General features: G+C 35.1%; 5 protein-coding genes across 7 annotated transcripts; 4 read left to right on the top strand and 1 right to left on the bottom strand.

The window, feature by feature from the left end:
- The first annotated feature begins 6,554 nt into the window (after window positions 1-6,554).
- Window positions 6,555-12,784, top strand: LOC144452106 (DNA polymerase beta-like). The gene is made up of 9 exons (XM_078143120.1): window positions 6,555-6,724; window positions 7,365-7,489; window positions 8,270-8,403; window positions 8,958-9,010; window positions 9,267-9,318; window positions 9,888-10,086; window positions 10,467-10,553; window positions 10,831-11,035; window positions 11,829-12,784. Exons 1-9 carry the CDS (start codon window positions 6,571-6,573, stop codon window positions 11,921-11,923), a joined length of 1,104 nt encoding a protein of 367 aa, XP_077999246.1. The 5' UTR covers window positions 6,555-6,570; the 3' UTR covers window positions 11,924-12,784.
- Window positions 12,785-19,598: 6,814 nt separating this feature from the next.
- LOC144452524 (stomatin-like protein 1) lies at window positions 19,599-28,195 on the top strand. The gene is made up of 8 exons (XM_078143625.1): window positions 19,599-19,749; window positions 21,811-21,917; window positions 23,676-23,742; window positions 24,146-24,228; window positions 25,603-25,862; window positions 26,229-26,335; window positions 27,079-27,315; window positions 27,987-28,195. Exons 1-8 carry the CDS (start codon window positions 19,599-19,601, stop codon window positions 28,193-28,195), a joined length of 1,221 nt encoding a protein of 406 aa, XP_077999751.1.
- A 5,353-nt stretch (window positions 28,196-33,548) lies between these two features.
- LOC144452508 (stress-activated protein kinase JNK-like) lies at window positions 33,549-65,164 on the top strand. 2 transcript variants are annotated; one of them, XM_078143610.1, is made up of 12 exons: window positions 33,549-33,738; window positions 38,901-38,999; window positions 55,828-55,994; window positions 57,076-57,205; window positions 58,781-58,978; window positions 60,555-60,720; window positions 61,547-61,618; window positions 62,125-62,310; window positions 63,057-63,181; window positions 63,508-63,571; window positions 64,443-64,517; window positions 64,664-65,164. In XM_078143610.1, exons 2-12 carry the CDS (start codon window positions 38,907-38,909, stop codon window positions 64,708-64,710), a joined length of 1,323 nt encoding a protein of 440 aa, XP_077999736.1. In that variant the 5' UTR covers window positions 33,549-33,738; window positions 38,901-38,906; the 3' UTR covers window positions 64,711-65,164. The 2 variants fall into 2 exon arrangements, with proteins under 2 accessions (XP_077999736.1, XP_077999735.1); XM_078143609.1 differs by having other exon boundaries at window positions 64,658-65,164.
- A 6,853-nt stretch (window positions 65,165-72,017) lies between these two features.
- On the bottom strand, window positions 72,018-81,150 carry LOC144452150 (rho GTPase-activating protein 24-like). Its single transcript, XM_078143187.1, has 6 exons — window positions 81,080-81,150; window positions 80,453-80,716; window positions 78,944-79,066; window positions 77,688-77,826; window positions 76,137-77,226; window positions 72,018-75,323 (listed from the first exon to the last, which is right to left on the bottom strand). The coding sequence occupies exons 2-6, from the start codon at window positions 80,691-80,693 to the stop codon at window positions 75,240-75,242; spliced, it is 1,677 nt and encodes a 558-aa protein (XP_077999313.1). The 5' UTR covers window positions 80,694-80,716; window positions 81,080-81,150; the 3' UTR covers window positions 72,018-75,239.
- An 825-nt stretch (window positions 81,151-81,975) lies between these two features.
- Window positions 81,976-127,355, top strand: LOC144452191 (tyrosine-protein phosphatase non-receptor type 13-like). Of its 2 annotated transcripts, XM_078143237.1 has the most exons (38): window positions 81,976-82,095; window positions 91,354-91,487; window positions 95,588-95,769; window positions 96,707-96,865; window positions 99,499-99,594; window positions 100,070-100,172; window positions 100,637-101,593; window positions 101,867-102,084; window positions 102,651-102,725; window positions 103,369-103,543; window positions 103,970-104,129; window positions 104,765-105,053; window positions 105,552-105,737; window positions 106,301-106,374; window positions 107,045-107,136; window positions 107,396-107,648; window positions 108,282-108,442; window positions 108,650-108,814; window positions 109,118-109,351; window positions 109,856-110,430; window positions 111,030-111,123; window positions 111,837-112,562; window positions 113,106-113,317; window positions 114,160-114,251; window positions 115,061-115,367; window positions 116,355-116,510; window positions 116,671-117,041; window positions 117,666-118,119; window positions 118,587-118,754; window positions 119,683-119,774; window positions 120,161-120,231; window positions 121,038-121,456; window positions 121,806-121,896; window positions 122,380-122,588; window positions 123,702-123,836; window positions 124,375-124,590; window positions 125,005-125,067; window positions 125,306-127,355. In XM_078143237.1, exons 2-38 carry the CDS (start codon window positions 91,355-91,357, stop codon window positions 125,363-125,365), a joined length of 8,223 nt encoding a protein of 2,740 aa, XP_077999363.1. In that variant the 5' UTR covers window positions 81,976-82,095; window position 91,354; the 3' UTR covers window positions 125,366-127,355. The 2 variants fall into 2 exon arrangements, with proteins under 2 accessions (XP_077999363.1, XP_077999364.1); XM_078143238.1 differs by lacking the exons at window positions 81,976-82,095; window positions 91,354-91,487; window positions 95,588-95,769; ... (1 more) ...; window positions 99,499-99,594; window positions 100,070-100,172 and having other exon boundaries at window positions 100,802-101,593; window positions 114,160-114,243; window positions 115,059-115,367.
- The last annotated feature ends 16,824 nt before the right edge of the window (window positions 127,356-144,179 follow it).

Raw genomic sequence — 144,179 nt, 5'->3', positions numbered from 1 at the left:
GACGACAGCACTCTCCTCACACCCATCTTTATATCTCCTGAAATAGGTAAGACCTTTACTTTCAAACCCATGTTGCTGCTTGCATTCTTGTTCAATGGTGTTTTCTTTATGACAGTCAGGTATTAGTTTCTCAATAGTCTCTAGGTCTTTATTGAAATCAGTTAGTTGTATTTGGTGACTTGGCAATCCCTTACTAGTAATTAGTTCTACTTCCTCAGATGTACTATCCTGATTTTCGCTGCCATTTCCTGTCCATGAAGATTCACTATCCTGACCTTCAATTCCAAAACTACAATCCTGAGTTTCTGACTGGTTTGCATTTGACTTGACAGATTGCTTTGGGACTTCAAGCTCTGGGCTTAAATAAGTGCCAAAATTTGTCATTTCTGGAACGTCCTGGTGTGTAGCATGCTCAGGTGACTGCATGTTTTGGAGACCATCTGCATGTAAACTAGGTGGACTAGGAAGTGAAGACTTCTGGTTTTCAACAGATGAAGTTTGACTGATTACATCAAGATTCTCATAACAATGAAGTTTCAAATAACTATTGCTATTTTGGGAATCTTCTACTACTGTATTTTCAGTTACATCATTTTCACTATCTGTAGGCAACTTTCTATCAAATTTCTCTGTATTCTCAGCTGGTTTCCTATGTGTAAATTCCCCTATTCTCTGATCCTGTTTCCCAAATACAACTTCTTTGTCTATACTTAGCCCTACACTTTGATCTGGCATTTCTTCAGCAGGCTGCCCTATACCTCTACTTTGCTTCTCTTCATGGGGCTGCCCTATATGCAAAATTTGCTTCTCTTCAACAGGCTGCACTACATTTACACTTTGTTCCTTGTGTACAGGATGCTCTATACCTGGACTTTGTTTATCCTCAACAGGCTGCCCTACACTTAGACTTTGTTCCTTGTCAACATGCTGCCCTATACCTGGACTTCGCTCCTTGTCAACAGGATGCTCTATACCTGGACTTTGCTTCTCTTCTACAGGCTGCACTACCCTTAGATTTTGCTCCTTGTCAACAGGCTGCCCTACACTTAGACTTTGCTTCTCTCCAACAGGCTTCCCTACACTTAGATTTTGCTCCTTGTCAACAGGCTGCCCTACACCTGGACTTTGCTTCTCTTCTACAGGCTGCACTACCCTTAGATTTTGCTCCTTGTCAACAGGCTGCCCTAAACCTGCACTTTGCTTCTCCTTAACAGGCTGCCCTACACTTAGAATTTGCTTCTCTCCAACAGGCTGCCCTATATCTTGACTTTGCCTCTCTTCAACAGACTGCCCTACACATAGACTTAGCTTCTCCTCAACAGGCTGCCCTATTATAATTTGTTCCTTGTCAACATTCTCTTCTACAATTTGATCTCGCTTGTCTTGACTAGCTTTCCCTATACTTTGACTTGGATTTGCTTCTGCATTGTTAGTGAGCTTTTCAGACACATGTTCAACAACATTTTGATTCTCTGTGTCTTGGAAACACATTTCTATATTTTTGCCTTGCTTGTCTTGAACCAAATCAACATGTTGTTGTTGTTTATCATGAACAGGGTTGTCATTGACAACCATTGTAGCTTGCTTCTCTAATGGACTTACCACCTGTTCTTCTATCCCTATCTGATTATTGTAGTTCTCGTTTACTGATGTAATCTGAGTCTCAAAATGTGGTGAATATCTACCTGTAGCTGGATCTTCTGCCTTCTTTCCCAAATTAGTGTCACTGACTGCATGTCCATTCCCATCCATGTCAATAGCGCCCTCTATACAAGAATCTACTTCTGTTTTTGTCTCTTTCCTTATTAACTTTTCTATACCGCTATCAGCTGTTTTACTGATTATCTGGTTTGAAGTTTGCCTTTTCTCTGTCACTTCATTTTGATGATCGGCACTCTCCTTCTCTTGGTGAGGATTGTTTTTGTTTACAATCACCACATCACAGAGTGTATCTGTCTTCTCTGAGTCTGTAAAATCTTCTCCAAGACTGAAACTCAAGTCAAAGGTAGGACTTTCTTCAACCTCATCCACTATTTTATCAGTGAGTTCTTGTGACATTTGTTTAGATGCCTGGTTGATATTGCAATCATCAGCACACAAGTTGCTCATATCCATTACTTCTTTGTTCTCAGCTGTGTTCTTACACTCAGATTCACTAATGTTCACAGCATCTTTACAAAGTCTATCAGATTCTTGAGTTGGCTGACTCTGTTTGTCACTTATATCTGGCTCAACAAAGTCTTTCATAACACTAACATCAGTACACTGATCCTCCTGGTCTCCGGATAGTGTTGTCATACTACGTTCTTTCTCATTCTTGTTGAAACTATTTTGTGTGTTTGTTTTGGCTGAGGTAATATTACTTTTAAACAGAGGCTGACGGATCAAATTTGCTCGATGACTGTAATCAAAACTGATTTCATTATTTTTACAGATTTGATCCTCGTGAAAGTTGCTGTAAAAGTCTCCTGTTTCTTTAGTTTGAGTTGTAGGTGGTTTGGATGTTTTTACACCTCCTAGGAGTGCTAGTATTTGAGCTGTGTTTCTCTTAGGCACCTTATTTTCTTCTTTAACTTTGACATTCTCAGTCTTTATGGCAGGGTAGGTATATTTTGATGGGTATGCTGAGATTCCAACATTTTGTCTGGTATCAGCCTCATTACTGTACTCACTATGATATCCACCAACTTCAAAATTCTCCTCGTCTCTTTTAGGAATTTTCCCATATCTTCCATCATAGCCATCAAAGTCAGAATTAGAGTCATATTCTTGATATTCACCATGAGACTTGTCATCAATTCCACTGTGATATTCACCAACATCAAAATTCTCATGTCTTATTTGGTTTGCACCACATCTTCCACCAAAGTCAGAATTGTAATGATCTTCTCTGTGATATTCATCTACATCAGAATTGTCTTCATGCCTCTGACAGTTTTCCACATATCTTCCATCATACCTACCAACATCACAACTGTTGCTATACTCTCTCTGATATTCACCAACATCAGACTTGCTACTGTTATATTTCCCAACGTATGGTTTATCATCATATCCACTACACTGTTCCTGATCACCAGCATTAGAGTTATCACCATACCATGGGTCATAATTACTCTCCTCTGAAGGGAAAGTTTGCTGTTTACTTTCATCGTGCTCTAAGTTAGATCTACCACGCTGTGCCAAATTATTACTTCTATCAGTTCTAAAAGTACTTGTCATAGAAGTACACTCTGTATAAGGACTAGCATCATTGATGATTTGTTGGTCTACACGTTCGTCATTTTCAAGATTCACACTCTCTGACTTGTATGCACTTGTATTTCTTTCTCGAATTCTTTCTTTGTTGTCTTTGTACATATTTATGAAATCTTCTTTGGGTTTCTTTTGGAAAGGGGTTCTGAACAATGGAGATGCGAAAGTGAGTGAACTCCTTGAAGCAATTGTAGGGTTCATACTTGTTGCTGACATTGCTGAGTCACTTTCATCTTCTATGCAGGGTTTTTTAGCTACTTGTCTTGGTATAGTGAATCCCTGAAAGAAGAAAAAGTTACATAAAGTTGCAAAAGAACCACAAGTATTTGTACTTTAAGAGAATTTCTATAAATTTCTGGAAAAAGCCCCCCCCCCCCCCCCCCCTCGCTGCACTTCACAATTACTAAACTTATAAAATTTATTTAGTGATTAAGTACACATACAATCTAAATAATTCTAGTCACAAATAGATTATGTGATTACCAACAATAATACAATCATTTACAGTCAATATTAATAATTTATATATACGAATGAATAATATCATATTTCCAGTCAAGATCATTCAGGTTGACGGGTTCAAATGTTCCATTTTGTATATCAGAAATTATCAATAATTGTAAGTGCTATTATTTTCTTGTTAAAAGTGGCCATATGGATGAGTACTAGTTATTTATCTAGGATTTTTAATTCATAAGAAAACTCCATGTTTTTTCACTATAAAAAATAATATGAAGCAATATAGACCAAGTCCAAGTGTGTCACTCAATCAATTTCAAAAGATTTTAAAATGTGTAAAATGCTTGTTATTGTACATATAATAAAACAAACATTTTATGCCCATTTTAGCTTTTTACAATTTAATTATGTACAAACATGGACTTGGTCGATACTCTTTCACATTGCCTTTTTTCAAGTTGAAAAACATGGTAAAGTTGTATTAGAAATTTGAAATCCAAAATAAACACCCATTTGTGATCCATATGGCCACGTTATTTGTTAATGTCAAAATGATTAGAATTAGAATGCATAAAGCACTGGGTTTTGCCTTCATGACTTGAATCTCAATCACTCACAGTTCTCCTTCTCTTTAAAGGAAGTCTGCCTTTTATTGGCTGCATTGATGTATTTCTATCCATATATGGTTTTGTTGTCCAGTGGTCTGACTTCTGTTGCTGAAATTCATCTTGACTACTATCTTTGGCTTGTACTATGTTTCCTCCATTACTGTTACTGTTTTCTTCTTCAACCAGAATGAGGTAACGATCACTTTCAAGTTGTTCACCAACAACAACCTGTAGAGGGAACATTTTCAAACAGTAATTTTCCTAAGTTGCTCAAAAGTGGGTCAGTATTATATAGTGCTATTGAATTGTAGAATCATTTTCTAATTTAGTTACACCACATGTAAAAACTACATTCATTTTTGCAATAAAACTCACTAAGTGTAAGCACATACTACAGTATTGTGTTGATTCTCCCTCTCTTTTTAACCACCATCTCAATTAACCACTAACATTAATTGAACTATAAAATCACTGGATCATTTAGGTTTAATAATTTAGATTCAACTTTCTATGGTAGGCATACAACTAAATTTTGTATGCAAAAGATTTTGGTCACGAAACTAAACCATTAAATAGATGGTCTTTTTCAACAATTGTTCTATCTTATATAAATTAATAAAAATGATACATATTTATAATCTATATATCTTAGTATCAAATCTTTTCACTGTCAGAAGAATCCTCTCTTTATACACAGAGTTTTTGCTAAAGATGGTAAGTAGGTAAAATTTACCTTGGTTCCCAAACAAAATTACCATAGACTCTATGAGGAAACACTGCCATTTTTACCCCTTTCTCCCTCTCTATTAACAGGGTTTCCCAACTTTAGCAAAAACACAGATACAATACCTGTTCATGTTTGACACAGAATGAATCCAACTTGGACTTTTTGTCATCATACAGAGAAGCTTTGTTGCCTTGTACACCAAGTTTCAAGATACCATCATGCCAGGTTTTAGCCTTTTTGGTCTTCTGATGTGTGTACAAGACCTATAGTAGTACATAAATATCAAATAAATAGACAACATATAATTAGGCAATAAACCACCCACCCCCTGGGGATGGTATACCCCAAGGTTTTGACCAGTTGACAACAATTGCATACAACAAGTGAATCTTTTCCTGGAATCATGTAATCATTTACCACAATAGCACACTATCTTTTTTATTTATATTTCTGGGGATAATAATATATATACCTACGATACATAAATACAAACATTTATTCACATTTTTTAATTTCACTCATGATAAATTAATAAATATGCATTTTTAATGCTGGTACAAGTTTTTATCTACTAGTATATTATTTCTTTTTTTCAATAACTCACCCCACAAATTGATTTGACTTTCACTGCAACTTACAGTGCAAGGCTAAACTTTTGTTTTGCTCTCTAATATTTCAAGGATCAAGGATTCGACAACCAATACGAATAACTACTTACTGTAAATGCTTTACCGTTCATTTCGAATTGAATTTTTTCGCTGAAAATTTGGATTCTGTCACTTGGTATCCTGACGATTTTGTTTACGTTCTGTTCTGGATGTCCTGCAATACAATCATAACACAGATTGTGATGATCGAATATCGTACGGTACACAGTCTCAAATGTACCTGATCATTCAAATTCTAACCGATGAATCAACTTTTTTGCAATCGTTGTCCTAAAAAAGTACACCTACACTGTCATTTTAGTAAAATGTTTCAAACAGTCCTGATTTTTGATAGATGTATTCTTGAAGTACAGACTGTCAAATTTCCCTCCAGAGTACCAGACAAAACAGTGCATCATGGGTATCACATACGAAAATGCTAATTTTGCTAGAAACACCTATGAAACCGATAATCGAGAACATCTGAATACCTTCATCTAAATGAATGTCCAGTATAGATATTTCTATTCACCTGTTTTCTCTGTATTTCTTACGTTTTATCACGTCACTCATTTGAATGACCTCGGGTCAATAGAACGGGTCAAACGTAGGTCACACACCGAGCACTTTAAATTACAGGCGCTGTGTAACTAATAAATATGTGACATTAATTGTTGAAGTTTTATTCCTTTATTCCTTTTTATTTAGATATATTGAATTTTTAATGATAATTTATAATATTTTGATATCGTTTTATTTCTAAACTATTGTGAATATGAAGTCGATTGTCCGTGTTTTTTCAAACAATATTTTAATAAGTTAAGGCCTACTCAACTAACAACAACAAACGACGCTGGACTGAATCATCGTGTGCATGTTTCTGCTTGCAAGCAGATTTCTACATAAGCCGCACAATTTTCGTAACTTGGCCAGACTTCGACAATCCTGTGGAAGTGAAGACACCATGAGTAAACGAAAGGCTCCAGATTCGAACAACCCAAATGCCGATTTCTGTGACTTTTTAACAGGTTTGTTTGAAACTTGACTGCCTTCTTTGTTTGTCTGGTACTGACTCTGTGGTAGTCCTACGGGAGCAAGGGAGGGACTTGTAATTGTCAGAATGTTTACTTTAACTCTTCAATTTCTGAGTCTACTGTATATTTTTATGGGTCACAAACCTGTCTAGTTTGGAAAAGAACCTTTGAAAGGTTACACATCAAATATTAAAGAAAACAACATAAATACAATCGTAATAAATATATGAATAAATAAATAAATAAATATTAAAATAAATAAATAATAATAATGATGATGATGATGATGATGATGATGATGATGATGATGATGATGATGATAATAATTACAAATTTTAGACTTGTGGCTGGACCGAAAAACATTTCTTTCAAGAGCATTACCGGTAGTACACTATCTCATTTATTTATTTATTTATCTGGGAATAAATTGATATTGTAAGTAACTGTTATATATAGTAATACTTATACGGTACGATATATCACACATACATTCATAATGATTACAAATTTTAGACTTGTGGCTGGACGACAAAAAATAGTTCTTCCAAGAACGAAATGTGACACAAGACACTATGATATTGTAAAGACTGTTTATATTGATTGATGTCCATTTTGTTCAATCCATGTATCACAGATTTGGCCAATTATGAGAAGAATGTATCTAGAGCAATGCACAAATACAACGTCTACAGGAAGGCAGCCAGTGTACTTTCTAAACACCCCACTAGGATAAAAAGTGGAAAAGAAGCAAGGAAATTGGTATGGCCAATTACTCATGTTCTTGTGCAAATTGTATTATTGATCACCACTTGAACCCATGTTCTGCAAGATACACTGTGTCAGGGTATTCTTACATATCTGATTGATTGATTGATTGATTGATTGATTGGTTGATGCATAGACCCTCCACCCACGTGGGTGGAGGGTCTATGGTTGATGGATTGATTGATTGGTTGATTTGTTTTATTTGGCAAATAAACATATATAATATCTTTGCCAAGGATAACTAAAACTTGTCTCGATTGAGGTCTAAAAAAAAATACTCAAAGATAGTCAGAACAATGCTAAGAATTAATATTGAATGGTAGCTGCTGTCACCCAAGATTGTATTCTTTAAGTTTGTTCACTTTATTATAAGTATCATTTAGATTGTTCAGAGGAAAAGTTATAAAATGTCACAATCAATATCAATAACATAAAAGTAGTGCATGATCAAAGTTAGTCTGTAAGACACATAATGTTGCTCCACCATCACTGGCCTCGTCTGATTGACCGATGTGTGAGGGTGCCCCATCATGACGTACTTTACCGACAAAACCAAAGCCTGGAGAAGACAGATCAGAGATAGAGTTAATTTTAAAAGTAGTTTGAGTCAGTCAAACGTGAACAGTCAACATATATTTTCAACAAATTCTCTCAAAATATATCATTTTCAAAGGTATGCTACACCTTTCTTTGAAGGCAGAATTTAACAAGGTTTTTCCCCCAATTGTAAAAAATCAATCTCTGTTATAACAATAGATGACTTTTATTGAACAGGAAGGAATTGGTGAGAAGATTGAGAAGAAAATAGATGAATTCATTGCAACAGGAAAACTTCAAAAACTTGAAAAGATTAAAGCTGATGATAAGAGTATGGCTATCAATGAATTAACAAGAGTGACAGGAATTGGGTAAGTATAAACAAATAATGTTACACTAACATAGCCATGTGTTTATGATCAATGAAGTCGCTTGATGGACTGCGATATGATTAAAATCTGATGTGGTGAATGTGGCTGGATTGATTTATTTACCCATGATGTGGAAAGGCAGCAATCACCCAGAACAACAAAATCGAAACAAACAACACAAAGAGATGGAAATGGGGGCAATCAAGCCACTTTCACCACATCAGATTTTAATCAGACTGATATAGACAACAACCAATTATAGATTGATGAGTGATATATTATGTTAATTCCTGTAAAATGTCATAAAATCTGAACTGTACATTAATTATTTCTGAGAACATAAAAACATTGTGTGTCCAGTTTGCAGTTGATTGAAATGCTGTTGATATTTGACAGGAAAAAGGACTTGTCACTTTTTCTTGAAATGAACACTGTTAAATTTTTGTTGAACTATTAAAAAGAAGACAGCCTTGCTATATTTGAGGTGTATGTTATAAATGTATTATTGTTAATATATACATGTATGTCTCATACTTTTTCTTTCCTTTCATCAGTCCTGCCGCAGCAAGAAAACTTGTAGTTGATGATGGTATCATGTCCATCGACGGTTAGTCATGACATATGAATATCTTACAGAATGAGAGAGAGAGAGAGAGAGAGAGAGAGAGAGAGAGAGAGAGAGAGAGAGAGAGAGAGAGAGAGAGAGAGAGAGAGAGACAGACAGACAGACAGACAGACAGACAGACAGACAGACAGACAGACAGACAGACAGACAGACAGACAGATGTGCAAACAAATAGCCTCCTGTTAGTGAGATGATTTTAAGCTTATATATAAATATGTTTTCTTTTCTTGATAACTAGAATTGAAGAAGCACACAGATAAACTAAATCATCATCAGAAGATTGGAATCAAGTAAGTCTTTTTCAATCTTATACATTACAACCCAACCAAAAACAACCCATATCTGTTCTAGAGTCCAATATTTCTGTGTAGGTTGTGTAGCTAACTAAAGTCTACCAGGGTTAACTGATCATTTTACTAGGATTTCCTGCCAGTGTTTTTTTGGTATGATGTCTGGGAAGGCTTTTCTTGAGTTTAAAAGGGGAACACTGAATATTCATGAGTACAAAATGCTGTACACTTCAGTGTGAAACAGCTGTCATGAATATTCAGTGTTCAACCATTGAATACCGTATTTCTGCTATCTCCCATGATGTAACAATCCACAGCAAAGATACCCTATAAATGCACAAGATCAACTTGATGTTTCTCTGAAATTGCAAATAATTATCAGTGATGTAAAATCATGAAATGACTTTCAAGAACCCATAGTTTACGAAAATATTTCTATTTCCTTCAGTGGTGTTCCCCTTCAACTATAAAGTGTTTCATGAACTAGACTGCAAAGCATTTCCTGATCTGAACGATAGTGTGATTAAGAAAGTAATTTTTCTTAAAAATGAGGACTTTTTGATTTGTAGACATTTTGAAGACTTTGAGGTCAGGATACCGAGGGCAGAGATGGATAGATTGAATACTGAAATACAGAAATATGTTAAAAATATAGATGATGAATACATAGCTACAATATGTGGTAGTTATAGAAGAGGAAAGGCTTCAAGTGGAGATATTGATATCTTACTTACACATCCTTCATTTACTTCAGAAACTAGTAAAAAGGTAGGTTTAGTCTGTCTTGTTTTAAGAACAGTAGAATAGAAATTGATACTTGAATTCATTTTATATAGTAGTAAAAGATTTTTCCAATCTTTTGAGTTGCCGAGATATTTATGTCAAATGAATAAAAAAAAATAAGTACAATCCAAAATTTGGCTTTGATAAAATTAAAACCATTTTATCAGATTTTGGTGAAAGAATTTATGTTTTATATCTTGCATCCAGCTCTTGATGTCACCCCTTTGTGTGGTGATTAAGACGCAAGTGGTCTAACCACCAAGCAAACAACAACCCAAGTTATAACAAAATCAGAGATTAGTGGGTCTGACAAGGTCTTTATTTTATTTATTTCATATGTTACTCATCCTGTCTTTGATTTACAGCCAGAACTTCTCAAGAAAGCAGTGAAAACTTTGGAAGATGCCAAATTTATTACAGACACAATATCATTTGGTGATACCAAATATATGGTAAGTAATCAGTAATGGTAAGTGACTGACTGACTGATTGACTAACTGACTGACAGACAGCCAGACAGACAGAGACAGACAGACAGACAGACAGACAGACATTTGTGATGGGTGATACAGATCAGCTTATGCTAGAGGGTCTATACTTATTCCTATCTAAAACCTAAACATTATCCTGAATATGTATGTCTATTGTACTGTCAGTCAACTGTACATTCTACATTCTAGCTTGACAAAATACCCAATATATTGGTTCTCTCCTTATCCAACATTTCAGGGTGTATGTAAATTACCCAAGGAAGAAGACGGCACTGAACACCTGTTTCGTAGAATTGATATCCGTATTCTACCTCATGATCAGTATTTCTGTGGTATCTTGTATTTCACTGGTAGTGATATATTCAACAAAGATATGAGAAGTAAGGCCTTGGAAGAAGGTTTTACACTCAATGAATACTCTATCAGACCTGTTGGAAGTACTGGTAAGTCATAGTCTGTAGTGTATAGAGTGATGGCAACTAAGAAAGTACACAGTAGAAGTCTGATGCAGTGTTTTAGGTCTTTGTACATCAAAACCCTTTCTTTCAAGTGTGGTTTTAGAACCCTCCTGTTCTGATGCTTTATTTGAATTGTCCATATATGTCAGTGACCCTGTTCATCCACAAACATCCTTACCTCAGCCAGCTCCAACTTCTGATGGGATGGTATCTGTGTTTACATGTAGTCTGGATGCCAATGTAGTCTCAATGTGGTCTCTCTAACCACTGGAAGATTCGCTGAAGGATTGCATTAGACTAGTTTACATGTAGAACAGAGGACAACAAATGCTATACCTGCACTCACATACTGAACAAATTCAGATCAGTTTCAGGAGAGTCTCCTCCTAGAGATACAAATGTATGATATCGGCAGGTTTTCATGTCCATGGTAAAATAAGTTAGGATTGATATGAACACATTTACATCAGAAATTCACATTCAGATTTTCCTCATCTGTTTTAATACATGTAATCAAATTGTTTGTCAATATGCATGTAATAGTTGCCTCAAACACTGACGTACACAATTTCTAGTGACGCACCAAAATTTGGTGTTCCCCAATCTCGTACTATATGTGGTGACTCACAAGAAATGCCAGTTTTTCTCATTTTGACTCACAACAACATTAGAGGACACACAGTCACTGGTTTAGACCTGTGCAAACATGGAGTTTATGACAGTTGAAACTTAGTTATCAAGATTAACATTTTCATATTTATGTATTTTATTTACAAAGGTGTGCCAGGAGAACCATTGCCTGTCTCCTCTGAAGAAGACATCTTTGATTACATTGGAATGGATTTCTTGGAACCATCAGGAAGAAGCATGTAATGTTGTTATCTGGATAAGTAAAGAACTTGAAACAAATTCCCAAACTTAGATGCTCATGGTTATACTCAAGCTCTCCTAGAGTTTTCCTATCTAGTATTGAACTATAGATTTGTGATTATCATTGAGAATTTATAAATTCTGCTTGACGAGAATACATCTGTGGATTATATAATAGTACTGTGTAGATCCCTCATATGTATTTTGCTTTGACGTCACTCACATACGGCCATAATTAAGTTGTGGATTGTGTGCAAAACAAAACATCATCAGACTTCCAAAAGGTTTGCCTGAGCTTGCCCCAATTATCATTATTCACAACTGGACAGAATGCTAGGAAAGATTGAAAGCTTGGATTTATTCCGATGTTTTGGTGCAGTACAATGTTTAATTTATTTGGAACTCTGTCACCTGCACAGATGAGTCTTCTTCATCATAGTTTAGTATCAACAGTTACGTCTTTTTTAATGAACAAGAAATTAATCTCTCATTTGTACAGGGTAAATGTTTATAATTGCTGTTGTACTGTGGTAGTCATATTTACTGTGTTATAGAATGACTAGATGAAACAAACACATTATTTTATATGTATGTACCATACAGCCAAACTGGGGGAATTGATGGCTTTGGTAGAATAAATTCTCATTTGCATATTTGACAATTTCGTAGATCACCAGAAAGATTATTTGATTTTAATGCAACTCCAAGGAAAGAATATACCTCCTATTACTACTACTCCTAGTGCAAAAGTTGTAGAAACTTTTTACAAACAGGATCATAATTTTTGTGACTTTTTGTCAAACAAGTCATTTCCACTATAACTAGTACCTTTCATGTTATGTTATTTTATTTGTACTATAACTTTGAGGAACAATTATAGAATATAATTTTGAAAACATTTTTTTTTTGCAATAAATTCATGGAATGTTTTATATCTATTGTCTTGTGGTATCTTGATGGTTTGCATTTAATCAATTCTCAATGTTTTGTGTTCTTTTTCATGGGCATGTGTAATTTTTCCATGCTTGCATGGGAACATTGTATTATAGCCTAGAGGCTACATGATTTTATGGTGTGTGATGTGTATTCTGGTAATATTTATATCTAATTACGTCAAAATCAGATGTGGTGCATATGTCTAAATTTGTCATACGACGGTAGCCATCAAAAACACACCAAAGCTGCTAAGTTTGAAATGGTAAGAGAGCTACAAGTTGTTTGACTACATTTATATATATATAACAAGATAGATGTGGTATGCACTGAGAAGGCTAAATTGATAGCCGAGACTGCTTTTTCAAAAATATATTTTGTGCCCTAAAGATCATGTCATAATGTTATTTTTATAAGCAGATCTCGTAGTTTGATGTGCAATTTACCAGACATGATAAGATTTGACATGGTTGAATAACAGCAGGATGTAACTTTGAATTTTACTTTAAATATTAGTCGTATATTGAAAAAATCACGACAAGATCATTATTAAACATGTTCAGGATGTATTCATATATGCAACATCACTACCGTTTTTCCATCTTTAAATTTTACTGTTGACCACTAGAGGGCGCCACAGATATGTTCTGAGTATTAAACAGTCAGCTGAGTGTGGATGCATCACAAGCTGCTAGCTGGATAGCCATTAATCTGTCTTCTGTATGTCTCTGTAGTGGAACTCCAAGACTATTACAACTACATCTGTTTATGTGTACCGTACAGGTAAGTTACAGTTACCATACATAGTCCTCAGCATCACGGTCTTTGTACCACGGTAGAATAGACCTGTACTGAGTTCTGCAGGCTGCACCCCATTGACATAGTGTACGGCAACCATTCAGGTAAAATAAATGCGGTCAAGACAAAACTAAATATATTGTATTGTAGATCTCTCAGTGCAATGGTGAACAACGTGAACAGATTAGCTAGTACAGTATTTCTCTAGCAATAACACGTTTCGAAAAATACTGCTAATAGTAATAGAGACTGACTGGGACGTTACATGTAATATGTGCTGGTTTGTTGGAACTTGTTCGTAGACGTACTAGAGCCTCAGTCACGAGTGCATGATGAAGAAGGAACATGTCTGTCATATTATGTCTCGATGGTGAGATTATTGTGGAGGAAATGCCAAGAAGCTGTACTTGTGATGTAGTATCCCCACCCACCATGTCGAGATTTGAAATTCTTCCCATGAATTAAAACTGTAGATAACCAACCCCCCCCCCCCCACCAATAACAACATTGTAACTAAGTCATGTACATTTGTATATATGTAATACTATGTAGATTGCTAGTATCATGGTGAAATTTGCAGTTTTAATTTCAGTTTTGTGTAAAATGTAGTTTTATTGACATCTCTGTTTTAAATTTTGTCCCAATCAGCTTATGGTTGTAATGTCAAATACTACATATTTTAAAGGGATTTCATTTTCACTGAAAACAGGAATTGTCTGTATTACCCGGACCCAATTTTCACTGATTTAGAAAGTTATGCATAGTATGAATGAAAAGTATAATTTTCACAATAAATTTCAAGTGAATATCCTCGCAAACCACAGCCTGTTTTATGACAACGTTCTTAATGAGCCTCCCACTTATTTCGAAATGTAGTGGTAGAAATAATAACTCTAGTTTGCAAGAATGGAGAATTTAGTATTTCACCATACTACATTTTGTATGATAAATTAAGTGTGTGAGAAAACAATATGGCTGCATAAAATCTCAACCAATATTGAGATAAAATGTATTGATGAATGATGATGTATAGTTGAAAGGTGTTGTAGTACCTGTATGCATCAATATCCCTAAGGATTCAATGTAGATATATTGAAAGTAAATCTGGGGATCACTTAATCAACAATGAACATTTGCAATTGAACAAATCAAAGAGTTTGAAGAATAGTAGCTAAATGTTCACTCCAGACTTAGTGTTTGCTTTGTTGGGTCTGTGTGTGCTATACTTATTATGTAACTGTAAGATTTGTAGTGTAGAATCCAGACTAATGGGAATTTTGAATTTTGTGAACATTTTCCATGTTCTTATCCCTGTTAGGCCTAAAAAAAATTGTGTGGTTCCGATTACGCTCCATTTTAGAATAGGTGGGGTAGGTAGAATTAAAAAAAAAATTTAATGTGTGAATGACTAGTTCAAGTAGTTATGTTTTCCGTTGTTTTCAATGTGGTCTCTGTGTCATTGGTTTCTTCTCATCAGATGTACAGCCATTACAGATTAGAAGAACAGTTTTATATTGTCTTTTTAAGTTGATGTCTGATTCCACATCCAATAATTCTCGCAAGACTTCACAATTTTTGCAATTTTATTAATTTTTTTGTAGAATATGTAAAAAACATGTAAGTTTAGGGTCAGCAGTGAAAAACTAGGTGGGGTTGCGTAACTGAAACCAAACAGTTTTTTTTAGGTCTTATCTACAATGTAGTTCATTAGAATAGAATCGCATTCCATGGATCTACATGTATAACACTGATCCATCTAAATTCTAAATTCCATGGATATATCCAAGGAATGACACCATACAGTTATAAGACTCAAATCTCCAGAGTGTATTCCATGTTCTAATATTCCTATGATCCAGTTCATTAAAAGAGAAGTCGTATTCCATGGATTTGGAACAGTGATCCCTCAAATCCCATTTAATTCTGTGCATACATCTACCTGTACAACTTCAAGACTCTGTCAAACTTCCGTCTGAGATTTCAAGCAGTAGTCATTTATCTGGTCTGTTTGGATTTATTTTAACATTTTGGACAAATATTATAATCACTATGGTTACATGTATAATTTTGGAACACTGTAGACATTTTTTTATCCTAAGTCCAATATGTATTGAAACAAAAATATTAGATTTATACCCTGGTTGTCATGACAACACTGCACCTACAGTATTAGTTCTGTGATGCTCAAAATACAAGTCAGAACGATCAAATTTAAAGTATTTTTCTCAAGTTTTCATAAATTATGCTCAAGGGATTGTCATTCCCAATATTTACCTACACTCAGCCAGAAAATACTGAAAACCCAAAGGTTTTGTCATGACAAGTTGATACAATGTCCCTTGTATGTTATATCTCATCTTTTCTTTGACTGAGCAAAGAATAATATTGAGGATAACATCATAATGTACAATGTATATGGTAGAGAACATTCATTCCTGTATGTCATGTCAGCAGGTTTTGTCAATGTGTCTGTTGGCTGGTTTTACCGTTAGACTATAGACCAGTCATTCCTGTATGTCATGTCAGCAGGTTTTGTCAATGTGTCTGTTGGCTGGTTTTACCGTTAGACTATAGACCAGTCATTCCTGTATGTCAGGTCAGCAGGTTTTGTCAATGTGTCTGTTGGCTGGGTTTATACCGCTAGACTATAGACCAGTCATTCCTGTATGTCAGGTCAGCAGGTTTTGTCAATGTGTCTGTTGGCTGGGTTTATACCGCTAGACTATAGACCAGTCATTCCTGTATGTCAGGTCAGCAGGTTTTGTCAATGTGTCTGTTGGCTGGGTTTACCGCTAGACTATAGACCAGTCATTCCTGTATGTCAGGTCAGCAGGTTTTGTCAATGTGTCTGTTGGCTGGGTTTATACCGCTAGACTATAGACGTACGTTTTGTCAGAAAAGACTGACAGATACTTAGTGAACATTATAAATTCAACTTTAATACATAAGTTACATTTGAGATCCATTATACATGTACTTATATATTCAGTGTTTTACAAGTAGTGTACTCAATGAAGGGTATAGATGGTAACTCAAGCATACACTAGCTAATATTTCTTCTTTTAGTAGAAAAGTTTTGATTTTAATTTTACGACCATGATTGATGATAAAGAGGTACACTGTGTACCTACAGGGGTGAACAAATCATTTTGTAAACTGGTGGTCCCCGGACCAGTGCCTTAAAAAATCCAGTGGTCCTGCTGAAAGAATTAGTGGTCCCAGGTCCCGCTAATGTGAAACATTAAATCTTACCTATGAATCTGTATATTGAGATGACTTTTTAACATAGTTATTAACAGTAAGGTACTGGTATGATGGACCAGACAAGGTAAAATTTGTGTGGTCCACCCAAAAAAATCGCTAGTCCCGGACCCAGGACCAGTGGATTTGTTCACCCCTGACCTAATATCATGGTCTTTAAATCAAAACTGTACACATACATGTATACATACATAATCCCATGTACATCAATTTTATAGACTGTCGACAGTTGTTTGTACCTTTTTTGCTATGTTTTATCTAAAACTAAAGTTGTCGCCTCGTTCTGATCCGGAGCAATACTATAACCGTGTACTGATTATTTAGCAACATCACAGCGAGTGCCAGAGGCACGAGCACTCACAGTTTCCTCTAAGTACGCCTTAGTATTCAGTGCTACTGAGTGAGGCTACGACTTTGTTTTCGATGAAACATAGCCAAAAAGGTACAAACTACTGTCAATAGTCTACAGTTTTATAGAGAATTGTACTGCACTACTAGTGTTTTCCTTGAAAATGTTCACCATGAGCTATGTCAGTAAATCATACAACAAGTTACATTCAGATGTTCTCTCTGAACATGGTAACTAGGCCTTCAAGCCCTCATTTGACTTCTCAGCACCCTCTTCATGACAAGAAAATCATGTTCCAAATTCATATTTCGAACACAACAGAGCCAGTAACATAGATGCATGTTGTCATGACAAAGTCTAGACCTGTGTAGTTGTGACATAGAACGACCAGGGTATAAATTCCATATTTTTTGTTCAACATGGTTTGTGCATGGTATAATGCCTATCCTTCACTGTAATATCCCATAATCACGCCTATTTTTCGGATTTCTTTAATAGTTTACTAATAGTGTTCTCTCCACTATAGAGAAAACATGGTGCTAACACCGTCATTGCCAATATGTAAAACTTTCACATGAAGAGAAATGGCTGATCTATGTGTGTATGTGTCAGAGTATGTTGAAGACATGCATGTTATATGCTGATGTCCTGATTATGCAAAATAAATATGCAAATTATATTATTGATATGTAAATTATTATGCAAATTAGTTACCATTTTGTGCTTTATCCCTGGGGCAAACACTGCAAACATTACAAATCTTCAAAACAGTTTGTCATGTTTGTACATGTACATGTATTTGATTGTCATAGCCAAACAAATTGCCATGAATGACGCATATCTTTAGAATCAGATATTAACAAAGACAATAACAGGAAACAAGCAAATAACTGTACATGTAAAATACATTTCCAGGCAGTAGGTTTTATAAGTTAATCTCATAATTTTTTTTTTTTTTTTTTTTTTTTTTTTTTTTTTTTTTTTTTTTTTTAAATAAATTTTTGTGCTGGGAATTCCTCCCAGCGATTTTCTGTTATGCAGACAAATACAAACAAACAAACACAAATGCTACAGAGATCCATTCAGGTTTGGGACTAACGTGACAGGGCTAAATTTTTATAATTGTAGGTGAGGCTAATTTACATGCGACGGCATGGTCTGTATGGATATTTCAGTTCATTATTGGAGTATGTATAGTCATAAAACCATTAAAATACGTGTAACTGGATACTCATGAATACACGACTTGTTTATACACTTTACTTTTCATAATCAAACTCACTTCACTGCACAGCTTTTTCAAAATACCCATTGCCTGATGAGTGTATTTGTAGTACAAATATTTGACAGTAAATTCAAAAAGATAAAATTCTGGCAACAATTCAAACTTTAAATGAGAACAATTTGACTCATTTTATTAAAAGCCCTGATTTTTCATACATGACAAATTTCGTAGATTTGATGTATAATTTTTTGGCTTCAGAAATTGTTTCTATCAATTGTAATTCCGTGAGATTTTCCAATAGTGTTAATATAATAAAAAAATTGAGTTACATAATATTAGTAAATTTTAAGATTTTTCGTTTTTATGTTTTTTTGCAGATTGTTACATGTATAAATACTTCAGTGTCACTAGAGAAAGTGACAGTATTACATATATAAGAGGATGATGTAACCATGGTAACCAATGAGCGCACTGCTACTATTTATTTGAGGTGGCTATCTATGTTGTTGCAGTATAATCCTGAATGTAATTTTCACATAATGAAATATGATCCAAGGAGAGTTTAGAGGATCCTTCAAGATATGAAAATATTTCGTCAGAATCGGAGTAACTGAACCATAAGAATTGAAGATTGGATTTTTCCCGTTAGCGTTTTATTGTAATGATGAAAACAGTCTCTGTTTGCTCATTATTTGTGAAGAAGGGAGATTAAGTGTAGGTACTGAAAGTAGTGAGATCGGTGTCCTCGTTTTTATTGAAATAAGTGTGGATTTTATGAACAGTTTGTGAAAAGGAGCGATTTGTTACAGACGTGACTGGCATGCAAGAAGACTCCCAAGACAAAAGTGATTTGTAACATTATTTCACCTCGGTGACTTCTCAAGTCAGTTATTTCTACAGACATCTATGAGGAGTTTGTTAAATGAACATATTTACTCCAAAGAGGAAAATTTATTGAAAACTGAAGACTGCTGGGTACTTAAAGGAATCGCTAGTTTAGTGCATTACCTTAAGTCTGCTGGTGAAAAAAACACAGCGAGAACAATTGAAGTGGGGAAACGTTAACTTCAAAACATTTCTGATATAATACTGGTTAAGAGAAGACTGCAACCATGTGGAGTTCGTCACGTGTGAAATATTCCCAACTACCTACATCAGACCATGGGATAGCCATTGACTATAGATCACCATTTAACTTTGATTCAGCGTTCAAGTATAGTGGTGGTAGAAAGGGTCGTACACCTGCCCTCACTGAACAAAGGGGTAAGTTTTTACATTTTCTTACCTCCTCTCTGCCCCCCCCCTCTCTGCCCCCCCCCCTCCCCCAATAGATACCAACCAATCCCCCTCTTTAAGTATGATTATGCATTATAGTGGTGGTAGAAAGAGTTATACATCTGCTCTCACTGAACAAATAAAAGTGTTTTTTTTTAATTTTCTTACTTGCATGTGCTTTATGAATTTATTGGTAGCCAAACAATTATGTCATATTGACAGTACCATACATATCTTTAATACTTGGTGTAAGCTCCACTATAGTAGTTGCTAGACATCAACATTGTTCTTAGCCCCCAACGGACACTACCCAGGGGGGGTTATGTGTGTGTGTTCACCCTCAGATCTCTGGCATGCAGCAACTGATTTCATCCAAACCTAGCACAAAGGTAACATGCTATATGTGAGACATATGCACATCACTTTGTTTTGCAATTGAATCAAATATGGCTGAAAAGCAGCCATATTTGTTGTATGTGCATTCACCCTAACATCTCTGGTATACATCAACCGATTTCAACCAAACTTGGCACAAAGGTGCTATGATGTGAGACATATTATGCCAGTCACATATTGTCAAATATGTCACATATTTAACACCTTGACATTTGACCTTGAAAGTGATTGCCAAAGATCATAGCTTGGTACTGTAAAATATGTCACTTGGGGTGTCCTCATCATTCCTTCTCTTCTATACAGTCTACAAAGACAATAAAGTTATAGTCTATGCTATCAAATAGATGGTAGTAAAAGTCTGTTATGTGTGTACGTATCTTCAGATAAGTGAAGAGTTTACATTGTACCATACCACACAGACATGGTTGCTGTTTGTCCTGAAACATTTAAAGGTGAGCTTTCTAACTGTTTGCCACTGCTAGCAAGGCCTAACCATTCTTTGCTTGCTGTGTAAGTACAACGTTTTCACTAAACAGTTTGGCTCATTGTTGCATACAAGGAAATGTATTTCTGTCAAAGAAAGTGTCACTCTAAAAGAAAGTTTTCTTTAAGATGGTTGATGGACAAATTGCTGCACTGTCACCAATTCCATTAAAATCTGATATAGGGAACTGGGCGCAATTTCGTTATTTGCCTCCTACTTTTATTGTTATTGTTTTGTTTTGTTTTTTCTGTGAGTGCCAGATACCTACATCTGACACATTGCCATAGGTGTTCTCATACTGAATCTTGTACTTAGGAGTAGCCAACCAAATCCCTCTTACGATATAACACTCGATGTTTCGAAATTGACACAGAGAACCACCAAACAATAACAATAACATTGGTGTCTGTGCTCGAGCTCTTTTTGAACAGAGCGTTCTGAAGTGCTGTACCCATGTTTCAGCACATTACGCATTCTCTTTCGTTTAGTAAATTCACTCAGTGTTCTCGTTTGGCTTTAGAACACCTATGGTATTGTGTCAGATTTAGCTATCTGATGCTCACAGAACAAAAATCGACAGTAAAAGTAGGAAACAGAGGTAAATCATAGTGCCCAATGCCCAACATCAGATTTTAATCAGATTGCACTGTCACATGGTATATAAACTTTGAAGCAAAAAATCGAGAAAGTCGATGGTTAGAAGAATTTTCTAACTTACCCATTTCCTAGGTATTTTACCAGGTACTCATTGCAACCATATGGCATATGGCACAAAATATTGGGAATGTTTTTAGATGTTTTACCAGATTTCCATCTTCTGTTGACAAGGTACCAAAACCATAGCAAATACACTGAAGTTAATATGTACATATAACTATATACTAATCATACTTACTAGCTCAGGCAGCTTCATCACATCTATACACCAACTTACAGAAGTATGCACGCTGCTACACTAACCTGTTCTCCCCTTACCTTGTTTGCTACATAGTTTGATGACCATCGTTTTCCATACTTGGGGGTTGTGCTTAATGGTTACAGAAGAGAGATATTGAAATTACTTCTGTGTAGTATTCTAGATTACTGTGAAAACTAAACTCAAATCTCAAGATTTATTGACATGTTTAAATACTGAAGTGAATTTTTTTCTTCTCTTTTTTAATTTCCAGAATACAACCCTCCATTTATTGTCCATTTGTGTACCTGTATGGTCATCTTTCTTAGCTTTCTGGTTATGATTCTGACATTCCCCATTTCTGGATTTCTGTGTATAAAGGTTAGTATGTTATCATTTCAATGAAATTTACATTCCCAACTAGATGTTACCATGGTAATAATTAATGTTATCATTCCCATGATGCACCTCTAGATATTGCCATGGCAATTACAGTTATCATTCCCATGATGATGCACTGGTATATATGTATGTTATGCATGTATAGTTGTCTTTCCCATGATGCACCTCTAGATGTTACCATGGCAATTAAGATGATCATTCCCATGGTGCACAGCTAGATGTTGATATGCAGATTGGGTTTATATTTTCCAATTTCATTCAAACTTGGCATAAAGGGACAAAGTATATGGGGACATGCTTTGTTTCATAGCATCAAATTCAACGAAATTGGCCATATTTGTCGTAAAAAATCATATTAGCAGTTTTAGGGGCTGTGTTTTCCATGAAGCCTTGTTTTTCACAAAATCCAAAATAGTACAAAGCACAGACAGTACATAAATAATATATGAAAACAAAACACATGAGTACAAGTATGTAAAAGGTAGGCGAAAGGAAATAGTCATCATTGTGGAAGCCACTAGACCAAAAATATCATGAATATAAATAGACTTGTATCAACTTAATAAAAGTAATGGATTGAATTAATCAAAAAACCCCACAATATAGAATTGATATGTAGGATGAAGGTTTTAATTATATGGAAGCACTGAAGTGAAAATCTTACAACGTAATATACGACAGCTTTGATAAAAACATCCATATGACGAGCACCTGTGAATTGTGTCGTTTTCTGCTACAAATCACTGTCAGCTTGACAGAAGTACAGAGATACAGACACAGAAAATGAAATTTTGCATTCTGGGATGAATTGAAGCTTGTACACAATTTATGATGAATCAGTGATTGTAAATTACAATGTTGGTATTTCATGCATTTTTATTGTTATTCAGACTGAAGAACTTTACTATATACCTCCTATTCAGAAAACTACCCTTCACACAAAATTAAAAACGTTAGTGATATGATTATTAAAATGATGAACAGCTCTACTACTTAGTATTAGAAATACTAAATGCTATTTGCATTAGGCATTATAGTAATTTGGAAGCCGAGTTCATATTACTGTATACAGCAATGTGATGCAATTATATTATCTAGCAACCTAATTGCATTTACAGTGATTATTGAACATGTTAATACCATTTTGCGTTTTGATTAAAACTGCTTAGAGAAAGGGTTATGCATGGCATTATAACACTAAATGACCTGTGTCTGTTATGCCTGGTGTTACAATTTTGAATGCCCTATTCCTGTTACGCCTGGTGTTACAATTTTGAATGGCTTATTCCTGTTATGCTTAGCATTACAACCCTAAGTGGCCTGTTCCTGTTTGGCTTTGTGTTACAACTCTAAATGGACTGTTCCTGTTAGGGCTGTTAGGTACTCCCATCTTAAAAGGATATATGGGTGTATGTGTGTCGCCAAATGGGTAACTTTTCCACAAAGAAATCCTATAACATTGGTTGACTTTTCATCGAAAAATATCCTAATCACGAGGTTGGCAACATGGGAAAGATCTTCATGATTTAGGAATACCTTCACTGCATCATAATAAAGGTAACTGACTGGATGATTGTGACTAACCCTACATGTATATATACCGGTACATTTGTATAAAGGCTATAGACCGAAATGGCTAAAGACCATATCCACTCCTGCAATGAATCACTTGTACTGAAAAAAAAAGAATTCACGTAATATGTTTGCATGCCAACTGACTGTTATTTCTTTCTCCAGGTAATTAAGCAACATGAAAGGGTTGTTATATTTAGACTTGGAAGACTACAGCCTCTGAAAGGGCCAGGTAAATAGTATAATTTGAATACTTCAATATGCCAGAATATCTTATCTTTAATACTTGCAGATTTTTTATCAGTTTGACCCACAGAGGAAACCAGGAGGACCAAATCTGACATATTTGACACTACATGTACTTGCCTCTGAACTTGAGATAACTATTGCTACTTGAAAGAGTTATGCAGGACAGACATCAATGGAGTAGTATTGGGAACTACATTCTGAATTTCCCCTCCAAAGTTTAGGACCAAAATATCTTTTCCATTTATAATCACAGAGTAGGTACAATCTCCTGTGGTGTAAATGATTGTATAGATGTCTACATTCTGAATTTTATCTCCAAAGTCAAGTAACAAACAGTCTTTAGTGTCAGTTATGAAACATATTTTGTTGTTGTTGTTGTTTTTCAGGTGTTGTGTTAATATTACCATGTATTGACAAATGTAGAAGAGTAGATCTGAGAATGAGGGCTTTTAATGTACCACCACAGAAGGTAAGTTAGAAAAGTAGAATGAGAGCTTTTAATGTACCACCACAGAAGGTAAGTTACAGATGTAGAAGTCCTCATTCCAACTCAAAAAATACAGTTTGTACAATGGGTGTGTTAATGTGTTATATAGTAGGGTTGTGATGTACATGTAACATCTCTTTTATGGGATTGAAATATTCTGAATACCGTGTGAGGGCGCTCATCTGCAACATACGTGTAATTGTGTTGATTTACTACATACAAGTTCCAAGTTAACTTAGGCTCAGTACCTTGGCAGATTTACTTTATTTTTTTTATTAGTCTCATATAATCTTCAAATGTTTTGAGTTTGTTTATTCAATTCTAATTTTGTAATGGAAAATGTCTTCAACTGTTTTTTAAAAAAAATTCCCAGTTACTAGTAGTCTCCCAAGGGCAATAGATGTTCACCTCACTGTTTCACAATCGGTCACTGAGGTCATTATTTCACATTTAAAAGAACACACTTGTGTTTAAAAAACCCCATAATATTCAATAAAGAATGAAAAAGAACCAGACACTTGAGCAAGTTATAAGTTTATTCTCCTCATTGAGTTGTGGAAAATTCATTCCTGAACTATGATGAGAACAACATGCAATTGTTTATTGCTATAAATATTACTACAGAATTACACAGTATTTTTAACAGTTTTGTTCATATTTATGATAAAAACATTTAACCTTCAAAAATAATATTTCAGAAATACAGCCAAAGTTATCTAATTGTGGTAATACCGGATGCTTTGTGTAGCACTTGGATTTCCTATGTACCCCAAGTGCTTTCTATTTTAACATGACCCAAGGCTCCTCAAGTGATGGAATTTGCATAGGCCTATTAAAGGCTCCCTCGGGAGGAAAATCAAAAACATCCCACAGATTAGAATATTCATTTCCTCTCCTTACATGACCTGTGAGGGCACTCATCTGCAATGTTGTACATTTGTATATGAAACGGTGGAAGTAGTAGGTGAACCAGTGACGTAGACAAGGGTTGTCGTGACGTGCAACAACCAGGGTATATATCCATATTTCTGTTCAAAGACACAACAACTTGGCTTGTGCATTGTACAATGTCGTTTGTTTTCGATTTTGTTGTTTCATGAATGACTGCCTCCTTCCTAAATATACAAAGGATGTAAAAGTTAATAAAGCAATCTTAGACTAGATTCCTATATCAGATTTTGATAATAATAAAGAATGAAAAAAGACCAGACACTTGAGCAAGTTATAAGTTTATTCTCCTCTCCTCATACTATCAGTATGACTAATAGAAAATGTAAATTGATGCTTTATTTTATTTGCTGTGTTCAATTTACTTTACTGTATAGTGAAATATTTCTACATTTTGTTTCATTTCAGATCTTCACTGTTGATGGCGCTGTCATCAGTTGTGGTGCAAATATACATTTTCAGATCAACGATGTCATAATGTCGGTCACATCTGTACAAGATTTGAATCACGCCACGAGAGCGCTTGCACAAACCGCATTAACCAATCTACTGACAACAAAACGTTATTCCGATATCGCAGTAGAGAAGCATTCTATTAACGACTTCATGCATGTCGAGCTGAATGTAACCACACAGGAGTGGGGTGTTGCTGTCACAAGAGTAGAAGTGTAGGTATCACAAACAATTTCTACTTTAGGGGTGAGATCAATAGTTCAATGTAGGATAAAAAAGTACATTCTTATAGTTAGGCCTCAGCTATGCTTTCAGGGGTATAGTGAGTGCAGCAGAAAACACTGCAAGTGTGAGTGAAAGTACCTTGAGTACCCTGGACTAGTGTGGGGGAAAATCTGGTAAAACGCGCATGAATTTCCATACCGTGTACCATAATTTGGAGAGGAAACCTCGAACTTGGACAGTAGATTGACTGGAGAATTAGGATTTAATTTTATATACAAATTGCCGTTAACAGAAACAGTGGCTAATAAGTGATCATTAATATGGGTTTCTCTTTTGTACATTGTTATCTTTTACAGATCTGAAATAACTTTGTTAAAAGAAGCAAATCCATTTCAAATGGGTCCGGTTGTTATGCCTCCATTTCAAGGACTGCCATTTGATATGCTGAAATCACAAAAATCAGGTAATCTTTCTTATATACATCTGAAGACATCAGACCGTTGATGAACGGAACCTGTTACAAACAGGGACAGTAAACAACTGAATTGGATTAATAACACTTGGCACAACATATATTGCAAATACAGAGACTTGTATTACATTCTATCATTTGATAAGAACAGTTGTATGGCCTCTTTACATAATCGTTCCCAAACACATTTTCCATTTCCTTGGCATTTCATATACACATAAATAGGCCATAGAACTGTTCTTATCAAACCATGGTGTGTAATACAAGTCTCTGCTGTTCCAACATGCTGTGCCAAGTGTTATTAATCCAATTCAAGATTTAGTTCCTATTGACATTATGAACTGACATTATGTATGTTGGTTGGAACCATAGAGGTGTATATACAACATTGGCATAACACTTTGAAATAGTAGAATTAGTACAGTGTCTTAAATTTCAAGAAAAATATTTAAAAAAAGATTTACTGTTGGTGTTACTTTTAACTCTTGAAAGCGTGCTAATAGTTAGACTGTAAGATATGTCATGTTGTTACCCCCACCAACACCCCTACCCCACCCCCATCCCAACCCCCCCACCCCCCATTTCACAGTAATCAGGCTTCTCTTTTACTATGCAATAGGATGACACAATACATATCTTACATACTAAAAGTAGAGACCAAAATAAAAACTCAAAATTCTCAATAATCACAAAATATTGAAATCATTATTCCTACTTTGCCATTTCTCTGTTAGGTTTTTCAAGTGTCCAGATCCCGCCATCAATGTCTTCAGTGCCAAATGTCCAAGTACCGTCACTGGCAGCAATTCCAGAGCAGACTTCAGAACCTGCAACGACAATGTCAGCAGAGGATATCTTATCAGCTGTCAAATTGTTATTGAATGATTCATTGGTGGAAAATATTGGAGCTGTCTATAAATTTATTATTAGTGGTAACAACACTGAAACATATTATTTGGATCTTAAGAATGGTTCGTATTTTTCATTTATTTGTATCAAAAGTCTGGGTAGACTGTAAAGAACGATCGTACAATGTCACACAAGCTCAAGAAGTGAACTTTGTTCATTTAGGGGGGGGGGGGAGTCTGGTGTCAGTGCGATTGCTGAACTTCATTATCGCACTTCTAACCAAATTTTGAAAGCTTTCATGACTTCAATGATAACAGGTTCTGTATTTGCTACTGAGATGTTGATAAGTTGATAAAAATTTTACTTCTAATACAGTGCTGGGTTTCTGGTAGTATTTTGATGTGTTTACCATCATCTCCTGACAGTAAACAGGTTCAGAAGGTTGGAACTTCATGTTTACCATTGTGTTTTTACATTGCATCAATCGTAGTGTTGTTACCGTCGTAGTTTTCATTGTGGTTTACGTCATATATAAATGTTTGATGTTGCACCTGTGAACGTTCTTTTAGGGGAGGGGGAGGGGTTTTGTCCTAAATGAACAATTATTGTTTATTGAGCTTGTGAGGCATTGTGCAATGGTCCCTAACATATGTGGTGTCATGCTGCCCCTGCTGGCCTACTCAGTGAAAGAGGTTGATATACAAAGAGAACAAATTTCACCGTACTCAAAATTTTGTTTGTGCAGACATTGTAAAACATGTCATTGAGTTTAAATTTCATTTGCATCTTACAGGTAGTGGTGATGCTGGTACAGGTGAACCACCATCTGGGGAACCAGATGTTGTCCTGGAGATGAGCAATTCAGACATGCAGAAAATATTTGCTGGTGAATTGAGACCTTTCCAAGCATTCATGTCAGGTAGACTGATAGTGAGTGGAGACAGAGGTGTAGCTATGAAACTGGACCAAGTTGTAAAAAGACTCCAATCACAAGATAGCTAAACAAAAACCCATCATTTGATCCTATCACCCCTACCTCCTATGCCAGTTTAGCTTAATCCCATGATTTGTCTTCATGGATCATTCTATTTTATGATCAAATTGGGTATGAGATGTGTACTGAAGTATTTCAGTATATGTATCAGCTGCGTGTGCTCAAAGTTAGTCACCAAAAAAGTGCCAAAACATGTAGGGATTTGTCTGTCATTGGTGCACATATTATCTGTTTGCAATAAATTTCATCTGAGGAGTTGACTACAGTATCTCTCTTATACAAACTACTTGTATTTCATGATTTCACTTCATTGTCTTTTTAAAGGAGCAAAGTAAGCTTCAACCTTTTTTGGAGAATCGTTAAGAGAGAGTGAAGTCAGCTGTATGTCAAACACAGGAATGTACAGGAATGTTGTACTAGCAATATTTTCTAGTCTCAGTTACTCAGATCGGCCACTGGTGGTGCTCTCTCTTGTTCTGACTATCCCAGCAGAGTCTAGTCTCCATCTTGTCATTAAACTAGGTGTCATGTTTTAAATCTGACTGTCGACATAGCCATCATGGATTGACATCATTTACAAAGTGTTTCCCTATACTCTGGGTCAGCCAAAAGGAGAGAACTCTCAGCAGTGAGTCTTAGTAACTACCGTGGTTAGACTATTTTCTATGCAACCATTGTCATGGAAACTAGATGAACATTGCAGGACATTGAGTGACAATAACCTAGTATGATACTGTACTGAGATCTGTAAGTACAGTCTGAGTATGTGAGAAATCTGTGTTCTTACTACTCTGGCAATCGCAGTGTCGGTTTACTAAGATAGACACAAACTAAAACTATGTGTTGTGATATAAGCTATTGAATGGACATTGGTTAAATTGTACTCACAGTAGGGTGGTATTTTTGATAACGTCCATAACCATGCAGTGTACATTTTTGGGGATTGACAATATTTACACTATCTTGATTACAGGGTGATTATATACACACAACAGAACCACTACTGTCACCTTTTGTGATCTACCACATGGAACATCAATAGTATTAGTTTAAGTATATCTCAGTAAACCATAACTTGTATTACCAGAGTATTATTACCAAAACACATTGAGGGTTAGTTATTAAAGGTGACTTCTGAGAGAGCACATATTTGGGTTAGAAATATTGGATCTTGTACCTGCCAAACAATGATTTGTCAATGAAGACATTTCAATGGTATGATAATCTTTTGATATTTATTGTTATGCAAATACAAAGCTGTGTATTTAATATTTGCTGTCATAATTAGATGCCAATACTTAGCAGCAGGCAACAAATTATTTGAAATTTCTGTGAAAAACCCTCAATAAATTGTATTGTTAAAAATGATGCTGGCACATGTGGTGAACATAATTTTTATCACCAATTTATTGGCAAAAGGATAAAATGAGACTTTCAAGTTTCAATTTCTTTGTTGTAAATAGGTTCTGATTTTTTTTTTTTTAAAAGGTAAGGTTTTTATGAATAATCAATTATTATATATGTTACACTGTTTATTTGTGAAGTGTACTTGACAAAGAATCACAGTTTAGTACCATTCAATAAAATAGATGGTACTTAGATTAATCAATTGATTGATTAATTGATTAATTGATTGATAGATTGGTTGATTACTTTGTTGGTTGGTTGATTGATCAAACCACTTGATTGATTTCTGATTTGTTGTGTACTTGGTTGGTTGGTTACTGATCAATGATATTTAACTTCTGCAGAACAATTTCTACCTATGGAATTACCAGTACCAGAAATGCAGAACTCAAACTGCAGAACTCAGTAGTCCTGTGTTATCATGGGGCTACAATAATTTGCAGCTGGTAGCCCTCTCAGGCTATGAAGTACCATTGATAATGCAATGATTTAAAGGATGGAAGATTTACAGACATGAAAGTATTTTAATAACAAAATATTTCCAATAGAGGTACTCTGTTTTCAGTTCAGCATTATGAGACTACTGTACTAGTTACCATCCTTGGGCTACCACTGTCTGAAATTGGTAGCCCACTAGTTAGAGCCTGACAGGTGTTACTTCAACTCAACTAAAGTAATTGATGTAACCATAGAAAATAGAAAGAGAGATCTATTGTTCATGATGTGCAATGTATTTGTTGACAACTTGATCTAAAACTCTATCACTATTTATAATTATGTGTATCTACATAATTCATAGCTGTACACTCATTTTAATGGGCAATGTCATTCCAGGGGAATACATGTACTTTCATAAACTTTGGGTTCTGGAGAGTCATTTCATGGGACAAACATATGTATTAGATGCACGCTGAATATTCATGATGATGCCTCTAAAGATAATAAGCATAAGTAAGATAAGTCACATGAAGCAATAGTGGACCAGTGTGAGAACAATACACTGGTGAAATAGAGTTTCAGTTTGGTGTTTCTTAGTAATCATGAAAAATTATGTGATGTGAAATCATGAAATGATTCTACAGAACCCAAAGTTTGTGAAAATACCCTTATTTCCTGGAATGAGTCAAGAGTCAGATCTGTTGCTGTCCATGTCTTTTAATGACAATGGTTACACTTCAGACGTCGACATTATTTCTGCAGTCAACAGATGAAAATAACGTCAGCCTAAAAAATGTTAAAGGCCCATTCCAGATGAAGATTAAAATTTGGGGTGAGAAAAACAACTTTGTGGCAGAGTTTGTCCTATCTAATCCTTTGGGCACCACAAGCACTTGTGGGAGATACTGTGATTGAATCATGGGCCATTAAATTGATACCTATAGATGTTTTTTCTATGACTATTTTGTTGAAAAAAGTACATCTTGAATTAGTATGACAATTCACCAGTGTTGTATTTGTATATAGTTTGAAAATACTGATGTACATACATGTCATACTGTATGTAGAATGTAAACATTGTGTCGTCCACCCACACTGACCAGCTCTGGGTTGACTGATGTGTGAGGGCGCCCCGTCATGGCATACCATACAGACTATACTGTATGATACAGTTTCAACTATAACATTTGTTGCAGATAGTAATTGAGGTCTGAATCAACATGTATTAATTTTGTCTTTCATATTTGTAATTAGAGTACAATTTCAGCCCTGTACATTATATTGTATAGCCATTGAAATAAAGAGTTCATGACTGATAAGACATGTTTCATGTGTGTTTATATGTTTCTGTACTCCAGTACAGTGTAAAACATAGTCTATAATAAGAAATACTAGTTTTTCTCGTGTGTACCTGATACTTTGTATAGTGTCAAATTTACAAGACATGATAGATGGAGTCATTTAAAACATCAACACTCTTGGAAAATGACATCACTTGACCCGACATACCTATGGACAACTGCTCCGACATTCCTGGAATATTTCTGGAATGTTAACAGAGGATCGCACAATGTGACACAAGCTCAATAAACAAACTTTGTCCCTTTAAGGGGGCAGGGGGTGTGGTGTCAATGCGGTTGCTGAACTTCATTCACACTTCTAACCAAATTTAGAAAACTTTCACGCCTTCAACAATAATAACAAGTTCTGGATTTACTTCACTATTAGTGTTTTATTTACTACTTCTAGTGTGAGTGGGATTTTAATGTGTTTACCATCATGTTTTTACATTGCATTGTTTGTAGTGATGTGACCACTACAATTCTCATCACAGTTTACATCATATATAAACATGTTGATATCGCACTTGTAAACATTTGTTTAGAGGGAGGGGTTTTATGAATGAAGTTTGTTTATTGAACTTGTGCGACATTGTGCAATCGTCTTCTGCACCTCTAAATGGTATCATGTTGAGGGCGCTCTAATCCTTGACATGGTTTAGTGTTGAGGCTTTCTGCCACATTTCTTAGTTCTGGTATAAGAACTTACAAAACACTTCAGCGTAAGGCATTACAGATGTTGACAATCTCAAAACAGTACAATTATGCTCCATTTTTTCAGATTTTTATAGAAGATCAGTATTTTATCACCTTTTCATGGCATGAAGTGTGTCATAATATGTATATGTAATGCCTTTTCTGTATAAACTGATACCTCCTTGTCTGTTTGTGTTACTGGCTGATGAATGTGATGATCTACAATTAGTGAATGAAGTGAACATTCCAAAAGTTGTTGATGCATCCATCTTTCAGACAAGGCACTTTGAACATTTGTAGGTGGTTTAACTCCTTTATTTTATTGACCATTGTCTTATGCATATATTGAAAACAAACCATGGAGTTGGAAAGAATACATGTCATATTGGACAAATACTGTAGAGTTACCATCACCCATAGAAATCTCCATAAATACAACAATTCATTGTCATTCAGATTTGGACAAGTAAACTATGACATGTTCCACAAATCACTGAGGTATAACTTTATGATTTCATCAATAAACATTAGAGTTCTTATTTCATCCCTGGGATGTCCACTCCAAATTTACTTATGTGTGCTGCTCGTTTGGCGGGAAATAAGATTTCGTGGTGTACATAGGAGTCACATGGGTAACACCATACTGATATATCTGAATAGCTTAGAGTCATTTGATGAGTTGTATCCAAGCTGTGCATTAACATGTGTTCTTGGATTAATCTACCACAGTAAACGTCATAACAAACTAAACAGACCCAGTTTTCTTTCGGATCACCACAGTCTTTATGATGACATGGCGCCCGAGTGTTAAGCCCCTCTGTTGGGACTGGGTTAACAGTTTCGAGATGTGGACACCACTGTAATGGAGTAACAGCAAACAGACTCGCTTCAGTGTCTGGAATCCCAATGCGACCAAGGAATTCCTCAACTGCACTGGACGGGTCACTTTGTGTAGCATGTGTCCCTTCACTGGTACTGGCACTAGCACTTGGACCAGCCTCTGCGTTGTCGGTTTGAGTACTGCCTGCTGCATTAGTGTCTGTCGACTGACTTACATCGTCGTTATGTTGACTTGATGCCATCTTCTATGAGATTCCGTGAATGTCTTTTTTTTAAACGCCCGATATCAGTACAACAAGTAAACTCTTTCCTGAGGCTCTATTTATATTTCCGGGTTCTGACTGGTCGTCTGCTATCGAATCGACTTGGTATGTCCCCGGAAGGACCAATATGCCTTGTGACTCTTGAATGAAATGTTAAGAATGTAACTTGTGGTATTACTTCGAAAACTAGTTGTTTACTTGCGATGTTTTGAAATCTAGTCCTTCAAATTTGCAAGACTTTCGTGCGACTACTGTGAAAATTTGAAATAGAAGAAGAATCAATAGAGCGTCCTCGGTGGCCAAAACGGGTAAGGACAACCCACGTTTCCGGTGATGTTTATGTGTGCTCTGCAGGGGGTCAATCTGACGTCATTCACCAATCGGGGTATTCCTATATGACAACCTACATCCAGTATTTGTCGAAAATATTGCTTCTTTCAATTTCATGGGCCTTTATTGTGATCTACTCAACAAGAATAGATGCTAGTCGACGTTGATGGAAATCTAGAATTGCCCGGGATTTTGTACGAGGGTTGATAGGAGTATTTTCACGGTGGTGTGTTGCAGGTGAGGTGAATTTTTCATCATGTCATTCACGATTGCCACTCAAGAGGTCTAAGAAATCGAGCTTACCTTCGATGGGTATGAGATCATCAGAGTAAACTTGAGTCATCTTGATGATACAGAGGTCATCGATCAGAAATTATGCAATAGTCTTCTCAAAATAATCTCGAGGACGCGGTTTTAAGACTTCTTGTAAATTACAGTGTCGCGATATTTTTATCCTACATCGTAACGGAAGTTGAGATTCGTCCGTTCTGAACATAGCGTTAACATCATCGTAGTGGACACTTTTCCCGATCAAATATTGCATTTTTAATGCCTCGTATTGGCGCAATACTTTTTTCCTAACGTCAAATTTGGATACTTTTCTTCCACTTCCGTATTTGCTGTGATTTTAGTGAAATATAAGTTCTCGGCAGGTAGGTAAACAAATTGTTTTCATTTGTAATCGAAACTGAAAGACAAATATATGAAGATTTGACGTCCCCAGAAGGGTGTAACGTAACACCATCCAGTCTCGTAAATATATTGTGTATCTCATTGGTACCAAATTCCACTCTCCTAAAGTTCAAAAAATGTGAAAACATGTTTATATAGTTGTCAAAATTGCTTCGTTTGTTATGAAATTTGTTAAAATAGTAAAATTAAAATAGCATATGAAGATTATATGCAATTCACCAAACGATTTAGATAGATTACACCAATGTGTAACATTGCATTCATTTTCATTTATGTCCACTTTTGAAAAAAAAATGAAGAAGCAACCTTGAAAACACCATTACATTGTTCTAAGTCTGCCATCCAAATATAGCCTTGAAATTAATACCAATTTATGATATATGCATTATGGCATTCCCAAGGTTCAGGCTTCACATATGTAAATGATATCGGCATACATTTCATGAGAGTTGACCTTCCCACAGAGTGAGGTCAATCAAATAAAAACCATTGCTTAATATAATATTTTGTCATACGGTTACTTATTTCATACAAAAACCAAAAGAAATCGGTTTTATTTTTTAAATCTTGAAATTTGTTTGAATGAAATGTTTCATGTCATACACCTAAAATGTTCCATTTGTTTTGAATTTTTTCCAAAAAACGTATGAGGAAAGTATAGATGCATAAACTAGCATATTTAAGTTGTACTGTCTTGATGTGCTGATGACAACTGACTCATCTATATATTATGTTCCTACTTTTGCTGACATGATTATACTGTGTGAGATGGACAAGAACCACTTTCAATCCCTGTTGAGTTGAGTATTATTCAGACCACCCACTTGTGTTCTTTTGTATTGTATGAGTAATTTTAAACTGACAATTTGGGGATACCAAAGAGGAAATCTGTACCATTTTTTGAATATATTTACAGTACAAGCTTCTAGCTAGTATAAAGTGAAGATACTGATTATATTTGTTTGTTTGTTTGTTTGTTTGTTGTTTTTTGTGTTGTTTTTTTTTTTTGGGGGGGGGGCATCGACAGAGCAATTGGCACTTGTAGTATATATTAATGGTCAGGCGGGTGAGCAACAATATGACCATGCATATGCACGCATATATAGCCAATAAAAACTGAAGGGTATTATATGAATTGACTTTGTAAATTTGTCAGATGTTTATGCTGTTATTTTGATGTATTTTTTGTATACACTTACTATTTCCCCAATTGAGACACTAGTACAGAAAGTACAACATTAAAAAAGTCACAATATACAATAAAGTTAACAAATCACAGTTGCAGTCAGTACAACTCGGTTACAAATATTTCCATCATTCTTGCAGTGCAACTTGCCATATGATCTGAGCTACTAAAAATTTGATGTATTTGCATATTTGTAAGATAACATGGACAATGAAATAATAGTACTCTAGCTATTGGATCTCAAATACTGCAGATTCCACATATCACAGATACAATGTATATATTTATAAATTTGCCATGGCAGAATTAATCGTCTGTATATGTTGTCTGATACCAATGTACTTTCTTTAAATTCACTGTGCTTCAGATGTTGTATGTTATCAGTTTATTTGGTTAGAATATTGATGTATTTGAACGTGTTTAGGTGTCATTTAAAAATTAGGTTAGAATTCGATGTCTTTGAACTTGTTTCAGTGTCCATTCAATGACAAGTTCAATGCTGGTAACATTCTTGAAAGACCAAATAAAAAAATTCAGATCATTCTATCAGATTCAGTTAGATTCTGAAGGACAAGTGATTTGTTTGAAACATGTCTGTTTCTCAATCAAAAAGTGGAAGAAGAGAATTTGTGGCTGGAAATAAAATAATTGTATCATGTGGTTCTGATAATCCAACTCTACCTAATTTTTCCAACATGAAAATCAGTAATTTTAAAGAAAATATTATAATTGCCATTGGCCCTTCCCCTCCCTTGAAAAAAGAAAAGATTATAAAGCAAGATCTTAAACCACAAGATTTGTGTCAGTCAGTCTAATACTGGTGTTTTAGTAGAAAAGTTTATTTAATCCAAGATTCTGTTGTTAATATCAAAATATACATTTTTGACTTGAAAAGGCAGTTTTGCAACAATTATTATGGAAAGTTTGTTACTCAAATGATTATTATGGAAATATAGTTATTTTAATTAAAATTATGTAAATTAAGTTGCACACATACATGACCATGTAAAATTAGTGTCAACTTTATTTATGTTATAACTGAATTCTGTAAGGGAAGTTTTATTGAGAACACATTAGAAATATGACAGTGTTTTGATAATGTGATAGTGACCAATCCCAATTTCATCAGCTGTGTTCTCCAGGAACAAAGTAACAAGGCTATCAATTCATCTTATAATTCCTGTGTGTCCTCTTGATAGAATGATTAGTATACTCCCAACCACTTCATTTTATTTAAAGATTGGTATAAAACCATCACCAGACCCCAAATGATCCTTTACTGGTCTCCAACAACTGAAGGTGACACTGGTTATGGTGTCGTTAACCTGTGTGTGAACAAATTCTTGGGAGAACAAGGCAATCAGTTGTGGTAAAACTCAACAGTTCCCCAAATTGCCATGGAAGGTGGGAGATAAGAAGGAATAATTTTTTTAGCATTTTTCAATTTTCCTGTCACAAATATACAATACATGTATGTGACTGAGTAGAAATATTGCCTGGATATAATCTATTGTGTGTTTCACGGAACACATCTTAAGACTCTGTGGTAGGTATTGTTATTGCAATATTGGTCTCTAAATACATGCGGCTACTTGTCTACAAACCACCTTTCAGCTTTCAATCCAAGTTAACTACAGGACATGTCATTTCCTGAAGTACTCTAACACAGAATTGTTTAGCTTGTGGGCTAAACAACAAGACATATGTTGGATAATGGTGCATGGGTATGTAACAATAACTGACCAAAAACATATATTATCTTGACATATATCTTCAGGGTGCTTAGTGATGTGGTATAACACAAGGAATGCAGATAATGACATGAATAAAAAAACGTGAACGAAAACACTTGGTTCCTGTGCCATTATTACTGACATCAACAAGCAGCTGCCTCCACATGTTCACTTTTGTGTGTTATTTTCTACAGCCAGTGTAGACTTCATAATTGTTTTGTAATTAATACTGTTGATATGACAACGTGATAATATTTCAAACTGAGCAATGACAGCCCAATATCAAAAATGCAATCTCTTGTCACTGGTCGCATTTTGATTATTCTCATTTATTTATTTAATTAAATCGTAGTTTAATTAAATATTGTAAATCTAGGTCACCTTGTAGGCCTACATGTACTAGAAAGTGTCAGTCTGTAATTCCATCAGTTTTCAGAAACATATTTTTTCATAATTCATTTTTTGTTGTTTTTTGGTAGTGTTTGTTAGTTTTTGCAAAAAATAACCTTGTCAAAAATACATTTTAACTACACTTTGATGCACGTCCTCAGGACTCAGTGAAAGTAAATGACAGCAGAATTTGTATTATTTATAGTGACAATATCAAATGTCCTCAAAATGACAAAAAATGACAAAGTAGGCAATGGAGAAGTTATGCATACAAGAATGTGGCAAAGCCTTCTAGTGGAGTGTGCAACTTAGTCAAGTCAGTCAGTCAGTCAGTCAAAATGATATAAATTCAAATTATTATTCTAAAAGGTGTACATTTTTGTACTAGTTGTTTTCTTTTCACTTTACACTTTTTATCGTCAAAGATGTTAGGGTACAATGCAAAATGTCTATCCAGCAAGATATCTATCACTATACTTGGGACTCCCCTTTAAACAAAGTACGGAAAATTTTACCTGAATTTGTTTTTGCACGATATTTAGACCTTGACAAAAACACTTGATATTAGAGAGGAAACTGACGAACATTGACTACCCCTTCCCCTGTAAAGGGACACACCACTCCAGGAAATAGTAGTATTTTCATAAACATTGGGTTCTGGAGAATCATTTCAAGATTTCACATCATATAGATTTTGTGTGAAAGAAATACCAAATTGAAACTCTATCAATCATCGGCGTAAACCACACCCTCTTTTACGGCATTGTCAAAGGCGCTTGTTATTTCGCAGTGTCGCAGAAGAAATGACAGCCCTGGTTTGTAAGAATTGAAACTCTTATGTCACTAATGTCAAGGTACTTTCCAGAAGTATTTCACTTCCACTGTAATTTATAGAAAGTAAAAACTAATAAACATAATTATATGATCCTGTGTTATCCAGATATCTTTGCATCATTGCTTATTTTCCTGGGAGACACAAATGACAATAGTGTAGGCTTACTGTGGAGGTTCATATACACATATGTATATTGCCCCATTTGATCTGTTTGTATGTGTACAAATGTACATGTACTTGTAATTAAACATTATGATTGAAGTATTGGAGGCCACACTTGGATTATGTGTGTCATTGACCTGGTCAAATTGCCAATGCCATGCCATCTCACTGTAATTTATTTGACCCAAAGGGTATGAACTAACATGGTTCATGTTGTAACTGTTATTGATCTTGTCACATTGCCAACCCATCAGACTATGGTTTATTTGACCCAAAGTGCATGTACTGGGTTCATATTGTGTGTGTGTCTTTGACCTTGTCACATTGCTATGTCATCTCACTATGGTTTATCTAACATAGTTCACATAGTGACTTGAGTATGTTATGTATATTGTTACAGAGCTGTATGCATCGTTATTTCACAACTGGTCTAGAGTGTCAACAAGCATTGAACCTTCATCTAGCCTTTAGTCAGTGTACCTCTCATGCTGTTAAATTGGTAAGTTGTCTTTTGCTCTATGTCTTTTGTATATATGACACTTTATAAGTGAGTGGAGGAAGGGGAATGAGGGGAGATGATGATGATAAAACAACACATATCTTGTATGTTAATGTCATTTGATATATGAAGGATTGCCTGTATCAGTCATTTTTGTATGCAGTGAAGTTGCTACATTATAAGTTGTCTTTTGCTGTATCATGTCTCTTGTATGTTAGATGAGTGTGGTTGGGGATGGGAAGTGGGTTGGGGTGGTTAAGAGTGCTGTGCATGTGCATGCATGCATGCATATGTGTATGTATGTATGTATGTACGTACGTATGTGTGTGTGTGTGTGTGTGTGTGCATGTGCGTGCATGTGTGGATTGGGTGATGGGGTAGTTTGAGGCAGATAATGATGAAATTATTAACATACAAAATGTACCCTTTTTAGTATGTTAACTTTCTATAGGTAGGCAGGGACTTCCTTTATTGGTACTTTTCATACATGTATGCTGTGAAGTTGGCAAGTCACCTCATCTTGTATGCCTTTGTTCTTTGTTGTCTGTGTGTGTGGGGGGGGGGGGGAAGGGGGAGGGAGAGGGAGGAGGGGTATTTATCACCCAAATGAATCCCCTCATGTACATGTAAGTTCTTACAACTTGTGTTGTCTGTCTTCTTTGAGTAAAATGAAGTTGTTCTACTTCAATGACACACACATATTTCTTGTATGCTATCCTGAATGTAAGAAGTTTTATTTTGATGTTTTAAATTCTGCCAAGTGAGTCACAATGCATAAAACTCAGCAGGTTAATAATATGAAGGAGGAAAACTTGACAAACAGAAACTCTGTCAAGATCTCCAAGAGTGTGTTGTTTATATACATACCATTGTAATATTATGCCATCAAATTGATGTGTTGTACAAGTACAGTAGAGTTGGCAAGTACTGTGTATTGTATATCTACCTATCTACTAGATATCTCATACATCATAAGGTCATGTAATGTTGATGTGTAGTAGATGTATATTTAACTCTTCATGATAGTATGTGAAAACAATTACTGGTGTTTGTCATTCTACACTAGTAAAGGTCCTCTGAGATGCTTAGAACTTAAGCATTGCTGTGACTCATCATTGGTATTCATCTAGCTATAGGACACGATGAGATAGATTCGTGCATATTATACATTAGACAAGTTATTTGTGTGTGTTTTAGCCATTTTCAAGAATAAACTGAAGTTATTTATTTAAGAAACGTCCTGGTGTAGATTGCCCACCAAGTATCATTGGACCATTGGCCATGGTGATTGTGGTGCTTTGAAAATGTCTTTTGATTGATTGATTGATTGATTGATGGATTGATTGATTGATTGATTGATTGATTGATTGATAGACAGACAGACAAGCAGACAGACAGACACAGACAGACAGACACAGGCAGACAGACATAGACAGACACAGACAGACAGACACAGACAGACAGACAGACAGACAGACAGACAGACTGGTTCCTTGTGACCATAAGCTATACATACAATGTTGTTAGCATTGGTAACTTAACAAAGCATAAACACCACAGGAACCCTGATCCCATGACTCTATTTACTGATAGAGCACTACACATTATAACATTGAGTATGACTGTTACTGTTACCTATTATAACTTCCACAGATATAAAGAAACTGATAAAAACTATGTGTGAACCTACATCAGCGCATGGTACCCACTATTGTTTTTGTATCGGCTGTATTATTGTTTTTACCTAATTTTGTCTTTGCGTGAATTGAAGTCTTTCCTTGGCCCACTTCATTCAAGCAAACACACTGGTGTTTTTTTTGCAGGTTGTATCAGGTTTATTCAGGAACCCATATAATTTTGTTATGTTTATAGAAATAATTGTATGAGTCATAGAATGCTTATTTAAACAAAGAGGATACATGACTTGTAAACAGTGGGGATAATGTAGGTGTTATTTGTTAACAGGTGGGTGTGGACTGGCATAGTTATGACTCATAGTGAGGGGGGGAAGTACAGTTATTTTTAGTCTAACTATTCATTAGGTTACGCTCTTTATTCATTTTTGATAAAGTTTACAAAGTACAGGTTAGTTATTCTCTGTAAAAATAAGCACCTCGTCACCGCTTTGTCATTTATTAACATCTTACACCATTTCATGTTAGATTTGTCGTACCATATATAGCCACATTCTGTGTAGTGTAATGCTAGATCTCTCTTTGATAATTCAATACCATGGGTGTATCTAGACTATGCCCTGTGTCTCATGCTATCTGTTCATGTGGTGTTATCACATTGCGTCACAGTACATAACGACAGTATATTACATGGTATAACAGTATAGTACATATTACATCACACTATATATTATGCCATTACAGTACATATCACACTTACAACAACCAAGTATTCAAATTACTGTACATTGCATTACGTCACATCATATCATATCACATCACATTATATCTGGAGAATGTCATCAGATGGCACTACCATTACATAACACTATATTTTATTCCATCACAGTACAGATCATACTTACAACAACCAAGTATTCAAATTACATCACATCACTATATTTCATGTCCTTCAAAACACATCACACCACACAATATGACAGGACAAATTACCAAGCAGTGAATTACATCAAATTATAGCACCAGATCACATCACAATACATTAGATATCACCAAATACTTCATATTACAGGACATCACACAACACAGCGCAAAACTTAACAACACATCGTTATCATAGATCATATCATTTATAATATTTACATCAAGTACCAGACATTGCATCACATTAAAGTATAACATCAGATTGCATCAGAGGAAATATTGCCATCCACAACATCACCAAAGAAGATCTCACTACAGGATATCACACAACACAACACAACACAACACAACACAACACAACACAACACAACACAACACAAAACTTAACATCACATCATGCGTCACACCACTTATTAATATAACAAATTATGTCATCAGATCGCATCACAGTACAATGTGCATATGACAAATATCTCATGATAGGACATGTTGTGATGTGAGCGTCAAGTGTTTGAGAGGTCATGACCTTTGACTCAACATGTCAAGAGTCAACTGTTGTGACACAGATGTGTATAGAGGTATACATGTACCAGAGACATGTTTAGGTGTTATTATCTCGAGAAGAGTTTTATACCAGAGACTTCTTTTTGGTGTTACGTTCTACACCAAAACTATAGAGTGTAGTAGAGAATAGAGCAGAAAGCCTCTTTACATTATCTTCATACTATACTGTCTAGTCAATCCCGTTACTCTTGCACAGAATTCTGTGCTCCCCCAGAGCGTTCATATAAACATGATGATGTCGTTGCGACCCCACGTGATTTTAGTTTAAACAGACAGGTGGTGGAGTCCTGGTTTGACATTTACATATCCGTCCTAGATCCTAGAAATATGAGTATGATGATGACAGCTTGTCAATTTGTGATGGATTACTACTGACATGTGCTGTTCGCGCTTCACCCACCATGGGGTTGAACCACAATTAATGCCTTGAGTAACGGGATTACCTAGACGGTATAGTATGGAGATAACGTAGTACGGAATACGGTCCGTCAGGAACTAGATTACTTCTTTAGATACAAGACATGGACTATGTTAAATCATGTTTTGGAGTGTACAACTTTTTGCACAGAATGGAAAGAACAAAATGACAGAAACCTAATATATCGCTTGGTTGGTTTTCTGCCACTAAAGTGTTTGTAACCTACTTTCGGATTTCTGAACCCAAACTACTTAGATAAGGTACCCCACCCAGTTATTATCTTCAGTGAAACTGAAAGTGAGTGCTTGTCACAGCTTGCAGTGTGTGTGAAGGAGTTGATGAAATGAAACATTATCACAGAAAATGTATTTACATCAACCAGTTTGGAATGCAAGTGGCTGTTATCAGCGATTTAGCTGCTGGAGTATGGTTAGATTTACAGTTGAGAGGGAAAAACGGAAGAAAACTAAAATCAGTATTGTTAAGCAAAGTATGCGTAGAATGTACAATCATAAGTTACTCTAACAGCAGTTAACAGCATTCGTGGAGTAGGTACAGAAGCAATCTATTCTGTGTTTCTATTTCCCATTGGAATAGAAGAACACGCTGTGAATATTAACAGAATATACAAAGTGATGAAAAAATGAATATCAAATGTGATTTAAATTCACAGCTTGTGTCCTGACCATGTATAGAAAATAGTCCTGGGAAATATATTACATTCATTTGATAATAAAGATTCACACTGAGAATTGGGTGTGTTCAGTCTGGCCATCCTGATCTGTAAAATGTAAATATTATTACACAATAGTACGAATTAATTTCTGTCATACGAATTCTACAGTGTGTTGATTCAGCTATGATATTAAATATGTAAAGTAAAAATTGCCACAAGGTTAAATTGTGGTTTTGTAGCTTTTCTCTAGTGTTTAATTATAATTTGAAAATATTTAAATTCAGACTGAGAAACATACATAGCCAAAGAATTTGTTGTAAATAGAATTATCAAGATTAGAATCACTGAAATATTTAAATTCAGACTGAGATACATACATAGCCAAAGAATTTGTTGAAAGTACAATTATCAAGATTAGATTCATATGATTAGGAAATATTTAAACTCAGATTGAGATACATGCATAGTCAAAGAGCTTGTCGTAAGTACAATTGTCAAGATTAGAATCATTCTCTGTCAGAGCAAGTATCGAGCCACATTGTAGTCTACAGTGAATTTCACAATACTGTTCAGCTTTTCTGTTTGATACAACCGCTAATTATTCAATCATCTTGGGATCTGATTGGTCAGTAAGAACATGGCCCATTTATTGTAACCACTAGTTTGCATATCATTAATTCATCTTGGGATCTGATTGGTCAGTAAGAACATGGCCCATTTATTGTAACCACTAGTTTGCATATCGTTAATTCATCTTGGGATCTGATTGGTCAACAAGAGTATAACCATTACCCACCAGTGTTTAGAATATCTGGTCTGGCTAAAAATAAAATAACAAATTTAAAAAATCAGAATTTGTTTTGACTTTGCAAATATTGCTACAAGTTTGTAAAGGTGTAGTCTAGTTCCTATATGGTATTGTTTCAATTGACACCTCCACTCACCACGTTGAAACCACGTTGGCATCCAGACTAGTATAAGTGATACAATAGTGAACTTGCAATCCAGACTGAGCATGCTCAGATGCAAAGGGCTATGGGATTATCTGTGGTTATCTAATCTGGAGCTACCAATAAAAAACCTCCCACAATTGTCAGGGTAACAATGAATTGATCATTCATGGTTGTAAACAATGTAACAATATTGTTTACGATACCGATTCATTAATATTTATTATCACATTTCCCATGATGCAACATTCAACATGGCGGGTTTGCAAGTTCCTTATTAGAGTCAATCTCTGCAATCAACAGAATCTAGAACTCACAGAAAGTGGTCTCGTATTTAACCTTAACCTTACAAAATAACTTTCATGCAAGTCATTGAGAAATTGAGCTAATGTTTTGTTTATCTCTTTCATATCTCATCTTTTTGTAGTTTTGTTTTTAATATAGGTATCGATGGTATCTCTATTTTAACTCTCCAATTGTCTATGTTATTCCCTCCAGGGCCCCAAGTCCTGTCTTCATATTTGTATTTCTTTGTGCAAAGCATAACAGTGTGTATGATTTTCAGTAATGGTGATAATGATAGCTGTGAGATTTGACAACTCCTGTGCCATTTGAAATTCATCGTTTTTCACTTGTTTAACGAGACCAATGCAGTTTATCTAATGACATTCTCTGATGATGACTTATAGTTTGTGAGTTTTATTCTTAGTTTTATGGATTGCTACCTTGATTCAATTCTGTAGATGTTACTGACTCTCTAGTATTCTAGAACAGATTTTCAAGGCCAACTTAGGATTATTCATAGTGCATGGACATATAAAGCATACATGCACTTACATGTTTTATGTATTCATTTATAATATACACTTCAAGTAACATACATACACCCCCCCCCCCACACACACACACACACACACACATACATACATACATACATACATACATACACACATACACACATACACACATACATACATACATACATACATACATACATACATACATACATACATACATACATACATACATACATACATACATACATACATACATACATACATGTATGTACATACATAATGGCTATCACTTACATTTACATACCATATCTATTTGGAGAGAGAAAAAGATAACCAACATATTACATTTTGATTAATGCTTTTCTGTCAAATCCAGGAGTCTTCTTGACTGTACCGTCTCAAACTCTATCTCAAAGCCTTTGAGCTGGAATCTCTTATTCCATAATTCTAACTCTCAGGGGATGAAAATCTTGCACTGGATAGCTTGTATTTGTAGTAAACTTTTATGATTTATATGTATTCATATTTAGTCACTGAAGATTAAAAATGGGAAATATGTACACATTGACAAATATGTATCTCAGATTGTTTCTATCAATTTGATATTAGGTATACTGAAATATAGGTGAAATTAGCAATATGCACGAAAACAACAATTTTGATTTAAAAAATCAACTGGGAGTGTGTACTTATATTTGGTATAATATTGTCTATAAGCACATTATGACCTCGAGGTCTTGAAAGATAAGACTGAACCAAGCTAATATTTTTCTAGGAAGATCTTGGTGGAAAGCACTTATTCTGGTGTGAGTTATTGATTTCCTTAGCTAAATAATTATACATACAGTCCAGAAATACTACTTGCCAGAATACTACAAAAAAATAATGAGATGATGCAATTCTAGGAGCTCTTGTTTGGTCCAAAAGACATACTATATTTTATTGATGTCTAGGCATGATGGCTTTGAACTGTACCACGTCAGATCTAATGATGATATATCTATATTGTGTTCTAATTATACTATTGCATAGACACACTGTCTAGGTGAACTGTCTTAATGCTCCCACATGACACCTATGTTGTCTAAAACAGTTCTTTCTAATCAGTTGAAGACTTATATCTGTGTGCTGTCAGATTATGAGATCATGGCTTCCATGTGTATTTATAGATGTCAACTCTGTATGAAATCGAGTTTCCATCTATAGGCATAGATGTAATGATGTGCAGGAGGTTAAATCTTGGGTGTTTCTACATCTTGCTGTCAGGTGGGATTATTGTTAATATGATGTAGGTTGGTAAATGCTACGGCGTCATGGTTACATCATGCAGGAAAGGTGTAGGACCATTATACAAGAGTGTTTTGTGGGTGTCCGGAGTCGAGACAGTTTCACAAGTGTTTGAGAACGTGTTTGTCCTACTTTTCTTGACCTAACTTGATGTAGAAGTTGAATCCTCAGTAGTAATACCATTTTGCAATTATTAAAGAATTAATAGACAAGTGGATAGACATACCAAAAATAGACATATATATATACCTAGCAACAAGACCATGCCCATAACAACAGCAAAATAATGGTGTATAGTGCAAAGATAAAAATAGAGATGGTTAGGCAAGTGGATAAGAATTCAAATAGTGAATGTGCATATGCCTAGTAACACTGACATTGTGATGTATATTGCTGATATAATTGACATAGCAACAAAGATACTGCCCTTACCAACAGAACAATTATAATGTAAATGAACCTTAAAACAAAATTTGAACTTTTGGAAACCCTTTGATTTTTGTTGACACCATCCTGTACTCATTTGCATAAAATAAATAATGCATAAACTCTGCAGTTGTGTTACAACACCATTGGCGCTATTTTGGTATTTGACAAATTTACCAAGATCCACTAGAAAGCAGGGCTGTTTTATGATCAATATACCCTGTATAGCAAACAATACCCAGTTGTATACAACAGTGTCATACATAAAATACCAACATAGTTCCTCTTGAGTCAGTGCATAAAATAAACTAATAATAAAAATAATAAATAATTCTTTATTGTATCCTTATCCAAATCTGGATATCAGACCTATTCACAATCAAGAGAGAAAATAACACGACATTATGTACAAATAAATAACAAAACAAAGGTGAAGAAAGAAAATACACCCTAGCAGAGTGTCAAAAATAGCTGATGTTTAAAATATTTGTGTTTGTTTTCTTGAAATATATTGTAATATATATTCCAATAACAGCCAAGGCAGTTTTTTTGGACAACTTCCTCAAATCCAATGAAAAGCAAGGTTGTTTTTTTGTGTGACAAATATGTCCAGCATAACAAACAAACCTTGGTTTTTGACATCAGGATATGAACACTGTCACCACAGTACCACTTTGCTGAGTCAGCACATTGATAACGTGACTAATGTATTACGCATTGAGGTCACAAATAGTGCCACAGTGTTGCCATGATTGGATAGGATTCCTCATCACTTGACAGATATCTGTGTTAGTTTCCATCGTGTCGTTGTTGGTCCAAGATAAAATGATCATAAATGATAACCCCTTTTAAGATCCCCACAAGTATTATTCAGCAGGGTTACTACAAGACATTCTGTCTCTGTATGTATGTATGTATGTATGTATGTATGTATGTATGTATGTATGTATGTGTGTGTGTGTGTGTGTGTGTGTGTGTGTGTGTGTGTGTGTGTGTATGTGTGTATGTATGTGTGTGTGTGTATGAATGTGTGAGAGACAACAGACAGACAGACACAGACAGACTGTGTGTGTGTGCAAAGTGATCACCCCTGTCTTATATGCAACAACATTATGATGGTTGTCACATGATGGTACCCTGGGCTTCCCCGTAAAATCCCACTCTGTCATCGATAGGCATTCAGTCTTTGTTCTATAAAATCACCCATAATTAAAGAGGTCAACATGTCTTACCATCATTTCCTGATGAAAATGTTATTTCAAATGTAATAAAGACTAAATCTAACAACATCAGCGACGTCCTCTCGCGCAATGCATCTTGGAACTGGAAAATCGACTATTGGAGGTGTTGTTGTAAACCATTCCTCTGTCTGTAAGTTGATTTTGTAATATATACGTCAGATAGAGAAAAACCTTCCTCGAAAGAAAAAGGATAGAAAAAAAACAATCTGATTACATAGGGCTATATGTATAATGTCAATTTTTTTATCTTCTTATCTCGGATTAGTACTAATCACTAATCTCCAAGTCGTGTTGTGAGTTGAGGTTATCATCTTTGAATGTAATGTGGGCGATCACGATTGCCAGAGAAAAACATGAAAATAATGACTTGAAATGGTATCAGGGATATAGATAACCAGAATGTGTAGGACTTCATATTGAGATATGTACATGTGAGAAATTTAGATAGGTGCATGTCAAAATTTGAAGGATGAATGTTCATCTGTAGGTTGTTCGAGAGATAGATATTTGTCACGTAAATTGTGTTTGCAAAGGTTTTAGAACCCCAGTCACAGAATGCAAGAAATACATTTCAATGAGGTAAGGTTTAGAATTTTCAGGAAGAAAGAGATCAAATCTGATAAATTTAACTCCTTTTCAGGTCTAGAAACTATACATGTAGGCGCGTTTTCTATGATCTCTCTCTCCACATATAGTCAAATGGACAAATTCTACCAGCTAAATCTCCTGCTTGGGAAAGGGTGAACAGCGAATATCAGTAATCACACTGGCAGGTGGTTGTAATTGGTTACTTTGTTCAGTTTTCTACAAACTCATCCTCCAATCTTAATATAAAGTAAGTGACGTGGGAACATGATAACGTCATGTTCAGTGCTCCAATAACATCAAACTACTGCTGTCAATGATAAGAACAGAACTATGTGCTAAAGAAAGCCATTTCACTACATGTATATGATAGAGTGAGCTTGTAGAAAACAAGCCCCAAAGGTCACACATTCGGAATAATCTTTTAACCAAGACTGAAATGGAGTTGTCGGTGGCCGAGCGGTTAGCTCGTACGCCTCTTACCTTTGCAGTCTGGGTTCGAACCCTCAAGGTGTTGGCTGGGTTTGATAAAAAATTTAACCAGGTCTGCATGTACATGTAATGCTCAGTTAGACCCTGCCGAACAACGCAGGTTTTCCCAGAGTACTCCGGTTTCCTCCTGCTTCTTCAACACTAGGGCACTAGGGCACTGCTCTTGTGGCGACCATTCAACAAATTTCCGAATTTATTTGGATGAATAAAGTTTATTATTATTAATGTATAGTCAAAAATTCCAGGTAACAATTTTCAAGTTTATGTTTAGATCAAAAGTTTAATTCAATTTCGAAACTATGGTTTACCAACTCAGATGAATTTTTGTGTGAAGTTGACATAGTTGTATGTACTTAGTATATTATATCACAATGTTGGTTTTCATACTGGGGTAAATTAAAAAAAAAAAAACCCAGGTATTCAGATATATTTGATGCATACAGAAACAATCTCACTGTGCCTGTACATGTATTTATGGATTTATTACTCAGCATAAATATGTATATCACAGCATTAATATGGCATGGTATAATATTCAAAATAAACAGAGCTTTAGTACATGTACACATCATGTATATAAATATGATATTCTATAAATAAGTGTTTCACACATTGCATACCTATGTGATCTAACGAAGCTTAGATTTAGACACACAACTCGTTGCATATTTAGAGCTAGTCTGGAATTCTTGATGTCCTTACAGTTCCAGGCTATTGACAATTAGATGTTATTCCCCAATATATTTCTTCATTTCAGCCAAGGAAAATACGAGTGACCTAAGGGGCCTTTGTCAGTATGAGTTGGTAGACAAGTAGTGACAATTCGTAGGTCATGAGTATTTTCTGACTGAATGAAGAAAATATTGGCGAATAACATAATTATACCAGCACCAGTAATATCAAAGCAAAATCAGGGAAAGTTATCTCAATTTGAACATTTTGACTCATATTTCGAATACAGCAGAACCAGTGACATAGACACGTGTTGTCGAGACATAGATGAATGTTGTCGTGATGTAGAACGACCAGAGTATATATTCCATATTTGTTGTACAACTTGGGTCATGCATGGTATAATCATGTATACCATACCTAGAACCAATACAAAATAATATTATAAGCATTTTTATAAAAATGTCATTACTTTTGAATCGTAAGTTATACTTCAATTTGAGTAGTACTACAATGGTGTTTCTGAACAAAGTAACCATGGCGCCAAGCCTTCTTGTAATTTCTGAGTATTCTCTTGATAAAGTAAAAATTATACTCAAACCTACTTCACTATATATAAAAAATGATATCATAACTGCTACGAACTCAACATACTCTCATCCTGATCTTTTTAAGTGCAGTAGCTATGTGTTGTGCATTTTCAATTGCGTATATGTTTTGGGGTAGTACCTGTCGACTCAAAAGACTGGTGCTACTACACTATTTGCTATCCTAACTGACATTTTGATTTTGAATTTCACTATCCTTTTCTTGTCTGCAGTCATGGCTGTGTTCCACTGGTCTCAAATGGCATTCCTGTCTAGGACGTGATGGGTCAAATACATAATAAGACATATTTAAATTGTGCCATAATGTCACGTGATGAATCCACAATTAGGTGTCGTTATGGAAACGTGACCCGATCTCACTCTAATTACTTATGTTGTATTCTATTCAAATATATGCTAATGTTATATCCAGGGCTAGTCTAGTTCCAAACTTGTACAGTATTACATATTAAAAACATAATTACTTTACCAGTCTAGTCAAGGCAGTTATGAAAGGTGTTAAATTGTGGTGCTCCCCTGTAGTGAACAGAGCACAAAGGGTGCATGTAGTAGTAATCCATCACAAACTAACAGGTTGTTGTCATCGGACTGCACTGATATGCAAATGTCTAACCAGGACTCCACCCCCAGTCTGTTTAAACTAAAATCACGTGGGGATGTGATGACTTCATCATGTTTATATGAACGCGGTTGGGGGGAGCACAGAAATATGTGCTTGAACAACTGCCTTGACTAGACTGGAAAAGTAATGAAGTTTTTAATATGTAATACTGTACCAGTTTGGAACTAGACTAGTATAGTCCTGTCCATGGCAGGACATGGCTTCTAGACCAGTGGAACACAGCTATGATTGTAGATGAGAAATGGACAGCAAAATTCAAAATCAAAATAATATCAGTTAGGATAACAAATAGTGTAGTAGTGCCAGTTCTTCAAGTTTCAGGTAGGCTAGTTTTGGAGCATTCACAAACAAGAAGTTGACACTCAACAAAGTCAAGAGGTTTCTCCACAAAATGGAATGTTTACTAAGCAACAAGGGACAGAAAGAGGAGCAAATTGGTACAAGAGGAATAGATCAAACCATAATACATTGATGCTTGAAAAACTATGAAATAATTTTAGCATCAAACTCTTGTTTTTCAATACTCCAAAACAAATATGCAGCTGAAAATGTGCAGTATATAACCTTATAACTATCAAGTACAGAAGATGTGATTAAGCAGCACACCTCCCTGTGAAAACATTCCGAAATGAATATAAAAATATTGTAATTCTAAATGTAGCATAAACAAAGTTGAGTCGAAAAGTGAAGAAGAAAAAAATAATATTGTCATAAATATATTAACATTGGCAGATGAACATAAGGGTGAATAGAATTATGTTATAAAACAGGATTGCTTTTCTGAGCATTCAACAACAGTGAGAAAAGATGAAATGGGGAAACAGTAAATTATCACTTTCAAATCACGATCTATCTTAACTTAATAGAAATTATTAAAATTGGCAGAGTAGTAGATAATAGTATTTATCTCTGTTTTGTATTGACCTCTCGTTGCAAATGATTTTTTTTTGTAACATTTCAATGTAGGAATGGCATATATTAGTCAAATGAAAATATATACAGTACAAATGTAATGAGTGTTATATATTTGCATGTGACCTATCATTGCATTATGATATTTTTGATTGAATTGTGAGATGGCTTATGTTATTAACTTATTATGTTTATTAAAAAGTCATAATTGTGTGTGTATGTATGTATGTATGTATGTATGTATGTATGTATGTATGTATGTATGTATGTATGTATGTATGTATGTATGTATGTATGTATGTATGTATGTATGTATGTATGTATGTATGTATGTATGTATGTATGTATGTATGTATGTATGTATGTATGTATGTATGTATGTATGTATGTATGTATGTATGTATGTATGTATGTATGTATGTATGTATGTATGTATGTATGTATGTGTGTGTGTATGTATATATGTGTGTGTGTGTCTATGTCTCTGTCTCTGTCTCTGTCTCTCTGTGTATCAGTGTCTGTGTCTTTATATTAAAGGGTCAGATATATTAATAGGTCATCATAATTTGTGTGTGTGTAACATAATAATAATTTATTCCCAACAATACATAGTAATTACAAATTACAAATACATTTACTAATACTAGTCAAGATAAATAATATTATGTATATCAATAGCTAATGGGAAAGGGGAATGGAAATAGTTGTCTTACAACTAATCTAGTCTAACCCCTTGAAATAAATTTGACAATTGACAATAAATATTATCTGGGCATGTCCAAAATAGATCTGGGATCCTTGTATGTGTGGCACCACTATATCAATAATTAATAACCCCTGCTTATATACTGAGTAGGTAATTATACAGGGAGGAGTAAGGTCTGGAGCCAGAGACCTTTATTGAGATAGACAGTGTGCTTCAACTTGTCAATGCATATATGTGTTCGTATATCAAGTACATGTTAGGAATATGAATGAGAGGAATTATGTTGATCAATGTACATGAGACATGTCTATGTCATCACTGCAAAGACGCTATGACCCTGTATCACAAATGATGACTCATTGTTCAAGACACAAGATACAGTCAAGATGAAACGTCGTTTTCCTTGAAGATTTAAAAACGACTAGCTAATTTGCATTTGAATGTAGCAGTACTTATTTATTTTGTTGATGGATAGACATTGTTGCCATGGTATTATAGCATAAACTGTCACAAGGTCTTACAGCAGTGTTCTATTTAAGGTTTACATTTACAATGTCTTGTTCTTTTTCAATCAACTTTTGATAACAATAAAATAATACCTTGACCCCTTAACTCATTAATTGATAGTATATATATAAGTAATTTAATCTAATAAGCATTTTAAATGTAACTAATGGTTACCAATGACCCTGACTTGTACATGTATATTATAATAAGGGTGAGACCCATCAGCTGTCAATTAGTGTGACTGTTCATACATAGGTATATACCTGTATTGGAGATAATTGAGTAACTATCTAAAGATATTATAAACGTTCTTTCATACTAGCCAGTGGTTGATTACTAGACTAATAATATGTCAGCGTTCTTCTCTGAACTAGACAATAATGACATCCTTTTGTCATAACTGAGTCTAGGTCCTGACGACCGTATTCTGATTCTATACATTAGCGTCTTACATTTTTGTACTTTGTACTGAAATGGAAGCTATACATGTATCTCTTATTAGAGTACTCAAATGAAAAACGTAGCTCTCATTTTGTATCCAAATGAAAGCTATAGCTCTCACTACGTACAGAAATGAAAGCTATACTTGTGTTGTATCATAGACCCTATACGAAAGGGTTTCGTGTAGAGTCTATGATTGTCTCTCTCTCTCTCTCTCTCTCTCTCTCTCTCTCTCTCTCTCTCTCTCTCTCTCTCTCTCTCTCTCTCTCTCTCTCTCTGAGTACTCAAATGAAAGATATATATAGTTTTCACTTTGTACTGAAACGAAAGCTAAAGCTCTCAGTTTTGACTAGTCTAGTGCCAGTACAGTATCGTTACCATTTATACCTCCACCCACATGGTAATAGTTAGAAACCACGCTATAACTTTGGCTTTCACTCTGTATTAAATTGAGAATTATATCTCTCCCTTAGAGTATCGAAATGAAAGCCACTACAACATACATTTCATAGCACTACAAATGATATGAAGAGTCACCCTTCACAGAGATGCACACTCTTCTGGGCCTTTACTGTAGTTGTCATTTCTGAAAGGATATTGACCTGTGATTCCTGGTTGTTGTGGATTCCTTGTCAGTCACAATGATTTATAGTACTTGAAATAAAACCAAATTATAACCTAATTGTTAAATGGGGTGACCTCAATTAGTGATAATCAAAGCTAAGGAAACTGATTTCAGCGTCAATGCTGGAGAGAAAGACCCATAACAGTGAGTCAATGTCTGTACTCTCAGAAATCACCATTACATGTTTTGCCTGCCTACCTGTAGACTTGAACCACGATTGCTCTTAGTACTACACTATTCCGCCATCCTTACTGACATTTTGATGTTTTGAATTTTCACTGTCGCTGGGAACCATAGTGAAAATTCAAAAAATCAAAATGTCAGTTTAGGATAGCAGAATGGTGTAGTAGTGATCAAGTCTACAGGTAGGCTGTGTTTTGCCATACATTGATCTGAATCAGTTTGATGTAAATTGTAATCTTCTTTCTTGATCCAAATTATTCACCACACAAAAACCACATCGGTCAAATTGCGTCTAACGGAAAAATATCCATGTAAGAAAGAAGTGTACTTATTTATTTACTATATTTACAGCTTATTTGCGTCCCTCTAATGTCATAGCATAACAAAATAGATTTGTGAGAGACTGGTTCCTGTGTGTTTTGAAGATTTGCGACATGTAAATTCATACTGGGGAGACTAAAGGAGAATTTTGTGTACACTTTTATCGATCTAATGTATGCCTTTGAGGCATATCACAGCCCGTCTACAGCTTCATAGAAACTCCTACCATCTCTTGTCTACAGACATTAATAAACCTATCAATTTCAATTCAACTATGTACATTAATTTCCTTTTTACCCAATATGTACAGTGTATTTATATTCACTGTCTCAGAAATGTTAATTTAAGAACAGTTTAAAGTTCGTAGGTTAGAGTTCACATGTGCTATTTATATCATATTGGACAATGCAGTAGGTTTGTATGTACATTGTACACTGTCTATTTCCTTGTATGCATTCCTAGACTTCTTTCCCTGAGGTCAACTAATTTGAGTACATCATAAGTGAAATGATTCTTCTAATATATGAATATAAGAGAAGGAGCAGTAAATGATCAGGAAATTGACTACATGAACAGTTTGCTTATGTGAAGTGACAGTCTTGTACTAGTAAAGTCTGTCAATTTGTGCGATGCATTATTCATGACACATGTCTATAACATGCCATTGCTTTCAAATTTCATACTTCTGATAATCAACTGTTCAAAAAAAATTGCATAAAAGATTGTGACTGATTTGTAAGTTGTATATATGTTCATTTCTGACCTAAATGTAGTTGTTAATAAATCTTTGATATACCCTGAGAGTTTGTTTCAAATCAGACTAAATGTACATAAAATATCTTTATATCGATCACATTGTTAGTTTCTGAGACACTCTGAGCATATATGTATGTATGTATGTATGTATGTATGTATGTATGGATGGATGTATGGATGTATGGATGGATGGATGGATGGGTGTATGGATGCATGGATTGATGGATGCATGCATGCATGTGTGTGTATATGTGTGTGCATACGTGTGCGTGTGTGCATCCATGTGTGTGCATGCGTGCGTGTGCATCCATGTGTGCATGTATGTATGTACATACATACATGTATGTATGTACGTTCATATGAATGTATATATGTACATACAAATGAATGTTTATGCATGTGCGTGCGTGCGTACATGTATGTATATCACATCACATCTCTCACCATGTAATTGTATTGTACATTTGCTTTGCCCATACAGAACTGGTCTAAGATAGCTGAAGAATACAGAATGAGTAAACATTATGGACACAAGTACTATAATAATAGTGATTTCTATAGTGTAGATGTAGGTGACACCAACTTTGTCATATTAAAACGATACCAGAATCTGAAACCGATAGGATCAGGAGCTCAAGGAATAGTCTGGTAAGAACAAACATTATAATAATCATTTAGAGCATGTCAACCCAAGAACAAAAAAGGATTTATAAGTACAGTACTATTATTTCATTCAGGATTAGACAAAAACAAACCTGATAAAAGTGGACATATGGATGAGGATTGGATATTTATTTCAGATTTTTAATTTATAAAACAATTTTATCATGGCTTCCTTTTTGAAAAATCAATTTGAAACAACATAGACTAAATCTCTGTTTGTAACTCAATTCAGTGCACTTAGCTCAGAAGTGTGTCAAAAGTTTGTTATTGAATTTACATATTTATCACTCTTCTGCAATTTATTGAGTAACACCCAAGCATTTTGGGACATGTTGTTTCACATTGATTTTTCAAGTCGAAAGGCATAATAAAATTGTTTTATAAATTAAAAATCCAAAATAAATACCCAATCCTCATCCATATGGCCACTTTAAAAAGCAGTACCATCACGTGTCATGCCTGAGATTTATCTCATGTAGGAAGATCAAAGTAAATCAGAGTGCTGCTCGCATCAAAATCCCAACGATATCTCTCCATCAAGTGTCACTTGTCTCAAACGAGACACTTGACATCAGTGTAAATGTATAGTTTGTAATACACCTCTAATATGTTGATAAGGTATCAGAAAGAAGATCAAATCTAATGTTTTGGAAGTACAACCCATAACACCAAAGTAAGGCATTTTCTGTATGCACTATAATCGTTTATAGCATCCAAATTAAGTGTAAAACTATACTGCTATGTGACTATATAAGAAAGGCCACATGCTAGATTTGTAAATAAAACAATTGAAACAGTATACTTTTACACTTGATATGAATGCTATAAATGAGTGTAGCACATAGAGAAAGTGCTTTACTTCAGTGTTACTCGTTGTAATATGAATGCTATAAATGAATGTAGCACATAGAGAAAGTGCTTTACTTCAGTGTTACTCATTGTAATATGAATGCTATAAATGGGTGTAGCACATAGAGAAAGTGCTTTACTTCAGTGTTACTCATTGTAGAAATTTGTGATACATGTTCATGTAATAACATACATGTTGTTGTTTTGTATATGATAGTGCTGCATATGATACGACTTCAGGACAGAATGTAGCCATTAAGAAGCTAAGCAGACCTTTCCAGAATGTCACCCATGCAAAACGTGCATACAGAGAATTTGTTCTAATGAAATTGTGCAATCACAAAAATGTAAGTAACCTTCCATTATACTATGCATGAACCAAGTTAAAACAAAAAATATGGAATATATACTATGGTCATTCTGTGTCACTAGTTCTGCTGTGTTTGGAATATGAGTCAAAACATTCAAAATTGTCATTACTTTCCCCAATTTTTCTTTGATATTATTGGCGCTGGTATAATTATTTTATTCTCCAATATTTTTCTTCATTCAGCCAGAAAATACTCGTGACCCGAGGGTTGTCACTACAAGTATCTAGACGAGTAGTCATTCATATTTTGGTCACTCATATTTTCCTTGGCAGAACGAAGAAAAATATTGGGGAATGACATCTTAAATTTTAGTGAATGCCAGAGATCTGGTAATATCACATCAAAAAATGTACCTATGGTTAACAGTTGTAACCTGTGATAAATTATTGATTATGATTTAATATGATTATATGAAATTTACAATACTTTCAATCAAAGTATGAACAATAAACTACTGTAATATTAATACATTACTAAAGTAGATTTGTGTATTTGTTGAAAAATTGGTAGGGTCAGATCAAATAAGTGCCACACCTGTATGTGTCATTACTGATAATTTCAATCATAGAAAATTTCAAATTTGGCATCTCTTATAGTACTGAGGTTTGTTGCCCCCACCCACCCCCCTCCCCAAAGTGTTCATTTATTGAGCTTGTGTGATATTATGTAATCGCCTCTAAGACATTTCCACTTTTTGTCATTGTAGAGGAAAAAAACACATTTCAAATTCTAAATTTATCAGCAGCAAGAGATAATATTCCCCTGGACAATTGGAATTGACAGTGGGCAAAAAAGATACCTGTTATACACATGAATAATTCAAAAAGTCTGCTGACGAGATATAGGTTCTAATTTCAGTGTCTGCTCATGGGTTTACATCAACACTTTGAAGATTTAAAGACGTTATGTATTGAGACACAAAGTACAAGTCAGATAAAAACTGTCACCCAAGACACACGTACAGTATCAGATGTGTATGGTCATATTACAGCTAGACAGCTATAAAGATATTTATAGACTGTACATTAAGATGACAGTGTAACTAATATGATTTGGAGGCACTGGTGTAGAACAGTGGACCAACTGTATAATAGACAGACATTTGTATTCAAGCTAGGGAGTTACGGTTAGTGTTAGGTCGGGATAGAAATAGGGTTAGACTCCCTAGTGTAACCATGATATGTATCATTGACAAGAATGTAAACCCCAGTGGACTGACTGTAGTGCAATAGATACATAGATTTATTGAAGCTAGGGAGTTATGGTTAGGTTTATTAGGAATAGAAATAGAGTTAAATCTTAACTCGGGTTACTTTGCATGTTCCTGATATTTAATGAATATTAATGAGTATTACCATAAATGGTAAAATCATCGGCTGATTAGATTTGGTCTTGAATGTTCAATTGTTTATCACAGACTCATTGTAGTTTTAAGTGTAACTGATTTCTTTGCAATCATATACAAAAGTAATGCAAATATGAGACATGAACTCCTCTGGTACATGGAGAATAGTTTTTGAGTGAGTGTATTTCTCTACTTGTACATTGCAGATTATAGGTTTACTGAATGCATTTACACCTCAGAGGACATTTGAAGACTTTCAAGATGTGTACCTAGTCATGGAATTAATGGATGCCAATTTATGCCAAGTCATACAGATGGACTTAGACCATGAAAGGATGTCCTACCTTATGTACCAGTTGTTATGTGGTATTAAACATCTACACTCAGCTGGTATTATTCACAGGGTAAGTGTCACCCTTCCCCCTCCCCTCCCCCTCCCCCACTCTCATTCCCATTCCTGAATGTAAGGTATCTATACTTAGCTGGTAATATTCACAGGGTATACGTGTTACCCCTCCTCCAATCTCGTCCCCACCCCTGTATGTAAGGTATTTACACTCAGCTGGTAATAATCACAGGGTAAGTGTTACCCCTCCTCTTAACTCATCCCCACCCCTGTATGTAAGATTTTTATACTCAGCTGGTAATATTCACAGGGTAAGTGTCACTTCCCACATTGTTCACATGACAACGAGTATCTTACAGATTATAGTAGAATACTCTCACAGGAACACACCTTTCACTTTCTGCATGTGAGAATCTCCAAGGGTTACTGATTTAAAACTGTTATTGCACTGCAATAAAATAAGAAAATTATTCCCTTTCTTTCTGTTTTTGGTTCAACTCTAATGTGAACTGATATATGCATTTTGTTCATATCATTAATTGCTGAGATATTGTAGATATTTTACTGGAGAGAGTACACAAATTTAAGTGACTTGAATTCTTTACATTGGGTATAAGATAGTAATCAGCCCTATACAGATGGATTTCTAGGAGGTGTGATGTATGTTCTCATCATAAAATCCAATCAGAACCCATGCTATCTTATATCATGCTAAAGCCAGGCTACAGAGTTGAATTATAGATATTTATTATCTGGCTGTTTGTTGTCATGGCAGCAATGTCTATGTCATCATTTTATGATTCTTAAAGTATATACTCAAACACTTATATATGATCCAATCTGTTCTTCAGATTGTGCTCGTACAGTTAGACCATGTCACAGCTTATTGGCAATTTTAGATTGACTTATTGTCACTCAGTTCTCTGGAAGCATTTGTGCTCTTGTTTGCATTTTCTCTCAGCTGCTGTCTGTCTCTCTGTCTCTCTATCTCTCGCCCTGTCTCTCTTTCTCTCACTCTCTTGTGCATTCTGTGTGTGTGTGTGTGTGTGTGTGTGTGTGTGTGTGTGTATGTGTGTGTGTGTGTGTGTCTCTCTCTCTCTCTCTCTCTCTCTCTCCCTCTCTCTCTCTCTCTCTCTCTCTCTCTCTCTCTCTCTCTCTCTCTCTCTCTCTCTCTCTCTCTCTCTCTCTCTTGTCTTGCCCTTTTTTGTCAGGGGGAGGGGTGGTCATGAGTTTGAATCCCACAAGAGACAGGATTTTTCCCAACATGAATGTTCTATATAATTGTTGGATAGGCTGTATCACTCGGCCATATCTTACACACAAAACAAGTGTGGATTTGGTGAGACTCCAGGGGTAATGACTTGAACAGTCTGGACTATTACTCACATGGAGCCCACAGGTGTTATGTTTGCTGGGCTGAGGTGATTCCAGGATAGACTATGGACTGATTAGGAAAGCCCTGACAGTTCTACAGTGATGTGATATGGCACATGTAACATAGTTCCAAGCCTGAGGGGATTTCTGTAGTAATGTGTGTTTATGTACTATGTATATGTGTGCATAAAAAGAAAATTGATGGGAGCAATGCCCAGCACAAAAAAATAATTCAGTGTGTAAATTTATTATTTTGACAGGATCTGAAACCTAGCAATATAGTTGTACGATCTGACTGTACATTGAAAATCTTAGACTTTGGGTTAGCTAGGACAGCTGGTACAAGTTTTATGATGACTCCGTATGTTGTAACAAGGTACTATAGAGCTCCTGAAGTCATCCTTGGAATGGGCTACAAGGAGAATGGTAAGTCATGTGTTTGCTGATTTAATAGTCTGTCTAATTTCCATATTTTATCAATATTAACAGACAACTGACAAGTATGTATTATTTCCCAGTATTTTTTTTTGAGGAAAATATGAGTGACCTAAGGGGTCATGTTCACTATGAGTCACTAGACGAGTAGTGACAAACCCTTAGGACATGAGTATTTTCCAGCTGGATGAAGAAAAATAGTGGAGAATGATATAATTATACTTCCTCATTCATAATTTATGAAAATTCAGGAAAAATATGTATTTGGAATTTCATGTCAGAAAGTCGTGGCCATGTTAGAGTAGTTTCAAATGAAGAAGTGTAAATTGTAGTGTTGCAAATGAAGTAGTGTTTAAGACAAATGTGTCCCCTATACAGTGTGCCCTCTTAGCTGATTTGATGTGCCACTGATGCACACAATTTCTAGTGACGCAAAAATATTTGGTGTTTCCCAATCTCTTACTATGTGGTGACTCACAAGAAATGCCAATTTTTTTGAATTCGACTCATAACTTCAAAATTTGGCTATCAGTAGAGGACACACTGCCCCTATACTATGTTAGAGTAATGGAGAATATATTGTTAAGGGTTCCAATAATCAATAGCACAGTACAATATAGTTACTTTGGAATGGTAGATTCATTACGTGATCAAGGTCCATAAGTAGACGAATCAAAACGTTGTATTCCTTTCCAATTTATCATTCTAAAGTAACTTTAATATATTGTACTGTCCTATGTTAGAATAGTTCTGTTTTTATCAAATTTCTGTCTCCTTTTCAATATCTAACCATGTTATGATCCTTATCTACTTTCAGTTGACTTGTGGTCAGTAGGATGCATCATGGGAGAAATGATCAGAGGTGGAGTCATGTTTCCAGGAACAGATCGTATCCTTTCAGTGAAAAACTGAAGAAAGTAACGTGAAAAATGAAAAATATATAGAGTATTTTGTTTGTAGCTTTAACAACTTCATTTCCACTTAATTTAGAATGAAGGTTAAGCTTTTAGTGATCACTTACAAATCTCTGAATAAACTATCGCCAACTTACATATATGACCTAATTCACGTGACGCCAACTCCCAGGACATTCCGATCATCTGCCAAATGTTTACAGTACATTGTTTATTGTTGTATGGCAGGCATGCATTCTCATGTGCTGCACCCTATCTGTGGAGTGCACTGCTGTTGGAAATACGACAAAACCCAAAATGGGGGTGTGAAAATCATGGTAACATAAATTATATGACATTGTATATATCTTATACTCTTATTATGTACTGTGTGAGTAACACCCCCCCCCCCCCCCCCAATATTACCATGGCTATGATTTCCATCAATTTTACAATTTATGACAAAGATGAGAAGTATTGTCCTTAAACAGAGGTGTCCCAGACATTGATCAATGGAATAAGATCATTGAACAGCTAGGAACACCATCACAGGAGTTCATGAAAAGACTTCAACCTACTGTCAGGAATTATGTGGAAAACCGCCCTAAATATGGAGGCTATTCCTTTGAAAAGCTATTCCCTGAAGTTCTGTTTCCTGCAGAGAATACTGAACTCAATAAACTTAAAGGTAAGTCTTGAAGACTTGTTCATATTGTGATATTTCCTGCAGTGTGACACTGTGTCTTTATTATGTTGGTGTACAGGGTAAGAAAATCCAGTGGTCTGAAAATCCAGTGGTCTAGTGTCCAAGAGAACCATTTTTTGTCAGATTACTCTCGTCTATTTCATCTAGTCTTAAACAAAAATCTTAATGATCTACAGATAAATTGTACAATAGAAATTACTGGTAATCCTTTTTATTGATGTTTGATATATATAATAGTCATTAGATTGATGCACAGTGCAACATGTAATGGTAGCAGTGTTCTTGTATAGTTTTTATGGACATGAATGTGTGTGCAGCGTGTATGTATGTGTATGTGTATGTATGTATGTGTGTGTGTGTGTGTGTATGTGTATGTATGTATGTGTATGTGTATGTGTATGAGTATGTGTATGTGTATGTATATGTGAATGTATGTGTGTATACATGCTTTCATGCATGTATATGTATGTGTGTGTATGTATGTGTGTATGTATGTATGTATGTATGTATGTGTGTGTGTGTATGTGTGTGTATGTGTGTGTGTGTGTGTGTGTGTGTGTGTGTGTGTGTGTGTGTGTGTGTGTGTGTGTGTGTGTGTGTGTGTGTGTGTGTGTGTGATGTACGTATGTATACATTTTAACATTGACAGGAAACATTTGAAGATTAACACAAGTACCAAATGAATGAATGACATGATAAATAAAATTTATGTATTTCTTGTATTACAGCAAGCCATGCTAGGGGTTTACTATCCAAAATGTTAGTTATAGACCCAGAGGAAAGGATATCAGTGGATGATGCACTCCAACACCCCTATATCCATGTATGGTATGATCCAAGTGAGGTGGAAGGGGTAAGTTGAGAGTCAGTACCATTGTAATTTACAGGGATGTCTTGAGTAGTGGAAAACAAAACCTGTGATTATGTAGAGAAGCTTAGGCCAGTAGACGTGCTATTGACTTTCTAATGTAGTAATCCTACATCACTGGCTCACTAGATTACAACGTCAGTGGAAAGTCTCTGGGCTAAAGCCGATCTGATTAAAATCCAATGGAGTGTACTTTGCGGGATTTCTTTTTAAATCTTATGTAATATTGTTGTTGTTTTGAGAGTGCCCAATACGTACATGGTGGCATTGCCAACTACAGTGTATGAATTGTTATTTTTGTTGTTTTGTAGCCACCTCCTTTACCATATGATCACAGTATAGATGAAAGAGAACACACAGTAGAACAATGGAAAGGTGAGTGCTGATACCACCCCCTAGCTAGATCTTCATAAGCACCCAGCCCCTTAGTGTAGTGATAAACTACCCTATCCCCTCTCCTGTCTTGAAGACCTACCCCTACATGTATAGATGAAAGAGAACACACAGTAGCACAATGGAAAGGTGAGTGATGATACCTCCCCCTAGCTAGATCTTAATAAACACCCACCTCTTAGTGTAGTGATAAACAGTGAGTATCCATACTACCCTGTCCTCTCTACTGTCTTAATAAGCACCAACCCCTCAGTGCAATGATGAACTTTCCTGCCCCCTCTACCCCATCATGTAATGATGAAAGGTGAATGCTCCTACCAACCAGTTCCCCCCTTACACTGCCCCACCCCTCCTATAGTGTAACAATGATCAGTGCAAGAGTACTCATACTGCCATGTCCCCCCTCCCTTCCTCTTAACCCCCCACCCGTGTAATGATGAAGAGAGTGGAATACAATGCACAAATACCTGTAGTATCTTGTGCCCCTCCCCTCTTCTTCCACCCTCCCCAGTGTAATGATGACCAGTGTATAAGTACCCATACTACCCTATCACCACCCCTACCCTACTTGTATATGATAAAAAGAGAAAACATAATGTAAAATTGCAAGTTAGGTTAGACAGGAATGAAAAATATAGAATGTTGCCATTTCTGAAATGATGTAAGAATTTTATCCTTGCTATATAAACAGCTTTGCTTGATCTCAGAACCATGAATAAAAGATTGAAAAATATAGTTAAGTTTCATATTTTTTAAATGTAACTGTAAAATTGAGGAATAAGGTCCAGAAATTATATCAAAATTAATCAATACATTACACTCAGCTGACATTTTAATTCTTGTTCAATTTCAGACTTAATTTATAAGGAGGTATTAAATTTTGGAAAGCCCCATACAATACCTCCACATTTGTCAACAAATAATCAAGGTAAGCATTGTGTGTTTCTTTCTTTCTTTATTTCCAAGGATATGAGTCCCATTTACAGGCTCATTAGAATGCTCTCTGTCTCTCTGTTTTGAGTCCACTTGTTTGTTTGTGTGTTTATTTACTTGTTTGTTTGTTGTCAGATGCAGATATGGATCATGATGGGCGTGGTGCAGCTTCCAATTGTAGAAGATAACAAAGCACAAACAAACAAACTTTGACTGCAACTAGAGATAACAAATGAAGATGAAGATTAGGATTTGGTATCCTAGCAACAGCTGTTGTTCGGAATTTGTTATCCAAGCAACTTATCAAGTAATCGCTGTGTTCATGTGAGACCTTTGCAGTGTTTGCACCTATCAGAAATATGTATTATTAAACAAAGTGTCCAATATTTTGTAACGTCTTCCTGGTATGCCTTTTGTGATTTTGTATCCTTCTAGGCACAGTTTAAGAAATTAATTTTCAGATTTACATTTTTTGCGTAAAATATTTTTAGCCTGAGGATTTTACTCAAGCTTATACAGTGTGACAGCATTTCTGAAACTAGGTCAGATATCAAAAGATTTGAAAACATAACAGCATTCTTTGTAGGTACCTCAAACTTTTAGTGGGAGGCTTTGAAAAAATACAGTTTACTTTTAAACACGTAGCGGTATGTGAAAAAATGTGCATATCATTTGTTAAGAGCACTTGTATAAACTTCTAGCAGCAATCGTCTGTCTCTCTCTTTCTCTCTCTCTCTCTCTCTCTCTCTCTCTCTCTCTCTCTCTCTCTCTCTTTCTCTCTCTCTCTCTCTCTCTCTCTCTTCCTCTCTCTCTCTCTCTCTCTCTCTCTCTTCCTCTCTCTCTCTCTCTCTCTCTCTCTTCCTCTCTTTCTCTCTCTCTCTCTCTCTCTCTCTCTCTCTCCTCTCTCTCTCTCTCTCTCTCTCTCTCTTTCTCTCTCTCTCTCTCTCTCTCTCTCTTTCTCTTTCTCTCTCTCTCTCTCTCTCTTTCTCTCTCTTTCTCTTTCTCTCTCTCTCTCTTTCTCTTTCTCTCTCTCTCTAGGAGGTCTCACATGAAACACAAAATTATGTAACATTTCTTGTAGGAACTGTCAGGGAACCTTATACTGCATCTCTGTGTACAAGTCATTTTATCATAATCATGATAATGAGGTGGTCTATATACTGCTGCTGTATGTGTTTTTTATTTACCAAGCTAAGCAGGTGTTGTCACATTCCATCACTTAAATCACGTTCTTAGGTAGTCTCTGCAATCGATATGCAGTCTTTGATAGTTGATTGACCAATCAAATTCATCTTTGTGATACTGAACCCCCTATTAGATTAATCTTTCTCAGTCAGCTGACCAATAGAATTCACCTTCTCAACACCCAACCCCCCTAGGTAAGTCATCTTTCTCAGTCAGCAATAGCGATACCCATCTACCTAAGTAAGTCATATTTCTCATATTCCTGTCTTGACTCCCTATGTGACTAGACATTATAGATCTATTCGTATGACTCCCTATGTGACAGGACTTTATAGGTCTATTTGTAAAACATTTGTGCAATCAGAAATTTGAGGTGATCAACCAATCATATCATTGCCGTGACTCCCAAGGAGAACAAATTTTTTTTATTAGTATTATTTTGACGCTTGATTTGAGCGGCTGTGTCGCAGTGTAAATTGTAAACAGTACTGTTAGTGAAAGATAATGGATTTTGTAAAACTTAGTGTGGGGTTTTTTTTAATGTCCTGTGTACTTAGTAGAGAATACAGTAGTTAGTCAACAAAATGCAAACGATGAAAACTCTGGTGCTTTCTTTCATTGTATGATTTACTGGAGCTCTAGAAAAGTGGAGATTATTATGAAACTAAGACTTCTTTTCAAATGGTTTCATCTGTACAAACACATAGTTTATTTGGTGGCTGAAATGGTATCACGCACACACACACACAAAGTAATTGTGGTGGCTGAAAATTTGACCATAGCTGCCGCCTTTTCATCATTAGACACTTATTCACATAACATTATTATCAAAATCAGGGTTAACATTTGAGTTACCTCCCCCTTTTGAATTCGACTGTAAAAGGCAGACCTTAGTAGCAGTCAGCATGTTTGGAATATGGAGTCCTTACAGTGACTATTTTACAGTCTCATAACCAAGTAATTGTACTTGATCAAGTACTATGACAAGAATGTTGTTTGACAAGAATTTTTGTGTCTCGGGTTTCATTTGTAAATTGTTGGGATTTAGAATATAGGATGCAGTCATTGAGGGCGCTCTCATACCTGACATGTAGGCTATATTTAGTGTCACCTTCAACTGAGTGATCAGTCTGGCTATGTATTTTTTTAATTTCATTTGAAAAAATCATTCATTTCATGAAATATTTGTGTACAGGCAAAGGGTTTTGACCAAATGATTACTTGTAACATGAAAAATCACTGACCTTTGACAAAATTCGGTTAAAAGTTCAAACATTTCAATTATGGAAGGATATAACCAGTAGTTATATTGTACATTTGAAATTATAAAAACCAAAATATTCAACGCAGACTTTTTCTGTTGGTGATCAAATAGAAACATAATATTTGTCCTCTGAGTTTAGACAACTCTTTAAGATTGTTGAATAAACTAATATCAGTCCAACTACAGAGAATACATACTTCGTGGGGAGACTAGAACTTGAAGAGATAGATACAAGTTTGATATAAAATGACAAGAACTTGCTCCCAATGAGGTTGAATTTAAAACTTTACATTTCTACATTTCGGCCCTCTCTTTTTTAGCTCTAAAATTTGTCTTCAGTAATTTTCTATTGAATCCAACTAAAATGATCTCTGGAACTAATCTAGACACTGTTCAAAATTGAGAATTCCTTGGCAGCTAAATTTGGCCGAAAGTTATGAAAAAAGTCTCATTAAGAATTGATTTAGGAGTTTCGGAAAAATTCAGTGATTCTATTCAGCTATTTAATATCTGTGGTAAGTTACAAAATAAACAAATTTATTTGCATGTTAATTTTGCTGCCAAGTATCCTCCTATTGATTGAATGAATGGTTTTAGCATTTGGGGAACTCTAAAAATAAAATGCTTATGTTTGCCACTTGTAGGGAGGGTTACCAGATATAGGCTAATGAATGACTGCGAAAAAGAATACTTTAATATGTTTACCATTCGTTACAACAATGAATGTAGTTTTAGTGGTAATGCTGAAAACATGGATATGTGTGTTTGTTACATTTAGAAATGGTTTTAGTGATTTGAAAAACACTTCAAAATTAAATGTGAACGAGGATTGGGTATTCATTTTGGATTTTTCATTTATAAAACAATTTTGTCATGGCTTCCTACTTGAAAAATAAATATCAAATAACATAGACCAAGTCGTTTGTAACTCAATAAATTGCAAAAGATCAATAAAAGATGTAAAGTATTTGTTATTGTAAGTACAAACTTTTTACATATTTTTTTTTTAGCTATTTGCACTTTATTGAGATACAAACACAGACTTGGTTTATGTTGTGTCACATTAATTTAGTAGGAAGCCATGATAAAATTGTTTTATAACTTAAAAATCCCCCAAAAATATCAAATCCTCATCCATAAGGCTATTTTACTGCCTATGTTTACCACTTGTAGAAATTGGTGTAATGTGGGAGTAGGAATGGAAAATGTATACCTTTGCCACCTCTTAGGGTGATTTTAGTGGCCTGGAGATGAAGTCTTCACAACAATATGATGTCTCAGTTGATCACATAGGGGATGGGTACAATTTGCTCAGAAAAATATGGGATCTGTGTTTGCTACATATACAGGTTATAGTATGGGTCAGAAAAATGCTGTTGAGATGAAGACATATGTTTGATACTTTTTGGGTTTGGGGGACATAGTGAAAAAAGTAAATGTATGCAACTTGTATGTATATGTTGGCACCATCAAAGTTTTGAATGCAAAGTGTAGTCTCTCACATGATCTTGATTTGTATTCCCAGCTCAGTTTAGTAGTGCTTTAGACATGTTTCTAGAGAGAATATTACCCTGTTGAGAAGTGGATAAAGTTTGTCACAATTTTACTTGAAATTAGACATCAAATTTAGTCAATGCATCCTTGTAAGTTATGTGTACAGATTTTAATTTTTATTTCTTCATTTTTCAGCCATTTGTCCTATCTAGTACAGGTAGGAGTTTGTAACAAAGAAAACAATACTTTCTAACACTGTTTTATGGAACAGTTCTCAAATTGTAACATCACAAATTTGGAAATGGATGTGATGACAAAATATGCATAGAATATTCACCACAACAGAGCAGCGATGTATACCTGACCACCCCCATAGTTTGTACATTGTAGATCATTCCTTTTTGTTTGCGCCAGTATGAGACATACTATTATAGAAATAAGGGGTGTACAGAGTAGATAATATGCTGATACAAATTGAAATTTGTTGCCTATCTTGGAGTCCTGTGAGGACATAAAATGCAAACAGATTTTTAAAAAAAATTTAAATTATACAGTTGTCCTGTAGTGGATTACTTGATACAACTAAGTTGTTATTCTGTATGTATTATATTAGCTTCCCTGATATTTTAGAGCCTTTTTTAGACACTGGTAGATTTTGGACGTGGGAAACCACCATCTGTGGTATACAGGGGCACATTCACCTAGAGGTTGTCAGGTTTGTTGTGGGCATCCGTTTTAATCATATGCCACAGTTCAACATTGAGGGCGCTGTATAAAGAAACCCTGTGTACAGGCCTAATGTCCTGTGAATGAACTACTGCATTGATATTGAGATTCAAACTTTTTTTTTGCTGTTTTTTTTCTGCTGAAAAAATTCGAGAGAAAATACTTTGTATATTTACCTCTCATAACTTACAAAACTAGGAAAATTAGATCCCGGCAAAACAATTTTTCTTCATTTTCAGTAAATGTTAAATCACATGAACAATTACAGTGTCTGCTGTTCCCACCTTTCTATGCCCAAATTATTTACCTGTAGGACTTTGAGAAGCTGCCAAATTGTCCCTGTCTGGGTCAACATGATGGTTATAGTTCTACCTAGCACAGAGACGTGGCTGGCACTCTGGTGCAAAGTACAGGCTGGACAGTTCTGGTTGACAACACAGCCAAGCCAGATAAATGTCTGGGCTATAAAGACAATTTACTTCACAACTCTGTATGGATAGACTTTACTCTTTTTGTCATGGATTTAATTTGTGTAATATTTACTTCTCCTAATCAGCTGACTGTATGCAAATAAGTAGTTGCCATGGCATTTGTTCCACAGTCAACCATGTTGTATCACTTATAGCTTGCCTTGACTGTAACATTTAGTGTATTTACACATAAATTAACCTCAATTGTAGAATTGTGGAGAAGAAATTGGTTCCTTCTTTATTTTTCCCCTAAAGATAGTGACACTGAAACATTGATCAGTTTACAAACATCGATCCTATGTAATTGGTTTATGCCATTCAGTACAAGTTTTCTTCATAGCATGTGATTGTGTTCACTGTTCTGTTAAGTTTAGCCCTGCGTAGTCAGTAAGATACGCTGTGACAGGGTGCCCTCACACATCAGTCAACCTCTCCCAGAGGAGGAGGCCAGTAAGGGCGGAACGACATGATGTATCATACAGTCTAAGCCCTACCCTACCCCTACATGTTTGAGATGGCAATCTTCAAATGTGTACGATATATAATTTCAAGAAATACATACGACTTGTAATCTACTAAAGAAGGGCCAACAGAAAGACTTGTTGCTAAAGACAATTACATTATTTGGGACTCAGTTGATCCTAGTCTGTAAGGTATGCCATGATGGGGCGCCCTCACACATTGGTCAAACCTTTTCACAAAGTAGAGGAGATTGGTGATGGCGGAGCGACACAGTGCACCTTACAGTCTAAGTTGTTCCCTGTTAACACAATTTATGACAGAAAACAATTTTGATGAGATCCCTACGAGGAGTTCAGCAAGGCAAGCAAGTAGTAATAGAAATATGGCACAGACTTCAATTGTTGTCAAATTTGTCATTTAGCAGAACTCTACATTCACAATGGAAGTGTTTGTCATTTGTAAAAAAAACACAAAAACACATGAAAAATGAAAAATGCAGAAAAATTAAGTAGTAACAATTTTGTGACAAGAACATTTTTTCTCTTTTTGTTTCATAGAATTTTTTTTGAAGATTCTTGAATATTAGATAGGAGAATGTACAAAATATGTTGACAAAATAAAATAAAATGGTTTCCCTGAAAGTGAACTTTGGTGTTGTGTTGTTATTAGGCCAAATAAAAAAAATTGTGTACTTCCAATAACCCGACCGACCCTAGTTTAAGCCACCAACCCTAAATATTTTTACATCCAATGGCCAAAAACTAGTGAGAATTTACTTCTATTTCTGTGCAAATTGTGTTGCCATAGGTATCCTTGGGCAAGTGGGCATGAATTTTTTTTTAAAATCCTATTCCGGAAATACCAGTCGGCAAATTGTAGTATTGGTCTTCTTCACATATAATTGTCTTCCATTTCTTGTTTTACACCTCATTAAAGTATCACAGAAGTATTGTGACCAAGGACCATCTTGTCTTAGAGTTAAAGCAATTTCTCCCCCCCCCCCCCCCCATTAAAATAAAATTTCAACCTACCTACCCAATTTCTGAAGTCTTGTTTATTTTTGCCTTAGCCCCTCAACAGATGAAGTCCAGAGCATGTAGGAATGATTTCTGTCTGTCCAATCATCTGTGTTCAGTCCTATCTATGACAGGTAGAAGTCAAGGTCATGCAAACTTTGCACAAAGGTGACATACTCATGTGTGTGTGTGTGGAGAGGGGGGGGGGTAGGGTCGTCTGTCTGTGTCCTGAAAGTGAACATTGGTGTTGTGTGTATATTAGCCACAAAGTCACAAAGGGGCTGTAGGAATAGTTTCTGTCTGTCCCTATATGACATGTACAAGTCAAGTTTGTGCAAACTTGGCACAAATGTGACATAGGAATAGTCTGTCTGTCCAACCAATCCAGCCTTACGCAGTATATTTTACCTTCAATTGTCTGATCTGTATGCTTAGATGTTCCTTATTTTATAACTTCATTGCTGTATGGATGACAAAATAGGTATTTACTTTTTATTCATATTTATAGAACAACCTTAATATACTTTTCTAATTGGAAATACAATGTGATAAAACATACATCAAGTCCTTGTTTGTAACTCAATAAATTGCTAAAAAGTGTAAAAAGTTTGTTATTGCACATACAATAACAAACATTATACACAGTTTTCAGTGTTTTACTATTTATTGAGTTACAAACATGGACTTGATATATTTTCATTCACATTGTATTTCCAATTAGAAAAACAGAGTTGTTTTATCAATTAAAATTCCCAGATAAATAGCCCAATATTAAACCATATGGCCACTTAAACATCATTTGTTTGTCTACCTTGTTTGCATAAACAAAACAACATTGAGACTAAAACTATGGAAATAAGTTTTACTGTTTATTGCATATATATATAGCTTACATGAAAACATTATATGTTCTACAATGTATACTTTACATCTAAGAGAGACTAGAACTGATATTTGCATTGTTATACAGCACTGATGTTGAATACAGATTTATGAAAGTCACACAGTAAAAACATGCAGTTACAAATCTATACGGTATACCACCTGGTCATCAACCTATCATCAACCTTGTTATATTTGAAGCGAAGACTTCATCAGGCTGCAACAGGTGTGGTGCATTGTATTTTTTTCTTCAAAAGTAGTATTGTGACGTTGGTATGTTATCTAGTCTGATGTGTGTCACACTCAAGGCAATTCTACTCACTCTAATAGCAACCACAGTTCACATGGCATCAAAGGCACTGTTGAGGGCTTGCCAGCAGAGGTATTGCCATTCTTGGCATTTGTTTACCAACATTCCAAGTACACTAGGTCCTCTAACAAGACTATATATTATTAACTTATCAACATTTCTAAAGTGACGACACATGAAAGCAGTTCAAATGTCTGGTTTGTCACTCGGACCCATACTATCCTTCAATATTTTACACAATTCATTCCTTGTTTACAAAGTACATTCTAGATAGTATCTGAAATGGTCTGGATGCTTGCTGACCTTACCACTCTGCCCAAAGAGCTGCAAACTCAGAAATGAAAACTCAGTAATTTTTGTTCGTAAGATTAGAAACTAGCTTAAAGACCCACGATTGAATACCAGGTTCTCATATTAGTGTCATCGTATCATTGGCGCCATGACGATTACTTACAGTCATGATCAGAGCCCGGTACTTCTACCAGACAGCTGTTTACCCATAGACGTTTCTCCAACATCTGGTTCTTCAAACCTAAATTTTAACCCTAATACAAACTGGGCCTTTAAGGCAAAGGTCAACATCCATCCCATCCTATACAACAGTTTTGTTAGTATATATATATATGCCAAGAACTTGGGCAGCTCTTATTTTTAGTCCCTAATGAGGAGACTACGCAGTTGTTATATATTCACTAATTGTAGTCCATAATTATGTATTTCAGCATTTTACAACATTTACATACAAAAATATTTGTAAATATAAAAGTGCAAAATTATCAATATCTATTCATAACAGTAGAAATATGTAACAATCCTCAAAATCAGTTGTAAGTCTAATATTTGGTACAGTTTATCAAAATTTTCCAAAAATAAGTTCATATGAAAATTATCAACTATGACTACAAAAATATTGTATGATCAATATTTTCTAAAAAATGAATTCATATGAGTTACAAATATTGACTACAAATTTTTGTATCAAAACTAAATGATTTGAACTTGTAAGTTTCAGTAAAAGTACTGATGGATTGTGGACTTTTGCATCGCAAAATCCATTCCCTTTGCATAGCAACACATCCCACCCTATACCACCCTCTTGTGTGAATGGAATATCCCTAAAAACATCCATCCTTTTTTGACGATGACATAGTTCGTTTTTTTCAGTGTTATACACTGACGCAGTCACAGCATTCAACACATACAATGATGAATGTTAGAAGTGAAGCTACAACATAATGGTGCCAAATGGGTTTGTCTTGAAGACATATTAATTGGTCAACTGGGCTGTTTATTTTAGACATGTAACTTTGTCTTAATGTAGTCTATTTCCTATATACCTGTTGACATTCTCAATGATCTCTTTGGGTGGAGATGATTGTAGTAATCGTAACGGCATATAGGAAACTATACTATCAGAATGAGACTAGGCATCCTAAGCTCAGTAGACCTAGAAATGATGATGAGAGATTTCATAGGCAGGCCAATAACAACCTATAACACCTAATGTTGAAGTAGTTTTCCAATTTACTTTGATTTTCTAAGGGTAAAATACTGCCACCTAGAGGTCAGCTATAACTATTGAATGCGTCATTCCACTAAGGACTGTCAACCACAACAGATCGAATGTTCAAAGTCCCTTCTCAAGTTGAACTGCTTTGATCTACAAACATTATTAATATTTTGGTCAAAGTGCCAAACACATAAAAGGAGAGTTACATAATTGGTTATCATAATGTTCATATCTTCTTGAAGTCTGCTACTACTACTTCAGAAATTTCCAATATTGTAAATAATATTCTACTGTAGTTAAAGTGGTCGTATGGATGAGGATTTGGTATTTATTTTGGATTTTTAATTTAGACAACAATTTTATCTTGGCTTTCTACTTGAATTGCTACCAGACGTGCAGACTCTTCTTACTCTTTTCACCTCATTCTCTCTAAATCTATGAACTTGATGTGACCTCAGTGGTACCAAAATCCCACCAGAAAACATTGTCAGGTTTTTAAATTTAAACCAATTAGTGTTTCTTTCAGATTATACAACATATATCTAATGTGAATATTGGACTGTCATTTTATGACATGATTTCCTGTTCATTTATTCACGACAATGTACTCATAATATATAGCATATGAACCATACATATGGTTACATCGCTGACTTCATTAACAGTAAACACGCAACTCGTTCACTTCGCTCAAATAACAAAAGTCTACTTCATGTACCCCGCTGTTTACAAAGTCATATGGTGAGTGTCCGTTCTTGCGAGCAGCATCAGTCTTATAGAACAGTACACCACTTGAACTTCGTTCTTTACCAACTGTCAATAAATTCAAGAAGGACATCAAGACACATCTGTTTGCAAGAACTTTCTAACTTTTTACAATGATGTACTATTATTCCTGTTGAGCACCATATTGTATTTTGGTGCTATATAAATTCTTTTGATTGATTGATTGATCGATCATGTCAGATATGAAATGATTCTATCATGTATTATCATAACATAGATTATAAAATGTGGGATTATCAAAATTATTATTATATATTTATATATTTGACATTTCATCAGTAAGGTCAAAGGTCAACTCTACAAAACTGACCCGTAATCGTACAAATTTAGAAGCACAATATTTTTCCAAATTTTGTTCTCTCAATTTTTACAGGCTTTCCTGGAAAATACTGCTGAATGCCATGAAAAGATTGTCTATTTTACAAGATTCTAATGCTTGAGTTCTACTTTTCTCAGTTTTAGGAGTTGTAAAGCTTTGTAGAACATAGTTTTAGTAGCTGCCGTACGATAACGATGCTAACTGATACAAAAATGTCATGCTGCTATATTTGAAAGTAGTGTGAACATTCTCAAATATCTCTTATCTTCAGAGTTGTTCTTGAAATGTGATTTTCATGTGTCATATTTCTTACAAAATAAATCTAAATCTTTCAACAGCTGCTGATTTCTTTCTTCTGCCTGGACCCTTCCTTTGGCCTGTTATAGAAAAAGATGCAGAATGTTTAACTGTTGATTATGTCACCTTTAATTTGGGGGTGGGGGGGGGGGGAGATCGCTGGTTCATTGTAGGATAAAAACTAAATTCTTTTAGTTAGGCCTAGGATAGAGATTGCAATGTGAATTTTTTAATCCTATGCCCATATAAAGGCTGCAATGGATTGTATGCTCCCCAGGGAGTTGAGGAAGTAAAATGGTCGTTGTGTCACCATTGATGTGTACCAGGGGTAATAATTCTGAGCCCCTTGAGCTCTAAGGAGAAAAGGTGCATTGTAAATTAACATTATTGTTATTATTATACATGTCATAACATGTCATAATCTCCATATAATACCTGTATGTCATAAATTATGTTATAAGGTGTACAACTGTCATGTAACTAAGGATGTTACATTGAGTCACTGCAAATAATCACTGGTGTACATGTCAATACCTTATGTAATACCCATGCATATATCCTTCACATACATCCTTATATCACAATTTTATATCATGTTATATATAACATATCATCATGTAATAACCTTATATCAGGCAATAACATTATGTCATCATTCAATAACATATCACCATGTCATAACTTGATATCACAACATCTTAACCTTATATCATGTAATAACTTTGTATCATCATGCTATCACCTAATATCATCATGCTATAACCTTATATGATACCATAACCTTATATCATGTAATAACATTATATCATCATGCCATAACATTATATCATCATGCCATAACATCATATCATAATGTCATTACCAAATATCACAATAAAATCACAGCATATTACCTCATTCTTCAGCATTATGTGTAGTTTATCAAAATCTTTTTGTTGTTTCATCAACTTGGCTTCGTATTCTTCCTTCTGTTTGATCATTTCTGCTTTCAAGGCCTGTACTTGTGTTTGTAAGAATGAATAAGACAAAGTCAGATCAATGGGAGTGTTGTCTGTTGGTCTGTTTGGTATTTTAGGTGGTTGAGTAGGTCGTACTGGCGGTATTGGTGCTGGCCGTGATGGCACCAACGGGGTCGTCCTCTTTTTTGGTGCCACTGGTTCTTCATCAGTTTTCTTGGCAATGTCACCATTGACGTCAAACCCTGCTATGACTGGACTTGTTACATCTGGAGGAGGAATTGACACAGATGGACCACTGTCATCAAGAGGAATAAGCTCCCCAACAACTGCCCCGGGTGGCTTTGAGACAATTGGCTGCAAGATATCTGAATTGTTGACAGCTGGTAGCGTGTCAGAGGTCAGGAAGTCATCAGCAGTTAGAAGATCTATTTTTGAGACACTAGGTGGTTTTGGTGGTTGGGGTCTTTCCGGCAACACTCTGACTTTCATTAGCTCTGACTGTGGTTCCTTTGGAGATTCTTTGGCACATGTAGAAAAATTTATTTGGTCGTTGTCTGGAAACATTCCCTGCCAATCCTCAATTAAAAGTAACATAAGTTGATGACTTAGATTAGCATTCTCCATCAAAGCCTTGGAATCCTCTTCTTTGGCACGGAAAATATTCGGTCCAAAGACAGTCGCTAGATTTCTTAATCCCATTTTGTTTTGACTTTCATATTTCTGTACATCATGAAGAAACTCAGACAAGAACTTCAACAAACTGTGATTGACACGTGGTAAATATGCTAACTGACGTATCATCTCTTCACGCCCGCCAGCTTCATTTTTGTGCAACTTGCGGAGAGTGTCCAAAATCATTGGATAATTGTCCAACGGTATGACAGGCTCTGGAAGACTACGTAGATAGAGTTTAAGTAATGAAGCCACGCTGTGTACATCAACATTTAAGGCCTTGAAATCAGGTTTCTGTCCAGTATCAAACTGTTCTTGTAACTTTTTCACCAAGGCTGCTCTTCCTGCCAGCCTAGGGAAGAAATAGAGTTACCATGACAACAGATGTAGATGAGTTCATTCCATCAATGCATCATCATACCAGTGTTCCAATTAAGTCTATTTTGCATATATTAACATAACAAAGGGTTACATTATCATGTTAATTAATGTTTAGTTTCTTCAAGAAGTCATTTAGGAGAGCTCTTTATACACATAATAAGTGGCCATGATATGTTATAGGCCTGTATTTTCATTTTGGATGATATCTTCCCCATATTTGCCTTTTTTATGTAGAAAGTAAAATCTGTGTAAAAAATGTGTTCTTTACCTAGTTTTCTGTCGACATTTGTGTTTCCTTTATAATATTTGTTATGTCACTTTTTGGTAGTATGTATGACGGGAGCTATATTGTAATATACTCAACTCTTGAAACCAACTACATGTCATTTTATATGTCAAATGTGATGTACAGAAATCTACTGAGATTTGTACCTGAAAATTCCTTCTTCTTGTAGACCATTTTCTCTGATGAAGGAGACGCATTGTTCAACAATTGTAGGGATTTTCTTTGTACTTGAAGTACCCGTACTTTCACTTGTGATAATATCAATCAAAGATTGTCCGAATACACCTGAAAAAACATAATATCAAAGTCATATCATGATTTGATTGGCAGGCAACAGAGCAGGAAATAGACCTTTTGATAAAGACTGCCCTCTAGTGGTGTAATTACGACTACAGGAACTCAATGGTGAATTAAACTTTGATAAAGAGTATAAAGTTAGTCTCAGATTCAGTATCAGATTCACATTGGAAGACAATATGAGACTAGTCTCATATTGGGACAATTGCATGATGTCAGCTTGTGTGACATCATGCAGTTGTCCCTAATACTTCATTTGCAGCTGAGAATAGACAGATTCTAGATTTAATCTCAACTATTAAGATATGATTTATTATAAGCATTATGACCTTGTGTCCTTACTGATACTGTTGTACATCCTTTGAGTGAGCTAGGTTACATCAGGTCCTGACCTTAACATTATCCTGTTGTTTTTTCCCTGTTGAAGTTGTACTTCCTGACACACTTTGTCCTGAATAGAACAGAATACTGTGACTTTGCACTGACTCTTACTGTTCAGATATCGGATACACACAATGACAACTTGATACTACCGGTACATATTATACCTAGTTGTGGGGTACTGTTGTTAAACCAGTGTTTTTGCTAAGGGCAGGAAGTTGGTAAAATCTACTGGGGTTCCCATGTCATGTGGGTTCTCAAACATAATCATCATAGACTCTATGAGGAAACACTGCCATATTTACCCCTTTCTCCCCTTGTTACTGTGGTTTCCCCAAAACAGCAAAAACACTAAGTTAAACCCTTGTATTACAAAGAAGACTCATCCGTGCAGGTGAATTGTTACATATTAAAACTTTGTACTGCACCAAAAGACTTGGATAAATCCTAGCTTTCAACCCGTGTCCTCGGGTCTTCTTCAGGAGTGTGAAGTCATGTGTTGTTTATGAATGCGTGACTGGAAACCTCAGACACATATATTGATCATGTGGTATTCATCTTCATTTCAAACCTGCGAGTATTCTCAGACAACTGTTGTGACGTCCTGAAGATCTCATTCCACTTGGTGAAGTATGTGGTCCTGTTATAGTATGTGTGAGGGTTCTGACTGAATGACTCCCCCCCCCCCCATCTCCTACTATTCTCCCTCCTCTTGATTACCTACCTCCACCTATGTGTCTGTACATAACTCTACGAATCATCCGAACCCATTCATCTCTCTCAGGTTGAGTAGTTGCCCAAAGTATATAGCTATCATGATTGGAGGTTATCTTATGCTCACCCTCACCTGTATACAAGCAAATACAACATGTATGAGATAACCTTATTTATGTTATGTGACATTTGACCTTCACCTGTATTGATAACTATTGTGTGTTATGACATATATGAATACATGTAGCCATACTAGTATGTACAAATATACCATGTATTACAACATATACACTTCCTTGTTTCATTTTTGACAATTTTTTGGTGTTAAAAACTGTTTGTAATTTGGAGTTACTCTTCATCTAAATCATTAGGCAGTACTTTTGTTACAGTAATAGAAATACCAACAAATGCAGTTACCAATAACAATAACAAGAGTCTTTTAAAAAATATTCTTGGACAATTTATGACAATCTTATCATAATTGCTCAATATTGCTGTTGAAAATAATGATATAAGTCACATGGTAATTACTATAACAAAAGAATCTATTATTATGTTAATTACTATTCAAAGAACTCATCAGATCTCATCTATTTTCTTCATGGCTTTGGAGAACCCTGCTGAGTATTTGACTATTTTTTTTGAACATATGAATTTTTTTTTACACCTGCATTTGTACACACGTCAATCTAACACTACATTTGTTAGCTAAAGACTATTGGCTAGCCAATAGATCCTAGAGTGAGCCAAAGATGTATGGTTAGCCTGTCTATGGGCCTGTCTATGGGCCTGTCTATGAACTGCTACAAACTTCACATTGAAATGCTTTCAACAAGGAAGTAAAACAGAAAGCTGCAGCTGTGGTTGACAGTAGCTCTAATTTACAAATGTAAGTAGCTCTGTTATTTGTTCTTTCACAGTAAATGCTACTCCAATTCATATGTATACTTCCTCCTTCACTGTTACATAACACTAAAATCCAATTAGCATAACAAGAGTGGATTTACTCTGTGTATGCCATGTTTTTGTCATTATACCATAGACCCTACACAGTCTATGATTATACCAGCTGTCAGATCCAATGGTAATCTCTTAACAAAGAGAAGACATTATTCATAAAATTGTGGTTTTGATTATCATCTCAAACCATTGTATATAGTGTTCTAATGTTAAAGTTACAAAAGACTGGCGTCAATGTTTATAACTAACAAGTTCAATGTGATTCACTTTTTTTTTTTTACATCAGTCTCATTCTGTATATTTCTTTATTTTCTTTGTCTACTATTATACATATGGACCTATTTTTAATAAAATTAACAAATATGAATACAAACTTATGATTGAATAAAAAGAAATACTTGTCATTAGTCTATCACACACACACACACACACACACACACAAACACACACAGACACACACACACACACACACACACACACACACACACACACACACACACACACAAAACATCAAAAAGTCATAAACATAAGATAAACTTGAGAAATAAAAACTTCTCACCTGGAAGGATTTCTAAAAGATATTTATTTGGTTCATCTGCATTATAAGGGTGAACAGTAACTCTCTTTCCAATTAAGTAGATAGTACCCATTTGCTTGTTTTCATCGTCCTTTGTGAAATACTTCAGTTCATCGCCAACAAGTACAAACCATCGTTTCTGCCAATTTTTCACCATACCTCCCTGTTTCTTGAGCCATCCGTGGTGTATCACCTCTGGTTCTAACGTTGGTCCTAAATTCATGTCGTTTCAGTTTTTGGTCAATTCTGGTAGAAAAAAAAACAAAGAACATGCATATGAACTATTTTGCATCGAAGACGGAAGTAAGACTATTAAAAAATCACAGTTTCCGTATCACACGTTTCGGATACATTATATATAACTTGTCAGCCTTTAAAAAGTTCGCAAGTCGAACTTATTATCATCTGTTGAGCATATAATCTGATAAAATAACACAGTTACCAACGTCATTTGGTCTACATGTATAGAACCCGGAAGTAGGAAAGGTCACTGGCCGAATCCGATTCTCAGCTACCGTATCATAACTCTATGAAATTACTCAGTTTCCACACGTAAGTGAACATTCTAGCTTATCGTAAGACTATAAAATGAAGTAGATTAGTAGTTACCATAAACGTAAAGTTTCACACTAGAAACTTTGTTGAGTGCGATCCCTAACTCTACACTCTCGGGATCCGCGTGAACTTGCGAGATGTCAAACCACAAGTTCCAGTGACGACAGACAATCAATTATCAGTCCAATCAGATTTGGACTGTACGATATATTTTATCAGGGTGTACGGGTTTGCAAAACATATTTATTTTTCGCATGAAAGTTTTAAATCTAAAAAAAAATTGCTCATCATTACGAAGAAAATAATGTATTAAGTGAAAAGGGTATATATTTTTACATTGTTTTTATTTCCTAAATCAAGGAGTGTCAGTTATCATGTTGTAGCTACGTCGCATCTCCCTCCAAAATATTCATTTGACCCAATACTGTTGTCTTGCCGAAGTTTCAACGTACGCTAGCCTACTATGGCGCTCTACTGATGTAAACTACGTGTTTTGTTGTGGAGAAATAATTTGATCGGGGTATTTCTTGCTTCCACCGAGTCCAAAGATCAGCATAAACAGTGTGACGGGGAACGCAGTCGTCACATACAGCCACGATATGGACTAGAACCCACTCCCCATTGTTATTGCGGAGCAGATGTTTCAAATATTGTTCTATGGTATAACTGGTGGTAACGTTATTTACAGAACCCGCATCCCACATTTCGATAGACGATAGTGTTTTCGGCGATGTACCTAAACCTCTTATTGCAGTCCTAAGAGGGGTTTTCAAATATGTAAGCTGTGATTCTGTTATATTGCTTAAACCAAGTATAACGCTGTTCTGTATCCATCCATCCTTCCCTGTGTTGCTGGTATGGTCGCAGTTGGGAACGTATCAAACCGTTAGTTATTGTGGAGTCGTCGGCTGGTAATACACATTAATAGTATCAGTCCACTATCACATTGCAACGTGTCCAAGCAATGTAATTATTTTGCCTTCCCACGTTTTAATCAGCTTCTAATTTTACCATCTGTATTATCAAATTGAAAGGAAGAATCATACGACATGCTGGAAAAACTTTGAAAGGTAAGTTCAGTCCACACTTACCGTAAAACGAATGTCACAACATGGTGACCCCGTGTGAACCAGCGTCGCCACTTTCGCTTTCTGTGTGGTATTACTTTGTGATGTGGTAATTATTTTATGTGTTTCAAATTCCGTAACAATTCAATAAACGTGTAACAAGTAGAGACACATTTAAATGGCATAATTCCTCACTTTGATATTTACTTTTGTTGTATACCAAATGGAACAGTACAGCTGATGTTATACTCAACGGGTGTGGCCTGGCCCTGACTCATGTAAATAGACATATTAAATATGAGTATTTTATATCAAATTTATCAAATAATGCTAGGTCACATGGCGTTATTAGGCCTCAGTTCTTAAATAGAAGCAAGTTACATAACACAATATTCATAATTATCATTGCAATATGAAAATTAGTTGGTCTCAAAATCTTGTTTATTGTCAGAGCATCACCACGTCTGTCAATAATGCCATAAATAGCAGCTGTACAACAAGTGTCAATAAACCATTTAGATGACCCTGGGGTAAAAGGATGCGTTTTTTATATCAGTGTTGGATTTTTAAAATTGAAATATAGAAATATTGCGTCCCCTGATATTTCAATGTAGTGCAGTACAAGTATAGCTTGAATTCAAACTACGGGCCTGGAACAGATAGCATGGTATCTGGGTAGACTATATTAAGATTTGGGTCAGTTGTCACTTGCACAATTGTGTCATTTTGGTGTTGTGAATTCCATATCGAAACAGGAATAATGCCAGACATATCTATGACTACAGAATAGATTGCTATGCAACTTACAAGCATTGACCACAAATCCCCTAAAGTGGGACTGCATTGACTGAGATCTGAAATTTGAAGATGGTCACAATTCCTTAGCCAATGCGTGCCTGTCGACTTAATACTACACAGACTATTAGAAATGTATGTACATGGCAGACTACTACTATAGTATGTACATGTATATAGAGTGGTGAAGACCAAATCTAAGCCAATACTAGACTTGTGTGGGAAGATGTGATCACTGTCAAAAGTCTGTCAATGCCATCAAAACAACTTGAACGAACGAACGAACGGACTAGGTGTAACTGTAAGCAAGTTGAATGCCAAATCCACTGCAAGCCAATAGAGTGGCTAGGTGGATGAAGATAAGGCCAAATTTAGACCAAACAAAACCTTTTGGACTATCACAGGTTGAGTAAAATAAATTTGGGTTGAAAAGAATAGAAAAAAACTCAGAAGCAGTGTATTATATTTATGCTAGTGTGGTGACCAAATGAATTTGAATTATACTAGTTATAGTAGCAAATGATTTGTTATTGAAGTCAAAAGATTAGTTATATGTTGACCGTTTCACATAACTTTGTTTCCTAGCAAACTGCTGTATAACAGTAGCTGTTGCTAGGATACCAGGTGAAGCTATCATCTGGTACAAAGCTAGGTAATAGGATGGTGTATTGTATTTGGTACAGTACCAGAGATAAACTCATCACTAGGAATTTGTGGGAGCAATTGCAGATCAGTGGTCATTTGTTGTTGATGTTACATATATCATATGATATGATGTCCATGTTAGGGATAGAGCCATACAGACACTATTATACCATGCACGAGCCAGGTTCAACAAAAAATATGGAATATATACTCCGGTCATGTACGTCATGACAACGCATGTCTGTCATGGCAATGTGTGTGTATGACATTGGTTCTGCTTTGTTCGAAATATGAGTCAAAACATTACTTTCCCATTACTAGCGATGGTATAATTATGTCATTCCCAATATTTTTCTTCATTCAGTCAGAATATACATATGACCTAAAGGTTGTCACTACTCGTCTAGCGACTCATGTGACAAAGGCCCCTTAGGTCACTCATATTTTCCTTGGCTGAATGAAGAAAACTATTGGGAATGATATCTAATTACCATCCATTGGGACTATGGCAAACCATGGCTTTAACTCCTTAGGTCTGATGCAAAAATGTATTGTATACTTTATATTTTCAGTCCATTGTTCTACATTCTGGCCACTGTCTGCAATTGTATAGTGGGACTGTCTCTCTGGACTGCCTGGAATCCATACTGTCCAGTTCTACAATATAGTCTGGAATCCATACTGTCCTGTTGTGCAGTATAGCCTGGAATCCATACTGTCCAGTTCTACAATATAGCCTGGAATCCATACTGTCCAGTTCTACAATATAGCATGGAATCCATACTGTCCTATTCTACAGTATAGCCTGGAATCCATACTGTCCTGTTCTACATTATAGCCTGGAATCCATGCTGTTGTGTTGTGCAGTATAGCCTGGAATCCATACTGTCCTGTTCTACAGTATAGCCTGGAATCCATACTGTCCTGTTCTACAGTATAGCCTGGAATCCATGCTGTCCTGTTCTACAGTATAGCCTGGAATCCATACTGTCCTGGTCTACAGTATAGCCTGGAATCCATGCTGTCCTGTTCTAGTAGTTTAGTGTGGAATTCATGTTGACTTAAATACTGTCCAGTTTTATAGTAATAAAGAAAGCCATGAAGCATCTAAGAAATTGAATGTCTTTGGATTCTAGGCTACACAGGTGTGACATTCATTTGTTCTAAGTAAAGGGGATCAATATGGCTTCACTGTGTTAACTTTTCCCATGCTCTACCAAGTACTAAGTTGTAGTGTGATTACAAAGACTTTGAACTTTGATATTGCAGTTCAGTTTACCTGGAGTAAACAAGTATATACTGTAACAGTAGTCTGTGTACTCAACAGAAGCACATAAAATCTGCCTGAGTTCCTCTAGTCTGGATGTCAAGGTGTAAATCGTAACAATACCGTATAGGAACTAGACTAGAGTTCCCAGTCATTTCACTGGGTTCCCCATCAAATACACGGACAATGTATTGGAAACTATGCCAGTTTTACCATATTGCCCCTTTCTGTTTACTGGGGTACAGTACTGTATTGGTAGTATTTGTAGAATATGTTGAGGTGCACTATTATACACAAACTAGTGTTCTGTTTACTGTATTGGTAGCTACTAGTATGTATACAAAACATCTACTTATAATGTATATTTTTCATATACCTATTATTACTCAACTTCATTTAGTGTCTCTTAAATGAAAATTCTGTTTTTCTCCCTCTCTCTCTGTAACATGGAATCTGAGGTAGAGAAGGAGAATTCTGATGAAATTCATCTTTTTGGTACAATTAGCTGTTGTTATGGTAATTTAGGAATCTTAGTATTGAGTGTTGGCTTTCAGATTTCATCTACTCAGTGTGCCAAAATTACAAAATGCCATGATTTATAAAGTTGGGATATGAGAGAGATTGGGTGAAATATGTCCTGTTATAACACATACATCGTTGCTATACAGCCTTCAGTGATTGGCATAAATCTAAGGATGTAACTTGATAAGATTGTTTTTACATGTACTAGAGTTGTGGGAGGAGGCTTTTGGAAGGGGGAGTCAATTGATTCTTCCAATTCCCCACTACATGACTTTTAAAGTTTTATATACATGACTGCTACAACAGTATTTCCTTTGCCACATCATCCCAAACCAGCACTTGTTTTACTTCTGTGGCTGACATATCAAAAAATCAAGATAGTGCATCTTGCAGAGGCTGTGGTTTAAAACGGTGCTTTGCCAAAGCATATCGATTTCCAGTACCCTAGCTGACACTTATTTGTATGGATCACTTTTACATCACAACTTGAGAGGTATTACTTGATACGTATGTCAACTTGTCAAGAGTTCACTGTTTGGCTGTATTGTTTGACTCTGTGTAAACATATGACCTAATCCTTGGGGAATGTGATATTGGTACTTGTTTTGCAAATCATTTGAAATTTGTCCTGAAAATGTAGAAGTTAGACCCCTGCTAAGAGAAATTGATAAGGTGAATTGTAGCCATCTAGTTGAACTGCTGTTAGACACAAACTGTTATTTATTAATATAAAATCATGCTGCCAGGCCGCTGAGGGTTACTTTCCAACTTGAGTTGCAATTTCTTCATCTGTTAAATTAAGTGCTTAGTTAATACTTACATCTCGTTTTGTGCCTAGGGTGTAAAGTCGGTCTCTGAAGTGTTATGACTGGTTTACACTTGTGAGATACACAATTTCTTTACAATGGTAATGTCAGTGATATTTTCAGGGTAGTGTGGTACACTCAAACCTTTCTTTCAGTTTGCTCCAATGAAATGTTCCAAGGTCCCATCCTCCCCCCCCCCTTCCTGTCACTAATGATAATTATATTTTAGTAAGTAGAATATCGTAAACATTCTTCAAATCAGACAAAAATGAATGATGCAAAAAACCCTGAATTTTTTAAAATCTGAAGTGTACCTTCTAAAATCAACACTTTAAAAACACAACTTTTACTTGTATTCTCCTGTTTACTTTTAGTTATATATGAAAACCTACTCAGATTTACTAATATTTTCCACTGATAGAATTCTTTACAAAAAACACACTATAGTATGATTTATTGCTATACTTGTACATCATTCAATCATCTGTGTATTTTGTTCAAATGACAGCACACATGTAAAGGAGTATAGTTGATAGCAAATAATGCGTAATAAGCACTATTCAACACATGATGTAAAGTAGACTTTGGGTATATCATACTAAAAGTACATGCATTATATACCCATACCATTATATTTTCCCATCTAGAAAAGTCTACAAAGTTTAGGTCGGAAGCAAGTTATCAGAGTAAATTTGTATAATTCTGATTGTGAAAGTCATTACATTATAACTTATATAAGTGGTACCAGTACCAGGTTACAAAAGACATGTGAAAGACTACACATATTCTTTCCTCCAAAATTAGTAAAACTTTACCATAGATGAAAGTTACAAGTCTATATAACCATCAGGCAAATAATTAGATGTTATACCCCAATATTTTTCTTCGTTCAGCTGAGGAAAATACCTGTGACCTAAGGGTATGTAAGCCTTATAGTTCCAGTGATAAGATAACACTAATGTGAGAACCTGGGACTGAAACCTTGGCCTTTAAGATATATTGGGAACATGTTGAGTATGACATGTTTTCTTAAAGTGAAAGGCCCAGTTCACATTAGGATTAAAATCTAGGTATGAAAAACAGTTATCTGGCAGAGCTATAGAAAAAGATGGTCCAGAACAAAAGAATAATCCTATGTAATCCTTATAAGATAACACTAATATGAGAACCTGGGATTGAAACCTTGGCCTTTAAGATACGTATGGGAACATTTTGAGTATGAGACATGTTTTATTAAAGTGAAAGGCACACATCACATTAGGATTAATATCTAGGTGAGGAAACCGTTGTTTGACAGAGTTGTAGAATAAAGATGGTCTAGAACAAACCAATGAAGACATGTAATCTTTACAACACTATTGATACAATTACACTAATGGGATGACCTGGGATGGAAACATACCCCTTTAAAGCTTTCCACATCCCTAGAGAGGTGTGAATAATGCCAGCCTATTGTTAGTACTGAGCTAACCTAGTCAGAAAACATTCTTGAGCTGTTCATCTGAAGTACACAAAGAAAGATGTTTGGGAGAGAGATTGGCAAAGATTGCCTGGACACTGTGATGTATTGTACCATAGACAGTGGAGATGACTATGAGTGTACCCATGTACATAATGATGTATACAATACTAACATTGAAAACAATAGAGTAAAAGACAATGTTGTAACAACAATAGGTGGCCTCTTACACTGCAACATGCTGAGACATGGTGTATACCTCATGAATTGTGTAACTCATCAACTGCTCAATTATTCCTAACTTGGCACAAAAAACAATGTTACAATGTATGGCCATATTACCAAACTAAATCAGATTGTGTACAATGTTTTACATATAGCAGTAAATCCCCAACCTTTCTTACCAAATCATTAAAAACCAGTACACACCTGAAAAAAGAAGGCATTGTTGTGTTTACCTATTGTTATGTGCCCCTTCATAAATGTGGTTCAGTGCATTCTATGAATGTTAAAGCCATTTAAAGGTTTGCTGCTTCTACTCAAAGTTGTGAATATACAATGTTTACGTCATGGACATAGACAGTAAACAGAGGAGGAAAGCTGGTCAAAATCATTTCCAACACCTTCTCTAATGATGCTTGAAAGGAACTGTTGTAAAAAAAAATCAAGGGAACTCGTAATCTGAGGTAGATTTTACTGTATAATGGCATCTAATGGCTTTTTAAAAAGGTCTAATTTACAAGGATGTATTAAACATGACCTAGTTTTGTAGTGAGTTGATACACAACAACACACATTGAATAGACACCTTAAAATGTAGGTATACATTTATTGGTATATTTTATTCATTCATTTTCATTCATTTACAATTGTACTGCAGGAATGGCTATTGTCATGTATTGTTTATCAATATCTCTTCAATTCTTGGTACTTGAAATAGAATACTATTAAAAATAAATGAACAAACATTTGATTTCTTGTGGATGCCAAAACTTACTATTCATATGCATTTACTGTAGGTGTGAGCGAATGAGAATAAGTCAACTTTTTTGTTCTATTTTGACCCTCTAGCATGAAGTCAAATGCTATTGCAGGTACCAAGAATTTGAAAAACTTTCTCTCAAAACTTCTATATTTTAAATTTGCTGAAAATACCCCACCAGTGTACCATCTAATAAAAGACAATTTAGTCTATTTTTTGACGGGGTCAAAATGATAACAATTGAATTTCTTGTAAGTCATCACATCGTAGGAAAAGAGGAGTCGGGCCCACTAAATTTTGTGTGGTTTTAGTATGAAATTGTTGTTCATCATTGACGCATCGTGTTGGTTCTTTTAGAGGGGACACTGCCACCTCTGTCATTGTCTATGTAGCAAGAGGGAATAATAAAAATAAACCAGCAACAAATAATCAGACATCATGTAGTGACATATGTTACCCATATTTCTATGTTTACAATAGGGCATATAGTTTAACATATGTCAACAAAATGCTTTCATGTGTAGATAAGTCTAGAACAGTGGAATGTATACTGTCTCATTCTCCTGTTACCAAAGGCAGTGAAATGCCATATATGCACTGGATTATATTTCCAGGCTATATAATGTATGTGTCATAATTTGTGTCAAAATTACAGATGTGGATATAATTTGTCAAAATTACAGATGTGTCAAAATTACAGATGTGCTAATAATTTGTGTCAAAATTACAGATGTGCTAATAATTTGTGTCAAAATTACAGATGTGCTAATAATTTTTGTCAAAATTACAGATGTGGATACTCAAAATTACAGATGTATCAAAATTACAGATGTACATACTAACTTGTGTCAAAATTACAGATGTGCTACTAATTTGTGTCAAAATTACAGATGTGCACTCTAATTTTTGTCAAAATTACAGATTTGCGTACAATTTGTGTCAAAATTACAGATGTGCATATTTTCTTTCAAAATTATAGACATACTAATTTGTCAAAATTACAGATATGCACAATAACTTGTGTCAAAATTACATGAACAGAAAACTGAAAGAAGCATAAAATACACATATGAAATATACAACACTGAATGTTCATGGAGTCAGAGTCCATAGTATCAAATGAAAATTTTTATTCTCTGAGTCAAAAAATTTCTTGGAAGCGAATCCCAAATTTTTGCTGACATCTCATTGGCATCGTCATGGATATGTATATACTATTGACAGCAGACTATTGTACATTATAGTTTTTCCTTGGTGATGTCAGCGAAAATTTGGGATTCCTTTCCAAGAAATTGTTTGACTCAGAGTAGAAATTTTAATTTGACAACATGATATATGATTTAGGGTTTTTAATTTATTGCAAGTTCCTTATTGAGAAATTTCATAAACAAAAATTAGAATAATTTGGTTAATTGTACAAAAACCATGGAATGTCTACTTACATCTCATAATTCCAAACAGGGAAGTTATGTGTACATGCACATCTGTAATGATATCTTCGTCTGCAATCAGACTATATAATTTGTTTCTCCTATTTCAAGAGATGTTCAATAAAAAGAATAATAATTAGTTTCCATACCAGCTCCATGATGTAATGTATGTCTAAATATCGTGTGAATTGAAACTATAAAACAATAGAATGAAACTCAATATATGAAATTTAAACACAGATACACCCATTAGTTTCATTTCTCTATCATGGTTGGAATACTTAAACTGGAAATACACCTACATGTATATAGCTATGTTTCTGATATTGTGTCCTCTATAGGTCATACACTGCCTTTAAATTTTTAGACCAGAGTCAAGATTTTGTGAAATTTTGCATATTATGATACACTGGTATAGGGGTATTTTCAGCAAATTTACAATATATAAGTTTTGAGAGAAAGTTTTTCTAATTCTTGGTACCTGCGATAGCATTTGACCTCATGCTAGAGGGTCAAAATAGTACAAGAAGGTGAACTTATTCTCATTCGTGCCTACAGTAATCAATGCATATGAATAGTAAGTTTTGGCGGTAACAAGAAATCAAATGTTCCTTTTAGTTATTTTGAAATAAGGTCAATATTCTTCATGTGTTCATACTAAGCAAATTAAGTATGTAATTGTTTTTCCTAACTTGTAAACAAAAAAAAAGACATGTAATGTACCACCCCACCCCACCCCTCCTCCCTCCCCATAGAAATAGCATTAATACCTAAAATTTTTGAAATTGCTATGACCTAGCTTCTTCCTTGACGGGTTGACATGGATCCACCAAGAAAGAAGGTCCTAGTAACTTCAAAACTTTTTGGCGATGTGCTCAGCATGGACACGTGAAGGATACTAAACAATTTTGTGACTTCCATGAAATCAATAATAATTATTAAATTTTGATTACATTTAAATTAGACTCTCCGGGGTGTCCACAAGTGTCTTGAAGTAAGTTTTGGTTTCAGGTTAAGTTTTCAAGATTTTCCAAATTGTTGATACGTTCAGCACAAAATCATTTGTGTTGCTATTATGTCTAGGTCAAACCCTGTTTTGATTTGACTAAAAGCTACCCCCCCCCCCCCCACACACACACACACCACCAGTGACATTTGTAATAAAATACCAGTGATATCAATAAGTCAACATATATGATATCCTACAGTCTCCTGTGGTAGTTTATAGTGTGCATAAATGTTTACTTAAAAACTCCAAGTGTTGGAAATTCCATTCACTCATTTACTGTAAAGGCATTCCACTTTAACTAGTAAGTGAAAATTGACTGTTTTTCCATTCGGTTGTGCTTTTCCAGGATGCCAGTGTTAGAAGGAATTCCGGTGTCCATTCAGGATGCCTTGGAAGTCCAGAATGGACCTCTGCAGGAAGAAGAGCTGTGGAGTGTCTTGTGTCAGAGTGGAGAATCGTTGCAAGATATCTTCCTCAAAGGTAAGAATTTGGGTAACTTTACTACAAGGTTAATATAATGTTACTATATGATTATGAAAAGACATATTTGACCATGTCTTTCCACCTGTGGTAAAGCTGGAGCAGAGGATGTGTAACTAAATGTGGCAGCTTTATTTAGCATATAAAAGTATATGAAAATATAGTAAATGCATTATACTTCGAACTGCATTTACTGACAGTGGATTTCACTTGTTTTCTTTTTTAAAGACCTTTGTCAGATTAGGATTAAAATGTGGGTGTTAAAAACAGTTGTTTTGTAGAGCTGTATAAAGTTGCTCCAGAATAAATGATACTATTTCTTACAATAGGACTCTCTAGGTGGTAATAAACTTGGTTTTCAACATTTATAAAGGCTGAATAATAGCTGTAAACTAGAGCTATGTTTTCCGCAATTTGTATTTCATATTTCAACTTACTGAAGCAACTATCATGTGAGCAAACTCTATGAGGATTTTCCCCGTGAAATATATATAGTTTGTTGACAAACAATGAAATAGTCAGGACTGTTTATACTGTTTACATCATGAAATCACAACAGTTTGATTAAAAACGACAAATGATATGAAACAATACAGGACACACCAGAAACCCATAAAAATTAAGACACAACCACTTCAACAATAACATTGACGTAATATGAGTATTTGAAGATTTGCCTCAAATAATTTTATCAGTCGCAGATCTGTTGGAAGATGATTTCACAGTTTTGGTGCATACATGTATACACTAAAAGCCATATCAGCATATAATTTGGAAGGTTTTTCCCATGGACCTTTATAGAAAAAAGTTTCAAAGGCTGCCATCCCAAGGTTATGACCCAAATGACTGGTTTGAGATGGTGATACCTGAACAAATCTATGGACTGTGTAAAGTTTTGATGTAGTTTTCAAGAGGCAAAAATAATGGAATATCTGTTACGATTTTCTACATACATTACATGTACATGAATACTGTCTGTGTTTATGAAAACAGTGCTCCAAAGAAATACCCTGACAATGGGATGACTTCAACAATCACCATCAAACAGGGACACCAGTACTATGTCACTTAAGGTTACAAAAGAATAGACATGTTTTTTGGTATCGTCATGGCGATGAAGTATACATAAGACAACTTGTTACAGTCTTTGAAAATCACTGACCCATTTAGAAGTGTACTAGAGGGTTTGAAGTCCATTGTTATAGATTGACTGAGAGACCATTTATTACATTCATAAGGACACTTAAAATGGTGTAGATGGAGTGCAACTAGGGCATCAAAACATCATTACATTAACTTAAAGGCCCATTATTCAGTCTCAGGTTCTTGCATTAGTGCAGTGGAAGCATTAGTCTTGTGAGGTGTGAGCTATTCCGTTTACTGTGAAGGCCACCGAAGGTCAGGTTCTCAATACATGTGAACTTTATTCAGTAACCCTCAAAGCACAGATCCCAGGTCTTACTACAAGACTATGGAACCATAAGCATTTGATGGGATCATTCTTTTGTTGTGTACCAACTTTTCTACAGCTCTGCAAAACAGCTATTTTTCATAGCTAAATTGCTCAGTTATTTACAAAGAAAGACCAAAGGTCTCTAGTACAAGGCCAGAAGTTCTAAGTATGTGCTTGTACTTGTAGTACATGAATGTTCGGTCATTGGATCCCTGGAACTCTAAATTTAGTGCATGCATTGTAAATCAATACCAGGGTAGTACTCTGACTAAAGAATGTAATGTGCTTGTGATTGGCTTTATATGATGTACATGTACATGTATTTGCAAACTTTACACAACACAGAATTCTGTAGAAATCAAAGTAGTATGCCACCAAGCAGATAGACAGGTACCAATCCCTTGAGAGATTTTTTTTTTGTCTTTTCAAATGTTTTGAATTTGTTTTGCATTTCAAATAGTGTGAAGGAAAATGTGTCAACTTTTAAAATTTTTTCCCAGTTACTAGTTAGCTTTTTTACAAGATACATCGTCAGCTGGGCACTCCTCCTAGCTCCAGTCTGTTTACTGCACTGTCGAGATACATCATTATCTGGTCATACATACCTCCTAGCCCATGTATTCTCCGCTTGTACTGATTACATTGTCAAAACTGATAATAATGAATTGAAAATTTTCACCCAATAGCCTGGTTGATGACAGCATGTAGTTCCTTCAGCCATGACAACTAGTCAGATTGTTGTTTTTCAAATGAATCAGTATTTAGATTAATATACATGTGTTATGCTATGTGATGTATTAATTTACATGATATTTACATATATGTGATGTAAATTTAATTAACCTTGCGGGTGCTGAATAACCATGATAACAACTTCTGGGGTATGACTACAGGAATCATTTGACAATATTGTTAACACTAGCAGAGAATACGAGGGCTGGGAGGTACAACCAGCTAATGATGTATCTTGACACTAGCAGAGAATACGAGGGCTAGGAGGTACAACCAGCTAATGATGTATCTTGACAGCACAATAAACAGGCTACGTTATGAGTAGTCTTCCAATACTTAGTGGTTCACCTGACTCGTTGCAATCACTCACTCAGGTTGCTATTCACACAAATGAACACAATTGTATACAGGAAAATTTTTATTCAAACAAAAGTGTGAAAAAATCATCGAGACTTGAGCAAGGATACCAAGCAGACTAAACCATTTCAGTGCTGGCCATTTTCAAAATTATAAAATCGTTTGCTAAAATTTGTCAGTCTTTGACTTTGAAATGTAAGAATTTATTCCTGGCCTTTATACGGGTATTACACTCTCAACGATGGGTCTGAAATTGTCACTATGCAAATTATATGCAAATGGGAATTTCCAGAACAGTTAGTTGGCTTAGAGTACGCAAACATAACAAAGACTTCCTTTGATATGTACATATCTTGCAATTATATTGTTATTTTTTCTTGGACAAGTACTGAAACCAGAGTAGCAGTTGTTTATTGTGAAATAAAACATATGTTCTCCAAATGTTTGTCAATACTTTCCTCCAGTGACAAACCATCTGGTGCCCTCTGTATACAAAAAGAACAGTGTACAATGCAGTGGGATAGTTAGATATAAATTGTCAATAGTTTGAATAATAATATGATGTGTAAATTGATTTATATAAATATTATGCTAATTTCCTGTGATATGACAGGGTAGCTGATTCCCAGCAAGAAATGATCCTTATTCATACAATGATAGCTATTTTTAAAATAATTTTTTTTTTTTTTGTGATGGTAGATATTCCATGTAGTGAAATCAATCCGATTCTGTTAAAAACTGACCAAATGTTCCCCAGGGAATGTAATACTGCTTCTGTGTTTTCCACATAAAAATATAGTAATTGGTGAATTGCCAGTACCGTGTTTAAAAAAAAAACAAGTTCAAACAAGGTTCAATACGTACATGTACATGTTTGGTTGGTGTTTTGTCATCATCAGCTTTCCAAGTTACAATTCTCCACTACATTTTTTGTCCACCTGATGTGGTAAAATTTCATATATTTTGTGACATTTTCATAACGCTGTCTGAATTTTGTAATAAATGTAGTTACAGTGTATTTGTACTGTGTTTCAACTATCATGTCACATATGATTTCATTTAATAGTATGTTGTTGAGTGTTTTGTGTAAGTGGATTTGTCATTTCCTCTATAGTATGTTTTCTTCTCTCCCTTATTTTCATATTCTGTGTATGTGGATATTTTCTGAAATAAATGAAAAATAGTAATTTGATTTTAGGTGAAGCCCGTACAGACATTGGTACAACTTTATATATTTGATTTTAGGTGAATCCCTTTACATTGGTACAATTGTTATACATTTAATTTTAGGTGAAGCCCGTACAGACATTGGCACAACTACATTTGATATTTAGGTGAAGCCCGTACAGACATTGGCACAACTACATTTGATATTAAGGTGAAGCCTGTACAGACATTGGCACAACTACATTTGATATTTAGGTGAAGCCCGTACAGACATTGGCACAACTACATTTGATTTTTAGGTGAAGCCCGTACAGACATTGGCACAACTACATTTGATATTTAGGTGAAGCCCATACAGACATCGGTACAACTTTTATATATTTAATTTTAGGTGAAGCCCGTACAGACATTGGTACAAGTTTTATCATCACACCAAGGTCTTTGTTGTTGTCTCCAAATGGTAAGATACGGTTTGCTGAGAATACCAATGCTAGACATCCTGAAAACCAACCATATGTACCTCCTGAAGTATTGTCTGGTATCTCTACTGCCTCAAATGTTGCTGTGGAAAAGGTAAGAGTTCATTTGTATGAAATATGATTATTACACTTTAACCCATACCCCATCCCCACCCCCACCCCTCACCCACCCCTCACACACCCCCACCCCTCACACACCCCACCCCCACCTTCACCCACCATCCAAAAAGTTAATGCAGCGAATCAAACTAGTATGAATATTGCATTTTTAGCCCTCCCCTCCAAAATTAATTGAATCAATTGATCGATCAATTGATTGATTGATTGATTGATTGATTGATTGATTGATTGATTGATTGATTGATTAAAAAAATGAAAAGAAATCTTTCCCCTTTACTTTCACTGAATATTAACAAAAATTATTTGTTGCCATGGAAAGTTATCAATTAAATGTCAATTACGTCAGTCATCTTTAATTTCAAAAATGAACACATAAAGTTTAGTACATAAAATTCTAGTCTCATAGTGATAGTAAATTTAGCCAAACTGCTGTACTAATCACATTGTAGAATTTGTTGGTGTGATGTTCATCCACTAAAATAGGAACTTCTTTCTCAACCCTGGATTAAGTAAGTAACATCATCATGGTAAATATCAGAAACCAAAACCAAAAAATTGATCTTTGGAGTAATAGCTATGTTAAAACTTTATCACTCTAATGTTATTATTAATTATTATTTATTTGCCAGAGGTCGAAAAAACAACAACCAAATTTACATATCAAGTGAGGAAAATGAAATTATCAAGCAAACACATCGGCAATGAGAAAAAAATATATATATAAAAATAACTTTAAACTTCTGACTGGGCCACAAAAATAGTTTGTTCAAACTAGTTGAGTTTGCGGCCCAATGAAAACATGTACAGTAATATAATATATGTATAAACATAAAAAATAATAAATATTATAATTGCTACAAATGATGTCATCATTTCTATTAAAACTAGAATTTTGATATCTCTATTGACAGATGTATGTCTACTCACTGGGTATGACACTATACTGGGCTGCCAACTATAAACTAAAACCTGGTCAGCGTGTCAAACTTAGTCGGAATCTAGATTCATTATTGCTATCAATGTGTGAAGAGAATGCTTCAACCAGAATGGCCCTTATACATATACTAGAGGTAAGAATTCTTTCAATTTTTTAACTTTATTTCTTTGTTTTTTTCTCAAAAGAAGGGATCGCTATCAAGTTTTGTTAGGAACTGTGGAAAGTAGTGACACACTTTTTTGGCGCAGTCTGTCAGATTTAACTTTGCCATAAGACACGTTCACCCCCAAAATACTTCTCAGATATATGTTTGAAATTTGGACCTTCAAGTCATACTTGTTAAATGTAAGCCTTGTCCTGTATAGCCAAGCTGCCAGATCATCAGGTTTCTTTTGATATTAGGCGACCAAATATCGCATTGCACGAAGGTGAACATAGAGGGCGTTTATACTTGAGAGGTACTGTCATCCACGGCTTTTGTTTGACAACTTTCTGAGTGTAGATCCAAGTCTTACTACAAGACTATGTCATGTGAAGATTGCTGCAAAAAAGGAAATATGCAAGGAAAGTTTCACCACATATGTGTATTTGTGTATATACATGAAAAATTTCACCCACATACAAAGATATATACATGTACATGAAAAATTTCACCCACATACAGCGATATACATGAAAACTTTTTCCACATACAGAGATATACATGAAAAGTTTCACCACATACAGAGATACATGTATATACATGAAGTTTCACCACATACAGAAATATTTACATGAAAACTTTTACCACATACAAGAGATATATATGAAAATTTTCACCCACATACAGTTATACATGAAAATTTTCACCTACATACAGATATACATGAAAAGTTTCACCCACATACAGTTATACATGAAAATTTTCACCTACATACAGATATACATGAAAATTTTCACCTACATACAGTTATACATGAAAATTTTCACCCACATACAGTTATACATGAAAATTTTCACCTACATACAGATATACATGAAAAGTTTCACCCACATACAGTTATACATGAAAAGTTTCACCCACATAGAGAGTATCAAACACATGTATTGAATTTTCTAATACTGCTAATACTAATCCCATTATAGGGTTGAATAGATATTCTGTCATTGCATTTGATAGGAAAGCATTATAAAACTTCTTTGTCTAATGAGATGTGAAACTAGTCATATGTTGCAGATAACTATACAAATCATGAATATAATGATGGCATACTTCCTGTTTTACAAATTGTAATATTGAAGTTAGGTAAGCGTTTTGGTGAAATGTTAAACTCAAAACCTACAGAGTAGATTGACTGAAAGTTGATGGGTATGTGTCTAGAGGTGTCTAGATGAAGCATTGTTTACAGGACTGTATTTCAATCCCTGTTCATCACATTAACTTAGTAAGGACATACTGGCCTAGAAATACAATAACATATTCATGTGCCAAAGGTGCAGGGATTTCTGCAAACATACAATCTTAATATAAGGCTTACATGGATCATTCGTTATTCTGGGCCAACCATAGACCCTCCGTGGTCTATGGGCCAACCTTTTCTATATCTCTGTCAATCAGCCGTATTTCATTCCTAGATTTTAATTTGTCTTAATTGTTGCTTCTGTTAAACCTGTGCTAGCTGTAACTGGGGTGTTATTTTGTTGATCAGACAACGGTTCACTGAAAATTGTTAAAATACCATACATATGTAAATGTCAAATAGAGGACTGGTGTATTTTATCTGTAAGTACTATAGTATAGTAATAAGTTGAAATTGTGATTCTTTGGGGTGGTGATTTTTGGAAACAAAAATTAATTTGATTGGATATGTTACACCATACACCATGTCAATAAAACAGAAACAGTGCATACTGCTACACAAATATGTTTACCCACAGATGATTCAATACTGTGCAAGGTGTACAATATTATGAGTAAGTTGTTACGTCAGTACCAAGAAATGTTTCAGTTGCAGCTAGTGCAGCTTTAACCAATAGCTGAACACAGAATGATAAAAAGAGTGTACACATTGCAACAACCACAAATCCTTGAGTGTACTTCAGATGGAAGATTTTAGTAAAACAACTGTTAGTCAAGTTCAACTGTCATGTCATTTCCTTTCATTTATGACATAAACAAGGACACATTGTTACGGAACTTGGATAATTTCCTGGTGTGTATTCAAGTGAATGTTATAGGATTATTCATAATACAGGAATCAATTGTCTGTGATTGGAGTGGGTGATTGTGAGAAACATGTAGACTACTGTGTTTGTCTAACTAGATTATGACTTCCATCATTTACCAGTGTGTATTCATCAAAACACCTGTTTGTACTAAAATTGGTGAATATGAGTAGAGAGATAATTATTTGTAGTCAGTGATGAGTACACGTCACTTTGAGTACGTGAGTTAGTGTGACAGTGTATAGTAAGTGAAGTATTTCTGCTCACCCTATGACAGAAACATTTAGTTACAGTAAAACTAACTGTTGGTCAAGCTCAACCTTTAAAGTCATTACAGCTTACGTATGGAACTTGGGGGATTCCTGTAGTGTATTCTCGTGAAATGGATAGGATTATACACAACACAACGCAGGCAACATTGTCTGTTACAAAATGGTAGTGTGTAGTTGTCATGGTGTCAGCAAAATATTTATTTAAAAAAATAATTCTACACAATTGAGAAGGATGAAATGTGAGATATCATACTAATGCTATATTTGTTTGGTTTTGTCTTTGCTTTAGGCTTGTACCTTGAATGGGCAGCGTAGTGGTTCAAGTCTTCCATACTCCTACCATATTAGTAAGTTAGCCAAGACAGTGATGGGAAGCATGGACCAGGTAAGGATCTCTATGTACACCAGGGTATGGGGGTGTATTTAGCTGGGTAATAGATCAACCCCTGTGAGTGCTATACAATAGGCATGCTATGACACGTCGTATTCTTACAAACTATCTGTTAACTAGCTGTATTTGAAACATTAAACAAGTCATAATTTGTTAATCAAAATAAATATATTTTCAAAATAATTGTAGAAAAGCTGATGTATCAGGTATAAACCCATTCTCTTTATGAGCTAATTTCTTCAGGAATATAAAAGTAAATATTACTTCAATCGTAATGATATGTAGTCATACCATGTAGATCTTGAAGTGTGAAGATGATAGCTTACAATGAAGAAGGGTTTATGCATGAAATGTCAGCTTTCTCAACAGTGTACTCTAGTATGTCTCTATTCTCATTCTGCAGTGTTTATATATTTTTCATCATTGGAAAGCATTTTCACTAATTTTGCATGTTGTTTATCCAACCCAGGTATCCAGCCTCGGTCTAGAGATTAGCATTGGCAGTGGTGCTGGTGGCCAAGACTCACCGATTGGTTTTCAACACAACCCAGGTGAACTCAGGGACCAATCAGGTTTGTACATTGTTACATTATATTATAATCTATAAAGCTACATGTAGATATGTGACTGTAACAGATGTAGTGGCATTTCCCTGTGTATGCTTATATCACATTTCAGCAAATATGTATCGAAAATTCATAATTTATAGTTGCTATTTTGTAAGTAGTTAAGTTGTCATGCTGAATGTCAGTGTGCAAAAGGTGTCCAATATAGAGGGCATATCGTATTTAGTCAGTGTAAATGGTTAAAAGGTGAAAAAGTACAGTGCGAACAGATGATTACTTGATCCACAGTTTCTGACAATCAAAGACACCTCATATATATTGTTATTGTATTTCCATTTCATTGTAGCCACTTGAACAGCTGTTACTACAGTGTCAGGTTGTCTATTGTCAATTCATGTTTCATGTCAGAAGTATAACGGCTGACGCTTGACTGATATATTTGGGGTCATCTTTATGTTAATATTTTACAGGAATGCACAGTCCACCAAACAAACGTCACAGCCAGCACTTAACTGCACATGATAACCTCGTTCATAAACGACCTCGATCTCTGCAAAATCAACGCTCAAAGCGCGGTTATGATGAAGTTGATGCAAGGTTGTTGGAACGGGGCAGGTCACGTCAATATGAAACATATTCTCAACACAGTAGCAGTACAATGGATACTAGGGATAGCTATGATGAAGGAAGCCCGCCAAGACGATCGCAAGAAGTGAGTCCGCCAAGACGTTTGCAACAATCTTTGGCACACAAAACAACAAATTATGAAGACACTGGACGCTCATATCACATGTCAGATATGCTGTCATCAAGTCAATCCTACGATAGTTTAGCAAGTGATCAAATTTCTGAACGGAAGTCACGAGTTGCTGACTTACAAAATAAAGCAGCTGCAGCATATGAAAGGCTACGAGAGAGAAGGCAAAGATTAAGTATGTTACAAGAAAGTAGTGCAAGTAGGACTTCTTTAAGTTACGACAGAACCCAAAGTCTGAGTCTGCCCAGGAAACCTGATAGGGGGTCTTCTAGAAATCTGAGCAATGATAGGGGGTCCACAAGAAGTCTGAACAATGATAGGGGGTCTTTATACATGTATGACAGAGAACCAGGTTCTGGGAGGACACTTGTAGTTATCAAAAAAGATCGTGAAAATTCTCAACAGAGTCGTAGCCCAGACAGACTGCAAGACAGATATTCAACCAGATCACGAGATAAAAAGCAAGACAGAAGTCCTGACAGGTTGCATGAAATAAGCCTTGGAAGGAGTGAAAGGAGTTATGACCCATCTTCTCCAAGAGAAAGGCCTAGGGGTGCTCATGACCGAGGTTACCATAGTGATGATGATGTCACAATTAGTGACCACCTAAGTGAGCAATTAAACTCAAGCCGATACCGGTCAGTTACATCGTTGGATACTCAAACACAGGGTAAGATAAACACTTCTGTCTACACTGTCATTTTTGCCACACAAAGTGACACCTACACACTATAACTCAACAGAACCTACTGTCAGCATTCAAGAGTGTGATGGTGAACTGTAATTTAGTCAGTCAGAAGATGTCCGTTAACACATCAAATGCGTCATCATATATTATAATATTATATTGTTTGTGTTTGATAACTTTACAACTCACAAAGTAAAGGGTTTGATGCATGTCTTTCAAAAAAGTTAAAATTTTTCAAAATTGTTGTTTTTCCAGGGAGTTACCATCCAGACATGTACCCATACTATGGCTCAACTCCCACATTAGCATCTAGAATGGATGAAATGGATTATGGTCATGCCAGCCAACCAGATCTCAGAAGTTATCAGTCACATGACAGGCAACGACCAGTCAGACACAGGGATCCAAACAGAAGTAGGGACATGTTAGCTGAAGTAGCCTATGAGAGACTCCCTACCAAGAGGAAATTGAAGGTAAGCAATGATTGCAGAATGATAATTTTCAGAGTTTATAATTTATAATAAGACTTGTTTAGACTAAAGATAACTTTATACGTGTAATAAATTCAAGTGTAGTTTAGAAGAAAAGAAAATGACCTTTGACCTTTAGTTCAAGCGATATTCGTCATGATCTAATATTAAGAGGAAATAGTAATTCTTCAACAAATTGGGGGAGGGGTGGGGAGGTTGTCTTTCGATAATATACATTGTAAACCCTGTACATTTGACCTTTTTTGGTGTGTTTATTTCAATCTGTATGCAGTAAACCTAAAGATATTTGTCAAAGACAAAGTTCACTTATTTGAATTTTCACAAAAATACAGAAATTATACCATCATGAAAATCTCTTGCAGCCATTAGATACATAAATACAGTGCACCCAACTTTATGATATGCAGAAATTAGTGTGTAAAATTCCCAAAATTCTCTAGAAGGTAAAATATCAGAGTTTATAAGTACATCTTTGATAAAAACTCTAAGAATGATTTGCATTCAAACTTCATGAATTTAAATTAGTTCAATCTGTTTTTGTTTTCCAGAAATTTTTTGGACCAGAGTTTGTTGTGATGAGTAATGAACCAAATATAACAATAGATATGCCACCATCTATCATGGTAAGTACCCGATTTACTGTTTCTTATAATATTATCTAATAAAAAAATGATGCAATCATGTTTGCATAGAACTCAAAGTCATTCAAATCTTGAGATAAGAAGAGTCCAACAATTTCAGAATATTTTGGTTCCTTTTTTCATGCAGCTCCAGATTAAATTATAGCTATCTATAATCTATAGTAACTACATGCATACATAATTACCAAAGCCAGTTGTTTTGTCTTTACAATGTAATTGGTTATTAATATAAAGCCTGATACATTGTATGAAGCTTGCTGAGTACAGACTGATCAAAATACATATTTAGTAATATTGCTTCTCCAATCAGTTTACCTCATTCACCTTAATGCAGGTATGCATATGTAATAGGCTGATTTGCATAAATCCTCTGGACAGTTGAAACAGATATACATATGTAGTACGCTGGTTTGCATAAAAACCCTGCAGAGTTGATACAGATATGCAAAGGTAATAATCTGATTTGCTCAAAAACTTTAGAGAGCTTATACAGACATGTATATGCATAGCTTGCTAATTTGTATATTCTTTTGTTACTCATTGTTTCCAGACCCAAACAAGGTCCTCATGCATAGTGTTTTGATGTTTTGTGTCTCAAAGTTGATTTCTTCTTTATCCCTGTCAGAGTAAGAGTGGCAAAGTACCCCTTGGTAGGAAGAGAGTAACTGTTGTACTCCTGAATGGACAGCGTCTTGATCTAACTTGTGATGTGGCAACACTTGGCAAAGAGTTGTTTGATATGGTTGTTTCACACATGGCTTTAATTGAACACTTCTGCTTTGGATTAGCATATATAAGGGGTAGGTTGATTAAGATACGCATACATAATGAGATCATTTGCATAAAATGTGGATGTCTTTGTGCAACTTCTCAACAACAAAAAATTAACAATCATGTGGCAGATTTGAACATGTATACATAATGATTTTATTTGGATAAATACAGGATATAGTTTTGCAGACCAAGTTAGCAAAATTTTTAGAGGTGGAATTGTTTGTAAGAGAAAGGTTTCCAAAAATATCAGAAGCAGTTTCCATTGAAATGGGACATACTAAACATAAAAGACTTTCAAAGTCACTAATATAAGTGTACAGTATGATACAAATTGAATATTTATTGATAGATCATAAAGCATGCTTAACTCCTTGTGGATTAATCATAAGTTTAACCAAGGGACTTGTAAAATGTCCTTTGTTTTATATGAATCTCTTGTCAATTGCATACAGATGGGGAGTACTTTTTCTTGGAGCCTGATACCAAATTGTATAAAGTTGCACCAGATGGTTGGAGAGATGACATCCGACGATCCAAGTCAACGATTCCTGTCTTCACATTTACTCTGTTTTTCAGGGTTAAATACTACGCTGAAAATGTCAGCATTTTACGGTAAGATACGCGTCAGTTAATATGTAGAACTTCCTACCTTAGATGTTCCTGAGTTCTGAGTACAAGTATTCGTCTTTTTAAGAAAAACTTGACTTGTCAGTTTCCCATTCTCCTACAAAGTAGAGAGTTATAAGAATATCCTTTATAGTGACATGAAGGTTATCTCACTTAAGACAGAAGATGGTATTTCTGTGTCATCCTTCTGAGGGATACTTCAGATATGCATATGTAATTAGCTAATTCGATAAAAATAAGCTATTTTCAGTCATATATTAGTGAATGGATATTTTAGATCTGCATATGTAATTAGCTAATTTGCATACAATATAAGATATTTTCAGTCATTTCTATTAGTGAATGAATATTTTAGATATGCATATGTAATTAGATGATTTGCATACAAGAGATAAGATCTGGAAGCTATTTTCATATATATATATAAGAGTGAATGCTAACTATTCTGTATTCTCAGTATTCCAAGAGTCCCTCAGATGTATTTCAAAATGTATAGAATGAATCAAATACACCACCAACTTGAGTTGATTTGATTTGCATATCATTTCACTGCAATGTGAGGTTTGTCCAATCCGATGTAAGCATTTGTGTGACCATAATCAATATGTTTATTATTACAGACACCAAATCACCAGACACCAGTACTACTTACAGTTGCGGAAGGATATTTTAGAGGAACGCACACAAAGTGATGAGGAAGGAGCATTTCAATTAGCCTCACTCGCATTACAGGCTGAAATGGGAGATTACTACGAGGAAGTTGGTCAGAACTACTTTCTCCCAGAGCATTACCTTCCACGGAAAATGATAGAGAAAGCCGGAGTGATTCATATCCGTCAGCAACTTCCATCTATGCATTTTAATAACAATGGAATGACAGACATTCAGGCAGAATTAGAATTTATAATGGTAAGCAAAATATTGTAACTAATTCAGAGTGTTGTGTTTTAAAATAAGTGGCATACTTAGTTTGCAGTCTGTCTGCTACGGACATTTTTTGATGTCTTTACAGAAACAATGATGCAGATAGTTTTAACATCTGTCATGTATATACAAAGTACAGAATAACGTAAATTTGAGCTGTGAAATGAGAAATGAGCTGACTCTGCATATTTGAAAGATAGTCACATTCTCATTACATGGCCCATGAATGAAACAAAGTTTTAATGGGGGACAACAACTTTTCAAGTTATCACAAATTTTACCAAGTTGGCTTTCTGAACATACCTACAGACAAGTGATACAGTTAAACTCCTCAAATATTCACATTTCAGGATAACTTGTACCAATTCAGTCACAATTTTGTTACCTGTAGTACGAATTTACTCCCTATGCACATCATTGTAATAACACTCAGTTTTACCAGATTTACAAAATTCTGTGTTGCTATGGTTTTTTTCCCCACAGGAAGCACGCAAGCTAGCCGAGTATGGTATCCATTTCCATAAAGTTATGCAAGTTAAGAATGATCCTAGGAGTTCAATCTGGTTAGGTGTTTGTACACGTGGTATTATAATTTACAGAATTACAAGTGGACATAGAACTCCTGTACAGAAATTTGCATGGCATCTCACCAAGAAGATTGCATATAATGTAAGTGGTTATCAACAGGATGAGATTTAAACGCCAGTGTATTAATCACATGGTGTTCGGTTGTATCTTATCAATGGGGCCATATGGATCCAATCAGATAGTTTATTTGCTTGGGACTAAGTTTTTCTATTTTGTGATTTTCACACCTAAATTTTAATTCTAAACTGATAGTGGCTTTTAAAACTTTGAAGTGCTGGAGCATGAGGGGGGGGGGGGGGGGGTGCAATTTAGTTGTATATAAAAGCAGTGTTATTTCTTAGGTATGGGAACCCTGGTAACACCAAAGAGGAATGGGATAAAAGTTGTATCGTTTCCCATACAATCTACCATAATTTTGGGGAACCCTGGTAAAATGACTGGGGAACCCCGTTAGATTTGACCTACTTACCACCCTTAGCAAAAAGACTGAAAAGCTTCATGTTGTATTGTTATTGTACTCAACCATGGTAGGGTCCAAGAGAATTTACAGTTGATCTTTCTACTGTCAACACATGCAGAACTGCAATACTAATATCTATCATATGTGATATGCAAAATAAGTATTTACTTATTGATACTTACAGAGGAAAAGATTTACGATAGAACCTCGGGAAGGTACTGGTGAGAAATTCTTGAAATACACAGACGATTACAAAAAGTAAGTTGAAAACTTTTGTCTTTTGATATACGACACTGGTAATAGAGCCTTTGGTTTACAAAAGATAGACACAAACTAAATCTACTGTTCTTCAATGTGGTAGATTACACAAGTGGGTGATAGCAGTTCCTCTGCTGTGTGATTCTAATCACTCTGTGATCAAGATAGTGTAAACAATGGAAGTCCCAATACAGTACGCTACAAGTTTAGGGCACGAGCTTTCAGAGAGCTGCCCTACTGAGACTATAATTAAACCAACGTCCATTCAATAGCTTATCACTGTTGTATCAACATGTTGTGACAATAGTTTTAGTTTGTGTCTATCTTAGAAAAAACGAAGGCTTAGCTATCAGGGTAATAATATCAAGGAAGTCTATGTCAGTCTCATATTGCTGAGCCATTTACTAACTAATGAGTCTCAGAATTCTACTCAGTGCAAAGGAAATTGAATGTTGCTTCCATCAACTTTTTTAGTCAATATGACAGAAATGAAAATACAAATGAGTTTGAAATATTACATTTTCATAATGCCAAAATTAATTTGATAATTTTGTTATATTTCATCCAATATTTTTCTCTGTTATCTGTAATCTTCATCAATCTATCAATCATTCCTTGCTTAGTTGGTGTTATGATATCTAAAGGAATTGTTTTGTTTTGTGATTTACAGAGGGCGATACATGCTACGGTTTTGTACATCACAACATAAATTTCACATGGCTATGAGATCAAGGGCCAATGTGTCTCAACAATTCCATCAAGGTATGTATGGCAAATTTGTTGCGAAGGTAATTGTGTAATGATAGTCATATAAAACAATCTGAGTATATTTGCATTGTATTGTCACTACTGCCTGCATGGCAAACAAAGATCACAAACATTACAATATAACCTCGTTTAAAGGCAAGATCAACAAAATAATGGAAATACAAATAACCAATACGTTTCCAGAAAAAACGTCCTTGGTAACTCAAATGTATCAGACATCCATCCACTTAATTCAAACTTGTTATTATTTCAGACTATCCACTTGATGATTCCTACAGTGATTACCATGGTTACCATAGTAATAACGAACATAATGATGGAGACTACAGTGACTATGAAAATAATCAAGATGGCTACCACAGTGATGGTAACCATAGCAACCCATATCAATTGAATGATTCCTTTAATGGTCGCTATGGAACCCATGGTAACCAAGCTTTCAACAGAGATGAGATGAGAATACCCATACCATCAACATCCACCTCAGCAACTACCTCACCAGGAAGGTAGGTTGACAAAGTTTATTTGCTGAAAAATATTTACTTGACCATGTTTGTCGTAACTAATAATTTTGTATATTCCTCTCATATATTCCTAGAAACTTTAAACTTACAATTTTGGAGTCATAAAGGACAAATGGTTAGGGGGTCTTGTTCATCATTTTCACATTGCTGGTTAGATCCTCACAACCATCACATTGTACCCTTGTCACCCTAGCTGGGCTTGGTAGGACAGTGTTTTTTTATGTGAAGGATTTAATCCTGTTGGAGTATGAATAGCAGTTGATACAGTAGGAGGTTTGCCAGTGATTACTAGTCATTAAATGGTAAAATTTAAGTAACCTTTTATTTGGAAACAAAAATGACGAAAAATGCTTTCAAGTTGCAAACTATGTTCCTTTAAGAAAAATTAATAAAAATAAATTTGTCTGTCTGTCTGTCTGTCTGTCTGTCTGTCTGTCTGTCTGTCTATCTGTTTGTCTGTCTGTCTGTCTGTGTTAGTTTTGATTCAAAGTCCTAAGTAAAGAATATAGTCAAAAACTTGGTAAGATAAAGTATCTTTAGTCCAAAGAAGTTTATAAAAAACTGACATTTCATGGAATCACTCTTAAAGTATTGTCTATCTCTTTATTACTGCAGGCACTATGATAGTGTCCCCCAGACCCCCAGAGAACCCATCAGACGTAATGCCCCTTCACTTCCAGCATTGCCTCATGAGAGAGAATCTAGAATGGCTAGGGATCCTCGAGACCCCCCAAGTATGCACAGTTCAAGCCAAAGTCTTCCAGCCTATGTCATTGGTAAGTAACTTACTGATCAGCCATATCAAATTTTCCTTTAGTTTATACTAGTTTTCAAGTATTTTTTTTTAGACAATTATAGCATACTTTTCTCATTCTCATTTTCAATGTTTAGGATGTTGTATAACATTGAAATAACTGACAAGTGATTTTCTTTGTAAAGATTACCTAGTCAATTGTTGAACTATTACTTGCTTTATTTTTCAGATGCCAGCATCCGAACTTCACGTGTATCTGATTCGTATGCAACAAATCAAAATGAAACACTTAGTGAGACATTACAAGAACGTCTTAATGCCCTTCCATCTCCTGAACACCCCGAGAGAGACATCATTATTGTGAAAATACAGAGAGATCCAAACGTTGGTCTAGGTAAGTTGTAGAATTCAATGAAAATACAGAGAGATCCAAACATTGGTCAAGGTAAGTTTTAGAATTCCACAAGTTCAGAGAGACCCAAACGGTGGTCAAGGTAAGTTGTAGAATTCAATAAGTTCAGAGAGACCCAAATGTTGGTCTAGGTAAGTTGTAGAATTCAATAAGTTCAGAGAGACCCAAATGTTGGTCTAGGTAAGTTGTAGAATTGGAACATTTCCAGTAAAGGTTCGTCAATATTTCAAATTATAAAAAAAGTTTGTAGCTATAACAGTTCATTCTCATGTTTTATTTTATTAGGTTTCACCATCGTGGGAGGTCAAAATCCACGTAGTCTGGATCTTGGGATATTTGTGAAATCCATCATGTCGGGTGGACCAGCTCACCAGGCTGGACATTTGAAACCTGGAGATCGACTAATCTCAGTCAATGGCCATAGTTTAGAAGGCATTACACATGAAGTAGCAGTCGAGAGATTAGCTGATTCTGGTGATGTAGTGGAAATTATTGCTTCTCAGCCTAGATCTATTAAAAGTAAGACATTTTGTTTAAAAAATTCAAGTTAGTACTTAGATGTGTCTGTTCATGAGATAGTCTTGCTGCTAGACGTTCGGGCTTTCTTCGATAAGCGAATGAAGTTCGAAGTGAGGGCTTGCCCGAACAGTCTAGCTAATGTCATTTTCAGACCGGACATTCCATTGAGATTAGTGGGTTGGGCCATGTATGCATATATATACTTTAATATATTCAATCTCTGCATGCAGGTGTTGACAAACCCAGGTCATTATTTTCAGCCAATGAAATCTATTCATCCTCTTCCCAGGTCATTATTATCAGCCAATGAAATTTGTTCATCCTCTTCCCAGGTTATTATTTTCAGCCAATGAAATGTATTCATCCTCTTCCCAGGTATTTAGTTTCATGCAATTAAATCTTTCTTCTTCCTAGGTTGTGATTAAGATGGCACCCTCTTTCTAGAACGGGATTTCCTATAATCGTGGTGATTATGTCAACTAAATATGTTTGTCCTCTTTTCAGGTCGTGCTTTACCACCACAGAGGAGTAGTCAGTCGTCAGAGGAACCCGTTGTCATTGCAGAACAAAATAACGATGTGGAAAGCCAACCAAGAAGAAAGAAAACGCCACCAATGAAACCTAAAAGAACAGCTGGAAGTATGAATGCAGGATTGAATGAAACTGGTAATGGCATTACACCCAGGGAGAATGGAGAGGAACTCAGTCATTTACCAGTCGGTCAAGATTATGTGGACTATAGCTCAGAGACACCAAATGATCCGAGTTACCAGAACGGTGTCCAGATGTATGATGGTGAGAAAGATGATAACGCCAGTGATATATCCACACCAGAAATGTCAGACTTTGAAAACTTAATGCCTGATAGCAGTGAACAGCAACAGATAGAAGACAGAATTACCATGACAACCAATGATGTTGTAGAGCAGGCACATCGAGATTCATACAGTCAAGAGGAAGACTATATGGAAAGAGAAGGACGATTTGTTGGTGATGATGATGATGATCCATATCAGCCTGGTGACGTGTTTGAAGTCAATCTTGAAAAAATCAATGGCAGTCTTGGACTAAGTGTCACTGTAAGTTTTAGTTTTAAAAAATAAAGTAAAGTTGACAGCAGGTTAGAAAGAAGTCATATACCTCAGACATGTTTGACTATTGGCAAAACACTGCAACCTCAAGAGGGCGCTGTTCACAAGTACCAGTCACATGTCAGTCTTACTACTTCGCATTATTTTTACTTGGTGTACACATATCAAAGGTGGTCTTTGTGTGGCTGTTGGTCTGATTTCATGGAATGTGTAAAAGTTAACTGTGGATTTCACTCTAAATAGGATTATTAATGCCCATAAATTCCCATCCTCAACAGATGAAGATACATATCTTCACTTACTTCAAAGTTTAAAAACAACATTTATTTAAGTCTGTGGCTTGGCATGGAAGAGTAGAATTTTTTTTGCAGCTCAGTATGCATTCCAAAAATTCACCCATCTCAATTTTGAGTTTCTTGATTAGAGAATGTCTTCAGTATTAAATGAGATTGGCTTTTCCTTGATCATATACAATTTAACAGAGCAGTTTTCCTTTGAATCAAAATCAGAAAGTAACTGAATGTATGAACAAGAAAAATGAATACTGATCTGCTGCCATGGTAACTGTAATACATTTGTCTCTATAGGGGGGTGTCAATACAAGTGTCAAACATGGCGGTATCTATGTCAAGTCAGTCTTTGAAGATGGCGCAGCAGAAAGAGATGGAAGAATCAAAATAGGTAAGAAAGACTATGCTTGAAATTCTTTCCCTATACTTTCCCTAAAGGCAATATATAAAGATGTGACGTCTTTCTGCTCTTATTCAACTGCCAAACATCATCCTTGAAAAACCATTTATCAACATTTAGGACAGGTGAATCTAAAATACTACAATAGAGAACTTGCAAACCCGCCATGTTAAATGTTGCATCATGGGAAATGTGATAATAAATACTAATCAATTAGTATTGCAAACAGTGTTGATACATTGTTTGTAACCACAAATGATCAATTCATAGTGACGCTAATGATTGTGGGAGGTTAATTTTATCAGTAGCTCTAGATTCGGTTTTACGATAACCACAGATAATCCCATAGTCCTTTGCGTCTGAGCATGCTCAGTCTGGATTGCAAGTTCCCTATTGATGCTCCTGCTAGTTGCAGAAAACATGGATTTCTTTTCTAAATGGTTTGTCACTTGATCTCTTTAAAGCACAGTCAAGTTAAGGGTGTTTCAAGTATTGAATTAAGTACAAACAGAATTCATTTTTGACTACTTTCAACAGATTTCCAAACAAATTCGAAAGAGCAAAAAATGTACACAAAGCAGGCTTAGGGCTTATCCAAAATTTGAACAGTTATGAACAATGTTTATGGTTGAATAGATCTTTGAACTGTTTTGTTTTTATTTATTTTTAAATGACTGAATAACTCAATTTTATGTCATTGTCAGGTGACCGGGTGTTGAAAGTTAGTGGAGTGGAGTTAGTTGGAGTGACACACAGACAAGCTGTGGAAACATTAAGACAGGCACCCCAGGAAGCAGTTCTTCTGATGGAAAGAGGTACACCACCAAGCAGTGGTAACGTACTCCCACCTACACCTAGTGATACACCTACAGCTGAAATACTAGAAAGGGCTGCCCAAAATGAAATGTCAGACTGGAAAATGGATTCTAGAAATACACCTACATTTGGAAATAGAGCCACACCCACTCAAGATAGATCTATTTTGATTGACGGGTCATCTCAAGACAGAGCTACGCCCACTTCAATTGGTAGATCCTCCGTAGATAGAGGTACACCGACATTGATTGGCAGGTCATCCATAGACAGAGCCACGCCTACCCAGTCAATCAGATCTATGGAAGACAGGGCCACACCCACTCCATTGAGTCGTTCAACTCCAGTGATGGATGGAGAGTTGACACCAGTTGCTAGGTCAACAGATGATGAAGATTACGAAGACGATGATGATGATGTTGCTACGCCAACACCAAGTAGTCCTGAACCTTCCATCCGATCACAGTCATACAGAGCAACTCCTACAGGAGGTGTAGGTAGTATAATAAGAAGTCTACCAACACCACCAGTCGGGGGTCAACAACCACAGAGATATCAAAGACAAGACGTTTCACAACTATTGGAAGATGTGCCAAACTATCCTTTCTTGAGGAATGGTAATCAATTCTTGTTACTAGTAGTCAACATCGTAGTATTCTGTTATTTATTAAATAAATGGTAGCAGAGGCAAATATGTCTCGAAAATTTAATTTCTCACCAAAAAAGTGTTGAGTTATACTAAATCCCTGTGAAAAAGTAAATGTTTTAAAAAATTTCTTAGATTAATGATGGAGTTGCAATTAGATTACACTGAAAGTTGAAAATTTACTACAAATGATGACGTCCAGCACAAAAGCAGATCGAGATATTCACAAAATTTAATTTCTCATCTCAACAGTTTATTAATAAGAACTATTCATGGTTATATGTGTATGTCTGTATGTGCATATGTATGTGTGTACCTATATATATGTATTTGCACATATGTGTATGCGTATGGGTATGTATGTGTGTGTGTGTGTGTGTGTGTATGTGTGTGTGTGTGTGTGTGTGTGTGTGTGTGTGTGTGTGTATGTGTGTGTGTTGTATGAATATTCTCTCAACAATGTTATACATATATATTACATATAATAATACAAGTTAATTATATTTTCTTGTAGACAATGTTTACCAAGTTGAGTTGAATAAAGGAGCAGGTGGACTAGGGTTCAGTGTACAGGGTGGACATGGTCTACATAGAGATCCAATGCTAAATCTGGTTAAAATCAAGAAACTGTTTCCAAACCAACCTGCTGCTAATAGTGGTATGGTCCAAGAAGGTGACGTTATCCTGAAAGTCAACAACCAACCACTATATAACCTACGTCATGAAGTATGTACCAATTGTTATCATAGCACTGCTCTTGTTATCTCCTGTATAGGGAGGTAACCAAACTCCTACACATTGGTGCCTTCAATGGCGGCCACTTTTGTCCTATCACAGAGTTTACATCACTTGTTGCTACTTTTTTTAGATGCATTTTTGACATAAATTATTCATGGTGTTAATAATAATTTATAAACAGAATACACTGGCTCACTAGTCTAAAATGGTTTCTGTTAATGTATGATTATTTACAAATTCCAACAAAAGTTGGTATAGTGTATATATACAAAGTTAGTACTTGTATGAGCTTGGGGAGGTAAATATAGTACCACTGTCTGTCTGTCTGTCTGTCTGTCTGTCTGTCTGTCTGTCTGTCTGTCTGTCTGTCTGTCTGTCTGGCTATCTTGCTATGTGAAGGAAATATAATACTATTGTCTGTCTCTCTGTGTGTCCATACTTTTTGAGTGATGTTATGTAAATATTGGCAAGTTGAAAGATTATTCTAGTTTGATGAGAGAGTGATCAAGTCTGTGGACAGGAACTAGGTTAGGTGTCTTGATCCTCAAGTCCATTGACCCAAATGTAGGTATTCAAGAACTAAAAACAAAGTAAAATTAGAGATTTACAGAAATGACACTTGTATGATACATTCATTAACAAAGTCAGATCTTCAATATCGTTGTTTTGTCTGGAAAGCCATATACACAAAAAATACAAAGATTTGTTGATACTTATTGTCAGTTGTACAGAATCGCTGATGAATTTGTATTTTGGTTCCAAAAAAAATCTCTTGGTAAAAATTTGTCACTTTTTTTTTATCTTACTATCCAATGTTTGATGTCTTGTAGGAAACGGTTAGTGTACTACGTAACTCACCAGCTGATGTTACCATGGTGATGTGTCGACCACAACCAGGAGATCTACCAAATAGGGTAAATATATGATTCAGTGTTCTATGATGTTAGTTTTCCTTCTCACTTTTATGTTCAATAGTCAAGACACATGTAGCTTAGACTGCTACTTTTACCATTTCTTTCGTAATCATGACAACAGTTCATAGTTCACGATATTTTTAATCATTTGCACTGTCCCAGGACACTGCTACATGTATGATCTTGAAATGACACACTAGAAGTTTTCTAAAAGTTTACTTCATTCAGTCATGAGTATAGGAACCAGATGCTTACTAATTGTGGGCACCCTAATATCTATAGTCAACATTATCCCTACTGTAAGTAACTTCAACAATGTGTATTCTTGTTATAGTAAATGTGGAGACAAACTATGTAGCCAATACATGTATATGTAATCTAGCAATACCTATATAAACATTTTTGTTAAGGGGTGGAGGGGTTGAAACGATTGTAAAATGGCAAGTATGGTGTAGATATTTAATTTGGCTAGCTGCAACCATGGATATATCTCACTAATACATCCATGCTGCAACTAACACATGTTCTCAGTACAGTTTGTCATGAATAGCTTTCTGTCTAAACATAAACAAGATGGTGTGATGAAAGGTCATTTGGTGAGCTAATTCAATTTCAGTGTATTACGAAGTTAAATCCATAAACAAGATGCTGTTAATAAGTATACTCCCACTGTGTACAGAGAGTAAAGCTTCTGCTATCCATCTACTAGAACAACAGCTGTGGTAGTAAACCGTCACCAGTATAGTAGAATGATTTTCATTGTAACATAATGTACAATGTATGGTTTGTCATAACATTATTATTTCATTTTACAGACCAGAAGTGACTTAGACTCAGACAGTGCACATACTACGCCAGCCACATCTCCTCTCACTGTTCAAGCAGAAATCCAGCCATCGCTAGGCAACCAAAAATCTCAAGACTCATACGCAGTAGAAACTCCAGATATATCGCCCGTTCACACGGCAACCAAAATGACCAAGTCACCATCTACAGAAATACCAGTTTCTGCTAAACGGTCTTCTGTAGATAACACATCTATGACATCACAGGTTTCCATAGAAACATCACAAGCTTCATCAGTGTCAACTCCATCTCCTAGCAAAAGTATACCTATTTCAGGGGTAAGTTACATTACTTTTGTAAGAATGATTTGAATGTTTATGATACTTGATAAAGGCATCAGACAACAATAACCATTTGTTGTGTCTGACGTTACCCAGACATCTTGTGTATATGTGATTCCTTCTAAATCTACATCAACTGTCAACTGTTCGATATTTATAAGCAAAATTGGTTTTCTGATGTTTGCTCCAAGGAGTCTTTAAATACATACTGTAATTTCAAGAGCGTATTAGAACCAGAAAAATATTTGTTGCAGCTTTCAGATGTAAGATACAGACATGCATTAGCGAGGATTCGATGTGGGAGTCATAAGTTACGTATACAGGAAGGTCGTCACAGCGGCTTAGATGTTACTGAGAGAATATGTGAAGTATGTTCAGAGGGTATAGAAGATGAATTTCATTTTCTATTAGTATGCCCTTTGTATCAAACAGTGAGGGAAGCTTTACTACCTCAGTATTACTGGATATTTCCTACACGTCAAAAGTTTTTTAATTTAATGAATGTGCAGTCTGCAATATTACTAAGAAACCTTGGTAAATTTATATACAAAGCAATGTACTTAAGAGAGGAATTCTATTCCAGCTAATGTCATTACACTCTTTCTGCTTGATGTATTATATTATTTTTTGGTCACGTAGGCCTGTGGCCTGTAGTGATAATAAACATATTATTATTATAATTAACATCAACTGTCACTAAAGCATTTTTTCAAAAACTGTAAACAAATATTGTACATATTACAACCAAGATCATCATTGTTTGGAAATTTGCTGATCAAGGAACTTTGACCAGACTGTGGTTAGAAACCACAGTTGGCATCCAGACTAACAATAAACGACCACGTCTTCATTTGCCTATCATTCATATACAATAATGTTTTTGGTATCGTACTGCAGTGCAAAAACCACCAGTATGCATGCGCAATGGTGCAAGTAATATCTGGTACATATGTAATAGTCGTTTTTCTTGTGTTTATATTACAGGAGACTATAGAAGTTACACTGATCAAACCTGAGAGAGGTGGTCTTGGTTTTACCGTCGCTGGTGGTTCAGATTCTGGTGGTTGCTACATCAAGGGTATTGTACAGGATCCAGCTAAGTCTGATGGTAGACTTAGGAAAGGTGACAAACTTGTTAAGGTAAGACTTGCAGAGATTACATGGAATGTCATACTTTTAACATGGAAGGATCATCATGAGAGATTTAACCCTTGTCAGCAGTGATTCTGTACTTTGTGAACACTTACGTATATATTTGAGATGTTATTTATAAAAACATGATGTGTTTGTATCTGTTCAGGTCAATGGTCGTGATATGACTTCCATGAGTCATTTTGAAGCAGTCTCGTACCTACGTACAACTCCTCAAGAAGTTCACATCATTGCTATTCGTCCCTATGAGTCACCCATTCACAAACCCAAACCAGACCTTCCAGTGATCGCCATTAAACGTAGTCGAGTAGGTCATCTTGGTATGAGTCTTACTGCTAGTAGTGGCAGGATCTTAGTTGACGAGGTCATTAACGGATCACCTGCGTACAATAACGGTAACGTACAGAGTGGTGATGAGGTGTATTCCATCAATGGGCACGTCGTGAAAGGAACTACTCTAGGACAAGCTATGCAAGTATTGGATGATGCTGATCCAGAAGTTAGACTTCAACTCATCAGGTACGTCTAACATAGTAGTTAAGAATTAACAAGTCTACCAACAAAAACAACATTGCTCATCAACATACTTGATGTTTTAATTTGTAAAAGTTACAATTATACAACAAGTTAATCATCTCTTTACAAAAGAGGAGTCGTCTTTCACTCCTAGCTTGCACTCCCTTGTAGTCAGGTCATTGACATCATTTCTTGGTGAACGATATTTGGGATTAATTTACACACACTTGTTAAAAGAGTTTATCAGTGTGAAAACTTTATTGCAATGAAAAAATCAAGAACGGCTTCCTTTCCTACAGAAGTGGACTGTCTTGATAACATATTTAAACTACTCATTTATGAATAACTCTATTTTTTACTCTTTTCCTGTCGATGGAAATCTGAAATACAAAGCTTGGCGACAACATATACATTAATCTTTGTGCACTTAATAAAAATCACAGAATACCAAAAAAAAAGTTGCTACAACACTACATTTATATACAACACTCACTTCATGCAAGAAAATTTCATAAAGAGTTTGTTTTTTTAATCATATCTGAAAAATGTGAAAATGTGAACAAAGTAAAAGTTACGACAAAGACTCCAAAATAAAGTTAGTACAAAAAATGTTTTTCATCATTTTAGAGCTGGCCAACCTGTTCAGCTTCAGTCACCTACAGCATCTATACCAACAAGTCCAAGCAGTACTACATCACCTCTCATCAGTCCGCAACCACGGCAACCAACACCATATGTCAGAACCCAGGACAGTTTCTCATCTCCTGAACATCAGCCCAAAGCTGGAGGAGATTCGGACATTGATGTGGGTGACATATCATCTCCATCAGATAGTGAAGATGATGAAGAAGATGATGAAGATGACATCAAAGCAAATGTACAAAGTATGATAGCTGCATTTGAAACCAGTGATAAAAATGTCATTAGTAGTAAACAATATGGAAGAGGAAAAGGTGTCACCGAGCAAGTCTCTACTGAGAGTGAAGAGGAGGCAGTTGCTAGGCAACCTATACAAAGTAAAGCAGCAGAACAGCAAACTAAAGTTGAGAATAGATTAGCTAGGAGTCCAAGTCCAGCTGAGGTAATTTTTCTATTTTGGATTGTTATCCATACATATTGCCAAGATGTGTGTGCAATATATGTACATGTAACATGATTTGTAGATTGCCTTTGGAGATATTTGATTTTGACAAGTTGTTAAAAATATTTCATTGATTCAAAGTCATGGAGATGTTATCAGAAAGGACAAGATTTGTGTAATTATAAGTTCTAAATATTGCACAAATTATGGTCGAAACATCCACTTTTCAGCAAAATATGGTTACTCACCAAAAAAAAAAAAAAAAAATCTACACATACACCCACTATAGTATCTCACCATTGTACCAAGTTTGAAACAGAAAAATGGCTGTAGACAAATAGATGGAACACATTGCTGTAGCCTCACCAGATGGCATCCATTAGTGTGATAGCCTGGCAAGTCATCAAATTCAACAATCATGGCAAACTGTTGGAACTTTCAGTGATCTTATGATGCTTGTCTTACAGGTTGGTGTAATAAAACTAGAACTAGAAAAACCAGAGAGTGGCGGCTTAGGATTTAGTTTGATTGGAGGAGAAAAAAGTGGAATGACCGGTGTTTTTATTAAAACTGTAACACCAGACAGTGTTGCTGCAGATGATGGACGACTCAAAGTTGGTGACAGACTTTTACAGGTAAAATTATTTTATATGCTTTTACTGTGAATTTAAGGAAGTTAGTGGATATTGATGTTCTGTTAATATAAGGAAACATACACTACAGTTGGGTGTTATTCCCCAATTTTTTCTTGGTTCAGCCAAGGAAAATGTGAGTGACCTAAGGTGTCTTTGTCCCTATGAGTCATGGCGTCACTAGACAAAAACCCTTAGGTCATGAGGATTTTCAAAATATTGGAGAATAACATAATTATACCAACCCCTGTAATATCACATAAAAATCTGGGAAAGTTATGGCAATTTTGAATGTTTTGACTCATTGTGAATACAGCAGAACCAGTGATGTAGATACATATTGTTGTGACTTAGACGTGCATTATGACCAAGGTATAAATACCATATTTTTGGTTTATGCATGGTATAAATACTAATACTGTACATGTACAGTGCAGTTCAAATACACATACAGTCAGAAAGGTTGAATGTGGTTAGAGTAACCCTTCTCACATAGATGTGATTCTATGACTCATTTCAACACAGCCACCACATACACGTCCTTACGAATACCACCAATCAACAACCTAAGTTACATTCTTACCTGATACTCACCTTTTTCAAGCACAGTTTTGTGCATGAGAACTCCTTTGTCTTCTTGACCTTCATGTACGTATGTTTTCTTTCCCCAGTGATGTCTGTAAATATTTCATCAAACTATCACAGATGGAGTATTGTGACTGACATTTTGTTTGTTCTTGGGTCAAAGCAATATTTTACAAAAATAAAAACAATTAAAAAGATCAAAATAAAATAAAATAAAATCACAACCTACCTACCCTATTCTCTGAGGCCATGTTATCGGAAACACACAATTATTTATTTTTGAAATAATGTGAATTAATTCTGTATCTTGTAATGATGGTACATTTGTAATTTATTTTATTGACAGGTAAATGGTGAAAGTTTAGTTGGTATGACACACAACAAGGTAGTTGCTATTCTACGTAAGACAAAGGGACTTGTCAAACTGGCTGTATCAAGGTAAGAAAACTAAACTGTGTCTTACAAGTAAAAATGTGATTGTTTTACTCAAAATTACAATATTTTAGTATATTGAGTATATGTGCAGTGTTTTTAATAGCTTTCAGTTACAGCAATAAGGGATTTTATGTCTCGTTGCAGATCTTGCAAGATATGCAAATATGCCTAGCAACAACAGTTGTGAACCATGTGATTGTGGTCAAATTTTCTCCATGGCCATGTGTGATGATGTTGAGAACCATAGTGTTGCTAAGGGTTTGACACTTTCAGCTTGCATTTTTTCTAATTTACCTTTCCAAAGTATCTGTATTTTACTGTCCTATTGATTCTTGGAACCATGCATAATATTTTCTCCAAGTTTAACATGGTTATTTTCACTTGTATAGATCACCACCTTCAAGACCACAGAGTAGAATTGGTCAACCAATCACAGAAGAATCTAACCAAAAGAATACAGGTAAATATTAAGATACAAAACCAAAGTGCAATAGTTAGTTCTTGTATCACGACCTTAGGGTTCTAATTACTTACGAGTAACGTTTTGCCGGTTCAGGTTGACAAGCTTTGTCAAACTGTCTGTTTGCTGGCTTTACCAGTAGGTGGCGTTGTGGCAATGATGTGATTATAGAGATGATGTAATTGGTATGCCCCCTCATCCCTGTTCATAATGTTGCCCCCTTGTCTGCTGATGTGGAGAGATTCTCTAGTTTGCATGGATAACCATCATTTGCCATCACCTAGCAGTAAAGCCAGCAAACAGACAGTTTGACAAGCTTGTTGAAATGTTACTTTTAAGTAATTAGAATCCTTGGTCATGATTCAAGACCTACTGGTAATTAAGTTAGTATTATTTACACATGATGGTATACTTAAGTTAGTCTTATTTACACATGATAGTCCACTTAAGTTAGTATTATTTACACATGATGGTATACTTAAGTTAGTCTTATTTACACATGATAGTCCACTTAAGTTAGTCTTATTTACACATGATGGTATACTTAAGTTAGTCTTATTTACACATGATAGTCCACTTAAGTTAGTCTTATTTACACATGAAAACCCACTTAAGTTAGTCTTCTTACTGACACATGAAAACCTATATAATCTTCTTTAAACAGTACATATGGAAGCCTACCTAAGTTAGTCTTTTTTATTGATGCATGAAGGACCCCTAAGTTAGATGATGCATCCTACAAAATGACTCAGTTACATCCATTTACCACTGTATTCATAAAATATATAAATATATTCACTCTGTAGCCGAGACATCCAACCAGGGTGGAAATACATCAGTTCGATCGTCTGTATCACGACAATCACAGAGCTCTGGTCAGACAACAGACAGTGATTTTGATGCAGGATTGGATCTACCCGATGACTCAGGGAAACCCAAAACAACTAACACAGTACCAAAACAAAAGAAGAAACAAGGTGCAGAAAGTGGTGGAGAATCTAGTCCTTGGACAAGTGATGTAGATCTACCCCTAGATAATGAAAGTCTTAACTCCTCCCCCAGACACAAACTAAACACACTGGGTATTGTTAGCGATAGTGAGTTGAAAAGAATGAAAGTCATCAAGCCTGTTCCTGGTGGGAAGTATACTGGTAAAAATTTAGAGACAGCCATCGCCAACTTACAGCAACAAATTGAGAAACAAGACCCTGTGGAGGAGTACAAGGTATGAATAGAGAACTTACTATACAAATTAACACCCAAAGATCTATAACATGAGAAACATTTTTCAATTCTTTTGTTCTCAATTTTAAGTTTTCAATCACTGCAAAATACATTCTATGTTTGCTAAGATTTGGGTAACCTGGTAAATTGTTAAAAGTTAGGGAGTATGCTTATTTTGTATAGTTCATGTGATATATTCTCACACATTTAAATGGTAATATTTTTTCATGTTTTCTCAGACTACATTAGATTTTACCACCCCACTCCAATACGTAAAGCCTAAAAAGCCCAATGTTAGTATCCCATGTTCTGGCAACTTTATACCATGCTATGTTTGTTTCTATTCACAGCAATTGCGACTTGTGAAGTCAGTTGATGACTGTCAATCAGCCAAGAAAATCATTAATAAAGATAAGAACAGATACAGAAATGTTCTTCCCTGTAAGTAATAGCACTTTCTATTTCCTTCCATTTCATTTTTTTCTGCTTAGTTACCAATTCATTCAGTTGGGAATTGTAACTGTTATCATGCATTGTAATTGTGTAACTTATGTATTGTAACTTGTGACTACCATGTATTGTATCAGTAACATATGTATTGTAGCTACTATCATGCATTGTAACTGTTATGCATTGTAACTGTAACATGTATTGTAACTACTATCAAGCATTGTACATGTAACTTATGTATTGTAGCTGCTGTCATGTATTGTAATTGTTTTAATTTATGCATTTGAACTTTTTCATCATAGCTGTTACAGTACAATATAGCTGTTAGTGTGCATTGTAACTGATCATGCATTGTGGCTGCTATTATGCATTGTAAATGTTTTACATCATAGCATTGTAACATGCATTCATGTTGAATAACACAGATGAACCCTCAAAGGTGATATCACAATATGTTTTATTTTGTTGTTGTAGATGACGCAACAAGAGTAAAATTAAAGGCAGGCAAGTCAAGTGACTACATTAATGCTAGTCATATCCGATGGTCTGTTGGTAATACACCGTATAACTACATTGCATGTCAGGGACCACTACCACATACTACTGGAGATTTCTGGCAAATGATCTGGGAACAGGAAGTCGACACCATTGCCATGGTAACCTTGGATATTGAGAATGGAAAGGTGAGTCAGATGATGGAAGATTGTATAGTTGTATTCAGGAAAAAGAGATTTGCATAATTCATCTTACAGTTCTGAAGAGAAGATGTTGTTTGTAGCATTAGTTATTTATTTTAGCAGAGTTTCCTTAACTTGAAAAAAAAAGTATATCATTTTAAGAAAGAGAGATCTCAGGAAAAGTGAGATAAGTAAAGAGTAGTTGATCCATGGTGGAGACCTAAGTCTGTTTTTTTAACCTATGAAAAGAAGAAGACAAGTTATATTAGGGATATAGAGTATAAACCATGGCAACACTCAGTACAACAATTAGATTTTATTCCCCCAATATTTTTGTTCATTCAGCTGGAAAATATGAGTCACCTAAGGACCTTTGTTACTATTCATCTAGCAACTCGTAGTGACAACCCTTAGGTCACGAGTATTTTCTGGCTGAATGAAGAAAAATGTTAGAGAATAACATAATTATACCAGCACCAGTAATATCAAAGCAAAATCAGGGGAAATAATGGTAATTTTGAACGTTTTGACTCATATTTCGAACACAGCAGAACCGGTGACGTAGACATGTATTATCGTGACATAGATGTGTGCTGTCGTGATGTAGAATGACCAGAGTATATATTCCATATTTTTGTACAACTTGGCTCATGCATGGCATAATCTACCCAGTCAGTTGTTTAAATCAAACTGTTCTGATTATGTTAGAGTACCCACAATGCCAAGACTGAAGAACACAAGGCCCAACATATGTATGTTGTGTACCCTAAACGATTTGTTGATAAACTGTTTATGAGAGACTTTATCAAATACAAAATTATTCACAAGAAAATCTGTCCAGGTATGCCAGAAAACAAATCTGCCATTAAGAAATCTGCCTGTATCTTTAATATGACTGGACAGATATGAAGATACTTGACCATGCTTTAAGAAAAATAGCCAAAAAAAATTGAAAGTCTGTCGGAAAAAATAATGAGAAATCTCAATCATTCAAATCCATAATAGTCATGCAAACATTTATATATATGATAACAATTTATATTATCAAAGGCCAACCTAGTAAAATGTAGGATTATAACATTGTTTTGAAGTTGACAAGTGATTTGATTTCTTTTTTAGGTCAAATGTCATCGTTATTGGCCTGATAGTGTAGATACGCCGATGATTGTCTCTGGTCGCTATGAATTACAAATGACAACACTGCAGACTTTGGATAATTTTGATATCAGAAAACTCACCATGACTGATCAGAAGGTATGTAAATCTATTTCCCTAATATGGGATGAACGCCAACATGTTATTACCTTATATGGAAATGGTTAGCTTGACAGAGTTCATGGGAGATAACCATATACATGTTTGGAAACGATTGGTTGACTTTAATAGTTAATGCGAAATGACCTTATATGGAAAAGACTACCTTGACAGGTTGTGTGAGATGACCTTATATGGAAATGCTTAGTTTGACCAACTTTATATGATGACCAAAGATGGAAATGCTTGGTTTGACTGACTTCATGTAAGGTGATCATATATGGAAATAATTAATTTTACAGAGTTCATCACAAATGTCTTTATATGGAAATGAATATAGTTTGACGGATTTTATGTGAGATGTCCTTATTTGGAAATGATTAGTTTGACAGGTCACCTGTGATGACCAAATATGGGAAACAAGAAGCCACTATGAAATTCTCTTGCTAATTCCTAGATTCAAGGACCAAAACTTGTTTCATTCACGCTAATTAGACACATCATATTGACATGAAAGAAATAATCTTCTTCTTCACAGTCTGGTAAAGAATGGCATGTGACTCACCTGAATTTCACCACCTGGCCGGACCACGGTGTACCAGCATCAGGTCTTCCGCTGATTCAGTATATGGCATACATGCGTAGAATACACGAATCAGGTCCAATTGTGGTACATTGTAGTGCTGGTATAGGTCGTACTGGTACTGTCATCACTATTGATTTAGTACTAGCAATGATTGAGAGAGATCTTAATGTAAGTAACAATCTTAAGTAGCATATTCAAAGTACAAGTTATTGCAGTGTTCAGAGTTTGACCCTTTATACTTCCTCAACTCCATATAACGCCTGCTGACTCTGTAAGCACACAGTACTAAGTCCTTCACATACTAACCTTTGTCCTACCAGATCCCCACTAATATAACGCTGGAGTGACTGAGGCACAATGGTGGTTCAAATCTTGCCTAAGGACTTTAGCCTTTCAGAAATAGACTTGGTCTTGGGCCAACAATGTGCATATTATATATTACAAGGCTATTGCCACGTAATTCCTTCATGACTCCTAATCAATATTGACATCAGAAACATCAAACTTGCCAGTTTTTGCAACTCAGTTTTGTAACATTTCCGTGGCACTTACATCACCTGTATGTTGTTCTTTCTTTGATAGTTTAATATATTTGAGATTGTCCAGGGCTTGAGAGGACAGAGGCAGGGTATGATTCAGACCAAGGTAAGTAACGTTATTTGGTTTCTATGTTGTGATTTTAAATGAAAGTGACAACAGATGAGGCAAAGGCATGAAGGTGTACATGGAAATAAAAGTAAATTGTTATCATTTTACCTGTTTGCATGTAAAAAAAGAAATGTTTAGGGTTGGGGCTTAAACTAGGGTTGGTTGGGTTTATCAGAAACACATTATTTTTTTTTATTTGGCCTTTAATTATTAAAATCTTTCTGTGTATTTTCAGGACCAGTATATCTTCTGCTACAAAGCCATCCTGGAAACCCTGCAGTCTTTGACGTCATAGATATGGAACACCACCCCCAAAACTGCCCTTACATTTGGTTTAACCTCCATGCTTACCACTGCATGGATCACTCCATTGTCCAGAGACAAGGGATGGTAGAGAAAAGACTACAAAGATGTTGAGAGACACCATATTAAGAAAAACAGACACTGATGTCCGAAGATTCCACAAACTAAAATACATTTATTGGGACAATTTCCAATCAATGTGAAAGTTATATAATTTATGTTAAGTAGGACAACATCTTTGGCATCCCTTTTAGCTTTCAATAATAAGGGTAAATATTAACATATTTGACTACACTCATTATTTTATCTAGTTTCCAGGGGTTTATTTTTGCATATTACCTCATTTTGGCTTTTTACAGGGATTGTGTTGTACTACTAAAATTGAATTATGAAATAACAGTTTACACAAGAATGGTGCACAATGGTTTATTGTGAAACCACAAAGTTAAAGTTCAGGAGATGCACCTTGGAACACTTTTGTTTTATCAGTAGTATAAAAATCATGACCACAAAGTTTCAAAGAAGCAATGGTTATAGCACCCTCTGGTGACAGAAATTTTACATTGTGGCATTAAATATTGTTCACTCCTGTGTAATTTAGAAGACAATGGTTATGATGCTCTCTGGTGGCAAATTTCATATTTTTGCATTTTGATCTTGTAATTTAGGAGAGGTTTGTGGCTGACTTAGGGGGCCTGTATTTTTGTATCTAGAATAATAATAGTATTCCAATCAAATCCTTGGGATTGTCTGTATATAATGTAAATTGCCTTAAACTAACATGCAGATCTTCAGAATTTGCATATCTTAGTAAATGACTTTGTTACCATGGAATCTGTTGCCATGGTGACAGATTGACATATATTCTGTAGTGAGACAATATTGGTACTAAATCAGAAATCAGAGTATTTTTAGCATGTATGGGTGCAGATTTGATCAGATATAAAAATAACCTTGACGAAAATTAGCATGAATTTTTTGAAATCTGTAAAAAAAAGTTATCCAAATCTGTATATTTTTCTACGCACAATGCTGTGGGAATGGTATAATTCTCTTAACCCATTCTGTTAAAATTTGATACCATGTTTGTCTGTCTGTCTGTCTGTCTGAATGGATGGGTTATTCCATTTTATTATGGGGCGGTAATCAACATATTGTTCGCTGATTTGACAGTAGAAATCAATTGTCACGTAATATTTCCAAAGAAATACTACTGTATTTATAAATTAGTATGATTTTGATTGAATTCAAGTTTTCTTACAATATCTTGGAATTTGTTAAGTTTACAAACCACCCAACCAAGCAATATATAATGAACACTTTACAATGTATCTGAGATTTTCAATATTTTGCACTCACAATTTTATTTTGAGTATTTTTGTCTGTGAAATCTCACCATGTTTATTCTTGTGATGTCTGAATGTATTTTAGCTCCATAGCATTGTTCTAAATACTTTCAGAACTTGAGAAAACCTTTCAACTTTTAAAAAACTGTTTGTCTACGCTTGTTTTATCCTGTATTTGATAACTTTTATACTGTCATACTTAAATTTCTTTCTCTTTCAGCTTTTAATGAAATTTTCCCAAATAGACAAACCAGTCCTTTTGAACTTAACTTTTAGTCAGTTAGAGGGCTTTCCATTCCCCTAGGTAACTGGATTATAATCGCGGTGCTAACATTAACAGTGTATTTGAACTTTGAACTTTCCTGATTCTGTCCATCCCATAATATTTATTATACTTTGTCATCCCCATATATTTATTATAAACAAGCCATCCCATAATATTAATCCCACCCATTGTATATTATATTGAAATTTTTATGACATATTTAACTGCATTTAGCAACTTTTAAAATAAAATATTTTATTTCTGAAGTACCGTCCTTAAAAAATTGCAAAGAGTACTCTCTGATTGATTATATACATGTATTGATTAAGGTATTGGTAAACATATATGCAAATTAAGTTGAACTTTTGTTAAAGTGGTGATATTGATGAGGATTTGGTATTTATTTAGGATTTTTAATTCATGAAACAATTTTATCATGGCTTCCTACTTGAAAAATCAACGTGAAACAACCTATGTCGAGTCCTTGTTTGTAACCCAATAAATTGCAAAAGATTAATAAATGTGTACAAATTTTTGTTGTACATTCAATTACAAATTTTTACAAATTTGTTAGCTATTTGCAATTTATTGAGTTACAAACACAGACTTAGTAAATGTTGTTTCATGTTGATTTTTCAAGTAGGAAGCCATGATAAAATTGTTTTATAAATTAAAAATCCAAAATAAATACCAAATCCTCATCCATATAGCCACTTTAAATAGACTACTTCCATGATGACCTCTTGATGACCCTCTCCATACTTCACAATCAGATATTTACCCTGGTATGAAGGATGTGTATTTTGGAGTGTAATTTGTTCTAAACTTGGCTTGTCTTTGCAAATTACAAAAATGATGATCTTTTTGTTTTCTAGAAATGTTTTAATGACAGAACACGACAAGTAAATGATATGATGGTGTGATACAAATAAAAATACTTGGATGCAAAGTTTAGGGTCAACAGGAAATCATGCAAGTGGTCTGTTGGTTCCTCCCTTCCTGTTAGTACTAAGACATGATTCTATCAAAACAACTGATAAAAAATTGTCAGAAAATAACCACAAAAGAAAACACAAAATCTTCATTTCAGTAGGCGTTTTATAGGTACTGTAAATGAAATTTCTACTCACAGAATCAAAGAAATTTCTTGGAAGCCAATCTCAAATTTTCACCACCATTTCGTCAGTATCATCAGAAGTGTACTACAGTGTGCTAGCTATTGTACAATTTCGAATTCACTTCAAAATAATGTTTCGACTCTGTGGATAGAAATTTTTATAAGTATAAACAATAAACCCAGTCAATGAAAATTCATTCTTGCAGGTTCTTTATATGTTTAATAATGAATTTATAGATTTTGACCCTGGGATCATTATTTTTCACAATCTATCAAAATGATACAAACATTATGATTGTATTGATGTGAATATGTTTACCAATACTTGAAGTGGGTAGTAACCAAATTTATAAATTCTAGCTTTTAAAAAAATAATTTATGAGAGTCACCTTTTTGTGAAATAGCACCCTCTGTGTAAAAGCTTCTCTCGCCATCAGCTTTTTTCTGTTCAACGAGGTAATGCTGTGCAATCAGTGAGCGGCCATATTGGATTTGTCACTGCTGTTTTATACAAAGGAAAACATAACCATACACATGTCAGATGATTGACAACATTCAATAGAGGGCGCTCTTTTCCTAGAAAGGTGTATTCCAGTTGAAATCTGTTACGGTGATAAAAAATTACAAATGAAGTGCCATTGACCTTATCCTTGGTGAGAGGAGTAAGTTTGCAAACATGTAGGTTTAATTATTAAAGTATATTGCAATGTTATCTTGAAAATATGACTGATTTTATTGATTTGAAAAATTGTATAAGTTTTATCTTCAATCACTTTTTTTGTTTACGTTCCAATAAACAAGATAAACCATTTTATTTATGTTTTACTTATTTATTTTATATTTAACTGGAATATTCACTACAAACCGTCAAAATACCAATAATTAGACATTGGAGGTCAATTTTATCCATACATAGTACAGTAACAGGTCAAAAATTATGATCATGTTGATTTTAGAGTACAGACCTAACACTCTATTTGATTTGGTTTATTATACCATGTTATGTGTACAGCTGTACAAATATATTTACCAAAAGGTGATTCAATACTTGTTCATGGTATATAATATTAATGAATATTAGTAAATCATTAGATCTAACAAAACAGTTTGTTCAAAAATATATTCCACTTCCAACTGGTGTAGATTTAACAAGTGAGTCCCACTGTCATCCATCCCCTCACCAACTATTCTTTACACACACACACACACGCACGCACCCACGCACGCACACGCACACACACACACACGCACGCACACATGCACACACACACATACATACATACATATATATACATACATACATACATACATACATACATACATACATACATACATACATACATACATACACACACACACATACATACATATATACATATATACATACATACATACAACTGATATAATATTTTCGCCAAATAATGATACATTTTCACAATTAATAGGCAATAACATAAAAAAGACATTGTATCTGTTAATTAGTCGTCAATATTATCTGTAGGTAGCATAGTGGCAAGTTTTAATCTTGAATGAATGAAAGCTCAGTTTTGAATTTGTCACCATGTTAAAATTGTACTACTTACACCAGGAGTATCTTTTTTTGATAAGATAACCACAATTTATACCAAGCATGAGCCAAGTTGAACAAAAAATATGGACTCATGACCTAAGGGTTGTCATAGTGACAAGTGCCCCTTAGGTCACTGATATTTATTTGGGAATAACATCAAAATATTCACTGAAAATTATTAAAATACTAATAAGAAGACATTGTTCATGTTAATTAATGGTCGATATCCTTAACCGTGTAAGCAGTACGAAACAGGTTGAAATCTTGATCGCCGTAGAGGGCGCTGATTCTTTAGTGAGGACCCAAACACCATGCCAAACATCACAGTGAGATATACTGCTAGTAATTTGCCGTGTATAAAGCTACTAAAATACGTCTATCCACAGGTACGTGAAGAGATACTGTTCAGAGTGTCCAATATTAAGAGTAAGTTATTGTACCTAACATTTTTTTTCAATTTTTTTCTTTCAATTTTTTTAACGTTCCACTTGTAGTCTGTAACTTGTAAGACACGGACATTCGTAGCCTGATACGGTACGGCTGAACAATACGACGTACATGTATCTCACAGTCTATTCCATCCAGTCGCAGCTAGTGTAGTTTTTGAGGAAATTGTCATTTTACAATTATACTGCAAAAATTTGTAAGGGCGCTCCTAGCCCTTCTTGCATAATGCGAGTATAGAGTTCGGTACTCGATTCCGACTGTTGTCACTCGCCCCAGTAGGGCTAGGGCGATCCTTGGTTATTTCTGTTTCTTACGTCATGACCCAATCTTATATTTCTTCAAGTCAGCAAAATAATTTTGAAATTGACGCCATCTACGAGGACTAGTCAAAATTGGCAAATAAAATACTTCCAAAAAACTTCAATTTAATAAAATATTCTAGTATAAATCAATGCATGCCTTCTATGACATCACTAAATGTGTGTTTATAATCGTATTGCTTATAACTTGCATAGTAGGCAGTCCCTGTACATCATTCTTATCCGTACAAATCACAGTCACTTGTAATTGTGAGCGAAATTATATTCCATGATAGTAATATTCTATTGTAGGATGATCTTAATACAAAATGATGTCGTTATTAGGCTCAGAAAAAAACAGTTCCTTGGTTCCAGTTACCCGACCCACGTATTTTTCACTGCCGACCCCAGACTAAACTTTTTTTTTTACATGTTCGAGAACAAAAAATAAATCGTTAAAATTCTCGACAGAAATAGTGGACACGGAAACTGACATCAACTAATAAAAAGACAATAAAAACTGTTCTTCCTATCTGTAATGGCTGTACATGTGATGGGAAGAAACTAATAACACAGAGACCATGGAAAACACAAACTACCTGACCTAGACACTCACACAGGAAATAAAAAATAAAATAAAAAATCTACCTACCCCACCTATTTTAAAAATGAGTGTAATCGGAACCACATAATTTTGTATCAGAACTTAGGTATTTAAGTTAAAGCATATTAAAAAATATACCATCAGTGGTGATTGCATCGGAAAATATAGTCACCGATGACGGTATTTTTGACCTACTAACGTCATTGTTTTGTATTATGACCTAGAATAGAATATTATCACCCAGGAATAGAATATTATGAGCTCACAAGTGACCGTGGTACAAATATACGTGATCGGATCATTCATAATTTATCCAAGTAAAAATGTACCAGGTTTGTGTTCAGTCAATTGTAAACACGTGATGCATCAGTAAGTAGAATACTGTGGGTACATCCTAAAAACATATAAACTCAACTTCAATCAATCAATCAATCAATCAACCAACCAACCAACCAACCAATCAATCAATCAATCAATCGATCGATCATTTCATTTCACTTCATTTCATTTCATCATTTAGTGATTTATGGGAAGAGTAAAACTGTGGTAGTAAGACAGTGTCAATGAGATGTGTGTGTGTGTGTGTGTGTGTGAAAAGCAAACTAGCGTTTTAACGCAGTCCTCTAGATTGATTTGAATTCCTGAAAGTTTCCACGAATTTATAATTTCCAGGGAGCTGCGAAAGACACGCGACGTTCACGATATTTCGGGACGCCCTCTAACATCGTTTCCAAGGGAGCATCCAACAGTGAGTAACACATGTAGTACTTTTATACCTTTGAGAGTTTAATAACAGTGCTTATACATTCCTATCACGCCTACAATTATATGCTTGACGTGGCTTTGTGAAACCTATCCTGTGTATGTGTTGGGTCAACGTGGGAAAATATACTCGTTATGTTTTATTGCTCAGCAGACGTCTTCACTTTCTCTTGTTTTGCCCTTCTCGAAGAACCTATTTATCTGTAATAAAGTCACCCTTCTGGACGTTCAGTCAATTGCTAATCCCATAGTATTCAGACGCGGAGTGGTAAGTAGAGGTGACTGATTGTCAATCTAGGTGTCCGAGTGCGAAGCGGCAAATGTTGCAGACCATTGTAACCGATTTACTTAAAAGAAGCCGATGGCGCCCTAAACACATCCAAATGAAAACAAATCAATTTAACTGGATTTCGTTGTCGCAATGCACATTTTGAAATGTGTTTCCCAGGTCAGGGTCCCCAATTCTTATTTGCCAATCAAACTTTCTCCCAATGAAGTTTTGCTTTCCGCGCGCTTTGAAAGCAGCCGCCTATGCGTGTAAAACGAAGCCCCATTGGTCTAAATGACAAACATTAGTGCTTCCCTAAGTTAGTGAAAAATTGATTGCGATAGAGAGGGCAGGTCAAGGCAAAGAGACGCTCAATAATTGTCAGATTTTTCGATATAAAAGCCACAGATGAGCGATCAACTGACCTGATAGTGGAGGTGAGTTTTAACTTTTTTATAAATCGCGCCAAATATATCGACGCGATGCACGTTTTCGTGTTTGACGAAGGTCTGTTTTGATGTCACCTTAAATTTGCCAGTCAATGGTGAGCGTGTGTGTGTGTGTAGGTAGGTAGCCCGCGAGGTAGTGGAGGCTCGTACAGATTGCCTGTATATCTGTGTATAATGCCTTTAAGCAGATACAATTTCTCAGGATTACTAATCGGATACTGAATAAACTACTTGGCACAGTCTTCACTGTGCACGCTCACCAAGTGCGAAAAATTCCGTCCGTGTCTGTCTGTTGTTTATGCAAATCTGTGCATGGTGCGCGGTGATCGCCGCCGCCGGCGGCGTTATTTTTGACACAATACTTGGAAGTGGCAGTCTCGGTAACAAGACTGGCGTTACATAATTAAAGTAATTATACCGTAACTACATTGAACGAGCTGATTGTCGTCACGTGTCGCATTCACATGTCTGCAGATACAACTACAGAGTCAAAAATAACGCTGTAAAAGTACACGACAAATTTATTTTTAAAATGGCAATTTTTTTTTATCAAATAGGAATATTATATGTATTCAAACCCTGCTAAAAATATTAAAAGAAATATGTGCTTTTATTTGTGTCATTTTTAAAATTGAAAAAACATATACAGAATTATTCTCGATAATATTTTTGTTTTTATTCAGTTATTTTTTGTATATTTTTTTCTTCAAATATTGAGCACATTACAAGGTATTCTCCAACTAGAAGATTAAGTTTTTAATTCAGCGACATGTTGTTTATTAAAAGAGAAAGGAAAATACAGACAAATATGCATAAAATAGCATATTTATTTTCATTTCAGAATTACAATAAGAAATACCATGTAGATTTTTATTGACCTTGGGATGAGAATTGCTTGTGGACCACCAAGTTTTTGACTTTCTCCACAGAGGGCAGAGTTCACATTGAGAGGGTTTGTTTGTCTGTGTGGATCATTATATTCTCAAGTGCTAAGAGTATTAAATTGGTTGAGGTGTTAGTGAGTAATATATGAAATTTAGAGAAGACCTTTGCTCTAACTTGGTGTAAATGTGTAGAAATTGAGGGAAGAAGGGTAGGGTTGATTTTTCAACTAGTTTTGCACTTGAGGGAGTTTTTAAAGATTGCAAATTTAATCCAGTAGTAAAAATTTGAAAGACTTGACGCAGAGCAAAATTATTTGATTCAGCATGATTGAGCACAAAAAGGACATGGATAAAAACAATCCAAACTGATCAAGGAAAAAATGAAACTCGGTTATAAATGATACTTAAATGTAGTACGGAGGTAAAAAGTAAGTCTCCCCTTACCCCTCTATAGTAGTAGTTACTGAAGGTTATCAGCATAAACCAACTTAAACACTCTGAAGTTACAGACAATTTTGTGGACAGTTTTACTTTATTGTCATAGAATATTGAAAATTCAAAATGTGCCAAAAAGCAAACACTTCATGTGATTCAGTAGCCTTCAAAAATAATGAAACTCCATATGTTAATTTGTTTTAGCATTTGTAAGATTTAATACATAAAGCATTGGGAGATAGGAGGAAAACAATTTATTGGCTACGTAAGTCTCAATTTTATCCATCCAAGTTTCCTTGAGAGTTATTTATAGCGTAATTTAGCCTGTAGTGAGAGAACATATTGTGTCTTCAAGAGTATGTATGTGTTTATGTTTTCTCAAGTACTTACTGTCTATTGATTGTGCTTACATAACCTTGAAGAGTGATTTGTAAGAATGTGTACAATGTATCTCTGATTAAATCTAAAGAGAGAACACCTCCATCCAATCAGTATTATTGTAGCGGCCAATGCTGTTGACTCTATGAAACAATCATATTGATTGGGTAGTTTTCAGCCAGTGTAGTGACAGAGACTGATTTCAAAATTATGTTTAGTATGTGTCGTCTGCTAGTTTTAGCATTGGGTAGTTTTCAGCCAGTCTGGTGACAGGCTGATTTCAAAATTATGTTTACATGTAATATGTGTCGTCTGCTAGTTTTATGCAAATTATTCTGATGAGATTTAAACACTTGCATGTTTTTGTCTGAAGAAAAACCAGGTGTGTGTGGAAGTTGTAGAAAATTGAGGGAAATTTTGAGATGACAATTTTTACTTTGTCAAATTTCAAGTTGATATCTTTGAGATGATATGTCACCAATATTAATTTCTCTTGGTGATCTGAATTTTTAAATTCATAATTTTTTGTCATTTCTGCTGACTGGATGGAAACATACGGACAGCTGGTTATCAAAACATCCAGGGGTGTATATATTTATGAATAATAATAGTAAAAGTGATGCTGACAACCTTAATTACAGTGAAGGAAATTATATATTGAATGAATATAACCTGGCAGGAAATATGGTGATGTCCTTGTGACAACGTATGGAAAAGCCAGACGCAATTCACCATGAAGATATTTTGGTGTAAAAATTCTGTTGATAATGATAAGTTTCTCAGGGGATTTGCTTGCAACGTTTGATGAAAATGTGAAAAAAACCTGTGGGTTTAAAAAGAATTTTTTTATGCACACCTCAATTATGATTCCGAATACACACTACTGATGCAAGCATGCTGTAGAGTGTTTTCTGGTGAGTTGAAAAAAAATTGTTTTTAAGTAAAATTCAATTTTTGTTAGATGGCTAGAATTTATACCCAAATAAAATACCAAAGTAGGATGTTCTAAAAAAAAAAAAAAAGGAGCAGCTAAGAATATTTGAATAGTGCGTTGAATTCATAATATTCAATCGTAGATAGCTGTCACCTTATTTTCTATCAAAAGGATCAGGGTTAAAAAAATCTTTTTTCGGGAGGGTGGGTGAATTTTAGTGAAAGCAGATTCATATCCGATAATGAAGTCTACATTCCATGGCATACCCTGATTAATATCCAATATTTTTTTCAGTCAACCTGTTAGAGGCCTAATGTTTTAGTTTTGTTTTATTTTTTCAAACAATTATGGAAATTGTAGTATTTCCTGTATTGTCAGTGAGATCGAATAGTCTGATTCCTACAAATTATAGCTGAGTTCAAGATAAATTATTTTTCTTTGTTTTTAATTTTGTACTTCAATGATAGACATGGATGTGAGTCATTAGGATTGTTTTGTATTTTTAAGTTCAAATTGTTGATATGGTGATATGAAATTGATGCCTGCAATGGATAGTAGAACTTTGATATGAGATGTTTGATTTTGCTATGATGAAGTTGGTTACATGTAGATGACTGAAAGGGGTTTCAAAAATGTATACTTTGAGTGTTAAAAGGAGAGAGAGAGAGAGAGAGAGAGAGAGAGAGAGAGAGAGAGACAGACAGACAGACAGACAGACAGACAGACAGACAGACAGACAGACAGACAGACAGACAGACAGACAGACAGACAGACAGACAGACAGACAGACAGACAGACAGACAGACAGACAGACAGACAGACAGACAGTGAAAGCAACAGAGACGACCAAGAGAACAGACAGAAGTAGTGACCAACAGTGAGACAAATCCGCGAGAGAAGGAAAGAAAGTCTATACAAATTAAATTAACTGGTAATATTGTCTTTATAGAGCCTTGACACCCACACCATTTGTACTAAAATAATTAGAAATCTGAAATATAGAATTTCCAACTGACAGTGTGGAATGACGTAACTAAGTAGTGATTATTAGGTGTCAATATAGCCTACTTGTCTGAAAACAATATTTCAACTTAGAATGATTAATGACATGAGATTGGGACATGTTGAAAATCACCATCTGGTGTTCAACAACGACAAAAGAGTGGATAACCAAATTACTACAGTGCTTTCATTTGCTTTGTGTGTGTCACAATGTTTTGTAGATATCTTCGTGCATTAGTATCGTAATATGTTCCCATTAAAAAAAAAAAAAGGGGCAATTTGCTGTTAAAAATATACCTAAGTTTTGTGAGATTTTGAATAATCTCGCAAGCCTCCTGGTACATGTGTACAGTTTAGCAAGTTTTCATTAGTTAAAGTGATGTTAAAAACATATATTCTGTTCCAGAGACAGACATGTGAACAGAGATGAAAATGCCAATTTTGTGAAGTGTGCCACTTAACTGTCTGTATTTTTGTTCCCTGAGTAGTAAATTGTAAACACTGATGTCAATTTTAGTGACAGTGTGTATACCTGATGCATTATGCTTCAGTGCATTAGCAGAATAATGGGATGAAAATGCAACAATAGCTTTCACAAATTAGCACCCCTAGGAGATGTCTTTTTGGATTGACCCTAGCTGAGGTCGTATGCAAATACAGTAGTGTCTGTCTGTCTGTGGCTTTGTCTCCATACAACTAAGTTACTATACAAATTGAGAAATCTTTTGTCTGGCTGTTTGTCACTTAGTGATCATAATCTACACTTTAGTATTATTTACATGAAAAAAAAATATTGATGAAAATTTGACAAATTTAAAAATAAAAGTCATGTACTAAATAAAATATGTTGACTTATGAAATTATGTGAATGGTTATATTTAAAGGTATATATTTTATTCATTTCTATGATGAAAGGCAAGAAAAAAAACTCATTGTGTTGCTTTTCTATTAATTCTTTGGTTCACTACATAACTAATACTGTTATTCATGTCAGCCATTTATTTGTGAGAAATTCATTTTTTATTATTATATATAAAATTGAGATGTAATATTTACCATTCAAAGAATTATTATGCATTAAGCAAAGAAAACAAATTTTCCAAAGGAAAAAAATAGAAAGGTAATTGCATACTTTGATTTGCACAAAGAAATAGTACACATATAGAGGTAATTTTTATTGTAAAAATTATGTATGAAAATGGAATGAGAGAAATAATTGAAAGGTGGAGGAAGGGATAATCACACAATATCATACAAGCTCAATAATAGTCTAGTTCCTGACAACCGTATTCCGATTTTACACAACATTATCTTCATACTATGTCTAGTCAATCTCGTTACTGGAGCACAGAATTATGTGCTCCCCAATATAGCTTTCATATAAACGTGATGACGTTGCGTCCCCACGTGATTTTAGTTTAAACACTGGAGATGAAGCATGTGGAGTTCGGTTGGACATTTGCATATTCATATCAGTCCTGAAACATGAAACATGAAACATGTCTGTCAGTTTGTGATGGATTACTACTGATATGTGCTGTTTGCGCTTCTCCCAGCATGGGGTTGAACCAAACGCCTTGCGTAACGAGATTGACTAGACATATAGTATGAAGATAATGTAGTGTAAAATTGGAATACGGTTTTCAGTAACTGGACTAGCTCAATAAGTGATCTTCGTACATTTATGGGGAGGGGTCTGGCATCATTTGAAAAGTATTAAATTTTATTTATTTTATTGAAAATACAATAATGCAGGGTCACGCGCAAATTTGAATTTTAAGGCTTGCAGACTTTGTTCTCTGCAACCTGCATCCCGACTGTACTTGGCTCTCAGCTCACAGGTGACAAATTTACCAACAATTTGATTGGCTACTATGCCCTCTAGTGGCAAGTGACAACTCAACTAGCAATCTGATTGGCTAGTAGAAATCGTTGTATACTGCACAGGAGGTGACTACTATTGTGTTGCTAAAAAGTAATCTGATGGGTGTTGCCATCCAGGGCTTGGTTTGTTTTTAATGACATTGACTTGCAGTTTCTCAGTTTAATGATCCATGTGAGTTGTTGGAGGCTATGTTGTTGAGGGTCAGAGTCTTCATCATATTCTGATATATTTTGACATCATTTTGTCATTTCCGGATATGTAGTAATTAGGTTTATTTCATTAATCATGACGGACCATAATCTAGTTATTTGCAAATATACGTTATTAGGTCAGAGGTCGGCTTGTTATTCAATCAAAATTTTGTAATGAAACCCATTCTGTTGAATGTGTACACGTCTCCATAAATTGATATTTATTGTGGTGTTAGTACCACTACTAGTATTACTAAAAGCCGTGTAAATTATGTTGAAAATGACTATTTTTGATCAAAATGTTTTAACATTTGAGAATCTCAATGAAAAAGAGGAGGTCGGTATGGTAAAATTTACATTTGTTTCTAAATACTGTGTATTTACTATAAGGTGTGGGAACCCCAGTAACAGACAGGAGTAATTTATTAAAACTGGCATATTTCCCATACATTGTCATATAATTTTGGTGGGGAAACTCAGTAAAATGACTGGGGAACTCGGGTAAGTTTTACCTACTTATTGCTCTTAAAAAAACATTGAAATACATCTAGAGGTATTTTCTTGCATCTGAGAATGTCGGGATAAATAGGCAGTTTTGAGTGGGTTTTTCGGTATTTGGAAAAATATTCACCCCAAAGAGGGAATTATCTAGTAAAGACATACATATCCTGAAAGTTAACTTTTTAAAAGAGTTTTATCACTTTGTCCACATATAGAAAGGTGAGAACCAATACAAATTCTCATACATTTAGTGTCTAAAGCTAAATTTTGAAAAACTGTGTGGTATTAAAGGGGAATGCCACTCCAGGAAATAAAGGTATTTTCATAAACTGGGGGGTTCTGGAGAGTAATTTCATAATTGCACGTAAAATTTTCGCTCCATTGCCAAGAAACACCTAATTCAATCTCTTTTCACCACTTTCGTTCTTTCAGTTATACACCATTGCATTATGGGTGTTAGCAGACATGAATATTCATTCGATCATAGATATTCATGACTCCTAAGAGCTTACTCCCTTCCCATAAAGTCATGAATATTTAGTGTGCATCAAATGAATAATCATGTCTGCTAAGACCCATCAGGCAATCATGCACCACTGCTGTATTGTTTTTCAATTAGACAACCAACAATACATTTATTGAAAATTGTTAAAATATCAATAATTAGACATTGTGTACATGTTAATTAGAGGTACAGTAAGTAGTACAATAACACTTTAACACCAGGGTGTGCTTATGTTAGGGTGTGGTCCAAGAAAGTCCATTTGATGGGATTTATTGTACCATATCATGTGTACAAAAAAATGTATACCCACAGGTGATGCGATACTGTTCAGGGTGTATGATATTATGAGTACCGTGTCATTATATCTATAAAAAAAAAAAAGTTTCAAAAACATATTCCCATTGCAGCTAGTACAGCTTTAAGACCATTTGGTGAAATTTGTCTCTGATGTGCCTGCTACCTTAACAGAGATGTAGTAAAAACCATAATTTGACAAGAACCTTGATGAAAATTTGAAATGACAAAGATTGACCCCAAACTTAAAGAAATTCTGGACTGTTATTTTGATTTCACATGACAATACTGTTGAAATAAACTTGTTTTTTTTTACTTATTAAATCATTCCTACAACCTGGCAACCATTCCATTACTATTACAGTCATCTCTACAACACAATCTTTCATTTCATTGTACCATTACAGACAGAATGAACTGTTGAACTCTACTTCAATGTATTCCATTTGACTTATTTTAAGAATAAAACGGCCTAAAAATAAAACAAAAAGTGTAAAATTTCGGAACCAGAATAAAGAGAAACCATAGAGTGATGAAAGTTAGAGGATGTACAAATGCAATTGTAGTATGATGGAAGGAGTGGGTGGAAATATTGATTATAGTCAACATCTGGGGTCTTTAAATTCTGCCTCAAGCAAGCAGCTCTTGAGCTATTACATTTCTTCATCAGCAAGCTTTTTCTGTGTTTTAAAAATGAGATCACGACATGAAACTAATGAGATATTCACGTATATCTAAGATGTCTGCAAAGTCTTGCTGTAAACACAGTTATTCTGAAAGTATGGCCTGTCAGTAAATATAGTCTCTCTGAAGGTGTACGGCCTGTCCGTAAATAGTCACTCTGAAAGTGTATGGCCTGTCAGTAAATACAGTCACTCTGAAAGTATACAGCCTGTCAGTAAATAGTCACTCTGAAAGTGTATGGCCTGTCAGTAAATACAGTCTCTGAAAGTGTATGGCCTGTCAGTAAATACAGTCACTCTGAAAGTATACAGCCTGTCAGTAAATAGTCACTCTGAAAGTGTATTGCCTGTCAGTAAATACAGTCTCTGAAAGTGTATGGCCTGTCAGTAAATAGTCTCTCTGAAAGTGTATGGCTTGTCAGTAAATACAGTCTCTGAAAGTGTAAGGCCTGTCAGTAAATAGTCTCTCTGAAAGTGTATGGCTTGTCAGTAAATAGTCACTCTGAAAGTGTATGGCCTGTCAGTAAATAGTCTCTCTGAAAGTGTTTTTTACTTAAATTAAACATTTTCATGCATGTACTAGTATGCTTTATAAAGGGTAAATTAATAATAAGTTAGATAAAATTGAGAGATTGTAGAAAAACACAAAGTTAAGGTTTTGAAAAGTTAAATTTGTGGACTTTTTTTCACAAATATATTGGAATCAGGACTACTATTGGATTCAATAATAGAAACATTTTCTTGTAGAATCTGAATGAAAGTATTGTGAACAAGATGTAAAGGCTAGGTTAGATGAGACAATTCATTGAGCAATTCATTGCATGCGACAAGACAAGTAACTGTGACTTGAGTTTGTAGAAGAAGCAAGTAATTGCTTGGTGAATTGCAAGCCCATTTTGTTGCAAATGCCTACATGAAAGGTGGCAAGGTCAATTTTAAAGGTCAAATCTTCTAGTGACAGGAAGTTAGAACAAAACTTATAAAATTACTATCATGCACATGAAAAACTTGTAGATGTATGGATAGTAAAACTAAATATTATTCAAAGTTCATTCCTGGCAATATTGATTTTTCCGATGTCAATATTTGTATTTAGTTAGGAATAAAATGATATTCACCAAAGATCAAGCACTCATATTATACCAGTGATAAGCAGTAGTCATGGTGATAAATCGAAATTATACTGCAGAAAACACTTGCCAAAATAGAAAATTCGAATCAAAATATGGAGATTTCGTGGCAATAACATTAATCATTCTTTTTGCACATATCAAAGGTTACTGCTTGCAACACCATGAGGTGTTGACATGGACATTTCACCAGGAAATTCAAGAAGCGCCTTGCAACGAATTGTAAAAAATCTGGCACGTTGGATTCCTTGCACCGCACCTAGTGACATCACAAGGTCCTGCAATTATGTTCATATTATGAAGCAATGCGTTGCATGCGACGGTTTGCCTAGTACGTTGCATACCAAGTTGTTTATGTAACTTGATTTTTTAATAGAACCCAATAACATTTTTTTTTTACATATTTAGTATATTAAATGTATGGACAGGAAATAAATTAAAATAGTTCAGATAATGAAAACATACTCCCAATACAGAGTTCTGTTTTCAAAAAAAATTGCAATGTTACTTTGAACTGAAATGTTGACCAGTGTGTTCTGTAAGCCAATTTGACATACCACTAATGTACAATGTTTAGTAAATTTGGTGTTCCCCTATCTCATTATGTGGTGACTCATAAGAAATGCCAGTTTTTATCATACTGACCTACAACAAAATTTGACAATCATTAGAGGGCACACTTATGTTGACAACGATGTGAATTTTGCACCGTGCTGCAGGGTGTGTAAATTTTCCACAGTTTTGCATTTTACAAATAATTGAGTGTTCAATCGATAAAGTCAAATAAATCTAACCGACTTTGGTTGTAATATTTACATCATTGTTTTTGGATTGTTTAACAGTCTAATAGAGTCTGTGAAAACACGCACCTGTTTCTATATTTCTGACATTTTAGTAGTTTGCACCAGATACATAATAGACTATATTTTTTATGATAGTTTCAACATGACAGATTCTGATCTGAATTTAGATCATTTTTGCCAAAAATCTTAGAAATATGTTTTTTAAATACTAAAATCAGAATGAAATGTGTATGTACTTAAAAAAAACCTGACAACAAGAATGACGAATTTACTTTTTCCCTGTATCTGTGATATTTGTGCACGTTTGTGAAGTGTATTTTAAAAAAAAATCCTACAAAAAAGATTTTATATATTTTGATACATTCTAATATAAATAAGAGAAAGAAATACTTTTTCAGAATAATATAAATTTGAAATGTGTTATGTAAAAAGTACAGAAGTTCTATCCAAATAATAGCTAGTCACAAATTATAGTGTGAAAATACTTTTTTTCAGATATTTATATTTGAAAATATGTCGTGTAAAAAGTGTATACCAAAGAATAGCACTAACAAGCTTTGTGTAATTGCGTGTAAAAATGGTTCAGTAGAATACTTGGCACGAAGAAGACAATCCCCCCCCCCCCCACACACACACACACACAATTAGTAGCTTTGAAAATACTTCCCATAGATGGACAAGTTGGGAGACATTGAATGGAAGGGCAATGCGCTTTCATTGTAAAAATGGTTTAGTGCAACTCTTCAATTCTTGGCACCCCACCAACCCCCGCCACATACACACACACACACACACACACACACACACACACACACACACACACACACACACACACACACACACATGCACAATTACACATACACACATACACACATATACATACATACATACATACATACATACATACATACATACACACACATCCACATACACACACACACACATACATACATACACACATACACAATTAGGAGCGCTATGAAAATACTTGCCATTGATTGAGAAGTTGGGAGACATTGAATGGAAGGGCAATGCACTTTCACTGTAAAAAATGGTTGAGTGCAATTCTTAGCACCCCCACCACCACCACCACCACCACACACACACACACACACACACACACACACATACACACACACACACACACACACACACACACACACACACACACACACAGTTGGAAGACATTGAATGGAAGGGCAATGTGCTTTCACTGATCAATCTTAATTTTGTTTAATTGCAGCAGTTAATAAAAAATTCACATGACACTTTGTAATTTGTGCTTCTGTTTCAGTTAATGAAGTCATTAGACTTGTAGTGACTACAGTTACTGTGTTTAATAATTACAGGCTGTCCGACTAATGTCACTTAATAGAAATGTGTAAAAGGTAATAGCACAATGGATAAACATAAATTTGAAAACATCATGTAAAAAGTGTTGAAATTCTAAATCTAAAACAAATGGTTTTGTAACAAATTTGGAATCATTTTGCATTGCAATTGCTAGCATTACGTGAGTGTAAATACTATTAACCATGACATTTTTTTCTAAAGACTTATTTTCGCTTCTTTCTTTGGAAAACAAATGCAAAAATAAATAGTGACTAAAAATGCCTTCTTGTACATGAACAAGAATGTACAAGTCTGGTAATTTGTAAAAATAAATAGTGACTAAAAATGCCTTCTTGTACATGAACAAAAATGTACCAGTCTGGTAATTTGTAAAAATAAGTAGTGACTAAAAATGCCTTCTTGTATATGAACAAGAATGTACAAGTCTGGTAATTTGTAAAAAATTAGTCTTTGAGAATTAGCTGCCAAAGAGTAAAATCGGAAAGTTTTCTAATGGTGAAAAATGCCTAGGATTACTGGCAGTATATGTACCAAAAATTGACATTTTGAAGTAAAGTATCGGACACTGGGGCAAATTGATGTTATTGTGTAGTATGTATATAATTTATGGTTTAGGGATATTTACCCATGGAATACAAGTTCCATTAGTGGATTATGGAAATCCTTATGGAATTTAAGAGGAAAAATTAAATTTGAAACAA

The sequence above is a fragment of the Glandiceps talaboti genome, chromosome 22 (genome assembly GCF_964340395.1).
Source record: "Glandiceps talaboti chromosome 22, keGlaTala1.1, whole genome shotgun sequence".
Classification (NCBI taxonomy): domain Eukaryota; kingdom Metazoa; phylum Hemichordata; class Enteropneusta; family Spengelidae; genus Glandiceps; species Glandiceps talaboti.
This window is presented reverse-complemented; position numbering and strand designations above follow the sequence as displayed.

Coding starts and splice junctions, on each gene's coding strand:
- LOC144452106 (XM_078143120.1), top strand. CDS start 6,571: ATGTTTCTGCTTGCAAGCAGATTTCTACATAAGCCGCACAATTTTCGT. Junction 6,725..7,364: donor TTTCTGTGACTTTTTAACAG/GTTTGTTTGAAA, acceptor CATGTATCACAG/ATTTGGCCAATTATGAGAAG. Junction 10,087..10,466: donor CTTCAGAAACTAGTAAAAAG/GTAGGTTTAGTC, acceptor TTTGATTTACAG/CCAGAACTTCTCAAGAAAGC.
- LOC144452524 (XM_078143625.1), top strand. CDS start 19,599: ATGTGGAGTTCGTCACGTGTGAAATATTCCCAACTACCTACATCAGAC. Junction 21,918..23,675: donor CTGGATTTCTGTGTATAAAG/GTTAGTATGTTA, acceptor TTCTTTCTCCAG/GTAATTAAGCAACATGAAAG. Junction 24,229..25,602: donor TTAATGTACCACCACAGAAG/GTAAGTTAGAAA, acceptor GTTTCATTTCAG/ATCTTCACTGTTGATGGCGC.
- LOC144452508 (XM_078143609.1), top strand. CDS start 38,907: ATGCATCGTTATTTCACAACTGGTCTAGAGTGTCAACAAGCATTGAAC. Junction 57,206..58,780: donor AATTGTGCAATCACAAAAAT/GTAAGTAACCTT, acceptor TGTACATTGCAG/ATTATAGGTTTACTGAATGC. Junction 63,572..64,442: donor CACAGTAGAACAATGGAAAG/GTGAGTGCTGAT, acceptor GTTCAATTTCAG/ACTTAATTTATAAGGAGGTA.
- LOC144452150 (XM_078143187.1), bottom strand. CDS start 80,693: ATGAATTTAGGACCAACGTTAGAACCAGAGGTGATACACCACGGATGG. Junction 77,827..78,943: donor GTACAGACACATAGGTGGAG/GTAGGTAATCAA, acceptor ATGTTTTTTCAG/GTGTATTCGGACAATCTTTG. Junction 77,227..77,687: donor CAAGAAGAAGGAATTTTCAG/GTACAAATCTCA, acceptor TTTCTTCCCTAG/GCTGGCAGGAAGAGCAGCCT.
- LOC144452191 (XM_078143237.1), top strand. CDS start 91,355: ATGCCAGTGTTAGAAGGAATTCCGGTGTCCATTCAGGATGCCTTGGAA. Junction 101,594..101,866: donor GTTGGATACTCAAACACAGG/GTAAGATAAACA, acceptor TTGTTTTTCCAG/GGAGTTACCATCCAGACATG. Junction 102,085..102,650: donor CTACCAAGAGGAAATTGAAG/GTAAGCAATGAT, acceptor TTTGTTTTCCAG/AAATTTTTTGGACCAGAGTT.